General features: G+C 37.2%; 1 protein-coding gene across 2 annotated transcripts; it reads right to left on the bottom strand.

The window, feature by feature from the left end:
- Positions 1–32593: 32593 nt before the first annotated feature.
- On the bottom strand, positions 32594–136240 carry MTMR9 (myotubularin related protein 9). 2 transcript variants are annotated; one of them, XM_077152959.1, is made up of 11 exons: positions 135147–136240; positions 116798–116906; positions 105072–105197; positions 64415–64588; positions 63365–63582; positions 62301–62462; positions 59498–59639; positions 57428–57648; positions 40219–40370; positions 37620–37717; positions 32594–34045 (listed from the first exon to the last, which is right to left on the bottom strand). In XM_077152959.1, the coding sequence occupies exons 1-11, from the start codon at positions 135326–135328 to the stop codon at positions 34019–34021; spliced, it is 1611 nt and encodes a 536-aa protein (XP_077009074.1). In that variant the 5' UTR covers positions 135329–136240; the 3' UTR covers positions 32594–34018. The 2 variants fall into 2 exon arrangements, with proteins under 2 accessions (XP_077009074.1, XP_077009073.1); XM_077152958.1 differs by having other exon boundaries at positions 32594–37717.
- Between the last annotated feature and the right edge of the window lie 7939 nt (positions 136241–144179).

Below are 144179 nucleotides of genomic sequence, written 5' to 3'. Positions count from 1 at the left end.
ACCTTAGAGCCTTGCTACTCAGTGTGGACAAAGTAGCTAGGAGATTCTGAGCTACTGAATCAGAATCTGAATTTTAACAAGGGTCCCGAGTGATTAGCATGCACATCCGAGTTTGAGAAGTGCTGCTCTAAAATCTCTTCCAACACGAAAAACATGATTTTATGTTTTACAGGCTAGCTGGACCTCATTTCTTCAGCTTTTTCTCAGAAGTCAAGATCCCTGGTGATGTCTTTTCCTCTGGTACCCTGGAATCTGCCATGTCTGAAAAGATCCCCCATTGCTCTGATGAATGCAGATGGTGGCTCCCACCTCCCCACTTGGAGAACATTATGAACGCAATACAAATGCCTTTGGCCTTGTGCTTGCATCACTGCATTGTTCCTGAGGATAGGGTAAGGAGAAGCGTTGACTTCTAGGGGACAGAAGGGTGGGTGGTTTCCAGCCACCTCACACCCATTTCCTCTTCCTATTAGCTCTCAGTTTCCTTTCCAGGGATCAGTTGTTCCTCATGGAAACAGCCTGATGTGAATGTCATCAGTTGCGGGTCTCCCCCAAACAAGGGGCAGGTCCTGACCCAAGCAGAGTTATGCGGATGCTACCTCCTGACTCGAATCCTCACCTGAGACTGAAAAACCCAGATCTGCATATCTGAAAACAGCAGGTACTGGAGGCAAGCCCTGCAGAGGGACACTGCCTGAGGGTCCCTGCCCCCTCCCAGACTGCTTCCCCAGCCTTCCCAGGAGTCTGTGCCTTCCTCATATCCGTTTGCTTCAGTCTGCAGAGTAGATTCTTGTTATCCTAACTTAGAAAATATAATACTCAGAATGACCCTCCACTTTCAGGGTTGAGGTTTTGGCTCTCAGACCACAAATCCAAATAATTAAAATAAATATCTTCTAATCCATATTGATACAAATAAATAACAGAATGAATAAATAAACAAATGGGAAGAAGGGATAATTCTTTCTTACAGAAGAATTCCAATTAATAAATGAGGAAGGAATGAGGGAAATAGAAAATCACCATTAAGACACCATAACAATAATTGCTGTATGTGAAATCAGATCCACAGATAGATGCTCAAATTAATAGTTGAAGGTTTAAGGAGAAATCGAATATTTGTCCATCTCTCCCCAAACATACACTTATTAGTTACAAAGGGAAAACTAGTAACTTTACAATGGAGAAAACGTGTGGTGACCACCTTAACCAAGTAATCAAAATTAACATCACCAGTAATAAGCTGTGGGGACTTCATCTACCTCCTTACACAATGCATAGCCCTCTGTGGTATCTTTTCCCAATAACTGGCAACCTCAATTTAATAATGAGAAAACACACAACCCCAAGTAGAGGAACAGTCTACAAAATCACTGACGGGTACTCTTCAAAGCCTTCAAGATCAGGAAAGACAAGGCAAGATTGAGGACTGTCACAAATTAAAGGAGACTAAGGAGACATGAAAATTAAATTTGGTAAAGATGGAAGGAAGGGAAAGTAAAATTATTTCTAGAAAATTGAATTCTGGCCTCAGTTGGCTTAATCAAAATTCCTTTATGCAATTAGAGAAAATGAAAACATTTATGACCATGAATTCCTAAAAAGGGCATTGCATTTCAGAAGGTCATGATTTTGTTTCTTTGTATGCTTGTAAAGGCATCTGCATGTATAGTTAAGGAAGAGCAAATGCATGCTTTCGTTTCAGAATGTCACAGTGCTTTAAATATCAGGCAGAGGATGGTTTCTGGGTAATGTGTGATAGGATTGCTTGAGCAAAACTAATGCCCAGAAGGACTCGTGGAATTAAGCTCCAGGGAAAATGCGAGCGAGTCATGTCACCAAGTCACAACTTCTGCCCTTAGTTGTTAAAAAAAATCAAGACACTGGACTCCCCTGCCAGCTGCGGGAGTGAATGGTCAAGAACTCCACTGCCCCCTACAGCAGTCACTAGCCACATGCAGCTATTAAGCATTTGCACTCTGACTAGTGAGAACTGAGATGAGCTGTAAATGTGAAACACACACCAGATTTCAAGGATATAGTACAAAGAGAAAAGTGAAATATCTCACTAATCTTTATATTATGTTAAATTGAAAATATTTTTAATATGTTGTATTAAATGAGATTAAAATTAATTTCATTTCCTCTTTTACTTTTTAAAATGTGCCTAGTAGACAAATTTAAATTACATATGTGGCTCAAATTATATTTCTGCAGGATGGCACCAGCCTAGAAGTTCCCAGAAAAGGCTCAGTATAGGCAACAGACACCCATTTATCAAAGTCCAGCTGAAGGCCTTAAGAGTGCTTAGCTCCTGGAAGTTTTCCACCTTAAGGCAGAGGGGATGAAAGCAATGCTGATAATGTCGAATAGAAAAAATTGTCCAAACCTGGTCATGTTCTATAATTCACAGGCTTTTTCTAGAAGGAAATGAACATTTCTGAAAAAGTGCTTAAGAAATTCATTGATTAAGACTTGGCTCTGAGAAGCTAGTTGCGCAGTTACCTGTACCTCCCAGTTGATTATCTTCTGACAGTCAAGAGGTTCACGACATGGAACCAGACTTTTCTTTAATCAGCAAGCCTAATAATTATTATCAAATACGGATTGCTTGCTCCGCCCCCAGAGTTTCTGTTTCAGTAGGTAATGCAAGGGGGCTGAGAGTATATATTTAGTAAGTTCATCCCGGGTAAAGATGAGTGATGTGAATTAAGAACTGCTATACCACTTATGTTAGAAATCTTCAGAGAAACAGAACTGACAGGATCTATATATGTATACATATAGTATATGTGGTAGTTAGATTCAGTTGTCAACTTGGCCAGGTGAAGGCACCCAGTTCTGTTGCCAATGGTACGTGAACCTCATCTGTTGCTAATTACATCTGCAGTCGGTTAGGAGGCCTGCCTGCTGCAATGAATGACTTTTGACTTAATTGGCTGATGCTTAAATGAGAGGCGCAAGGTAGCACAGCCCAAGCAACTCAGCATACCTCATCTCAGCACTCGCAGCTCAGCCCAGGCTTTGAGATGCAGAAAGGAACCACCCCAGGGAAAGTTGTTGGAACCCAGAGGCCTGGAGATAAGACCAGCAGAGATTACCCCTGAACCTTCCCATGTAAGAAAGAACCTCAGATGAAAGTTAGCTGCCTTTCCTCTGAAGAACTAACAAAAGAAATCCCATTTTATTATAAGCCAATCTGTCTCTGGTGTGTTGCATTCAGCAGCTAGCAGACTACAACAGTATATAAATATACACTATGTGTAAATATTAAAAGCTTTATGTTAGGAATTGGCTCACGTGACCGTGGGGATTGGCGAGTCTGATTTCCATAGGGCATACTACCAGTTGGGAACTCCAGTAAAGTTTTTCAATGAATTCTCCAGGGGACTCTGGCTGGCTGAGGTAAAGATGGAAATTCTCACTGATAAGTCATCAGTTCTCCCTTTAAGAACTTCACCTGACTGGATGAGGAGAGTCTTTCAATTGTTAAAAACAGTTTCCTTTGTTGATTTGTAATTGTAATCAACCACATATGCAAACAACTGACTAATGGTTTAAATCCATGAAATATCTCACAGTAACAATCAAGCAGTGCTTGTTTGACCTTACAACTGGACACCATAACATAGCTGAGTTGATACATGAACTTAACCATCCCACCATGTTAATTGATTCAAATAACATTAAATTTAAATAAGATTAAACATTACCAAGAGAGACAGAAAAGAAAGAGAGCCTGTAGTCTCTTTGGTGTATCTTTTGCCTACTAGAGCTAAAATTCCAGATATAAAAAGAGGCTTTTAACTGCCTCAGCATTTGATGCTGTTCTGAATTAAAATACTAGGATCATGATCTTGTGGAACGTAGAATCACAGAATTTTGAAACAGATTGACACCAGAGAGTTAACTTCATTTACCTCTTTACCTTTACATCAAGTCAGAGCCAACACATATGGTTCTTTTTAAGTTGTTCATTGCACAAGGACGTTTCAACTAAGGAACACTTTAATATACAGACAAAGTTATTCTTTTCGAATTTATTTGTATTTTTGTTATCACTTTATTGACTCCAAAGATGGATGGTTTGTCCCTGAATTACAAGTGGTTTTTTGACAGAGAACATAATTTCCTCCCCCTCCCCCCCCCCAAAATCAGTAAATTATGACAACTTGCTGGCAAATGAAAGTAAATAGTCTTCTAACAGGATCAAAATACTTCAATAAGCTTCAATGTACAAAGAAGGAATGATTTGATATCTGAAAGACACTGTTTATCACACAACATCTAAAATAATCTGTGCTTCTAAACAAGGAGCTGGTTTTCTGATCATTGAGTATATTAAGTTAAAAAAAAACCTGTTGGTATTAGTGAACTGGCTACATTTGATTTTACATATTTATATTCATATTGTCTATTCATTGTCCACCATGGGACATTCATAACTACATAGATATAAATTAGAAACTACCTTGTAATTAAACAGTGATTTTATTTTAGGAGTCATTTATATAATATTTGTTTTTATACAAATTTCATCATTGTATTGTTTTCTATTTGCTGTCCTAACAAATTACCACAAACTTAATGGTTTAAACAACACAAACGTGTCATCTTACAGTTCTGTAGGTTAGAAGTCAAAAACGGGGCTTATTGAACATGTCAGCATGACTATGTTCCTTTTAGATGGTTCAGGGGAGAATCCACTTCCTTGGCTTTTCCACCTTCTAGAAACCCCCCCACATTCCCTCATCTTCAAAGCGAGTATATGTAATTTGGGTTCTTCTCACATGGCTTCACTCTGACCTCCTCTTCAACCTCCCTATTCCAGTTTAAAAGACCCTTGTGATTACATTGTCCAATGTGATATATTCCACAGGATAACCTCTTTATCTCAAAGTCAGCTGACTAGCAACTTTAATTCTATCTGCAACCTTAATTCCCCATTGCCATGTAACATAACATACTCATGCGTTCTGGGGACTAGGTCATGGTCATCTTATTTTGGGGGCTATTATTCTACCTATCACAATAGTATAAAAATTTACAGTTATTAAAGTTTTTCAGTTTCTAACTTACGTAGTGTTCAAAACATTACCTATGTGGTGAGTTGGAACTGTATGTATCACAGAAAAACATGTTCTTAAGGTTAACCCATTCCTGTGGATGTAAACCTATTGTAGGCAGAACCTTTTGATAAGGCTACTTCAGTTAAGGGGTGGTCCACCTTAATCAAGATGGGTCTTACTCCTATTACTGGGGTCTTTTATAAACAGAATGACTTCAGACATGAGAGAGAGAAAGCTAGGGAAGTGAGAAGCTGAAATCAATGAATCTCACAAGAGGTTGAGGACATTAGCAGATGTCACCATGTGCCTCACCATGTGACTGAAGAGCCAAGGATTGCTAGAAGCGAAACTAAGGCAAGAAAGCATTGCCTTGATGATGTCTTGATTTAGACATTTTCCCGACCTCAAAACTGTAAGTAAATAAATTCTCATTGCTTAAGTCAACCCATTTCATGGTATTTGCACTGGAGCAGCCTGAGAAACTAAAACAATATCTAAATGAAATTTTGAACTATTTTATAATTCCTCCCTTGAAGCAGAAAGAAAAGTTTAGAAATTGCACGAGATCATAAACCAGAAGCCATTAGAGGGGAAAATGAAAAAGTATTGGTATTGATGAATAATTTTGGAGAAAATAGCTATGATAACAATAAAAGGAAAAGATTTCAGAGCTATTATGTTCAACAGAATATTACGAAGATACATCTGAAGGAATGAGATGTGAGTTTATTTCCCACTTCCATGTCGACTGTAACTGACAATTGCAAGAAAAAATTTGAAGAATTTACTAAACCAAATATACTTTCTGCTACTTCATATACACAGCAATGTAATTTGAATATTAAATGTGACATTCCTTTTGAAAATAATCATCTTCAAGAAACCATAACTTTGTAAAGGTAAAACTGATAGGAAATAAGAAACTTATTACAAATATACTTCCGAATGAAGAAAAACAAGTCAATAGATACTGGTTATATAATTCTGCCTCAAAATGTCTCAATTTTTGTCCATATTATCAACTCCTTGGGGATGGAAAAAAACAATGAAGAGTTGAGAATAAGAATAGCAACAATTATCATGTTTATTAACCATGAAGAGAAACAAAAGTACATGAATTCTAGAGTTAATACAACTCAACCTGACTTGTATAAATATAATATTAATGTTCCAGAATAGAATTATGTAAGACTAAGAAAAAATATTAATGTGCTGATGTTTTAAGTTTTTGGAGTATCAATGTCTAGAATTCAGAGAGTCATTCAAGCAAATTGATAAGTGTAATAAAGAGTAATTTCTTTTTTGGACCGAAATAGAAAACTTTGATAGCTTTGATACCAAAAATTATTGACCATTACTTAGAGGCTGAAAAACAAGATCAAGTAATTATAGTAGGCATGACGAATGAAATAATTTCGAATGAAGGAAGAAGAACTTGATAAACTTCTATATGAGTCCCAGAAAACAGATAACAATTATTGTTAATTTGTAGATTTCCCAAACATAAATATTTCTGTTGTGAACAAATCAGAGGATGTTTTCCAGAAGATGACTTGACTAAAGAAATCTCGTACACATTTAATAGATTATGTGCAAAAACTGAATTTGGAAAAAATAATTTGATAGGTCGGCGATACAATAATGCTACAAATTAAGTCAGAAAACCTATAGTTTGAATGCTGATAATTGGTTCAAAGCACACAAACCAAAGGGCATTCTTTAAACTTTGTGTGTCAAACGGATCCAGTCAGGACAATTGAGGCGAAACCGGTTATTTTAGAGAGAATTTAATATGGGGAATTGATTAAAACAGGTACTCTATTACTGTCAAGATGAAAAGGGGAATGAGGATGGAAATAGTAGCTTCAGGGAGCAGTTATTTCCCTAAGGCTTAGGAAATAAAAGGGCGAGTTTGGGGTTATTAGAGCTTGGAGGAGGAGCTCCACGGAGCTGGAACAGAAACCTCTGAGGACAGTGAGCTGCCTAGTTGATGCTGGTACTTCAGTAGAACCGAGGAGAGCCCTCATAGTGCTGGGACTCGGACTCTGAGAAGGAGGGTATCTGCTAGTCAGTCTGATGTCTCTACAGGAGCTTAATGAGGCTGGTTCTGGGAGTGTGAGAAAGAACGCAGCTGGAAACAACTGGTGCCACCAAAGTGAAGGACAATTAATGTAATACAGATGATGGCAGCAAGCAAAAATGAAAAGGGCAAATCCCTTCTTCCTCCAGTCATCTGGTCTATCCCCTCCCATCCCTGCTGGCAGAACCAATTAGAGAGCCAGCCAGAAAAGGAGAAAATGGTTTGAAGTGTTACATCTCCACTGTCACAAAGCAGAACATAGAAGGGTAGGTTATAAGCTGAAAATAGCTGATAATGGGCACAGTTGACTCTTTGGCTACTCTGCATCCAGGTATCTATACTTCTAAACATACCTTTTCTTCCATCCAACAATAATAACTTTATGGTTTTGCCTAGCAAAGATGATGTTGGCCTCACCCCACAATGGTGAGATACATACCCAAAAATCATTGTCTATCTCTGGGCAACAGTCATAGTATCCATTTCTGGAGAATGTTCATTAGTCCTCGTTTTGCTTTGCTAAATTATTCTGGAATGCACGATGTCAGAAATGGAGTGGCTTTTAAAAAGGGATTTTTAAAGTTGCAAGTTTACGGTTCTAAGGCTATAAAAATGTCCAAACTAAAGCATCCGAAGAAAGCTACCTTGCCTTGAGAAAGGCTGATCTGGGAAGGCATGTGGCTGGCATCTGCTGGTCCTTTGGCTCCTGGTTTCAAACAGCTTCCCTGGGTATGTTTTCTTTCTGTATCTCCAAACATCTCTGTCTGTGTCAGCTCTGAAGTTTGTTCCAAAAATGGTTCCCTCTTAAAGGACTCTAGGAAGTGACCCACCTTGAATGGATGGAGTTATAAATCCATCTAATCAAAGGCCACACCCACAATTTGAAAGGGTGGCAAGAGGTGGATGGAGAAGAGATGGAGGATTGAGGGAGGGAGAATTAGTTAATATACGTCACACACATATCCAAACATAACAAGCAAAGAAGAAAATATGTATACAGCTATAGTCTTCATTTTTGCAACTGGTCATGAGGTTGCAGTTGACATTTACAAATTCCTTTTTCTGCAACCCGTTCCATGTTTTCCTGACCCTCAGACAAGACCTTAACCTAATGGGGTTCTTCACCTGGTGGGGTGAATCATCAGGTCAGTTGCCTTTTGTTGTTGTTTTTACTGTTGTAGATTTTCCACAAAAGTTAGTGGTCATGGGCAGACTAAGAGATAGTGCCAAAGAATTCCCTGGTTTGCAGACATAGTTCTCCCTGCCTTCATGATGGGATGACAACCCAGTTTTCCCGTGATAAGAAATATCAGTCATTTCAACTGTAAAGCAATCCCCTTTGCCTGTTTAGTAGCTTGAGACCCAAAATCGGCAGGTGTCCGTCTCAATTCCCAAATCAATGAAACCATTGTTTTATCTCCACGTAGATGCGTTCCTTCCTTGGGAACTAAGACCTGCAGCACCCAAAGTTGTGGCAATAAGAAAAATTTTGAGGGCGGTTCATTAGGTGTAAGTTACTGTCACTTCCAGTCTTGAATCCTAGATCTGTGGTTTCTAGCTGTAGGAGAAAGAGCAATATATCTTGGCTGTTAGTTCAGAGCATACTATTGTACCCTATAGATTGATTGCCATCCTTTCAGGGTAGTGTCTGTCAATACGTACTATAATGGAATAGGCCATTCGACCACTTTATCAGGACATTTTTTAAATGCAATTTTATTGAGATATATTTACACACCGTACAAACCATCCAAAGTAGACAATCAGTGGCTCACAGTATCATCACATATTTGTACATACATAACCATGATCAATTTTGAAACATTTTTATTACTCTAGAGAAGAAATAAAAAAGAAAAAGAAAACCCCAAACATCCCATACCTCTTATCCTCCCGTTGCCCCATTACTGACCCATAATATTGGTGTGGTACATTTGTTACTGCTGATGAAAGAATATTATGCTATTACTGTTAACCATATCCATCATTTGCAGTAAGCATATTTTTCCCCATATACAAATATATGTAATAGTACAAGTATTACATATACTTGTAATAGTGCCATACATTTGTTCTTGTTAATGAAAGAACTTTTAAATATTTGTGTGGTTAATCACACTCATTGTCCACCCCTATGTTGTATATTCCCATGATTTAACATCCAAAGGACAGGTGTTTTTACATGGTGCCATATGTGATAAAACCAGTAAATTCTAGGGGGGCAAGGGTCCTTTGCAGCACTGTTTTGTTGTGAAATTATTTCTTTGATCAGAAGCAGTATGTGTGTAATAACATGATAGGAATAATAGATTATATCCATGGAAGTATTACAGTCAAGGAAGACAAATCTATATGCAGAAAAAGTATTTGAGTGAGGACAAATTGTTTCCCCTTCCATGATGAAGAATGTTCAGTGTGATCAATCTGCCACAAGATGGCTGGCTGGTCCCTTCACCTACCCACCCAAGGGTGCCTTATCAGGAGCTCAACACTAGATTTCATTGTTGACAGGCTGGGTAGTCAGCAGTGGTGGTTGCCAGATTATCCTTGGCCAAAGGAAGTCCATATCGTTGAGACTATGCATAGCCTACATCCCTGCCACTGTGGCTCCTTTTATTTGGTCCCATTAAGCAAGTTCTGGGGTGGCTGGAGAAAGAGACTGGTGGACATTCACCTGGGACAGTATCTTTACATTCTGTGACCATTCTAAGAGGCCCATTTACAGACTTCCTCCTAAACTTCTTTGACATCAATCTTCCAATCTTGTTGTTTACATTTTCTTGACTAGCCAGCCAAACCAGTAGTCACTGCCAATGAATCAATGTAGATCTGTACTCCTGGCCATCTCTTAAAATCCCAGAAAAGTAGGTGAATATATCCTTGATGTTCTGCACTGGGGGAATTTTTTCTCTCCTGGACCAATATTTTTCTTCCTCAGTTAACTGGTCATAAGTAATTCCCCAGGAGGCCATCAATGTCAACTAAAGGAGTAGGCAATGCAGCAGTAGTGTCAAAGGAACCTGACCTACAGCTCATGCAACTTTCCCGTGCCTTCCGGACCTCCTCAAGCCCTGTCTCAAATACTATTTCTTCCTGATGGATTGCTGCTGCATATACTTAACTTTATAGCCTACTAAATCATATAATTCCCAGTTAATAATGGATACATCAGGTTGCAGGAACTTTTGATGGCCCGTGGTCAGGTATTCATTCTTGATCAGAATCTAATAGCAAGCCAGAAACTGTTTCTTAAAAGAAGAATGGTAATGATACCACAAGCACAGCTCTTTCCAATAGAAGGGCCTGCCTGATCTGACCCTACAAAGAAGAAACACCGCTCTCAGCATGAAGGAAGTTTATTGCAAGTGCACTTGCAAGGAACTGGAGGAATTTTCCTAAAACCAATTCAAAGTGGAGATGTGAGTTAAGGTTTTTTATTTATTTTTTCTTTTATTACATGGGCAGGCACCGGGAATGGAACCTGGGTCCTCGGGCATGGCAGGCAAGCACTCTTACCTGCTGAGCCACCGTGGCCCTGAGTTAAGGTTTTTACAGGTAAAGGAAAGAGGGTAGGGGTCAAAAACTAAGTAGTGGCTGCATGATTCAATCTTGTCAGGCCAGTTAGACTTTGGATCTTTATGAGGAGGGCACGTGCAATTTCTCAATCTTGTGTTGTCTCAAGATCATCTTGTTGTTCCAGCTTCAGTAGTTAGATTTAGATACTGATTGCAAGTTCTTACATGCAAGGTCTTCATAACTCTTTTCTTAACTGATCCTCAGGAATGTCAAACTTTTGTCTTTTGAGGAGGAAGTCACTGATTCACTGGGCTACAATGCATTCTTGATGCTATTTTGTTATCTTATTTCTGTAAGCAGGACTGAGGTCTTGTTAATGTCCTTTTGTGCACTAAGTACAAAGAGTAGATTGCTCAATTCGGTTAGGGTAAACATATTTTCCAGCTATCAGTAATCTTCAGAAAAGGGCACTGTTTTGCTCCAAACCCCTACTGTTCCAAGTTGTGATCTATTGGGGTTTGCCAAACCCTCCATAAGGCATTCTTATTTGCCACAGATGCTGTAAATATCACTGGCTCTCTAAGTGACAATGCAGCTTGCACTGCATCCTGGACTTGTTGCAGAGACTTCTCTTGCTCTGGTGTTCACTCAGAACCAGTTTACTATACAGCAAATGGGTCAAAGTAATATAATCAAGTGTGATATATGTTGCCTCCCAAATCCAAAAGGCCTCTTTTATAATGGTAGACAGTGCAAGGGGAAGCAACTTGTCTTTCCCTCCTGGAAGAGATATCCTGACATGCTCCAGATCATTCTACACCAGTAACTTCATCAGTGGCACGGCCCTGAATTTCTATGAGAATTATCCTCTATCTCTGGCTTATAATTTCTTCCTAAGGCATCTAAAGAGATTGCTGCTTTCTGCTCATCAGGTTCAAGAAGCATTATGTCATCAATGGGGTGGACTAATACAACATTCTGTGAATGTCAAAACAACCAAGACCTCTGCAGAAAATATATGGCAGAGATCAGGAGAGTCGACATATCTCTGAGGCAGGACTGTAAAAGTGGACTCTTGGCCCAGCTGTGTAATAGCAAGTTGCACCTAGTGATCCTTGCAGAACGGTATACAGGAGAAAAATAAAACATTTTTCAGGTTGATAGGTGCTTTCAGTGGCTGAGTTGCAATAAAGATATCACATCTGAAATGGCAGCTGTAAATGGAGTCACAGACTGATTGTGATCATCTCTAGTGATTCTCCAAGATTCTACCTACTTCTGCACAAAACAGAAAGTTTTTAAACAGAAAGTTAAATGGAGGATATGATAGGTGTCACCACCCTGGCATCTTTCACACCTTTGATGGCCCCACTAATGTCTGAAATTCTCTTAGGAATGAAAATTGCTTGTGGCTCACAAACTTCAGTTTTCTGTGTACAAGTCCCTTATCTTCCTAGTTAAGCTCATTAATAAGTACTTTATTCTTTTAGTTGCTATTCTGAATGGAATTTTTTCCTTAACTGACTCCTCAGTTAGGTCATTGCTTGTATATAGAAACATTACTGATTTTTGCATATTAATTTTATAGCCCACCACCTTGCTGAATTTATTAGCTCAAGTAACTTTGTTGTAGATTTCTTAGGATTTTCCGATTATAGTATCACATCATCTGCAAATAATGAAAGTTTTATTTCTTCCTTTCCAGTTTGGATGCCTTTTAGTTCTTTGTCCTGCCTAATTGCTCTAGCTAGAACTTCTAGTACAATGTTGAATAATAGTGTGACAGAGGGCATCCTTTTCTCATTCTTGATCTTAGGGGAAAAGCTTTCAGTCTCTCTCCATTGAGTATGATGCTGGCTATCAGTTTTCATATATGCCCTTTATCATACTAAAGAAGTTACCTTTGATTCTTATCTTATGAAGTGCTTTTATCAGAAAAGGATGTTGAATTGTATTGAATGCTTTTTAATCATCAATCGAGATGATCATGTGATTTTTTCCTTTCAATTCACTTATGTGCTGTATTACATTAATTGATTTTCTTATGTTAAACCATCCTTGCATTCCTGGCATAAACCTCACTTTTTTTTTTAACGTGCTGTTGGATTTGATTTGCTACTATTTTGTTGATAATTTTTGCATCTATGTTATTAGGAAGATTGGCCTGTAGTTTTCCTTTTTTGTAGTATCTTTACCCAGTTTTGGTATTAAAATGATATTAGCTTCACAAAATGAGTTAGGTAGTGTTTCTTTGCCCTCAATTTTTTGGAAAAGTTTGAGCAGGATAGGTGTTAGTTCTTTTTGGAATGTTTGATAAAATTCCCCTGGGCAGCCATCTGGCCCTGGGCTTTTCTTGGTAGGAATATTTTTTGGTGACTTATTGAACCTCTTTAATTGTGATTGGTTTGTTGAGATCATCTATCTCTTCATGAGTCATTATAGCTTGTGTGTTTCCAGGAATTTGTTCATTTCATCTAAGTTGTCCAGTTTGTTGGCATATAACTGTTCATAGTATCCTCCTATGACTTCTTTAATTTCTTCAGGGTCTATGGTAATGCACTCCTTTTTATTTCTGATTTTGTTTATTTGCACCCTCTCTCTTTTTTTCTTTGTCAGTCTTGCTAGTGCCCCATCAATTTTATTGATTTGCTAAAAGAACCAACTTTTGGCTTTATTGATTCTTTCTGTTGTTCTTTTGTTCTCCCATTCATTTATCTCTGCTTTAATCTTTGTTATTTCTCTTCTTCTGTTTGCTTTGGGGCTAGTTTGCTGTTCTTTCTCAAGTTCCTCCAAGTGAGCAGTTAAGTCCTTGATTTTTGCTCTTCCTTATTTGTTTAAAAATTTATTTAATTAAAAAATTAAGAAACAAAATAAAGTACCAACATACATAATCAGTAATTCACAATATCATCACTTAGTTGCATATTCATCATTTCTTAGAACATTTGCATTAATTCAGAAAAAGAAATAAAAAGACAATAGAAAAAGAAATAAAACGAACACAGGAAAGAAAAAAAAAGATTATACCTATCATACCCCTTATCCCTCACTTTCATTGATCACTAGCATTTCAAACTAAATTTATTTTAGCATTTTTCCCCCTATTATTTATTTTTATTCCATATGTTCTACTCCTTTGTTGACAAGATAGATAAAAGGAGCATCACACACAAGGTTTTCACAATCACACAGTCACATTGTGACAGCTGTATCATTATTCAATCATCCTCAAGAAACATGGCTACTGGAACACAGCTCTACATTTTCAGGCAGTTCCCTCCAGCCTCTCCATTACATCTTGAATAACAAGATGATATCTACTTGATACATAAGAATAACCTCCAGGATAACCTCTTGACTCTGTTTGGAATCTCTCAGCCATTGACACTTTGTCTCATTTCCCTCTTCCCCTTTTTGGTTGAGAAGGTTTTCTCAATCCCTTGTTGCTAAGTCTCAGCTCATTCTAGGGTTTTTCTCAGTCCCTTGATGCTGAGTCTCAGCTCATTCCAAGATCTCTGTCCCACATTGCCAGGAAGGTCCACACCCCTGGGAGTCATGTCCCAAGTAGAGAGGGGTAGGGTGGTGAGACATTGTTGTATTTATTAGTATAAAGTTGTTCATAGTATCCTGTTATTACCTCCTTTATTTCTGTGGGGTCAGTGGTTATGTCTCCTCTTCCATTTCTGATCGTATTTATTTGCATCCTCTCTCTTCTTCTTTTTGTCAATCTTGCTAAGGGCCCATAAATCTTATTGATTTTCTCATAGAGCTAACTTCTGGTTTTATTGATTTTCTCAGTTGTTTTCATGTTCTCAATTTCATTTTTTTCTGCTCTAATCTTCATTATTTCTTTCCTTTTGCTTGCTTTTGGGTTAGTTTGCTGTTCTTTCTCTACTTCTTCCAAGTGGACAGTTAATTCCCGAATTTTTGCCCTTTCTTCTTTTTTGATATAGGCATTTAGGGCAATAAATTTCCCTCTTAGCACCACCTTTGCTGCATCCCATAAGTTTTGATATGTTGTGTTTTCATTTTCATTTGCCTCGAGATATTTACTGATTTCTCTTGTAATTTCTTCCTTGACCCACTGGTTGTTTTAGAGTGTGTTGTTGAACCTCCACATATTTGTGAATTTTCTGGCTCTCTGCCTATTATTGATTTCCAACTTCATTCCTTTATGACCTGAGAAAGTGTTGTGTATGATTTCAATCTTTTTAAATTTGTTGAGACTAGCTTGGGGACCCAGTATATGGTCTATCTTTGAGAATGATCCATGAGCACTTGAGAAAAAGGTGTATCCTGCTGTTGTGGAGTGTAATGTCCTATAAATGTCTGTTAAGTCTAGCTCATTTATTGTAATATTCAAATTCTCTGTTTCTTTATTGATCCTCTGTCTAGATGTTCTGTCCATTGATGAGAGTGGGGAATTGAAGTCTCCAACTATTATGGTAGATGTGTCTATTTCCCTTTTCAGTGTTTGCAGTGTTTGCCTAATGCATTTTGGGGCATTCTGGTTCAGTGCATGAATATTTATGATTGTTATGTCTTCTTGTTGAATTGTTTCTTTTATTAGTACATAATATCCTTCTTTGTCTCTTTTAACTGTTTTACATTTGAAGTCTAATTTGTTGGATATTAGTATAGCTACTCCTGCTCTTTTTTGGTTGTTATTTGCATGAAATATCTTTTCCCAACCTTTCACTTTCAACCTATGTTTATCTTTGGGTCTAAGATGTGTTTCCTGTAGACAGCATATAGAAGGATCCTGTTTTTAATCCCTTCTGCCAGTCTATGTCTTTTGATTGGGGAGTTCAATCCATTAACATTTAGTGTTATTACTGTACAGGTAGTACTTTCTTCTACCATTTTGCCCTTTGTATTTTATATGTCATGTCTAATTTTCCTTCTTTCTACACTCTTCTCCACACCTCTCTCTTCTGTCTTTTTGTATCTGTCCCTAGTGCTCCCTTTAGTATTTCTTGCAGAGCTGGTCTCTTGGTCACAAATTCTCTCAGTGACTTTTTGTCTGAAAATGTTTTAATTTCTCCCTCATTTTTGAAGGACAATTTTGCTAGGTATAGAATTCTTGGTTGATAGTTTTTCTCTTTTAGTAATTTAAATATATCATCCCACTGTCTTCTCGCCTCCATGGTTTCTGATGAGAAATCTACACATAGTCTTATTGGGTTTCCCTTGTATGTGATGGATTGCTTTTCTCTTGCTGCTTTCAAGATCCTCTCTTTCTCTTTGACCTCTGACATTCTGAGTAGTAAGTGTCTCGGAGAACGTCTATTTGGATCTGTTCTCTTTGGGGTATGCTGTACTTCTTGGATCTGTAATTTTAGGTCTTTCATAAGAGTTGGGAAGTTTTCAGTGATAATTTCTTCCATTAGTTTTTCTCCTCCTTTTCCCTTCTCTTCTCCTTCCGGGACACCCACAACACGTATATTTGTGTGCTTCATATTATCATTCAGTTCCCTGAGTCCCTGCTCATATTTTCCATTTTTTCCCTATAGTTTCTGTTTCTTGTTGGATTTCAAATGTTCCATCCTCCAGTTCACTAATCCTAACCCTCTGTCTCTTGAAATCTACCATTGTAGGTTTCCATCATTTTTTTCATCTCTTCTACTGTACCTTTCATTCCCATAAGTTCTGTGATTTGTTTTTTCAGACTTTCCATTTCTTCTTTTTTTTCTTTCCTTGACTTCTTCATGTCCTCCCTCAACTCATTGATTTGGTTTTTGATGAGGTTTTCCATGTCTGTTCGTATATTCTGAATTAATTGTTTCAGCTCTTGTATCTCTATTGAACTATTGGTTTGTTCCTTTGACTGGGCCATATCTTCAATTTTCCTGGTGTGATTTGTTATTTTTTGCTGGTGTCTAGACATTTAATTACCTTAATTAGTTTATTCTGGAGATTGCTTTCACTTCTCTTACCTAGGGTTTTCTTGCTAGATGAATTTGTTGTCTGGCTGTTCTTTGACCTTCAGTTCAGCTTTTTCTAGACCTCTAGCTTAGGTTTTGTTTTACAGAGGATAATTTTTCAGTTCTTGTTTTCTTGTATCTTGCCCTGCTTGTATGGTGCCTTTGCCCTCCCCACCCTTAGGAGGGTCTACGTAGGTATTATAGACTCCAGCCGGGTTTTCCCAGACTAAACTGGCCTCCTATCAGGGGGAAGGAGTCACCTGCATCAGCTTTGCCTGAGGGTGAGACCCAGCAGGTTAAAAGACTTTCCTGTGAAGTCTCTGGGCTCTGTTTTTCTTATCCTGCCCAGTATGTGGCGCTTGTCTGTCTGTGGGTCCCATCAGCAAAAGATGTTGTGGCACCTTTAAGTTTGGAAGACTCTCCCTTCTGGGGGCATGGTGGAAACAGAGGAGAGGTTATAGGCTGGTTTTAATGGCTTCAAATAGCCAAGCCCTGGGGTCTGAATTCCTTGAGGGAGGGATTCCACCTGAGTTGGGCTTCATCCCTCCCCTGGGGAAGGCACAGGTGGGAGACAACCCTGAAAGCAGTCTGTTTCTGCCTATGCCTGGGGCAGTTGCAGCCGGAGAAGTCCCGCTGCTGAATCCAGAGGCAGCCAAGCCTCTATAGAAACAGCTACAAAAACCTCCATTTCCTCCCCTTTCCTCTTTTTCTGTTAGCCCAATGAGCGACCTCCGCCTTGACCAGGTTTAGAGTCTCTTTCCTTTCCCCCTGGGAAGCTGCCTTTGGGGGAGGGGCGCCGGCCGCCGGGGCTTGGGGAACTCATGGTTCTGGGGAGGCTCACAGCTGGTCCAGCTGGTCCAGACTGGGGTACACTGTGTGTTTGGTCACTGACATGGCTCCGGGAGCTGTTCTATACTGTTTCTGGTTATTTAGTAGTTGTTCTGGAGGACAAACTAAAACACGCACATTGCTAAGCCACCATCTTGGCCCCTCTCTTTCTTATTTTTTAATCTAGGCATTTAGGGCAATAAATTTCCCTCTCAGCACTGCCTTTGCTTCATCCCATAAGTTCTGATATGTTGTATTCTCCTTTTCATTCATCTCCAGATAGCTACTGATTTCTTGAACAATTTCTTCTTTGACCCACTGGTTGTTCAAGAGTGTGTATTTAATCGCCATATATTTGTGAAAGTTCCCGTTCTTTGGTGGTTATTGATATCCAGCTTCATTCCATTGTGATCTGAAAAAGTGCTTTGAATAATTTCAGTGTTTTTAAATTTATTAAGACCTGCTTTGTGTCTCAATATATGACCTATCCTGGTGAATGTTCCTTGAGCACAGGAGAAAAATGTATATCCTTGTGTTATGGGGTGTAATGACCTATATATATCTGTTAGGTCTAATTCATTTATCAAGTTATTTAACTTCTCTATTTCCTTATTGATCTTCTGTCTGTTTGTTCTACTTATGGAGGAGAGTGGTGTATTGAAGTCTTCCATTATTATTGTTGAAACATTTGTTGCTCCCTTCAATTTTGCCAATGTCTGTCTCAGGTACTTTGGAGCTCCTTGATTGGGAGCATAAACATTTATGATTATTTCTTCTTGGTGAACTGTCTTTTTTATTAATATAAAGTGAGCTTCTTTGTCTCTTATGATGTCTTTACATTTAAAGTCTGATATTAGTATAGCTACTCCTGCTTTTTTTTTATTATAACTTCCATCCATTTACTTTCAATCTATTTGTATCCTTGTGTCAAAGATGAGCCTCTTGTAAGCAGCATATAGCTGGATTATATTTCCTAATCCATTCTGCAAATCTGTATCTTTTAACTGATAAATTTAGTCCATTAACATTCAAAGTTATAACTGAAAAGGCATTTCTTGAATCCACCATCTTATCTTTTTAATTTTGTTTGTCAGACCTGTATATTATTTTTCCTCTTTTTCTTTTTATCTTTTAAGCTACCCTTATTTGCACTCTTCAATTCTGTGCTCTCCTCTAGATCTCCTTCTTCTGTCTTTTCTTTTTTTCAATTGGCAGAACTCCATTTAGTATTTTTTGTAGGGCCAGACTCTTGTTAACAAATTCTTTCAGGGTTTGTTTGTAAAAATTTTAATCTATCCCTCAGTTTTGAAGGACAATTTGGTTGGGTACAGAATTCTTGGCTGGAAGTCTTTCTCTTTCAGGATCTTCAATATATCATACCACTGCCTTCTTGCCTCCATAGTGCCAGTTGAGTAGTCTGAACTCAGTCTTACTTGGTTTCCCTTATATGTAGTAGATTGTTTTTCTCTTTCTGCTTTCAGGATTTTCTGCTTCTCAATGTTTGACGGTCTGTTTAGTATGTGTTGGGGAACGTTTATTTGGATTTATTCTATTCAGAGTTTGTTGAGCTTCTTTGATTTGCATGTTTATGTCCTTTATAAGGGTTGGGAAGTATCCCCCCATTATATCCTCAACTAATCTACCTAACCCTTTACTCTTCTCTTCTCCTTCTGGGACATTAATGTTTTATCTTAGTGCACTTTGTTTTATCCATCATTTCCCTGAGATTCAATTCAAATTTTTCCATCTTTTTTGCCATTTGCTGTTTTGAGTCTTCAGAATCAGTTGTCCTGTCCTCTAGTTCACTTATTCTTCCTTCTACCTCTTCAAATCTGCTGTTGTGTGTCTCTCTAGTAGGTTTTTTTTTGGTCTACAGCATCTTTAATCTCTGTGATATCTGCCGTTTTTCTATTCATTCTAACAAATTCCTCTTTATGCTCTTCTAGAGTCTTCTTGATCTCCTTTATGGCATTAGCCATCCCATTTATTTTATTTAGTAGAATTATATGAACATTTTGATTAGTTTTCCCAACGTCTATATCTCCTCTGGTGTTTTAACTTGGTTATTAGGTTGGGCTATATCTGTCTACATCAAGATGTACTTAGTGATCTTCTGCTGTCCTGAATGGATGTGCAGCAGGATGCAGGGCATGGAGTGAGGCACAACAGTGTGGTGATGCATTGCAGCATGGGTATAGTGCAGGTTGGGGGATGCTATGCAGGTGCCTGTGAGCCAGTGGCAGGGTAGATGTGGCTGTGCGGGTGCATGCATCTGGGGGGCGGGGCCCTGTTGTGCACTGGTCTAGGGCATGGGGCCCTTTGTGCACATGCACAGACCTCAGGGCAGCAGGGTCAGTGTTGTGCCTACGTGAGCTGGGGGCACATGTGGCCCAGCTGCACAGGTCAGCACTTGCCCAGAGCTGGGGGGCATGACTGGGGGCCATGTGCATGCACAGATCTGGGAGGGCCATAAACTGATGTACACATGCAGAGAGCTCAGGGGGTTCAGGGTGGGGTTGCAGGATTGTATGGGGTTGGGTGTAGTCTGGGTGTGGAGGTAAGCACCTGCAGCCTTTATGCACTGTCGACCACCTACAGGGGGCAGGGACAGGGAGGTAGGGCTTGGGAGGGGTGGGGCGAGATTACACTTTTGTAGGAAAGGTGGGTTGGGCTGGGGCAGGTGTGTGCACACTTGGGGCGGGGATGAGGGACGGGGACACTTGGAGCGTGGGGAGGGTGATGGGTGATGGGGTTCAGGTGCATGGGATGTGGGATGAGTCACAGTTCGGGGTTTGGTGAGGGTAGTGCATTCGAGGAACATGGCTTGGCTTACTTCCTAGGCCCTGACTCCCCACCTGTGCACTTCTGGGGGCTCTGGGCTTCCACATTAGGTTGTGTGCACTAGCCAGACGGTCTCCGGTTCTCTATTTCGCAGTGCCTCAGCTTTTGCAACCAGCGCTGCCCTATGTGGTGCAGAAGACTCCCAGGTCACTTACACCCTGGAATCGCCGTCTCAGTCGCCCTCCCATCCCTTCAATAGCTGGTGCTTGGAGCAGGGGATCTACCCTATTCTGCCATCTTCCTGGAACCTCTGGTTTACTATCTTTTTAGGAAAAGGAAATTTCAGAGCCTTCCACTTGATCACTTCTATCATAATAAACCTTTCTGGGTCAGAGAGAGAGGGTAGGGAATCTGTCAATTAGTTATCTAGCATGTCATTTCCAATAGCATATTCAGCAGTGTCACACCAAACCATTCTGTAGCCTGAGGCAAAAGGAACATCTTATATCCCTTATATTTATGTTTTTTTTTTTTTTTGTATGTAGTATGGCAGGGGTCACATTTCATTATTTTTCCACGTATCTCCTTATTGCAGCACATTTGTTGAATTTTCATTTGCTTGGTTTTCCTTGTGTTTGCTTGCTTGTTTGTTTTGGGAAGTGCCTGGGCCAGTAATCGAAACCAAGTCCCCGCATCGCAGGTGAGAATTCTACCACTGAATTACCCTTGCACCTCTTTTCTTATGTTTTTAATGGTTATTTTTTTCCCAGAACATTAAAGTAGCTGAAAAAGTATTTAAAAATTGAAAAGTACTCACAACATCATTTTAAGTTTTATTTATTACAAAAGCAGAATTTACTTTAATTTTACTTTCCTGGCTATAATTGAACCAAACTCATTAATAACATTTTCAGAATTGACTTCTTCGCTTATTTTCTTTTTATTTGAGAGTATTGCCATATTTAATTATGTCTCTTGACTAAGTGAATCTTAATTTTATACTTTGGCTTAACATAACCTCATTGTGACTGGTGCTAAAAAAAATTATCAAGGACAATCCAAATTTGGATGAGACTGCACTAAGTAAAATTTGTTATCAGTTTTAGAAGAACTAAATACAATGTTGATTTCATTTAACAAATTACTGATATTTGTATGCATGCTGCCTAAAACTATTTCAGATGAAATTTCTACAGTACTTAATCATGGCAATTTTTTTTTTTTTTTTGCATGGGCTTGGCACCAGGAAGTGAACCTGAGTCTCCACATGGCAGGCAAGAATTCTGCCACTGAGCCACTGTTGCACCGCCCTTCAGAGTAATTTTTTATATCTCCATTTCAATTGTGAAATCAAGGTATCTATAATCTCCTTAATTTCTGTGTAATATGCAGTTTTCCCATAATTGAAAGTCATGCAGCAATTTGTGCATTTCAAATTATTTTTCTTTTTCATGTATTTTCAAATTCAGGAAGTATAGTTATACCTCTTGTTAAAGTTTTACGTTCATCAAATATACTTTCAAAGTTATTTTCCCTTACTTGCTGTGAGTAAAGGAATAGGCCATCTATTAAGTATGCAACCATATATATAGTCATGTTTTAAAATCATAGACCTTTATTAATTTTTTCCACTTGGTTTAAAATATTATTTCATACAGATAACTCACACAATTTTGTAATTATTTGTCTCGAGATGCTTTCAATTCAGATTATGAGCTAATCAAGGCACAGATTTGGGATATTTTGGGGGAAAACAATGGCTTGTTCACCCTTGTATATACCTATCATATTTGCTGTTATCATACCCCCATCCACAAACATTTTTTATGACAATTAAATCTTTTTCCAATTTATTATTTTAATAAGTTAGAACATATCCAGCTTTTCCTTTCCTTTCAATAAAATCAGTAAAGTTTTCTTCTATTATTATGACATTCTTCTTTTTTTTTTTATTTTAAATGATTTTTTTTTTAAAGTCATTTATTGATTTTTCTTTTTACATGGGCAGGCACCAGGAATTGAACCCGGGTCCTCTGGCATGGCAGGCAAGCATTCTTGCCTGCTGAGCCACCGTGGCCTGCCCTATGACATTATTCTTAATGCAAACATTCCTAAATAATCTGACTTCTATGTGCTTGATGTGCTACACTTGATGTACAATCAACAAATAAGAAAAAATATTTCACTTCTTTCACTCTCTATAGTATTCTAGATCTAACCTGTCCAGGAAGTACTATAAATTCATTTTGAATTTGATAGACAACTGAGTCATAGATTGAATTTATAGGTAGCTTTATGATTAGCTATAGAGTCACTACAATGCTTTATAAATTTAATGGAATTAGAAGTATCCTATCACTTAGAATTCCAGGTCTCTAGCATGACAGGCGAGAACACTAACACTGAGTTACCCTTGCACTACCAGTAATTCTGTTTTTTTTTTTATTTTTTATTTTTTATTAACGGAAAGAAAAAAAAAGAAATTAACACAACATTTAGAAATCATACCATTCTACATATGCACTCAGTAATTCTTAACATCATCACATAGATGCATGATCATTGTTTCTTAGTACATTTGCATCGGTTTAGAGGAACTAGCAACACAACAGAAAAAGATATAAAATGTTAATATAAAGAAAAGAAATAAAAGTAGTAGTAATAGTAAAAAACAACAACAACAAACAAACCAACAAGCAAACAAAAACAAAAAAAAACCTATAGCTCAGATGCAGCTTCATTCAGTATTTTAACATGATTACTTTACAATTAGGTATTATTGTGCTGTCCATTTTTGAGTTTTTGTATCTAGTCCTGTTGCACAGTCTGTATCCCTTCAGCTTCAATTACCCGTTGTCTTACCCTGTTTCTAACTCCTGCTGAACTCTGTTACCAATGACATATTTCAAGTTTATTCTCGAATGTCCGTTCACATCAGTGGGACCATACAGTATTTGTCCTTTAGTTTTGGCTGGATTCACTCAGCATAATATTCTCTAGGTCCATCCATGTTATTACATGGTTCATAAGTTTATCTTGTCTTAAAGCTGCATAATATTCCATCGTATGTATATACCACAGTTTGTTTAGCCACTCTTCTGTTGATGGAGATTTTGGCTGTTTCCATCTCTTTGCAATTGTAAATAACGCTGCTATAAACATTGGTGTGCAAATGTCCGTTTGTGTCTTTGCCCTTAGGTCCTTTGAGTAGATACCTAGCAATGGTATTGCTGGGTCATATGGCAATTCTATATTCAGTTTTTGAGGGACCGCCAAACTGCCTTCCACAGTGGTTGCACCCTTTGACATTCCCACCAACAGTGGATAAGTGTGCCTCTTTCTCCGCATCCTCTCCAGCACTTGTCATTTTCTGTTTTGTTGATAATGGCCATTCTGGTGGGTGTGAGATGATATCTCATTGTGGTTTTGATTTGCATTTCTCTAATGGCCAGGGACATTGAGCATCTCTTCATGTGCCTCTTGGCCATCCGTATTTCTTCTTCTGGTAGGTGTCTGTTTAAGTCTTTTTCCCATTTTGTAATTGGGTTGGCTGTCTTTTTGTTGTTGAGTTGAATAATCTCTTTATCAATTCTGGATACTAGACCTTTATCTGATATGTCGTTTCCAAATATTGTCTCCCATTGTGTAGGCTGTCTTTCTACTTTCTTGATGAAGTTCTCTGATGCACAAAAGTGTTTAATTTTGAGGAGCTCCCATTTATTTATTTCCTTCTTCAGTGTTCTTGCTTTAGGTTTAAGGTCCATAAAACCACCTCCAGTTGTAAGATCCATAAGATATCTCCCAACATTTTCCTCTAACTGTTTTATGGTCTTAGACCTAATGTTTAGATCTTTGATCCATTTTGAGTTAACTTTTGTATAGGGTGTGAGAGATGGGTCTTCTTTCATTCTTTTGCATATGGATATCCAGTTTTCTAGGCACCATTTATTGAAGAGACTGTTCTGTCCCAGGTGAGTTGGCTTGACTGCCTTATCAAAGATCAAATGTCCATAGATGAGAGGGTCTATATCTGAGCACTCTATTCGATTCCATTGGTCGATATATCTATCTTTATGCCAATACCATGCTGTTTTGACCACTGTGGCTTCATAATATGCCTTAAAGTCAGGCAGCGCGAGACCTCCAGCTTCGTTTTTTTTTCCTCAAGATGTTTTTAGCAATTCGGGGTACCCTGCCCTTCCAGATAAATTTGCTTATTGGTTTTTCTATTTCTGAAAAATAAGTTGTTGGGATTTTGATTGGTATTGCATTGAATCTGTAAATCAATTTAGGTAGGATTGACATCTTAACTATATTTAGTCTTCCAATCCATGAACCCGGTATGCCCTTCCATCTATTTAGGTCTTCTGTGATTTCTTTTAACAGTTTTTTGTAGTTTTCTTTATATAGGTTTTTTGTCTCTTTGGTTAAATTTATTCCTAGGTATTTTATTCTTTTAGTTGCGATTGTAAATGGGATTCGTTTCTTGATTTCCGCCTCAGCTTGTTCATTACTAGTGTATAGAAAAGGTACAGATTTTTGAATGTTGATCTTGTAGCCTGCTACTTTGCTGTACTCATTTATTAGCTCTAGTAATTTTGTTGTGGATTTTTCTGGGTTTTCTACATATAGTATCATATCGTCTGCAAACAATGATAGTTTTACTTCTTCCTTTCCTATTTTGATGCCTTGTATTTCTTTTTCTTGCCTAATTGCTCTGGCTAGAACTTCCAACACAATGTTGAATAATAGTGGTGATAGTGGACATCCTTGTCTTGTTCCTGATCTTAGGGGGAAAGTTTTCAATTTTTCCCCATTGAGGATGATATTAGCTGTGGGTTTTTCATATATTCCCTCTATCATTTTAAGGAAGTTCCCTTGTATTCCTATCTTTTGAAGTGTTTTCAGCAGGAAAGGATGTTGAATCTTGTCAAATGCCTTCTCTGCATCAATTGAGATGATCATGTGATTTTTCTGCTTTGATTTGTTGATATGGTGTATTACATTAATTGATTTTCTTATGTTGAACCATCCTTGCATACCTGGGATGAATCCTACTTGGTCATGATGTATAATTCTTTTATTGTGTTGTTGGATACGATTTGCTAGAATTTTATTGAGGATTTTTGCATCTGTATTCATTAGAGAGATTGGTCTGTAGTTTTCTTTTTTTGTAATATCTTTGCCTGGTTTTGGTATGAGGGTGATGTTGGCTTCATAGAATGAATTAGGTAGTTTTCCCTCCACTTCGATTATGTTGAAGAGTTTGAGGAGAGTAGGTACTAATTCTTTCTGGAATGTTTGATAGAATTCACATGTGAAGCCGTCTGGTCCTGGACTTTTCTTTTTAGGGAGCTTTTGAATAACTAATTCAATCTCTTTACTTGTGATTGGTTTGTTGAGGTCGTCTATTTCTTCTTGAGTCAAAGTTGGTTGTTCATGTCTTTCCAGGAACCTGTCCATTTCTTCTAAATTGTTGTGTTTATTAGCGTAAAGTTGTTCATAGTATCCTGTTATTACCTCCTTTATTTCTGTGAGGTCAGTAGTTATGTCTCCTCTTTCATTTCTGATCTTATTTATTTGCATCCTCTCTCTTCTTCTTTTTGTCAATCTTGCTAAGGGCCCATCAATCTTATTGATTTTCTCATAGAACCAACTTCTGGTCTTATTGATTTTCTCCATTGTTTTCATGTTTTCAATTTCATTTATTTCTGCTCTGATCTTTGTTATTTCTTTCCTTTTGCTTGCTTTGGGATTAGTTTGCTGTTCTTTCTCCAGTTCTTCCAAGTGGACAGTTAATTCCTGCATTTTTGCCTTTTCTTCTTTTCTGATAAAGGCATTTAGGGCAATAAATTTCCCTCTTAGCACTGCCTTTGCTGCGTCCCATAAGTTTTGATATGTTGTGTCTTCATTTTCATTTGCCTCTAGGTATTTACTAATTTCTCTTGCAATTTCTTCTTTGACCCACTTGTTGTTTAAGAGTGTGTTGTTGAGCCTCCATGTATTTATGAATTTTCTGGCACTCCGCCTATTATTAATTTCCAACTGCATTCCTTTATGATCCGAGAAAGTGTTGTGTATGATTTCAATATTTTTAAATTTGTTAAGACTTGCTTTGTGACCCAGCATATGGTCTATCTTTGAGAATGATCCATGAGCACTTGAAAAAAAGGTGTATCCTGCTGTTGTGGGATGTAATGTCCTATAAATGTCTGTTAAGTCAAGTTCATTTATAGTAATATTCAGGTTCTCTATTTCTTTATTGATCCTCTGTGTAGATGTTCTGTCCATTGATGAGAGTGGTGAATTGAAGTCTCCAACTATTATGGTATATGTGTCTATTTCCCTCTTCAGTGTTTGCAGTGTATTCCTCACGTATTTTGGGGCATTCTGGTTCGGTGCGTAAATATTTATGATTGTTATGTCTTCTTGCTTAATTGTTCCTTTTAATAGTATATAGTGTCCTTCTTTGTCTCTTTTAACTGTTTTACATTTGAAGTCTAATTTGTTGGATATTAGTATAGCCACTCCTGCTCTTTTCTGGTTGTTGTTTGCATGAAATATCTTTTCCCAACCTTTCACTTTCAACCTATATTTATCTTTGGGTCTAAGATGTGTTTCCTGTAGACAGCATATAGAAGGATCCTGTTTTTTAATCCATTCTGCCAGTCTATGTCTTTTAATTGGGGAATTCAGTCCATTGACATTTAGAGTTATTACTGTTTGGATAATATTTTCCTCTACCATTTTGCCTTTTGTATTATATATATCATATCTGACTTTCCTTCTTTCTACACTTTTCTCCATGTCTCTCTCTTCTGTCTTTTTGTATCTGACTCTAGTGCTTCCTTTAGTATTTCTTGCAGAGCTGGTCTCTTGGTCACAAATTCTCTTAGTGACTTTTTGTCTGAGAATGTTTTAATTTCTCCCTCATTTTTGAAGGACAATTTTGCTGGATATAGGAGTCTTGGCTGGCAGTTTTTCTCTTTAGTAACTTAAATATATCATCCCACTGTCTTCTAGCTTCCATGGTTTCTGCTGAGAAATCTACACATAGTCTTATTGGGTTTCCCTTGTATGTGACGGATTGTTTTTCTCTCGCTGCCTTCAAGATCCTCTCTTTCTCTTTGACCTCTGACATTCTAACTAGTAAGTGTCTTGGGGAACGCCTATTTGTGTCTAATCTCTTTGGGGTGCGCTGCACTTCTTGGATCTGTAATTTTAGGTCTTTCATAAGAGTTGGGAAATTTTCAGTGATAATTTCTTCCATTAGTTTTTCTCCTCCTTTTCCCTTCTCTTCTCCTTCTGGGATACCCACTACACATATATTTGTACGGTTCACATTGTCCTTGAGTTCCCTGATACCTTGTTCAAATTTTTCCATTCTTTTCCAGATAGTTTCTGTTTCTTTTTGGAATTCAGATGTTTCATCCTCCAAATCACTAATTCTATCTTCTGTTTCTTTAAATCTGTCATTGTAGGTATCCATTGTTTTTTCCATCTTTTCTACTTTATCTTTCACTTCCATAAGTTCTGTGGTTTGTTTTTTCAGTTTTTCTATTTCTTCTTTATGTTCAGCCCATGTCTTCTTCATGTCCTCCCTCAATTTATCGATTTCGTTTTTGAAGAGGTTTTCCATTTCTGTTCGTATATTCAGCATTAGTTGTTTCAGCTCCTGTATCTCATTTGAACTATTGGTTTCTTCGTTTGACTGGGCCATATGTTCAGTTTTCTGAGCGTGATCCGTTATCTTCTGCTGGCGTCTGGGCATTTAGTCAGATTTCCCCGGGTGTTCGACCCCACAGGTTGAAAGATTTTTCTGTGCAATCTCTGGGTTCTGTTCTTCCTATCCTGCCCAGTAGGTGGCACTCGTGGCACACGCCTGTCTGTGGGTTCCACCAGCGAAAGTTGCTGTGGGTCCCTCAACTCTGGAAAACTCTCGCCGTAGGGGAGGTTTGGCAGCTGAAGCGTCTTGGAAGAATGCCAGCCGGCCTGGGGTTCCAAACGCGCGGAGGGTCGCTGGCCGTCGCAGCACAGGAGAGCGTCCGGCCAAATTAGCCAGTCAGCCCGGGGCACCAAGCGTGGCGGGAGGGCGCCAGCTGTCGCAGCCCGGGAGAGTGCACTGTTCCCAGCCGACGGGGGAGTCACGTGTTTGGAAGGGATCCCCCGGTCACTGTTCTCCGCAGTCTGGGGATTTCCAACCCAATTATCTCAGTTGTTCCGGGGGGCCTCGTGTGGTGGGGGCACCAGCCGCTGCGGCCTAAGGGGACCGCCTGTCCAATTCTACCAGCTGGCCCGGGAAGGTGGAAGGGAGGGACTCCGGTCGCTTGCCGTCCCACCCAGGAAAGCCCGTGCCCCTTGGTGATCTCACCGGAGCTGGTTCTCCCAGATAGTCAGCCGTTCCAGGATGGGGTACGCTGTCCCTTTGATCTCCCTTGTGGCTCCGGGAGCTGCTCTGTATTATCTCCACTCCCCCAGTAGCTGTTCTGGAGGAGGAAAGGTGAGGGCGGCAAGGCTGTCGAGGCTGGTGGCGGAGGAGCACGGTGAAGGCGGGGGAAGAGGGCACCCTGGTGGTTGGAGAGCAGCCGGAGCAGGAGGGGGAGGAGAGGGGAGAAGGAGGGCGGGCGGCTCGGCTGCTGCGGGGCGTGGGCGCCGCGCGGCGGGCCGGCGGAGAAAGAGAGGGGAGAAGGAGGGCGGGCGGCTCGGCTGCTGCCGGGCGTGGGCGCCGCGCGGCGGGCCGGCGGAGAAAGAGAGGGGAGAAGGAGGGCGGGCGGCTCGGCTGCTGCGGGGCGTGGGCGCCGCGCGGCGGGCCGGCGGAGAAAGAGAGGGGAGAAGGAGGGCGGGCGGCTCGGCTGCTGCGGGGCGTGGGCGCCGCGCGGCGGGCCGGCGGAGAAAGAGAGGGGAGAAGGAGGGCGGGCGGCTCGGCTGCTGCGGTGCGTGTGCGCCGTGCGGCGGAGAAAGAGAGGGGAGAAGGAGGGCGGGCGGCTCGGCTGCAGCGGGGCGTGGTGTAATTCTGTTTTAATAAAGTCAGTATCATAGACTCTATCATGTGTTTTTCTAGATAGTGTTGCAACTGCCTCCCATAATTTTGATCCATTTCAGTGTGCATTTTTCTTCTTTTCCTGAAATTGAATGAACTAGTTTTTTTTTTTTGATGGTATATGTCTACAGATTTTTAGTAAAAATTTAAAATATATTTATTTTAATTAATACTATAATTAACACAACAGATTTGTTAACTTAATTCATATAAACTACACTATTTAAGTCAAATACATGCACATAAAATATCACAAATATAAAAATCAATAATTACAAACTGTAAAAAAAAAATGACATACCAGGTTTCCAGAAAAATTTGGTGGAAAAAAGGCAGTGAAAAATGCTTTTTATATAAAAAAGTGAATAATAGTGAACTATTTACCACAGCTTTAAATGAAGAAAGTGTAAAAGTTCATCATGGACTCCACATTATTTCTCAGTTTTAAAAAATCCTGCCTTAAAATATTATTTACCTTGATTATTGAGTATTTTAGTCCACCAAAGCTGCCAGAATACAACATACCAGAGATGGATTAACAAAAGGGGATTTATTTAGCTAAAAACATATAGTTCTTCAGAGGAAAGGCAGCTAACTTTCAACTGAGGTTCTTTCTTATATGGGAAGGCACAGGGTGATCTCTGCTGATCTTCTTTCCAGGCCTCTGGATTCCAGGGGTGTTTCCTTTCTGCATCTCCAAAGGCCTGGGCTGAGCTGTGAGTGTTGAGATGAAGTATGCTGAGCTGCTTGGGCTGTGCTACGTTGAGCTCTCTCATTTAAGCATCCAGCCAATTAAATCAAACATCATTCATTGCAGCAGGCAATGCCTCCTAGCTGACTGCAGATGTAATCAGCCACAGATGAGCTTCACATGCCATTGGCTTATGTCCACAGCAACAGAACTAGGCACCTTCACTTGGCCAAGTTGATACCTGAACTTGACTATCACAGAGTTTGGAGCACTCCCTTAAAAGAACCTTACTGCCTCACCTGCAACACAGCCCAGAGCCACCGGGCAATTAGCTATAGAGTGAGTCTGCAGACTTATGGGCTCGTGTGATACGAACCTGGGCGAGAATCCTGTCACCTAGCTGAGAATCCTGTCACCTAGCCACCAGTAAACTTCACTTTTATCAATCAACTGTGGCACTGTTTTGAAACTTTAGGAATTAGCATCAATTCAGAGCTAGTTTCTAGTAATTCCTGATAAAGAGTTGCCCTAGTAAATGGCCACAGATCCATTTGGGTAAAGCTTAAAGGATGATTTACAGTATATTTTATGGTAGTGTTGCAGGGTCCTTCCTCAAGAGAACCCAGTCTCCTCCTCAATCAAGGGGTTCCAAGTCTATAAACTAGCTTAAGGTGAAAGGCCATGACTCTCCTTTGTGAAAATGCATGTCAGGTTTCTGGCCACCAGGCTTGGAAATTTTACTGTTACAAAGATAACATTTAGTGATTTCCCTATCTGTCATGAGAACACCAGCATAAACTAACTTTTGGTAAGCTCTTTTGGCTTTGTTTAGCCTTGAATATTTAGAGCTCACCTAATGGTGGCTAATGCCCTCTTGTTGATATTTACCCAGTTATCTCCTGATGAAACTCATCTTTTCTCAGATTCCTCAGGAAGTATATTTGAGTTCTTACATGTTTAAGCCTTTTTCAATATCTTTGATTCTTAAAGTACAGGTTGGTTGAATACCAAATCCTTGACTCATACTTTGTATTTCTTGGCAATGCGTTTTTCCTATTATCTTAATTTGTATATTGTTGAGAATGCTAATGCCAATCTGATTTTACGTGACTTCATCTTTTTGCCTGGAGATTTTTTTCTCTTCATCTTTAGTCTGAAAGTTTTATTACAGTATGTCTTGAAGTTGACCAATCTAGGTCCAATTCCACTCAGACCTTTTATTTCTGGAAACTTTTTCATTGGTTCTGTTACACATATTTTTCTTCAGGAAATGCGATTATTCCTATGTTGTCTCTTCTTTATGTGTCCCCTACTTTAACCACTTTTTCTCTGATCCTTGTTTTTGCTTGTTATTTTCATTTTTATTCTCCTGCCTTTTCATGCCCTTAATTACTATTCTTCGGTTGAGCCTATTCTCCCTTGGGAACCTTTAATTATTCTTCATCTCTAAGATGACTCTCTTAATTCAAATTCTTTCCTGAGATCATTCAGCTTGTTTCATACCTTCCTGTTTTTTCTTTATTTTGTATCTATTTCTTCTGAGTTTTGTAATTTTTCATTTGTGCTTTTTTTCATCTTAAAGTCTTATTTAAAGATAATAATTCCTTTTGGAATGTGTGTTACAACTGTTCTCTTCTGCTTTATGTTTCACTTGGATATTTTCATCAGCTAAATATTTTGATTTTTGTGTTAATTTTATAGCTTTTATGAATGGTGCTTGCTGTTTTTTGTCTATTTTTTGCTTTTATTTTGTTTTAAAATCATTTCAAACTTGCAAAAAGGTTTCATCTTTCCTTTGATGAACTTGATTTTTTTTGTAGAATGACTTTTTTTAGATTTTTTTTTGTAGAACTTTGTAGAATGTTCCTCAATTTAGGTTTGTTGGATGCTTCCTCATTTATTAGATTTAGGTCATGCTTTTTTTTTCTTTTTGCCAAAATACCACAAAAGTAACGCTATTCTCAGTGAATTATATAAGAAAGCACTGACACTGATATTTCCATATATCCCACTACTAGTGATGTTAACTTTTGCTTGGATAAGATGTTATCTACTATATTTCTTTACTGTAATGTTACTATTTTCCCCTTTGTAATCAGTAGTTCATGGGAAGATAGCCTGAGACTACGTAAACACTCTGTTCCTCACAAACTTTCACCCACTAGACTTATCATCCACTGATGGTGACTGCCTAAATCATGTATTACTGTGATGACTGCCAAACAGTGACATTCTAATTTCATCATTCATTCTACACTTACTACTGGGTATTTTCCCCTAATAAGGAGCTTTCCTTTTTCTGTCATTATTTATCTCAATACAACATATTACTGAGTGAATAGCATGTACAGTATATGTTAATTCTTGGGACATTCCTCTGAAATATTTAGGGGAAGCTACATGTAAAATATTTGCTGAAAAATGTTTCAGCAAAATAACAATATTAACAATACACAGACACATACATGTGAGTTAAAGCATATGTGGAAAATTGTTGATTGTTCGATCTTAGGTGAAGAAAATATGGGAGTTCATTTTACGCTTTTGTTTTTTTGCAGCTGTATAGGTTTCAAAATATAAAGTTAAAACATACAGTAGTTTTAATTGAGACATTTTCAAAACCTTCAAAAACATTTGGAAAAAAAACTAAAGCCAGCCTACAGATTTAATTTACCAGAATTTGAATATATTCACATTTTATTACCAGTCTATAGAAATTTAACACTAGCATATGTATAACAGTTCTCTGAGCAGAGGGAGAACACCATACACAAATATTATACATTAAGGTAACAGTACCACGTTTGACATGAGAGTTTCTTGATTTGATAAGACCAAGCTTGACAAAGCAGCCAACTCAAGGTGAATGATTGCAGCTGTAGGACATAAGTGAACTTATCAAGTAGTGAACATTACAAATAATATTAAAATGTTACACAGACTTACAAAAGTTCAGAATTTTCCCCTAAAAATATATACATACATACAGGTTCACAATATAAAAACCTGCATGTTACAGCACTCTGAGTTCCAGCAAAGCATATATTATAGACAAATTTGCCATACAGTGCAATTTTATTGTGTAAGACATGAATAATAGTGCACTTAAATCCAAGAGTCACATTCAAATATTTCAAGAGTACAATCCATATACCCGACTAGTGAAGAAATACGTAATTATTTTTATATTAAGTTGTGCAAGTACAATGTTTTTAGTGTAGATGGTATAGGATTTAGGATGTATTTCTATAGAATAATCCACCTCTCCAAACATATGTGCATTTTAAAAGTGAAGCAAATATCTTTTCTAGACAGACACAGGCAGTGTTATACAACTTAATTTTATTACAAATCACAAATACAGTTAATTCTTAGACTTGCAGATGGTTAAACAGAATGGCTCTAAAAACAGTAAACCGTCATCAGGAATTACTTTACAGGACAATGTAATGTCTACAGTGAGCCTCATTTTCTTTCACTAAATTAAGTGCAAACTACAGTTCTGCAGGGTAGTTCAAGAGACAGCCCTTTAGGTTTCTTAAGGGAATTCAGATAAGAAAGACTTTAAAAAATCTAGTCTGAGAGTTTCAGAGGATCTTTTCTGGGCTATTGGTTGAAAGGAAAAAGATGCTGTGGACACTGGATAATAATAAATACATGAAGATAGAAGGAATAATTTTATTAAAGAAATAAAAATGAGAAAACAGATAATGTAAAAAAATAGCATTTCATATCATCTTAGTATAAATATAAATGGAGAAATCAGTTTTTAATGTTTTCTGTTAAGATGACTAATTACATAAAAATACTATTTAAAGTGATAAATTAGGATACTAGCTCTGGGGGAGGGAGAAAGATCTGACCACTACTATAGAATAAAAAATAACTAACCCATGTGTTGTCTTGAGGTATAGCATAAACCTGCATCATATATACTAAATGACTTCATTCTCTGGTAAATTTCAAAGCTTCCAAAACAGGGAATCAACTATTCTAAACATTGTCCATAATCTGCCCCGGAAATACTTTTCTGATAAAGAATCCTCATTATACACTCACGTAGTTTTCATTCATTAAATCTGGAAGAGCTCAGTGGGCAAATACGAAGACTTTTGCCTCAGGTTAAGGTCTGATAATAAGTTAACTTGATGACCTCCTTAAGATTGAAAATTATATTAGCTATTTCTGAAACCAGAAATTAAAATATGTATATCTGTAAGCAGATTTTTAAAATGCAAAATGTTCCTCCTATTTTTCACTTCAAGAGACTAAACTCTTCAAATAAATCTCCATGATATAGATTTTTAACATAACCCAACCACACTGAGCTAATCAAAGATTACTATCCCAGTGAATTTTATCCTTTAAAATGAAAAGCAATGAAATCCCACCTTTGCACATCAGGCCTCAGAGTTCAAAGACAAGTTTTTAAATGCCCCCATGTGGGATCTTAAATCTTAAATCAACTGTCTCTCAAAGTTTTCCCCCAAATTATTTTAAAATCTTGTTTCAAAGATTTATTTTTTCTTAGAAATAAGGTAAGTGTATAGGTTGCTCAAACTTGCTATTAAGAGTCTTCAATTTTGGCTTATTTTCTTCCCATTTAATAACGTCACCATGACAAGTTTGTACTGCACCAATAATTACTGGAAAGTCTGGCCAAAAAAAGTTTTGGCTTTTTAATGCAAGGTAGCTGGTAGGTTTTTCTGGCCTTCTAAAAAAGTATGTATTAATTAAAATAGCAACCCAGGACTCAAAACCAACAGAAGCTTCTTTCTCTTGGCAAAAAGAAATTCATTTTGGTAAGAATTAGGAATTGGGGGCAAGAAAGGCAAGGAAGCAGAAAGGCACAGTCTCCTGACTTGGGTAGTGGAGGGAGGTATGTAAAATCGGAACAGGAATAAGAACTTGGCCTTTTAAATTAAATCGAAAGATCCTTATGTTCCTGATACGAGAACTGTAGCAATCTTTCGTAGTTTTTAAAAATATTCTTTGTGGGGCCTATTCTTTGCATCCCCAAAATATACACCTGCCTTTAATATAAATGATGCCTAATAATCACGGACTTGATTATATCTCTTTTGACTACTACAGGCTCCTATTTACTTTCTCATTAATTCTGCCACCATTCTCTTCGGGAAAGTTCCTAAAGCCACATTTATAAAACAATTCTCCAAAGTTAATATTTAATAATTACCTTCTTATGAGTTTATCTATTTTATTTATTCTCCATATCCAAGGGAGAAATAACTTCATAGTATTACCAAAAACCCTCTTCCAAATTATATTAATGTTGCTTTTGTTTTTTACAGGATTCTTGAGTTTGGAAGAGCCCTAATATCTGCATTGTGACGCTTTCCAAAGTGCACTGATATACCACAGTTGGTTTTCACCACCTCTTAACAAATCTGAGATTTGGACGATCCCTAACTATAAATTAACACTAAAATGCAAGCTTGTCAAAACAGCTTAAGACATCCATCTCAATGAGAAAAAAAAGAAATTGAAGTATTACCCTACTATTGTACTCTGGCTCAATGTTTGTCAAGAAGACTGGTATAAATTGATGGCATACAATTTCTCCATGACCAAGATTAATAAACACTCCCTTCAAAGCTTCTACCCATGGAAGCCCTAATCCAATCAACATATTAGCTGGAAGTCACTTCTAAATAATCATTTAAAATCCCTACATGGATTTCCATATGATTCCATTAACTTGAGAAGAGAAACTTCTTCCTCATGTCCAGTCTTGAGAAAAAATTAGAAGAATGGAGAATGAGAAAAAATTAGGAGAACAGAAAAAGGTCATCTGTGTGAACAGATGCAGCAAGCAATTGAGGGGGCATAAAAAAATCTAGAGTATCTCCTCTTTCAAATAACTAATAAAGGTATTTCAGTCAACACAGAGACATCTATAACAAGATAGATCATCACTTATGCTCCTTGCTTTAGGCTTTCAATGAGGATTTTAAATGCCCCAAAGTTCATAACTAGAGCCAAGAAAATAAGTCAAGAATAAAAATGAACTTTGAGAAGAAGGCAGGCAAATTTACCAAAAGAGAATTGACTGTGGATTGCTGTCCAGACTTTTGTTGTAAGTCTAAAGAGGCAGAAAGAGATGAAGCTTGGGCAATGGAGATGTAAAGTATTTGCCATTTCTGAAAGCTTTTGAATGTAGCCATATTTTGCTAGAGTTGACATTTAGAAATTACATTTTTAGCTCAATACATAGCTCCAAAGCAAGGTTCAGTTTTGGTGTGTTTCACAATGAAATTATTATATACAGATGGAGTGGAAATGGTAGTAAAGATTAATCTTCAATTATCCTTTTAAAGGAAAACAGTATTTGTTAAAACGAGCAGTGCCACAACAAAGAAACGTAGATGGAAAATACCGAACCACAAACTTTTAGAGTTGCAGGCATAAATAAACTGTCATAAAGTAAATATAGCTATTACTGTGTCTCTAAACATTGAACCATTTCATATCTGTTTCTGAAGTTTAAAATACAGAGCTGCATCACATTCATTAAACTTCCCCCTCTCCTTAAGTTTTATTTGCCTAACAGATAATGGACAAAACAGCAGACTCAAGATAAATTTGCAAAGGCTCAAGCCCATATGGAAGTTTTTACGTTAGTATTAGTAAACTCTTGGAATACTTAAAAAACAAAACAAAACACACACACACACACACACACACAAACATAAACCAGTGCAATAAGAACTTCAGACAAGGGCAGTGCATCTCTGGTTTAAGACACTGCATAATGGAACTTGATTATAATCAATCCACATCTATTCTAAATGATGGTTCAATTTTATATCCAGCATTTGGTAAACATTTAATACATACAGCTAAAAACCTGAAAAACCAAATCTAATAGTAACAATACCATATCAGTAACAAATTCCTACTTTAATTCTATATTGCACGCACTTTTAGTGTCTACCGTTAAAATAAGTTTTTAATTCTTACTGTAAATATCAGCAAACTATATCTGTTGCCCTTGTAAAAATAATTTACCTAGAATATGTATTCAGATTTTCCTTTCTTGAAAAACTAGAATGAGAATGAATTTGGCTTTGTTAGTCCAAAACTATTTTAAAGAGAATTGCCATTTTTTGAGGCCAAGATAATATTGGAAATGGCATAAACACAAAATTCCTTGGTTTATCAGCCATTTCAGTTTTGAAAAATAATTATACTGAGTATTTAATAGTCTGATCTTTTTTTAAACCAACAGAGATTTCCTAAAGAGCTTAACCATATCCTTCACTTTTTTTGAGCACTCTTTGGAAAAGTGTACATAAACAGAGAGAAAAAATTATGATAAATTGGCGAAAAACACAAATGGTATGAAATAGGTCACCTGTTTCACATAAAATAAAATGACTAGCACCTCCTTCTTTCTCCCAAAGTGAAGAGGCCTACCAGACCACATGAAACATGAGCAATTATAGTTAAGTTTCATTAATAAAGTATCGAGAAATCCTTAAAGGGTTCCTACATCTTATGCTTTAAGTTCAAAGCTATTATGTAAAAGTGAACTGAAGGGCAAAAGGAGAGAGAAGTGGAAAACAGATCTGGGAAGGCTTAAGAAGGGTGTGGGAGAGATCTTTTAGGGACTCTCTTGTATCCCATCCTCTGTTTCCAGTTCTGCCAACTGCCTTCTAAGGATATTTACTTTTGCTTGTAATTCCTTGTTATATTCAATGATGTTAACCATTTCTTCATGAGCTTCATCCAAATACTTGGAGGATCTGTTCCAACGTAGGAAAATACCTATTGAATCCAAGAAAGGAATACAGAAGGGAGAAGGAGACATACAATGGGTTAACATTATATTTGTAAATAATGTGTAATTCCATGCATTATATATCTTCATTCCTCCCTACTTCCCTCCCTCCTTCTCTGTCTCTGTTTCTCTCTCTCTCACTTTGTTTTTACAACTCACATCTGTGCTTTATTTTACTCTAAAATATATAGGAATCTTCAAGAACTGAAAAAGTGGAATTAAATACAGTACTTAAGAAGTCGCTATTTCTATGTACATGCTCACTATAATTCTTCAAAACAGCTACAAAATTATCAAATAGTTCAAAATGTTGTTCTGTTATATTCAGAAAAAAAAGCAGCAGATAAATCACATCATATACATTCCAGTTCACAATTCAAATCTCCTTTTTTATAATTATAGAACGTTATGCATACCTGTAAGAACCCCTACATGCGTGAAATCACCTTCACTGGAAAAAGTGACAAAGCAAAAGCAGAGCCACATAATTGTTATCTAGAAGCCCAAATTTAAGTGTATCCTCTCTCTTTTTTTGTTACTTGAGAGACAGTCATCCAGTTCTGCAGGAAGCTGGTTCTTTCCCAAAAGAATAATTATCTTTTTATTATGGACTAAAGGAGGGATTTTCTCCTTTACAGAGACTTATGTTACCTATATCATCCCAAAATAAAGGCTTAAAGATATTCAAATCAGGATAAAAACTCTTCCATGCTGCAACATGACAGTAGCTGACATGTTCATAAAGGTTTCATGGTTCATTAAAACATTCTTTATAAATCAAATTCTCATGAGCCCTAATGAGTCCTTCTATGTATGCCCATTCTACCCTCTATCAGAAAGGGTAAATAGAAGTATATCTTAAAGACTGATTAACCTATTGATTTTTCTATTATATGAACCTATTTTTAAAATCTTATTCTTCAATACAGTAATCACTTAATATTAATGATTAACTATGATTGTAAATGTAAACTACAGAGCAACATTTTAAGGCCAAAGAATAGTCTCATTATATAATACATATATCTACCATTAAATTTTATCTAATGTAGAATTTCTTCCAGCTCTAAGTTAAAAAGGAACTAAACGCTTAAGAAAACTGCTCTTAATGGAGTGATAGGAATAACAAAGATTTCCTTCTACTGCTTAGTCCCAAAACTCCCGATGAGGTTTGATAAAAACTAGTTGAATTATTCTCCAGGGCATTCAATTCTTAATTTGATTTTTCTCCCAAGTGGGTATGGTCTCTTGTTTCAGTTATTAAATGACAGTGGCATTCATGTAAATTGTCTCAGAAGTCTCAAGAGCATAGCTATAATTTCTCGTGTAAGAGGTCATTTACCTTATACCTGTGACTGTCTACAACAATCAAGAAAGTAATTGAAGAAAAATTCTGAGTAGTCAAGATTACAAGATTACTTCACAAAATCAAAGCACCAAAGTTTATATTTAGAGAATCCTGAGACTATCTAAGTACGTGCTTCCCCAACTCTGACTAGAGCTTCAATAGACAAGATTAGAAGCATAAAGTGAAGTGGAAGGAAGCAGCTAATGGTATATATTAAAAGGAACAATACATGACAGATGACATCCAGGAAACAGACAAAAAGACTCAATTCCAAACTGAGAAAGCAAATAGAAAGCATTTTACATGCAGGGCAAATAGTTCTATATACATGCATATCCCTTCTGGGCATAAAATATTAGAATACAGTATAATAACTGAAATTTTTGACAATTCAGTTCAATTACTAAACATCTACCAATCTTGTGTTTTTATGCTGCGCAACACAGAGATGAATAAAGTAGTGCTATTTTCAAAATGATTAAAAAGAAACTGAATATTTTATAGTCTTTGTTTAATAAAGAGTTTAATATATTTTAGATTGTTTTTAATAAAAAAGTTATTTTTTAAAAACAAGCTTTGGTATTTAAGGGAATATACTTCAGTAGCCTGAAAAATTAACGTATATAAAATAACCTTGTTTAGAATAGATTTGAAAATTAAGTAAGGATTATTGCTTCTTATGAACAATGAGATTTTTGCATTACTACATCGATTGATGATATTTTGTGTAAATTTATGTAACTTATAACTAGAATGACTAGCTCATGTAACCCTTCAATAGCATTTAACAAAATACATATCCTAATGGCTGCTTAATAAATGAAAGATATAAACCATCCCCTGTAAGCCTACAATTTATTCTGTGCCAACCAACCATCAACTCTTTCATGCAAAAATAAGTCATTTCTTAGCTATGGAAAAGATTCCACATAAGCAGCAGTATCCATTAAATAAAAAATCACTGTTAAATTCTCAAGTTGAGATTGCAAAAAAAAAAGTATGACTAGAAAACTGACATGAAATAGACAATATTCCCATTAGTGAGAAAACAATCACAATAACTCACAGGTCTGAGGGTCAAGTCCATCTCATCAGCATACCTGAAAACTAATAAAAATTTGAAAAGGATGCATGGATTACCTTCCCATAACTGAAGACTCTGTGGAGCCACGGAAGGCCAAATGACAAGATTGTTGGCTTCAAAGAGAGGGTTAGTGAATTTACTCAGCTCACTGGGTCGATTGATCCAGGACCACAGAGACATTGTTTTCTGCTGTAGCTTCAATTTACATCTGATCAAGAAAGAAAACCTGTCATTAAAGAAGTTAATTTATAACAATCACTATTAAATGCACCTTTGATAGGACACTATCAAAACTTTGAAAAACAAAGTGTTATAAAATAAAATATTTTTCAGAAAACTTTTTTACTCAGCATTATAACGCTGTCAACAACAAAGACTGTTTTATAGGCTCCCAAAACCAGCCAGAACGATACAACCATAATCTGGTCATGTCAGGCTGAATATTAACCTAAACCCAAGAGAATGCTACTATACACAAAAACCCTTTATTGTATTCTGGGACTGTATTTTAATAGCTAAACAAAGAAACAACTTTCTGGCTTTTCTGTTTGTTTCTGAGAAACCAAGAATATGGTCATAAAATTGTACACATCATATTAAAAATGGAGGATGAGCCAAATCTCAAATAAAATGTAAAACTTTTAGAAGTTTAACTTTGAGGAAATAAAAAGTAAATAAAATAATAAATTACATATACATAAAAAAGACTGTCAAAGATTAAAAACAAATACATATCTTGATGTAAGTACAGATTTAGTCTACATTCAAATACAATGAATAGTCTTCATAATGATCTTAAAACTCTAACACTCTTTAACATGGAATAAACTATTAGGGAAGGAAAGTGAACTGGCACATTCTGAGAAAAAAATTTTTAACAATGTTTGAAAGATAGTTTGTACTAATCTTTAAATTAACTAACGAGATAATACGTTCAGTTTTCATAGGAAACTATTTAAGCTAAAGTTTTACTATAAAATTGATTTTGTCTCTAAATCACTTGAATGTAGGTTAGTAATATGCATTCTTTTTATACCAGCAATAAAAATAATCCATATAATCAGAGTGTCTATGTAGTACTGGAATTTAATTTCCTATTCCATGTTCTTAGGAAGCAAGGATGGCTAGGACAAGAATAACTGCACGCAGGATCCCCCAGCCTTATGCCTCCAAGCCCATGGCTAGCCAACTGTTGAACAACTGAGTCCAGACATGCCTTCAGAATCCTTCTCAATCCATGCTACTGGTAGCCTCTACCAACTGGCAGTCAACATGTGAACTAAAATAAATTTATGATTCCTTTATTGAAGACTAGTTCTGAAGGATGTTAAAAGGTATAACAACAACAACAAAAAAGAATTCTATAGTCAAATATATTTTTTTCACATATAATTAACACTTTAATCATTTTAATTGTTACCGATAGAAATTTTTTATAAGCATTTTTTTATTAATTAAAGAAAAAAAAGAAATTAACACAACATTTAGAAATCATTCCATTCTACATATGCAATCAGTAATTCTTAACATCATCACATAGATGCATGATCATCATTTCTTAGTACATTTGCATCAATTTAGGAAAAGAACTAGCAAAACAACAGAAAAAGATATAGAATGTTAATATAGAGAAAAAAATAAAAATAATAGTAAAAAAAAAGACACAAACAAACAGACAAACAAAAAAAAAAACCTATAGCTCAGATGCAGCTTCATTCAGTGTTTTAACATGATTACTTTACAATTAGGTATTATTGTGCTGTCCATTTTTGAGTTTTTGTATCTAGTCCTGTTGCACAGTCTGTATCCCTTCAGCTCCAATTCCCCATTAACTTACCCTGTTTCTACCTCCTGCTGGACTCTGTTACCAATGACATATTCCAAGTTTATTCTCGAATGTCCATTCACATCAGTGGGACCATACAGTATTTGTCCTTTAGTTTTTGGCTAGACTCACTCAGCATAATGTTCTCTAGGTCCATCCATGTTATTACATGCTTCATAAGTTTATTCTGTCTTAAAGCTGCATAATATTCCATCGTATGTATATACCACAGTTTGTTTAGCCACTCGTCTGTTGATGGACATTTTGGCTGTTTCCATCTCTTTGCAATTGTAAATAACGCTGCTATAAACATTGGTGTGCAAATTCCGTTTGTGTCTTTGCCCTTAAGTCCTTTGAGTAGATACCTAGCAGTGGTATTGCTGGGTCGTATGGCAATTCTATATTCAGTTTTTTGAGGAACCGCCAAACTGCCTTCCACAGTGGTTGCACCATTTGACATTCCCACCAACAGTGGATAAGTGTGCCTCTTTCTCCGCATCCTCTCCAGCACTTGTCATTTTCTGTTTTGTTGATAATGGCCATTCTGGTGGGTGTGAGATGATATCTCATTGTGGTTTTGATTTGCATTTCTCTAATGGCCAGGGACATTGAGCATCTCTTCATGTGCCTTTTGGCCATTTGTATTTCCTCTTCTGAGAGGTGTCTGTTCAAGTCTTTTTCCCATTTTGTAATTGGGTTGGCTGTCTTTTTGTTGTTGAGTTGGACAATCTCTTTACAAATTCTGGATACTAGACCTTTATCTGATGTGTCGTTTACAAATATTGTCTTCCATTGTGTAGGCTGTCTTTCTACTTTCTTGATGAAGTTCTTTGATGCACAAAAGTGTTTAATTTTGAGGAGCTCCCATTTATTTATTTCCTTCTTCAGTGCTCTTGCTTTAGGTTTAAGGTCCATAAAACCGCCTCCAGCTGTAAGATTCGTAAGATATCTCCCAACATTTTCCTCTAACTGTTTTATGGTCTTAGTCCTAATGTTTAGATCTTTGATCCATTTTGAGTTAACTTTTGTATAGGGTGTGAGACATGGGTCTTCTTTCATTCTTTTGCATATGGGTATCCAGTTCTCTAGGCACCATTTATTGAAGAGACTGTTCTGTCCCAGGTGAGTTGGCTTGACTGCTTTATCAAAGATCAAATGTCCATAGATGAGAGGGTCTATATCTGAGCACTCTATTCCATTCCATTGGTCGATATATCTATCTTTTTGCCAATACCATGCTATTTTGACCACTGTGGCTTCATAATATGCCTTAATGTCAGGCAGCGCGAGACCTCCAACTTTGTTTTTTTCCTCATGATGTTTTCAGCAATTTGGGGCACCCTGCCCTTCCAGATAAATTTGCTTATTGGTTTTTCTATTTCTGAAAAATAAGTTGTTAGGATTTTGATTGGTATTGCATTGAATCTGTAAATCAATTTAGGTAGTATTGACATCTTAACTATATTTAGTCTTCCAATCCATGAACACGGTATGCCCTTCCATCTATTTAGGTCTTCTGTGATTTCTTTTTTTTTTTTTTTAACAAACAAAAAACTATATTTCAGGTGCAGCTTCATTCAATGTTCCAACATAGTTACATTACACTTAGGTATTATTGTGCTGTCCATTTTTGAGTTTTTGTATCTAGTCCTGTTGCACAGTCTGTATCCCTTCAGCTCCAATTACCCATTATCTTACCCTGTTTCTAACTCCTACTGGTCTCTGTTACCAATGATATATTCCAAGCTGATTCTCCAATGTCGGTTCACATCAGTGGGACCATACAGTACTTGTCCTTTAGTTTTTGGCTAGACTCACTCAGCATAATGTTCTCTAGGTCCATCCATGTTATTACATGCTTCATAAGTTTAGTCTGTCTTAAAGCTGCATAATATTCCATCGTAGGTATACGCCACAGTTTGTTTAGCCACTCTTCTGTTGATGGACATTTTGGCTGTTTCCATCTCTTTGCAATTGTAGATAATGCTGCTATAAACACTGGTGTGCAAATGTCCGTCTGTGTTCTGTGATTTCTTTTAACAGTTTTTTGTAGTTTTCTTTATATAGGTTTTTTGTCTCTTTAGTTAAATTTATTCCTAGGTATTTTATTCTTTTAGTTGCAATTGTAAATGGGATTCGTTTCTTGATTTCCGCCTCAGCTTGTTCATTACTAGTGTATAGAAATGCTACAGATTTTTGAATGTTGATCTTGTAACCTGCTACTTTGCTGTACTCATTCATTAGCTCTAGTAGTTTTGTTGTGGATTTTTCCGGGTTTTCAACGTATAGTATCATATCGTCTGCAAACAGTGATAGTTTTACTTCTTCCTTTCCTATTTTGATGCCTTGTATTTCTTTTTCTTGTCTAATTGCTCTGGCTAGAACCTCCAACACAATGTTGAATAATAGTGGTGATAGTGGACATCCTTGTCTTGTTCCTGATCTTAGGGGGAAAGTTTTTAACTTTTCCCCATTGAGGATGATATTAGCTGTGGGTTTTTCATATATTCCCTCTATCATTTTAAGGAAGTTCCCTTGTATTCCTATCTTTTGAAGTGTTTTCAACAGGAAAGGATGTTGAATCTTGTCAAACGCCTTCTCTGCATCAATTGAGATGATCATGTGATTTTTCTGCTTTGATTTGTTGATATGGTGTATTACATTAATTGATTTTCTTATGTTGAACCATCCTTGCATACCTGGGATGAATCCTACTTGGTCATGATGTATAATTCTTTTAATGTGTTGTTGGATACGATTTGCTAGAATTTTATTGAGGATTTTTGCATCTATATTCAGTAGAGAGATTGGTCTGTAGTTTTCTTTTTTTGTAATATCTTTGCCTGGTTTTGGTATGAGGGTGATGTTGGCTTCATAGAATGAATTAGGTAGTTTTCCCTCCACTTCGATTTGTTTGAAGAGTTTGAGGAGAGTTGGTACTAATTCTTTCTGGAATGTTTGGTAGAATTCACATGTGAAGCCATCTGGTCCTGGACTTTTCTTTTTAGGAAGCTTTTGAATGACTAATTCAATTTCTTTACTTGTGATTGGTTTGTTGAGGTCATCTATTTCTTCTTGAGTCAAAGTTGGTTGTTCATGTCTTTCCAGGAACCCGTCCATTTCATCTAAATTGTTGTATTTATTAGCGTCAAGTTGTTTGTAGTATCCTGTTATTACCTCCTTTTTTCTGTGAGGTCAGTAGATATGTCTCCTCTTCCATTTCTGATCTTATTTATTTGCATCCTCTCTCTTCTTCTTTTTGTCAATCTTGATAAGGGTCCATCAATCTGATTGATTTTCTCATAGAACCAACTTCTGGTCTTATTGATTTTCTCATAGAACCAACTTCTGGTCTTATTGATTTTCTCTATTGTTTTCATGTTTTCAATTTCATTTATTTCTGCTCTGATCTTTGTTATTTCTTTCCTTTTGCTTGCTTTGGGATTAGTTTGCTGTTCTTTCTCCAGTTCTTCCAAGTGAACAGTTAATTCCTGCACTTTTGCCTTTTCTTCTTTTCTGATATAGGCATTTAGGGCAATAAATTTCCCTCTTAGCACTGCCTTTGCTGCATCCCATAAGTTTTGATATGTTGTGTTTTCATTTTCATTCGCCTCGAGGTATTTACTAATTTCTCTTGCAATTTCTTCTTTGACCCACTCGTTGTTTAAGAGTGTGTTGTTGAGCCTCCACGTATTTGTGAATTTTCTGGCACTCCGCCTATTATTGATTTCCAACTTCATTCCTTTATGATCTGAGAAAGTGTTGTGTATGATTTCAATCTTTTTAAATTTGTTAAGACTTGCTTTGTGACCCAGCATATGGTCTATCTTTGAGAATGATCCATGAGCACTTGAGAAAAAGGTGTATCCTGCTGTTGTGGGATGTAATGTCCTATAAATGTCTGTTAAGTCTAGCTCATTTATAGTAATATTCAGATTCTCTATTTCTTTATTGATCCTCTGTCTAGATGTTCTGTCCATTGATGAGAGTGGGGAATTGAAGTCTCCAACTATTATGGTATTTGTGTCTATTTCCCTTTTCAGTGTTTGCAGTGTATTCCTCACATATTTTGGGGCATTCTGGTTTGGTGCGTAAATATTTATGATTGCTATGTCTTCTTGTTTAATTGTTCCTTTTATCAGTATATAATGTCCTTCTTTGTCTCTTTTAACTGTTTTACATTTGAAGTCTAACTTGTTGGATATTAGTGTAGCCACTCCTGCTATTTTCTGGTTGTTATTTGCATGAAATATCTTTTCCCAACCTTTCACTTTCAACCTATGTTTATCTTTGGGTCTAAGATGTGTTTCCTGTAGACAGCATATAGAAGGATCCTGTTTTTTAATCCATTCTGCCATTCTATGTCTTTTGATTGGGGAATTCAGTCCATTAACATTTAGTGTTATTACTGTTTGGATAATATTTTCCTCTACCATTTTGCCTTTTGTATTATATATATCATATCTGACTTTCCTTCTTTCTATACTCTTCTCCATACCTCTCTCTTCTGTCTTTTCGTTTCTGACTCTAGTGCTCCCCTTAGTATTTCTTGCATAGCTGGTCTCTTGGTCACAAATTCTCTCAGTGACTTTTTGTCTGAGAATGTTTTAATTTCTCCCTCATTTTTGAAGGACAATTTTGCTGGATATAGGAGTCTTGGTTGGCAGTTTTTCTCTTTTAGTAATTTAAATATATCATCCCACTGTTCTAGCCTCCATGGTTTCTGCTGAGAAATCTACACATAGTCTTATTGGGTTTCCCTTGTATGTGATGGATTGCTTCTCTCTCGCTGCTTTCAAGATCCTCTCTTTCTCTTTGACCTCTGACATTCTAACTAGTAAGTGTCTCGGAGAACGCCTATTTGGGTCTAATCTCTTTGGGGTGCACTGCACTTCTTGGATCTGTAATTTTAGGTCTTTCATAAGAGTTGGGAAATTTTCAGTGATAATTTCTTCCATTAGTTTTTCTCCTCCTTTTCCCTTCTCTTCTCCTTCTGGGACACCCACAACACGTATATTTGTGTGCTTCATATTGTCCTTGAGTTCCCTGATACCCTGTTCAAATTTTTCCATTCTTTTCCCGATAGTTTCTGTTTGTTTTTGGAATTCAGATGTTCCATCCTCCAAATCACTTATTCTATCTTCTGTCTCTTTGAATCTATCATTGTAGGTATCCATTGTTTTTTCCATCTTTTCTACTTTGTCCTTCACTTCCATAAGTTCTGTGATTTGTTTTTTCAGTTTTTCTATTTCTTCTTTATGTTCAACCCATGTCTTCTTCATGTCCTCCCTCAATTTATCGATTTCGTTTTTGAAGAGGTTTTCCATTTCTGTTCGTATATTCAGCATTATTTGTCTCAGCTCCTGTATCTCATTTGAACTATTGGTTTGTTCCTTTGACTGGGCCATATTTTCAATTTTTTTAGCGTGATCCATTATCTTCTGCTGGCGTCTGCGCATTTAGATAGATTTCCCTGGGTGTTGGGTCCAAAAGTTTGGAAGATTTTTCTGTGAAATCTCTGGGTTCTGTTTTTCTTATCCTGCCCAGTAGGTGGCGCTCGTGGCACACGTTTGTCTGCGGGTCCCACCAGTAAAAGGTGCTGTGGGTCCTTTAACTTTGGAAAACTCTCGTCGTCCGGGAGGTTCGCTAGCCGAAGCGGCTTGGAAGAGTGCCAGCCGGCCCGGGTCCGAACGCGGGGAGGGTCGCTGGCCGCCGCAGCCCAGGAAAGCGCCCGTCCGAATTTCCTAGTCGGCTCGGGGCGCCAAGCGTGGCGGGAGGGCGCCCGCCGCAGCAGCCCGCCCGGGAGAGTGCACATTCCCGGGGAGTCACGAGTTTGGAAGGGCCCCCCCCCCGTCACTGTTGTCCGCGGCCTGGGGATTTCCAATCCAATTCTCTCAGTTGGTCCGGGGGGCTGCGCGTGGTGTGGGCGCCAGCCGCCGTGGTTTGAGGGGACCGCCTGTCCAATTCTCCCAGCTGGCCCGGGAAGGGGGAAGGGAGTGACTCCAGCACTTGCCGCCCCGCCCGGTGAAGCCCGCGCCCCTCAGCGATCTCACCAGAGCGGGTTCTCTCAGCCAGCCAGCCGTTCCAGGATGGGGTATGCTGTCTTTTTTATCTCTGTCGTGGCTTTGGGAGCTGTTCTGTATCATTTCTACTCCCCTAGTAGCTGTCCTGGAGGAGAAACTAAGATCTGCGCGTCTTACTAAGCCGCCATCTTCTCCGGAAGTCCCAAGGTTTCTTGACTTCAGATTTTAGCTTCCACGGTACTGCCTCTGAAATTATTTTTCCTTCAATTTGTCCGTTTTCTCTCCTTTTTAGTCCAGACTGACAGAGGTTCCAATTATACAGATCCCATAATACTCTTGTTGGTTTTCTATTAAGTCAGCTGGGATTATGTCCATCAGACAAAAGGACTTTTCACAGATCCTTCCTGGATAACTCTATTTCAAATCCTTGCTTGTCCTGTAATGGCTGACTGCTTCCATGTTTGTATAAATCCTTACATGGGACACACTATTCTCTGGGGATCTCACTTTCTGGAAGCCCAGAATTTCCAGACCCCCAACTTCTGGTTTCTTTATACCCAAGAGTTCAGTTTTCAACTTCTCTCTTTCCTGTTACATTTCACTGTAAAATGCAAAGACAACCCAGGCTACACCTTCTACCTTTAATCTGGAAATCTCTTCTGCTAAATATCCAAGTTCATGGCTTTTAAAATCTGCCTTCCATCCAAACCCAGTCAATTTTGCCAGATTCTTTGCCACTTTCAAACAAGGATTATCTTCCTCCCAATTCGCAATAACACATGAATTATTTCTGCCTAAGGCCTTATCAGCGGTATCTTCAGAGCCCACATTTCTACCAACAGTTGCTTCAAAGTATTCTAGGCCTTTTCTTTTAAGCTCCTCACAACTCTTAAAGAATCTTTCCCTTATCCAATTAAAAAAGTCATTCCAACATGTTTGGTATTTGCAAACCACAGCACCTCACTTCTCTGGTACCAAAATCTGTTTTAGTTAGTAAGCTGCCAGAATGTCATATACCAGAAATGGAACAGCTTTTAAAAAAGGGAATTTATTAAGTTGCAAGTCTACAGTTCTAAGGCTGTGAAAACATCCTTATTAAAGCAAGACTACAGAAATGTCCAATCTAAGGTATCCAGGGAAACATATTTGGTTCAAGAAAGCTGATGATGTTCAGGGTTTCTCTCTCAGCTGGAAAGGCACATGGTGAGATCTGCTAGCTTTCTTTTTGATGGCTTCCCCAGGGCTCTGTCTGTTCTGTTGGCTCTGTTGGTTCTGGTGGCTCTCATGGCTCTGGTTATTCTAAGCTTTTTCCAAAATGGTTCCCTCTTAAAGGGCTTCAGTAAGCAAACCCACCTTGAATAGTTGGAGACATATCTCCATGGAAACCATCTAATCAAATGTTACCACCCACAATTGGGTTGTCACATCTCCATGGAAACAATAAAAAGGATTCTACCCAGCAATACTGAATGAGGATTAAAGGACATGGCTTTTCTGAAGTACATAATAGCTTCAAACTGACATGGGATCCTTATTAATTTCTTACTTATTATCAAAAACCATAAAGCCAGAAGGCAGCGAGATAGCATATTCAAAAATGCAGGAATAAAGACTATTGACTGAGATTTCAATATACAGAAAGACATCCTTCAAAAAAGAAGGAGCAATTAAGACATTTCCAAATAAACAAAAACAGAGAATTTGTCACTAGTAGACCTGCCCTACAAGAAATATTAAAGGGAGTCCTTCATGTTGAAATGAAAGAACAGTATACAGTAAATAGAAAAGAGTACTGATAAAAGAACTACATTGATGAATATAAATGACAGTCTAAATATATTTCATTTGTAACTCTCTTCTCTCTCATTTAAAAGACAATTTTATAAGGCAACAGTGATGATAAAACTGTTAATGAATTGATAATGTATAAAGATATCATTTGTATGATAATAACAGCACAAAGGAAGGGGTAGAGAATGGAGTATATATTGAAGTAAAAATTTTGTACACAACTGAACTTAATTATTAACAACCCACAATTTAAAATGCTAATTGTAATACTCAGAGCAACCACTAAAAATATAACTCAAATAAAAAATATTAAAAGAAATAACAATGGAACTAAAATTGTATGACAGAAAATATTTATTCAACACAAAAGCAGACAATAATGGAGAAAAAAGAGGAAAAAAAGATCTAAGACAAAAAAACTAACAAAATGGCAGATGTAATTCCAATCTTATCAGTAATTACAGTAAAAATAAACGGATGAACTATACCAACCAAAAGGCAAAGATTGGCAGAATGTATTTAAAAAAAAGATACAAGCATATGCAGTCTGTTGGAGACACACTTTAGATTCAGAAACACAAATAGGTTGACAGTGAAAGGATGGAAAAAGATATAACATGTAAATATAACCAAAGGAGAACTGGAGTGGCTATACTAATATCTGTCTAAATATACTTTTAAAAAATCTTATTGTTGCAGTAACTGATATAGAGCACAAAATTTCCCATTTTACCACATTCAGTTGTACAATTCAGTAGTATTAATTACATCTGCAATATTGTGCTACCATCCCCAACATCTATTACCCCTCCTTTTTCATCTCCTCAAACAGAAACTACTCACCCATTAAGCTGTAATTCATTCTTCTCACCCTGCCCCTTGCCTCTGGTAACATATAAACTACCATCTATTTCTATGAAGTTTACGTCTATGTCTTTCATATAAGTACAGTCATACAATATTTGTCTTTTTGTGTCTGGCTTATTTTAGTCAACACGATATCGTCAATGTTCATCTATGTAGCACATGTACCAGAGTTTTATTTCTTTTTAGGACTGAATAATATTCCATAGTATGTTGTTTTGGTTTGTCAATGCTGCTAGAATGCATACCAGGAATGGGTTAGCTTTTACAACGGGGACTCATTGGTTTACAAATTTACAGTTCTAAGGCCATGAAAATCTTCCAATTAAGGCAACAACAGGCTGATATATTCTCTGAGAAAAAGATTGCTAACATCCAGAGTTCCTCTGCCAGACAGCAAGGCACATGGCTGGCATCTGCTCATGCTTCACTTCAGAGTTTTGTTGCTTTCAGTGCCTGGTTCCTATGGCCTCCTCTCTGAGCTTCTGTGGGTCCTCTCTTAGCATCTCTGGGGATTTTTTTTCTCAGCGCTCACCAAACTTCTCTGGGTGTTTCTCTTGGAGCTCTCTAGGCTTTTTCTGTCTTTTATCCTCTCACAAAGGGCACCAGTAAAAGGATCAAGAACCACCTTGAATGGGGTGGGTCACATCGCAATCAAAATAACCTAATCAAAAGGTTTCACCCACAATAGGTCTGTACCCACAGGAATGAATTTTAAAAAAACATGGCCTTTTCTGGGGTACATAACAGCTTCAAACTAGCATGCACACACACACACACACACATACACACATTTTCTGTTTACCCATTCATCTGCTAATGGACATTTGGGTTGTTTCTACCTATCACCTACTGTGAACAATTCTGCTATAAACACTGGTGTACAAATACCTGTTTGAGTCCCTGCTTTCAATACTTTGAGGTATATACCAAGAAATGGAATTGCCAGGTCATATGGTAATACTATTTTCCATTTTCTGAGGAACCAAAAGAGAAATGAGATAAGACACACATTTAAGACAAAAACTGTTACTAAAGACAAAGGGGGATATTTTATAAGAAGGGTCAATCCATTGAGAAAATGTAACAATAATAAACAAAAATTCACCAAGAACAGTGGCCCAAAAATACATGAAGCAAAAACTGATAGAGTTCAATGGAGAAATAGAAAATTTAGCAAAAACAGCTGGAGACTTCAATACTTCACTTTCAACAACAGAACTAGGCAGAAAATTAACAAAGAAATAGAAGCCTTGAACAATACTATAAACCAATAATACCTAATAAATATTTACAGAACACTCCACCCAACAACAGCAGGAAACATATTCTTTTGAAGCTCACATGGAACATTCTCCAGGATAAATCACATGCTAGACCTTAAAGCAAGCCTCAGTAAATTTAAAAGGACTGAAATAGTACAAAGTTCTCTGACCACAACAGAATTCAATTAGAAGAAGGAAATTTGAATAAATGACAAATATGAGGAAATCAAACCACATACTCCTAAACAACCAATGGGTCAAAGAAAAAAATCATCAGGAAAGTAAGAAACTACCCTGAGATGAGTGAAAATGAAAACATATCCCATATGAAAATTTACATGATACAGCTCAAGTACTATCTAGAGGGTAATTTCCAGCTGTAAATGCCTATATTAAAAAGGAAGAAATGTCTCAAATCAATAACATTTCACCTTAACAAACTAGAAAAAAAATCAAACTAATGCTAAGTGGAGATAAAGAAATGCAACAGCAAATAGAAAAACAAGAGAAAAATCAATGAAACCAATAGTTGATTTGTGGAAGGAATTGACAAAACGTAAATTAGACTGACCGAATAAAAAAGAGAACACTCAAATAATTAAAATGGAATAAAAGAAAAGACATCACCACCAACCATACAGAACCAAAAAGAGAATACTATGAACAACTATATGCCAACAAATTAAATAATGTATAAGAAATAGACAAATTATTAGGTAGACACAAACTACCAAAAAGCACTCAAGAAGATATAGAAAACTTGAATAACAACAAGAGATTGAATTAGTAATTTTAAAATTTTCCAAAGAAAGGCCCAGGTCCTGATGGCTTCACAGAAGAATTCTACCTAACATTTAAAGAATATTCACCCTTCATAAATTCTTCCAAGAAAGAGAAGAGGACACAACATTTCCCAAGTCAATATGAAGCCAGTATACTCTGCTACCAAAAACCAGACAAAGCATCACAAGAAAACCATAAACCTATACGCTATATGAATATAGATGCAAAAATCCTCAATAAAACAGAAGCATATTGAATTCAGCTACATACGAAAAGGATTATATACCAACCATGACTAAATGAGATATATCCAAGGAGTGAAAGGCAGTTTAATATCCCCAAATCAATAAGTGTTATGACACCATATTTGTAGAATAAATTAAAAAATCACATGATCACTTCAATAGACACAGAAAAAGCATTTGACAGAATACAACACTCATTCATGGTCAAAAAAAACAAACAAAACACTCAACAAACTAAGACTAGAAAGAACTTCCTCAAACTGATAAAGGGGATCTATGAAAACCCCACAGCTAACATGATACTAAATGGTTAAAGAATGAATGCCTTCCCCCTAAGATTAAGCACAAGACAAATTCTCTCTCACCACCTCTAATTCATGTTATACTGAAAGTCCTATGCAAGGCAAATTGGCAGGAAAATAAAATAAAAGGTAACCAGACTGGAAAGGAAGAAGTAAAACTAATTCTGTTTACAGATGACATGATCTTGTATAAAGATAATCCTGAGGAATTCACTAAAAAAGCTAGAATAAATAACTTTAGCAAGTTGCAGGATACAAGATCAATATAAAAAAATCAGCTATATTTCTATATACTAGTAAGGAGTAATCCAAAAACAAAATTGAGAAAACAATTCAATGTATAGGAACATCAAAAATTAGGAATGAATTTAACAAAGAAATGCAACAGTTGTACACTAAAAATTATAAAACGTTGAAAGAAATTAAAGATGATCTAAATAAATGTAAAGACATCCTAGATTCATAGATCAGAAGACTATATATGGATAATCATGTGGCAACTTTTAAACATTTGAACATTTTGAGGAACTACCCAACACTTTTCCAAAATGGCAACCCCATTTTACACTCCCATTGGCAATGAAAATGGACGTCTACCTCACTTCACATATATTAACTCAAATTGACCCAAGGACTTAAATACAAGAGCTAAAAATAAAACTTCATGACCTAGGATTCAGCAATGAATTTCTTACATGTGATACCAAGAGCACAACAACAAAAGAAACAATAGATGAATGTGACTTCATCAAAATTAAAAAGTTTTCTGCATCAAAGGACAGTATCAAGAAAGTGAAAAAGGCAGCCAACAGAATGGGATAAAATAGTTACAAACCATATATCAGATTAAGGACCAGATATCCAGAATATATAAAGAATTTTTGCAATGCATCAACAAAAAGATTAACAACCCTGTTAAAAGATGTGCAAACGCAATGAATAAACAGTTTTCAAAGAGGATACACAAATGGCTAATAAGCTTATGGAAAGATGCGCAACATGATTAGCCATTATGGAAATACAAATTGCAACCGCCGTGAGTTACCAGTTCATATCCATTAGGATGGCTGCTATTTCAAAAAATGGAAAATTATCCACAATAGCCAAAAGGTGGAAATAACACAAGCATCCATCAACAAATGAACGAACAAAATGCGGTACATATATACAATGGAGTATTAAACATGGAGCATATATCCAACCATAAGAAGGAAAGAAGCTCTGAGATATGCTGGAACATGGATGAACCTTGTATTAAGAAGGTTATGCTAAATGAAAAAATCTAGCCACAAAAGACCCCAAATTGTATAATTCGACGATATATGTGAAATATCCAAATAGGTAAATCTGTAAACAGAGAAAGTAGGATAATGAAAAGTGGGGGATGGGGGGATGGGATTGGGGGCAAGAGGGTGAGGGTAGGTAGTGAGTGCTAATCAGTATGGGGCTTGTTTTGCGGGTGATGAAAATGTTCTAAAATTATATTGTAATGACACTTGCACAACTTTGTGAATATACTGTATACTAAAATCCATTGAGTTTTACACTTTAAATGGGCAAATATTATGGTAAATGTATCTTAGTGAAGTATTTTTTTAAATGTTAGATTTTCCCTCTTTCAATTGAGCTCATGTTTCACCAAGAAGCTTCAGTAGTTTTTAAAGTAGTTCACAGGACCAGCTGATTTCCGATCTCCTAAATTCACAAGGTTCAAGCAATTTTAGACTTTGTATCCATAAGAAACCCTAAAGCTCTTATTCTTTTGCATACAATATTTAAAAGGAAAAGTTAGTCATTGCTTTCTCTTAGGTTATCATTCTAATGAATGCTCTCCAGCAAGATCCTAGATTTTACAATGCACATGACTAGAACCCTAAAGTTAGGAGATAGTAAACCTTCCAGCTACATTTAATAAGGAAGCAAAAAGAATAAAGTATGAATAACTATGGAAATGGGAATATGTATCCTATGACTGTCCCTCTTTTGCATGTTGGCAGCAAATAACTTGTTCTGAGTTTTATAGGTTCAGAGCCAGAGAAGAATTTTGTCTTAGAACAGACCATGCCTTTAAACAGACTTTGATGAGATTTTATACTGCTACAGACTTTGAATTGTAACTGAAATGGTTTAAGGCTTTCTGATAGTGCAATGGAATGAATGTATTTTGTATATGTGAAAAACATGCCTTTTTTAGGGTCCAGAGGGCGCAATGTGCTGGTTTGAAAGGATTATATGCCCTAGAAAAGCCATGTTTTAATCCTGATCCATCTTGTGGAGGCAGCCATTTCTTTTAATTCCTATTCAGCACTGTAGTTTGGAAACTTGATTAGATTATTTCCATGGAGATGTAACCCACCCAATTGTGGGTAGTAACTTTTGATTAGATGGTTTCCACGAAGATGTGTCTCCACCCATTCAAGGTGGGGTTGTTTACTGGAGCACTTTAAGAGGGAACCATTTTGGAAGAAGCTCAGAGCAACCAGAGCCACAAGAGTCACCAGGACTGACAGAACCTACAGAACTGACAGAGACCTGAGGAAGCACCTGAAGAGAAAGTTTGCAGATCTTACCATGTGCCTTTCCAGCTGAGTGAGAAACCCTGAACATCATTAGCCTACTTGAAACAAGGTATCTTTCCCTGGATGCCTTAGATTGGGCATTTTTATAGCCTTGCTTTAATTTGGACATTTTCATGGCCTTAGAACTGTAAACTTGTAACTTAATACATTGCCCCCCCCCCTTTTTTGGGGTGCATGGTCTGGGAATCAAACCCAGGCTCCAGTATGAAAGATGAGCATTCTACCACTGAACCACCTATGCACCCTCTAAATTCCCCTTTGTAAAAGTCAAAAAAAAAAAAATAAAAAGAGTTAATTTTGTACTAATCCTTCCATATTTCCATGAATGAGTATAATCATTACTAGGAGGTCAATGTAAAAGAACAAAAATAAACTTCATTAATTGAGACAAATGTAGTCCAGTGGTCAAAGATTCATTTAGAACTAAACTATGAATAAACAGCCAGGGGAAAATCCTACCACCACCCCACCTAAATGTCTTGACAAATGTCCAATTTTATAAAACTAATATAAGGCATTTCAGTTTGAAAATGCCTAAAAACAAGTTATTCCTCTCCCAACTTCATACTATTATCAAAGAAAAAATTCCCTTGAGAGTCAAGAATAAACAGGATGAATTATTAGTGCATCCATGAAATTACCCTTTTAGTGAAATGGATCATATAAATAGTGTGTGGCTCCAGTAGCTATACCAAAGAACAAGGAGGAAACTATGATGACTGACACTTTTCTAAAGCACTCACATATTTCCAATTTTTTTCCTACTTCTGAAGACAAACTCTATAAGAAATTCTAATGTCAAAAAAATCTGCCAATTCAGCTCTAAGTAAAAAAATATATATTATTCCACCTGCTTGAATGTAAAGCTGGTAAAGATGTATCAATTGCATACATTTGTGAAAAACAGTTGTTTAAATCTACTATTCAGTTTAATGATACCGGCTACTAGCCACAATGCAAAGCCTGCCTCCCACCCAGAGGATATATATTGACTCTACCCAAATGAGAAGACCATTAGGCACTTTTAAGATCATTCATTGAGATGTGAATCTTTTAAATAGTCCTAAAAATTTGATGGTACCTGGGATGTTTAGTAAGATTGTCACTCTGGGCCTTAAGACAGTTTCTGTGTATAACATAGAAAGCTCTTGAGCAGCAGTAGGAAAACTGACACAGGAAGCATACTTTTGGTGACCAACTGGCTGTATGTCCCTTGGCAAATTACTTAATTTTCCTGGATCTTTCCCCTAATTCATAAATTTGGATGGAGGGCAGAGTTGGATTTTATGTTAAGGCTTCTTCTAGATGTAAGATACTATGATCCTATATAAAGATATTAACATTTAAAATGGCTGCCCAATTTAATCAAAGCTTTCTGGACTAATTTTAATCTAACAGAACAAAGTCAAGGATATGCTCCCACCTAGTACATGTTAGGTTCATAAAAGCAATATATTTCATATAATTTAACTTATACTTAACAGTAACCTCTACCTTCTCCTTTATAAATAACATTAATATTGAACCATTTTTTTAGGAAGTGATCAAAGCAACTAAAAATACATTGTCATGTGAGCAGTATACCCACCTTTCACTTTCATTGTTGCCCAGAAATGTCCCAAATTGTGAGGCATAGGCATGCTCAAACAACATGATGAGGAAATGCTCATTAAATTCAAAAGAACAAGGGAACTGACGAAGTATCTGCCATACACAGTCCAAGAAGAGAAGAAATACAGGTGATTCCCATTTCTGCTTACTATTACTGAAGGCTGACTGTGCACAGCGCTGCTGGAATGGGTGACCAGCCTAAAAGAAAAGAAGACAGTATGATAATCACATCTTAGAAATGCCCTATAGTGAGATAACATACACTATAGCAGATTCTATTAACGTTGTTCCCAAAGTTGCAATGAAATTTTTATTAACCAGAATGTCATATAATTAGGGTAGCTGCTGTTTACATGAATATTTTCCAGATTTAAAATGAGTAAATTTCAGCAATTTAAGAAAAGAGACAAAATTCCCAAATACTTAACAAGATTGTGCAATTAAGACATGATCATAGGAACTACAATTGTCTTAGAACATTAAATGAAGAAAAATGCACTTCGGTAATTTAAAACTTATAAAATAAATCCTGGTCTGTAAAATCTGGCACAAAGCAAAAATATATAAGCTCTTTGGATACAAAATAAAGGGCAACTTTCAGTTCTATGTACCAAATGAATGTATATTGCTGTAAGCTACATTAACATCACCACTAAGTGGAGATAAATTAGTATGAGACTCTGACAGAGAAACCTTGTAAGGTCAGTTCTGACAGTAAATCTTTCATTACATGGGGAAAGAAGTTATTGTCCTAAACAGACAATATTTTAAAATAAATATTATTTATTTTAGAGATGACGTTGTGCTTAGTTTCTCTCTTCTCCCAAAAAGAACTGGAAGAGTCTGTCATCTACTGACCAAAGTAAATTTAAGAATAATCAGTTGCTCTCTTGCCTAGAAACTGTACTGACCTTACCACTACAAATCATACCCTTCTAGGTTTTTCAAAGACCTGCTTTGTCTTTGTACTGCTTTATGCAGCAAGGATAATTCCATGAAAATTTTCTAGTGGTTAATAGGATTTTGATACCTATTAAAATATATATAAATAAGTAAATTATATTAATTTATTATATATCATGAAGAATGTAGTAGAAAAGATTTTCAACAAACACAGACGGTATATTTAGTTAGGACAGTTTGACTTAGAGATAAAGGTCAGCTGTCAGGCAGAATAGAGATGATATAAATGACAGCTTTGAATTTGGTTAAATTTGAATTGTAGTTATAAGGGTCAGAAATTATTTTTCTCCAGAGATACTTCTGCTTTCAAGAAATATCTCAACATTTATTTTCAGTCTTAATTATTTACCAAGTTATACAGTGCATATACATTCATAAATTGATCTCTGACTTTGAAGACTTCAATCTATTTTGTGAGATTTTTATTTTAGTCATCCAGCAGTATGTGACAGCACTGTGTTATGTCCTAGTGATAATAAGATGAATAGGGCATGGACTCTGATCTCAAAGAAATCACGTTTTTAGGTCTAGTTAAGAATAAGGGCTGAAGAAAATGGATCAATTTTTATCTATGGAGGAGGTTAAAATCTCAAAGACTTTATGAAAGCAGTGGTGTTCAGCTGAATACTAAAAGATGAGAAGGACTTTACCTGGATGGGTAAGAGGATAGGATGGGGAAATATGAGTGAAAGGCTGAAAGAACTAAAGTACATGCCTTATTCTTACAAGTCCCCACTCCTGCCTTCCGCCATTTATGTTTTTTTATACCTATCGAGCTTCTGGAAGAAAAAACTGTATTTCACATTTCCCCAGATGTAACACAACGCACCTAATAAGGGTTTGTTAAGTGAATGAAGTGTCAAATCAGCAATAAATGCCAAGAATGATACAGAAATTAAGAGGCAGTAAATATTATAAACATTTATTCAAACATTTATTCAAACATTTATTAATTGTCCCACAAGAAATTAAAGAATTAAACATTTTAATCAATCAAATTTCATACATTAGGCCAGCTACTGCAAACCAGAATCACAGCATCAATCATCTGCAGTTTTTCTCAGCAGCAAATAGCTTTTCTCACCTGTAGCCACTCTCTTTCTATCAGGGCCTCAAATCCACGGATGGTCCTGCTTCTTGGTTCCAAGATGATCTGGGCCAGGGAGGTAACCTGAAGTGTGGAATCAGTTCCTTCTGTCCCATGAATCAATATTGATGCTCCTTCCCTGATAGGAAAATCCAGAGAACAAATAGGATACTCCTGACATGGTCAATGAATTCTGTTAGTAATAAACATTTATTGGGTAGAATATTTTCAAAGTCTTACATATTCTGCTCTGTCTAGTACAGTTTATAGTCAAAGAAAGGCATATGATATGTTTCTCTTGGAAAAAAAAATCTATGAGTACCAAATTTCACATGGTAGGAACTCCTTTAAATTGTAACAAATTTCACAGAACCTTTTAGCTGATTTTTTATTTCCTTTACAAAACCAAAAAGTAGTCCTTATCATAGTAGGTGCTTACCTTTTCTGTCTTAATAGTTGATTAAAGCCTGTTCCCATCAAACCTAGAAACATATACTTAAAATTGTTTTCCTCTGACCTTGATTCTACCTTTTCACAGTCAGCTGACTTTAAGGAAGCTTTATAAACTGTAATGCATCGAGGAAACAAGTTCTGAACCATATTTTGAGACACAGGAAAACAAAAAAACCTAAAAACATAAAACTATTAACCCAGAAAGTAAGTTGCAATACCACTAAATCATGATACACAGGTGATGTATGGTACCGAATTATTCTAAAAAGAACAGAAGGAAATACTAAAAATGAAATTAACTAAATTTCCCCCACATTTTATTGAAATAAACATAGAAGAAAACTTTGGAAAAAAGAAAATATGCTCACAATCTTACCATAAATGTTTCCTGTTTGTTTACTACCATCAGTTATTTTGCCATGTACATGTATACAATACATAATTTCCTATTATTTCCATTTTATTACAAACATTTCTCATTTTAATTTACTTAATCCTATAGTTGGACATTTAGGTTATTGTCAATTTTTATTAAACTGCAGAGAATGTTATTTAGTTTTTTGTCTTCTGAAGTATTCAGAGTTCTTACTTTGAAAATAATAGATTCTCAAACTTCACCTATTGAACATTCTTCAGATAAAATCTAATCACTAAGCTGAAGGAGATAAGCAAATATTTTAGGGCTTCTGATATATACTGAACATATATATATCTTATTATCTGTGGGATATTCTGAATTTAAATTTTTATATTTTAAGTGTTTAATTATAAGGACAGAGCTGAATGGAGGGGCAAATAATAAAACTAATACATATCAGAAAAGTAAAAACAAAAACATGGCAAAACAAACCCGAAACCCCTACCTCTCACAAGAGTTTCAAAATGCCCATCTGTAGGAGATGGCCAGACCCAAGCTAAATGAAGACAGAGAGAATAAATACTGTTCTATACCTAGGACTGCCTTGATATGTGTCGTCTGGTTATTATGGTTGAACATTTAAACAATGTTAAAGTAGTGATAAGTATCTCCTATAATTCATGTTCCCTAAGGTAACTGAAGTCTCTGGACTCATCACATAAGGGGAGATCTGATAAATTTATGTTAAAAAGAAATGAAACCCTTTATATTACTCTCTTCATTCTGAAAAACTGATTTCTCTGCCATAAAACCTTGATTTTTCACTCCCATATTTTATTAGCTAAATGAGCCTTGCCTAAAACAAAGAACAGTGACAGCCTGAGAATCCTGACACAAGAGTTTACCTGTTCATTTTTTTTTAGTATTTTTTTGAGAAATCTTCACATACACACGCACAGTCCATCCATAGTACACTATCAAGTTTCTGTTCTTAACTGTCTCACTAACTTACTACATGATCTTTTTTTAAATTTATTTTATTTATTAAACATACCCACATACAAACACAAACATTCTTACCATATGATCATTCCATTCTACATATATAATCAGTAATTCATAATATCACATAGTTGTACATTCACTACATAATCTTAAGCAACCCATTCTATTATCATTTCTAACTATGAAAATTATATATATAGTTCCTTAATTTGGAAACATCAATAAAACAAATTAATGTCTCAAAGAAAAGTGCCATCCAACTATGTGGTGGCAATATTTATATCCACCTATTGTTTCAATGGGAATCCCCTTCTTAAAAAGGGCATTCTAAGCTTCTCCAACAACTACCAATCCTCTGCCTCTGTTCAAGTCTTCTGCCTCAAGTCTCAAGGATTAGCAACCCTTAACTGAGTGAATAAACTAGAATCACTTGATATATTTCATATTGCTACCATTAGGTGTTCTCAACTTGAGAGCCAGATATAAATGCACATTATCAAGTAGTTTGTATAGGATATCTGAGAGGTTAGAGAGGATCATTTTACCATGTAACAAAATTACATTTTTCCTTTCATTGATATTTCAAAAGTAAGGAGGCAGGTTTGGCCCTGAGAACTAAGAAGAAAAGTTTCTCCTGTTCTTTTTCACAATTTAAGAAATTGGTAGATTCATAATTTGAGGATTTTATAGAAAAAGTCGGTTCTGTAGTATTTTAAAATCTGTGTAACATAAATGTGTATATGTACATAGGTCACATTCATTCAACAAGCATTAATTATCTATTAAACGTCAGACTCTAAGCACATTCCTCATCTATTACTGAATGGGGTTAACTACTTATATAGCATTTTACAAAAATGATCTGAACATAGATAATAGCATATTCACAAACCTTAACATAATATAGAAACATATGTCTGTTTTAAAAGCAAAATCTGTTTACACTGTGCATATCACATCCACGAACCTTGAAATGCACCTTACCTGTCAATACACTGAGCTGCTAAACAGGCAGTTGTCAGAATCTCTTTGATATGAGTCAGCCAATTGGACGCCTCCAATTTACTGAGCCATCGGTCCATGTTATGTGTTTGGTCATTACAAGCTTCCACAAGTTTAATTAAGCTTTCCTGAAGAATATGATACCTTTCAAAGTCAAGAAAGAGAAAGTAAAAAAGAAAAAAAAAGAGAAAACAGGATGATAAAGAACGAAACCAAACTGAAAACTCAACCTCCAACATATCCAAGAATAAAAATAGCTCAAAAAACTATAAAAATATTTACCTTGAATATAGTAACTTGAGGTTTAAACATTGAAAACCTTATATTTAAATATAATATTAATATTTAAGCAAAAATGCTTAAAAATGCCTATAATGGTAAACTGCTCCACATCTGAAACAGATTAAATCCATTTCATATACCTGAATTATCTGACTAGGGGAGACAGCCAAACACTGCATTTTGTAAAACATCTCAAGACACAGTATTACTCACCACTGTAATTCTTTCCCCACTGATCTAAACACTGGATATTCTGGCACCATTGGCATCAATGCCAAGGCCATCTCAGATCTCCCCACCCCTTTTATCTGTTTTTTTAGCCCCAACTCCCACCCATCCCAAAGCAATTATAAACCATTAATTTAAAGCATAAGTGAGAAACAATATAGGCAGTGAAAACAAGTGTGAGAATAGCTGAGTATAGGGAAAATGAAATCTCTCAGGTTTTTTGACTTATGAAAATATGTGTAGTAACGTTTCATAAGTTTAGCCACCACTGATGTACACACGGAGGAGCAGGTCTGTGGTGATGAGATTTCAGAGCTGATTTAGAGAAAGAATACTATGTGACTAAAACTCACCAGTGAGTTTCCAGGATAAGTCTTTTGCTCGTCTTATAAAATATGAGAGGATATCCTGCCAATTTTTCATCCTAAGTTAATGTGTAGGTTCATTTGAATACTTGTGATTTTTGAACAGCCAAGGATCTACCCACTCTAATTGCCTTCAAATAATAGTTCATAACTGTCTCCAGAATCTTTTACCTCTCAATAGACTTATGAATTCGCCTCCACTGGGGATAATGAGCTTCTTGTTCAAAGCCACCTCCTTTGGCTCTAGCTTGCTGAGCTACATTTAGAGATCGGGTGTCAATGATGTAGCCACGTTTTCCTGCCCGAAGAGTAGCATTTATCAGTTTCTCATCTTCCTTGCACCGTCTACCATTTGTGCCAGTGAGTGGTTGACCACTTCGCATAATTACCTAGAAGCACAATCCAACTTAAAATTCAACAGCAGTTGCTTTTACAGTTTCTGAAAACACAAATTAGCTAGATTATAAGTATCTCAAATACAATTAATTATGTGACACTTTGGAGATGGTTTGATCCAAAAAAGTTTTCTATGTATTAGAATAGGTAATAACTGCAAAACAAACATAAGCTTTGTACTTTTACAGACCTTTTCTTCCTACAATCTTAAAACACTTTCACATAAAAATTACAGTACCTCTTTAAGATTTAGTCAATGAATTGAATATACAGTAGTACTGAAGACAACAATGGCCTAGTCAGTAAATATTTACTTCAACTATATACATTTAGGGTTGGTGGTCTAGGCAAGAAGTTTGAAAAGAAAAGGCGCCAATGGAAAAGTAAAAAAAAGTTTATGCACTATTATTGTTTGGGGAATCATTTTTAACATCTCAAAAGTTGCTTATCTGTTATTTATTCTCCAGTGGCTCTCCTCTATCCCCATCAATACTGTAACCATTTGTTTTCAAAGATTATCAACTACATATTTTGAAAGGTTTGCTTTTAAAACTTTTCTCAGGAAATCAATCTGCCATACTTTTATCTTCTATGGTGAATGGTTTAGAATTATTTCAAGAGACACCATAATGTATATTGTTATCCTAACTACCTTGAAATTTAACATGACCAAGGAAAGTCATCCAGAGGATGACATCAGTTAACTACTTTGAACCATCATCTTTCAGACAGCACTTACCATTTAAAGAGACACAATATTGTATTTAATAATAAAGGCCTAAACCAAGCCCTTCAGGAGACCAAGCTGTAGTAGTCTACACTTACCATTCCGTTTTTTTTATGATAATAGCTTAGTACTGGGAAGCGTCCTCCATGTCGAAACATAGCTACCTTCCGAACAGCTTCATCATCAATGCATTGGGGCACTATGACAATTGGTGGGTAAGAGGGGCAGACGGCAAATTCCTTATTGACATAACTTAGCCTCCATTCAGTCGTCTGAAAAACACAAAATACTCAAGGCTAACCAAGTATCTCAATGTTACAAAATAATTTGAAAAATTTTAAAGGACCGTAGAAAACCAACTTTTACAGAATGAAGAAGTCATCTCTCAGGAATTTCATAGAAAGGATACCTAACCCATACTTAAAATACTTCCAGAAAATAGGAGCTGTATACTTTAGGGTTAACTTCCTGCATGACCAGGCGACCCTAAATTCACAAAAAATTCTTTTCCATACTGAGGAAAATCTACTGCTTTAAAATTTTCTCCACTGATTTTGACTATGATTTCAGACAACACAGTACAAGTTTCCTATTTCACATGGCATCTATCAAATATTTGAAAGACAGTTAGGTCTCCCTTTAGTCTTCTATTCTCCAAGTTAAATATATTAAGTATATCCACAAGGGCCATTATTATCAGGGCCAACATCACACCTATATTCATTCTTTTCTGAGTACCACTTAAATTTGTTAATAGTTCTCTTAAAGGAAGTAGCAAGAAGACAGTAATACTCCAGGCAATGCATAACCACCATGGACTAGAGTACAGCTATAGCAAATCCTTTATTACTTTCTGTTATTTTAAAAAAGAGAGAGAAATATAGCAGTGTTAGTAACATCCTTCTTAAAACAGTAACAACTTACAACTAAGAAAGATTACACTTACGAGACAACAAAATTATTTCTAACAGTATGCTAAGAAGCAAAGTATACAATATAAAATTTCTATCAATTTACTTCAAATATTGGAAATGAAAACCACTTAAAGACCATGAAAAGCTTATTACAATAAAAAAGTTTTAATTTTGTATATATAAATTTCAATGTTTCTATAAATCAGATGGGCCTCACATATTGGTCATGGGTTGCCAATAATTGAATATTGAAGAACTGAAGTATGTTAGATGACTATAAGAGAAGAACATTAAAAATATATTTTATAAGATATAATATCAAAAATTTTATTTCATTTTTCACTTTTCCAAGTTATTCAATACCAATCAAAAAAAATTTCTAAAAGATTCATTATTCAAAAAAACAAAAACAAACAAACAAGAAAAACTTCCTTGTTTCCTGCTCACTCAACCCTTTCCCATTTTCCCCAGAGGCAACCATTTTCAATTTTTCACTTCATTGTGTGTATGTGTGTGTATGTGTTTACCTCCAGATTTACAAATAATATGATTATGCTGCTATTTCTTGATTTTTTACTGTTAGGTATTATTTATTGATGTCCTGTTCAATAGAATGATGTTATGTCTCTCTACTGATCTTCAGTACAATTCCATCATCATTAAGTTTTCGTTATGTATAGGGTCCTCTTTCTGTTTCACTGGTCTATTTGTAGTAACTCAAGCTTTTAAAATAAGCTTGATATTTAGTAGACTAAGTCCTCTCTCCATTTTTGTTCTTCAAGAGTACCTTGGCTCCTCTTAGCCCTCTACTCTTCCACGTAACTTTTATCAAATTGCCTGAAAAATCCCATTGGGATTTTAATATGATTGCATTGACTCTAGATCAATTTGAAGAGAAATACTACTTTACAATATTCGATCTCTCTGTCCATGAACATTGTGTTCCTCTACTTATTTAAGCTTTCTTGAAATTTTTCAATAAAGTTTTATAATACTCTCAATAAAGGCCTTACATATCTTTTCTTAGATATATTTCTAGGAATCTTATTTTCTGGTTGCACTTTAATTTTATCTCTTCAAAACAAGATTCTTTCTGTTTCCTATATAGATAAGCATATAATCAACAAATAATGGCAATTTTGTATTTTCCATTTCAATCCGTACACCTTTTATTTTTTTCTTCTTGTCTTAACTGAGCTTTCAAGTAAGACAAAGATGAATACAAAGATGAATAGGGCTAGTAATGATGAGTATATTGTCTCACTTTTGAACTTAAATGGAATGATAAACTTAAGATATGTTTTTGTTAGATAACCTTTTACAGGTTAAAGAAGTTCCTTCTAATCCCAGTCTGCTAAGAGCTTTTGATCATGAATAGACGTATAGTATTACCAAATGCTACTTTCTCTTCTAATCTGGTAAGTGTGTTTTCTCCCTTCATCTGTTTGAAATCCAATGGAGTTTGCCCCGCAGGTTTTCAGAACTGTTTGGGTCTAGTGACTTCTGTTTACCTTTCAATTTCTCCCTATGGCAATGGAAATATGTACCCTATGACTGTCCCTTCTTTATATACTGGAAGCAGATAAATAGTTTTGAGTTTCATAGAACCACAGCCAGAAGAGAATTTTATACTGTTTCTGACTTTGTATTGCTACCGAAATGTTTTCAGGTTTTGTGATATTGTAATGAAGTCAATGTATTTTGTACATGGAAGGAACATGTCTTTTTTGGTGTCCAGAGGGTGGAATGTGCAATTTTGAATCTATTATGTACCCAGAAAAGCCACGTTTTAATCCTGATACAATCTTGTGAGGGTGGCCATTTCTTTTAATCCTGATTCAAAATCGTAGGGTGGAAACCTTTGATTGGATTGTCTTCACGGAGATGAGGCACACCCAATTGTTGGCGTGACCTTTTGAGTAGATGGAGATATGACTCCACCCATTTAAGGAGGGTCTTGGAGTCCTTTAAAAGGGGAAACATTATGAAGAAATCTCAGATGTCTGGACTGCTGCCTGAGAGAGCCGAATATAGACATTTGGCGATCAAGGCAGAAATAGTCCAGGCGCTAAGCAAGGACTCTCAGAAACAGCCAGAACCTGAGGAGAAGGAATCTCTAGCTTTGGTGGGTGCTAAGCTAAGAGATGAAACACAGAGTTTTATCCCAGAAAAGCAAAGTGAATACCATAGGCACTAGAAGAGGAAATTGCTGGCATCAGAAGCTGTAAGCGACAGAACCAGGAACAAGGACTAGCAGATGCCTGCCACATGCCATCTAGATCACCCTTCCTTAAGCCAAGGTATCTCTTTCTGGATGCCTTAGTTAGGACATATTTATGACCTTAGAACTGTAAACTGCAACTAATTAAATTCTCTTTTAAAAACCTATTCCATTTCTGGTATACTGCATTCTGGCAGTTAGCAAACTAATACAAACAGTAACTTGTATTTACAGATCTTCTAATGATAAATCACCTATGAATTTCAGGGAAAACTCAGATTTGGTCAAGTAACCTTATGCTGGATTTGGTTGTTTAGGATTTTCTGTATTAATGTTCACAAGTAAGAAAGGCCAGTAATTTTTTCTTGATTTTGTTTAGTTTTGGTTTTAATCAACTGGGTAGAATTTCCTCTTTTATATTGCTTAGAAGAATTTACATAAAATTGTAACCAAACCTTAAAGGTTTGGTTAAACTCTTCTGAAAAACTCGCTTGAACCTCGTGTTTTCTTTATGGGATAATCAATTACGGATTGAATTTCTTTAATGGCTTTAAGATTATCCAGGGTGTCTATTTCATCTTCAGTTAATTTTGATATTATATTTTTCTATGAACTCACCTATTTTGAAGTTTTCAAATTTACTGGCACAAAGGAGTTCTTAATATCCAATTTTTAAAAATTTCTGCTGGATAGGTAGTTATACCTCCATTTTAATTCCCAATATTACTCGCTTCTTTCATTTCTTAATTAGTCTTGACAGAGGTTTGTCAATTTTATTAGCCTTTTAAAGAGTCATTTTGGCTTTGTCTAATCCTACTGCATGTCTGTTTTCTCGTGCATTAATTCGTACTATCATTTTTATCATTTCTTTCTTTTTATTTACATTTTGTTCATTTTGATATATCTATTTTAGCCTCTTAGAGATTGGATGCATGGCTCATTAATTTTCAGCTTTTATTTACTATATATAGTCAATACTATAAGATTTCTTCTAGATACTCCCTTTAAGTTTCTTTTTTGTATGCTGTATGGAGGGGTCACATTTCTTTCTTTTTCTTTGTGAGTATCCCTTTATTGCAGCACCATTTGTTGAATCTTTGTTTGGTTGGTTTTTTGCTTGTCTGCTGGCTTGTTCATTTTTTTTGGAAATTACATGGGCTGGGAATCGAACCTGGGTCTTCCACATGACAGGTGAGAATTCTACCACTGAACTACACTCGCAACCCCCCACCCCTTTAACGTTTTGACATTTATTATTTTCATTATTGTTCAGATCAAATTATTCTCTTAATTTCCATATATTCTATCTCTAAAGTATGATTTTAAATTTTCTAATAAATGATTTTTATTTTTAAAGGTCATTTTGTTGTTGAATTCCAACTTAACTGCTGTTAGGCTAGAACATAATAACAAAAACAACATTAGCAGTAATAATAATAGAAAGTTTGTTAAAAGTCCTGAGAACAGCATATGGCAAATAGCAATGTTCTTGGGGTTTTTTAAGTGATAACACATTCAATACTCACAGGACTCCATAAAGTAGGTATTATTATTCCCAAAGTATAGATGAAGAAACTGAAAGTTAGAGAGATTAGGTAATTTGCCCAAGGTTACATACTGAGTAAGTGGTGAAGCCTTGATTCAAATCCAGGCAGCCTAGTTCCAAAGTCCATCCTCCTTACACCTACCTACACTTTAGGATAAAGGCTATTTGAAATCTGTTGAGACATGCTTTAAGCCTAATATAGAAGTATATTTTCCTAAATGTTCTGTCCATGCTTAAATATTATAAATATGATAACAATAAAATCCTCAAATTGCAGGCATAACACATATATGTCTACTTCATCAAATTTGTTAACTATATGTTTAGAGGGCCAAGAACCTGTGATTATTTTTGCCCATTTTCAATTAATGCCAGTTATTTCTAAATTCTTCACAAATATGGTGAGTTAATTAATTTATATGGTTTTGTCTGTTTTTTGCTTTCTATATTTCAAAGTTATGTTATTAATAGAAATGTTATATCCTCCAAGCAAAATGAATGTTTTATCTTGATATAATGACCTCCTTTATCACTAATAATGATTTTTACTTTAAAGCCTATTTGGTCTGATATTTATATAGCTACACCAGTTTTCTTTTTGGTTGGTATTTATGCCTAACAGAACTTTTTCCCATTCTTTTACTTCCAACCTTTCTCTCCCCTTATGTTTCCTTAAGTTCCTGGTAAAGTCTTCAGCATTCCTCTCTAAGGAAGAAGAGAATGTTCTATACTCCACAGTACCATTATCACATCTAAAAATGTAACATTAGTTCACTAATATCATCTAGTCTAGGGTCCATATTGAAATGCTTTCAAATGTGTCCAAAATGTGTTTTGTAACCTTTTTTTTAATTCAGGGTTCAATCAGTCTTCATGCATTTCATTTGAAAAAAAATTTTTTTTTGTTTTGTTTAAACAAGGCAATTTATTGTATCATGGTTTTGGAGGCTAGAAATCCAACATTAAAGGATCACTATGCATTTGAATTTTAAGTTGGAGATATTCTTTTCTCTTCAATTCTCTCTGACAATTTTTTACTCTGAACTGGAGATTTACACTAATATACATTTATAGTTATTATATTTACTGATATTTGAATTTCTTTCTACCATCAGATTTTATGTAATTATTTTTTCTACTTTCTTTGTGAATCTTTTTTTCTACTTCTTGGCCATCTGTTGAATTTAGTTATACTTTCCCTTTCATCATTGCATTTTCCTCATGGATCTGAAAGATATATAGGTTATTTCTATTCTTTAAATGATTACACTTGAAATTTTAAGAAGCACACTTAACAGAGTTTTAAGATTGGATACTATTTATCCAATTCCTGAAAAATGAAATGATCTCTGACCACTAACTCCCATTATTACCTCTTATTTGATATGCTATTTTGTCCAAAATTTAGCTGTATCTTGGTTATGTTTATTTTGTGACCCTAAAAATTACACACATTTGTGCAATTCACATAATAATAATTTTATATCATCACATTCCCATTTTCTTATTTACCAATCCATCTTTAACCTCCTATAATTTTTCCTTCTTGAAATTCCCTTCAGAAATTCCTTTAACAAGAGGCTTTGGGTAGAAAAATTGTTCAGTTTTTAATCTACCAATACTTCTATCTGTCTGGCATTTTTAAATCAAGTTTTAATGGATATAGATCTGGACAATTAATTTCCTCAGCACTCTGAAGAACTTATTCTGGATTCCACTGTTGCTATTAAGAAGTCAGCTGCCAATCTCATTGTCATAACATGCAGGTCATTTGTCTTTTCTCTTTGGCAAATTTTGTCATGTTCTCTTTGCCTTGCTGTTTGGCAGGTGGATTACAATGTGTATAGTTAAAGATTTCTTTATTATTACCCAGTATGGGATTTTCCAGGATATCTGACTCTAACGTTTCATGATTTGCATTGATTTTAGAAAATGTTCAATGATTATCTCTTTCAATATTGCCTTTCTTCCATTTTCTCTACTATCATCTTTTTGAACTCCCCTTTGACAAATGTTGAACTTTTTCTCTTTATCATCCATGTATCTAACTTCTTGTATTAATCAGGCTTCTCCAGGGAAACAGAACTAACATCAAATGTATGTAAATATCATGAGATTTTTATAAGAATTGTCTCACAAATGTAGTGATGGGTGAGTCTAAATTCTGAAAGGCTGGTCACAAGCTGGGAACTTTGATGAAGGTGAATGATAAATTCCATAAGAGAAGCTGTCTGGTTGAAGTAGAAATGGAAATTCTCTCTTCTGAGTGCTGAAATTATCACTTCTTTTAAGGCCTTCAACTGATTGAATGAGATTTCTGTCATCATTGAAGGCCATTCTCCAGTTAATTGTTGATGCAATCAGCCATAGATGCAATCAACTTCCTGATGATTTAAGTCCACAAAATATCCTCACAGAAATAATCAGGACAGGACCCGCTTAACCAAACAACCAAATGCCATGACCTGGGTAGACGACACATGAACTTAACATCAGATTTCTCTAGCACATTTTCCACCCCCATTTTGTATTCTCAGTAATTCTTTCAGATCTATATTCCAGATCACTAATTCTCTCTTTAATTTTTTCTAACCAGTTACTGAAACTTAACATTAAGTTACTTTCTTTTATCTTCTTTCTAATCAATCTTAATGAGACAAAAACTATGAAAAATAAACTAGATGCACTTACAAGAGCATGATTTCATGCAACCACCAGTGAAACCAACACCACAATCAAGAAAACAAAAATTTCAATTACCTTCTCCAATAATTACTTGTGTATCTTGACAGTTCATACTTCCCTCCACCCCAGTACTAAGGAAATACTATCTATTTTTAGTAAACTTTGGTGCCATAGCTAAGAAACCTTTGCCTTACCCACAGTGTTAAGGATTTTCTTCTGTGTTTTTGTCAAGAAGTTTTACAGTTTAACCCTTCTGTTTAAGTCTATAATTCATTTTTTATTTTTCTATATGGTACAAGGTAAGACTCTAAGCTAACTTTTTAAAATATACAAATATCCAATAGTTCTGGTGCAATTAGTTGGAAAAACCATTCTTTCCCCCCACTGAATCACCTTAGTACATTTATCAAAAATCAGTTGAATGTTAGGAGTGGAATTAAGTTTGTCCTCCAGGACAGCTAGTAAATAGCCAGAAACAGTACAGAATAACTGCTGGGGGAACCTCAGTTGTTCTTGACCAGTCTTGACCAGGTGGAACGGCTGAGATGCAACACACAACTGTAACTCTCCAAAGCCAGGAAAACTGGTGCCCCTTCGCCACAGGCACAGAAAGCTGGTTACCCGAGTGGAAAAGAAACAGACATTACTACCAGCAAGGGCTTAGCTGAACCAAGCTCCAATAGCAGAATTAACAAATTCTGACTGAGAACCAGACCCCAGCATTGATAAGTCTGGAATAAGCACTAAAAGTACTAGAGAGAAGATGGTGGCTTAGTAAGATGCGCGGGTCTTAGTTCCTCCTCCAGAAAAGCAACTAAAGAAACAGAAACAATACGAAACAGATCCCGGAGCCACGACAGAGACCATAAAGACAGCGTACCCCATTCTGGAACGGCTGAACGGGCAGGGAGAATCCGCTGCGGTGAGATACCCAAAGGGCGTGCGTTTTCCCGGCCGGGGCGGCTGGCGACTGGGGTCCCCTCCACGCACGTGGCTCCCCGGTCTGACTGGGAACGTTGGATAGCGGGGCCCTCCCGCCACGCTTGGCGTCTCGGGCCAGCTGGGCAATTTGGACCGGCACTCCCCCAAGCTGCAGCAGCCGGTGACCCCCCCCCCCGCGGTTTCCCGGGCCAACTGCAAGATTCGGATTGGCAAGTTAAAGGAGCCACAGCATCTTTTACTGGTGGGACCCGCAGACAGACGAGCGCCACAAGCGCCACCTACTGGGCAGGAAAAGAAAAACAGAGCCCAGAGATTTCACAGAAAAACCTTTCAACCAACCGGGTCCCACACCCAGGGAAATCTGATCAAATGCCCAGACACCAGCAGAAAATAATGGATGACGCTCGGAAAATTGAAGATATGGCCCAAAGGAACAAACCAATAGTTCAAATGAGATACAGGAGCTGAGACAACTAATGCTGAATATACGAACAGAAATGGAAAAACTCTTCAAAAACCAAATCAATAAATTGAGGGAGGACATGAAGAAGACATGGGCTGAACTAAAAGAAGAAATAGAAAATCTGAAAAAACAAATCACAGAACTTATGGGAGTGAAGGACAAAGAAGAAAAAATGGAAAAAACAATGGATACCTACAATGGTAGATATAAAGAGACAGAAGCTACAACTAGTGAACTGGAGGATGGAACATCTGAATTCCAAAAAGAAACAGAAACTATAGGGAAAAGAATGGAAAAACTTGAGCAGGGGATCAGGGAACTGAACGACAATATGAAGCGCACAAATATACGTGTTGTGGGTGTCCCAGAAGAAGAAGAGAAGGGAAAAGGAGGAGAAAAACTAATGGAAGAAATTATCACTGAAAATTTCCCAACTCTTATGAAAGACCTAAATTTACAGATCCAAGAAGTGCAGCGCACCCCAAAGAGAATAGACCCAAATAGGCGTTCTCCAATACACTTACTAGTTAGAATGTCAGAGGTCAAAGAGAAAGAGAGGATCTTGAAAGCAGCGAGAGAGAAGCAATCCATCACATACAAGGGAAACCCAATAAGACTATGTGTAGATTTCTCAGCAGAAACCATGGAAGCTAGAAGACAGTGGGATGATATATTTAAATCACTAAAAGAGAAAAACTGCCAACCAAGACTCCTATATCCAGAAAAATTGTCCTTCAAAAATGAGGGAGAAGTTAAAACATTTATAGACAAAAAGTCACTGAGAGAATTTGTGACCAAGAGACCAGCTCTGCAAGAAATACTAAAGGGAGCACTAGAGTCAGATACGAAAAGACAGAAGAGAGAGGTATGGAGTAAAGTGTAGAAAGAAGGAAAATCAGGTATGATATATATAATACAAAAGCCAAAATTGTAGAGGAAAATATTATCCAAACAGTAATAACACTAAAAGTTAATGGACTGAATTTCCCAATCAAAAGACATAGAATGGCAGAATGGATTAAGACCCAGCAATACCACTGCTAGCTAACTACTCAAAGGACTTAAGGGCAAAGACACAGACAGACATTTGCACACCAGTGTTTATAGCAGCATTATCTATAATTGCAAAGAGATGGAAACAGCCAAAATGTCCATCAACAGAAGAGTGGCTAAACAAACTGTGGCGTATACCTACGATGGAATATTATGCAGCTTTAAGACAGACTAAACTTATGAAGCATGTAATAACATGGATGGACCTAGAGAACATTATGCTGAGTGAGTCTAGCCAAAAACTAAAGGACAAATACTGTATGGTCCCACTGATGTGACCCGACATTCGAGAATCAGCTTGGAATATATCATTGGTAACAGAGACCAGCAGGAGTTAGAAACAGGGCAAGATAATGGGTAATTGGAGCTGAAGGGATACAGACTGTGCAACAGGACTAGATGCAAAAACTCAAAAATGGACAGCACAATAATACCTAAGTGTAATGTAACTATGTTGGAACACTGAATGAAGCTGCACCTGAAATATAGTTTTTTGTTTGTTTGTTTGTTTGTATCTTTTGTTTTTGTTTTTTTTCTTTTTCCTTTCTTTATATATATATATAAATTTTTTATTAGTATTACTATTTTAATTCTCTTCTCTATATTAACATTCTATATCTTTTTCTGCTGTTTTGCTAGTTCTTTTCCTAAATCGATGTAAATGTACTAAGAAATGATGATCATACATCTATGTGATGATACTAAGAATTACTGAGTGCATGTGTAGAATGGAATGATTTCTAAATGTTGTGTTAATTTCTTTTCTTTTTTTTGATTAATAAAAAAAATTAAAAAAAAAAAAGTACTAGAGTTTTTGCCCTGATAGGGAGGGGGCAGAGCTGAAAAAAAAAAACAAGAGGCCTTGTGAATCGGACAGCACAAAATACCAAAAAGGAGCTAGACCACAAGTAAAGGGGGCACATAAAGCCTGGAGATACACAGACCCATGTACCAATTCAAGCTTTTGAGTGACAAACCCAAGGCACAGGGGTAGGCTCTGAAAAGGCTTTTTTTTTACTCCTTAATCATCTTGTTAGATAGAACTGGAAACACTCTCAGGCTCCAACATGGCCCTCCCACCTCAGCAAGGGGAAAATTAAGCTTGTCTGAGAAACAAAGTAACAGTCAGGTGAAAGAAGTTAATTTGCAAAAGGGTGTCCTTTCCCCAAGAAAAAGGGAGCAAGCAGGGCCTAGCTCAAGTGGAATCCCTCCTTCAAGGAATTCAGGCCCCAGGGACCAGAAAGCAGAAGCAATGAAAGCTATCCCACTATGTCATCTCTGTGTCAACCACACCCCTAGCAGAGAGAGTCTGCTGAAATTAAAGGCACCGCATCACTTTAAGCTGGTGGGAAGCCATTGACAGACAAGTGCTACATGCTGGGTAAAACAGGAAAAGCACAAAGTCTAGAGCCTTCATAGGAAAGTGTGACAACCTGCTGGGTCTCACACTCAGGGAAAACTGACCTGGCTACTACTCGTCCTTCCTCAAAAAAAAAAAAAAAAAAAAGTTCCTTATAGGCAGGGCAAGAAACAGAAAAGCAAGAACTGAAAACTTCTGATCAGTTAAACAGAGCCTATGCTAGAGGTCTAGAATAAGTTAAACTGAATGTCAAAGAACAGATAGAGAAAAAAGTCATTCCAGCAAGAAAACCATAGGTAAAAAGAGTGAAAACAACCTTCAAAATAAACAAATTAAGGAAAGCAAATGCTTAGATGCCAGTAAAAAACAAGAGTCGTGCTAGAAAAGTCAAAGTTATGGCCCAGTCAAGGAAACAAACTGTCATGGTCAGGTTCATGCATCAACTTGGCCAGGTGGTGGTACTTGTTTGGCTGGGCAAGTGCTGGCCTGTCTTTTGCTATGAGGACATTTCATAGAATTAAATCATGATCACGTCTGCTACACCCACAGCTGATTCCATTTATAATAAGCCAAGGGGAGTGTCTTCTTTAATGAATGATGTTTAATCTAATCACTGGAAGCCTTTTAAGGAGGATTCTCTTCCTGCTTTGGCCTGTGAGCCTCTCGTGTGAAGTTCATCAAGACCCTCCATCAAAATCATCAGCTTCACAGCCTGCCCTACAAATTTTGGATTCTACATTCCCATGGTTATGTGAGACACTTTTATAAATTTTATATTTATGAATATTTCCTGTCGATTCTGTTTCTTTAGAGAATGCTAACTAATACACAAACTAGCTCATTAAAGGAGATACAGGAATTGAAATAACCAGTTTAGGATGTTTGAAAGACATGGAATTATCTCATCAAAAATTAAATCAATGAACTGAGGGAGGATATAAAGACATTGGGTGAACAAAAAGAACTCAAAAGCTGAAAAAAACAAACAACAGAACTTATGGGAATTAAAGGGATGGCAGAAGAGATGAAAAAAAAAAAAATAGAAACCCACAGCAATGGATTTGAAAAGGCAGAAGAAAGGACCAGTGAACTAGATGATGGGACATCTGAAATCCAATACACAAAAGAAAATATAAGGAAAAGAACAGAAAAATATGAGCAAGGTCTCAGGGAATGGAATGACATGAAGCACATGAATATACATGTAGTGGGTAAGAAGAAAAGGAGGAGAAAGACTAATGAAGGAAATAATCACTGAAAATTTCCCATCTCTTATTAAAGACATAAAATTACAGATCCAAAAAGTACAGCATACCCCAAATAGAAAAGATTCAAATAAACATCCTGCAAGACACTTACTAATCAGATGGTCAAATGTCAAAGACAAAGAGAGAATTTTGAAAGCACCAAGAGAGAAGCAATCCATCTCATATAAGGACAACCCAATAAGATGATGCGTGGATTTCTCAGAAGAAACCGTGGAGGCAAGAAGGCAGTGATGTGATATATTTAAGATTCTAAAAGAGAAAAACCACCAAACAAGAAGTCTATACCTAGAAAAATTGTTCTTCAAAAATGAGGAGGGAGGTCACTTTTACACAAGCTTCAGTGAGACATTGCCTCCTATTACAATTTGCCAAACCACAACCACAACCATTCCAGCCAATCCTAAAGAATACCTAGGGCATTATATAAGATTCTACAAAGATTCAATGAACTAGAGCAAGTTTCCAGAAATCTACACCCTCCACATGGGTCCCTGGACCAGATAAGTGTTGAAAGTTAGAGGCCAGCTTCCCCAGAACATCAGCTAGATCCATCTCCCTACCCCATATTACTGACACCTCTTCCAACATGAAAAAGTTAGAATGGGCATAGCCCAAATATCCCCAAAGAGTGGGAGATCTCTTAGAGAAGCTAGAAAAAAAACCTAAAATTGTGGAAATGTAATCCATACCAAACTCTGAAATCTGTTCTACAACTAACTGTCATAATGTACTTTGAAATTCATTGCTTTTTTGTATATAGGATATTTTTCACAAAAAAGAAAAAAGTCACTTACGATGATAAAATAATACTTATTCCTTCTAGCCTCCAATGTTCTAGACAGGTAGAAGGAAAAATCTGAGATGATGGTATGGTAGCCCACGATAAACTCTGGGATCTGTCCTGTAGCTACTTGTTGAAGAGTGTTTCAAAACTGCTGCTTTTTTCTTTTTTTTGCTTTGTATATGTCATATTATACAATAAAAAAAGTTACAGAAAAGTGAGGGGGAGATTAAAATATTTTCAGACAATCACTGAGAAAATTTGTGACTAAGAGACCAGCTCTGCAAGAAATATTAAAGTGAACATTAAGGTAGGTAGGAAAAGGCAGGAGAGAGAGGTGTGTGGAACAGTGTAGAAATGAAGAATATCAGTAAAGGTAAAAAGAGAAAAACAATTAGATATGACATATAAAATCCAAAAGACAAAATTATAGACGGAAGTACTGCCTTTACAATAATAACATTAATGTTAATGGATTAAACTTCCCAATCAAAAAACACAGACTGGCAGAATGGATTTTAAAACAGGACCCACCTATATGCTGTCCATGGGAAACTCATTGCAAACCCAAGTACAAAAATAAGTAGAATGTGAAAGGTTGGAAAAAGAAATTTCATGCAAACAATATTCAGAAAAGAGCAGGAGTAGCTATACTAATAACTGACAAATTAGACTTCAAATGTAAAACAATTAAAAGAAACCAAGGACACTAAGTATTAATAAAAGAAACAATTCAACAAGAAGACAAAACAATCATAAGTATTTATGTACTGTGCCAGAGTCCTCCAAAATACATGAGGCAAACACTAACAACACTGAAGGGAGAAGTAGATAGATACCTGTACCATAATAGCTGGAGACTTCAATTCCCCCTCTCATCAACAGATAGAACATTTAGACAGAAGATGAATAAGGAAACAGAGATTTTGAATCATGCGATAAATGAACTAGATTTAAAAGACATTTACCATCACACCCACAACAGCAGGATACACATTTTTCTCAAAGGCTCGTGGATCATTCTCAAGAACAGAACATATGCTGGGTCAGAAAGCAAGTCTCAATAAATTTAAAAAGACTGAAACCGTATAAAAAACTTTCTTGGGTCATAATGCAATGAAGCTAGAAATTAATAATAGGAAGAGGGCCAGAAAATTCACAAATACATGGAGGCAAAACAACATACACTTTTTTTGTCAATTGAATTGTTCTTAAAATATTTTTATTGACAAATGTTCGTGCACATACAGTCCATGGATGGTATACAATCAATGGCTCACAATATCATCACATAGTTGTGTGCTTATCGCCATGATCATTTTTTAGAACATTTGCATCACTCCAAAAAAAGAAATAAAAAGAAAAAAGAAAAATATCATACATCCCATATCCCTTATCATCTCCATCTCACTGAACCCAGTATTACCATCTACCAAATGTATTTTACCCCTCCTACCTCCTATTATTTATTTTTTATCCATAATTTTTACTCATAGGACCATACCCTGAATGAAAGGGTAAACAACACACTCTTAAAAGAGAAGTCAGTAAACATCGCAAGGAAACAAAAATGAAAATACAAGATATCAAAATTTATAGGATGCAGCAAAAGCAGTACTGAGAGGAAAAATCATTGCCTTAAACGCCTATAATATAAAAGAAGAAAGAGCAAAAATTGAGTTCACTTGAAGGAATTTTCAGCTGTTCACTTGAAGGAACTAGAGAAAGAATAGCAAACTAACCCCAAAGCAAACAAAAGGAAAGAAATAATGAAGATTACAGCAGAAATAAATGAAATTGAGAACATGAAAACAAAGAAGAAAATCAACAAAATCAAAAGTTGGCTCTTTGAGAAAATTAATAAAATCAGTGGAACCTTAGCTAGGTTGACAAAAAAAGAGAAAGGATGCAAACACAAACATCAGGAATGAAGAACAGACATAACACTGACCCTGTAGAAATATATGAGGGAAAGAGAGAATACTATGAGCAACAATATGCTAATAAACTAGACAATGTAGATGAAATAGACAACTTTGTAGAAAAGTATGAACAACCAACATTGACTCGAGAAGAAACAGACTACCTCAACAGACCAATCACAAGTAAAGATTCCATCAGTCATCAAGAAGTTTCCAGAAAAGAGCTCCAGTATTAGATGGCTTCACATGCAAATTCTACCAAGCATTCAAGAAAGAAATCCTTGAATGTACCAATCAAGCAGTACCAATCCTGCTCGAACTCTTCAAAAAAACTGAAGAGGGGAGAAAGCTATCTAACTCATTCTACGAAGCCAACATCGCCCTCATACCAAAGCCAGACAAAGATAGGATAAGAAAAGAAAAATTACAGACCAATCTCTTTAGTGGATATAGATGCAAAAATCCTCAACAAAATACTCGCAAATTCAATCCAGCAGCACATTAAAAGAATTATACACCATGATCAAGTGGGATTTCTTCCAGGTATGCAAGATTGATTCAACAAAATAAAATCAATTAATGTAATGCAACATATTAATAAATCAAAGTGAAAAAACCACCTAATCATTTAGATTGATAAGAAAAGGCTTCTGACAAAATTCAACATCCTTTCTTGATGAAAACACTTCAAAGGATAGGAGAAGGGAACTTCATCAACATGATAAAGAGAATATATGAAAAACCCACAGCTAACATCATTCTCAATGGGGAAAGACTGAAAGCTTTCCCTCTAAGATCAGGAACAACATAAGGATATCCTGATGTCACCATTATTCAATATTATGCTGGAAGTACTAGCCAGAATAATTAGACAATAAAAAAAAAAGAAAAAAGAACCAATTTGGAAATGAAGAAGTAAAACTCTCACATTTGCAGATGACATGATACCATATGTCAAAAATCCTAAAAAATCTACAGCAAAGCTATTAGAGCTAATAAATGAGTACAGCAAAGTGGCAGGGTACAACATCAATGCCCCCAAACCAGTAGTTTTTCTATACACTAGTGATGATCAATCTGAGGAGGAAATGAAGAAAAAAATTCCATTTACGTTAGTAAGCAAAAGAATCAAATACTTAGGAATAAATTTAACTAAGGACACAAAATATCCATACACAGAAAACTATAAGAAATTGCTAAAAGAAATCTTGGAAGACCTAAATAAATGGAAGGGCATATTGTGTTCATGGATTGGAAGAATAAATAAAGTTAAGATGTCAATTCTATACGAATAGATTTATAAATTTAATACAATATCAATTAAAATCCTAACAATTCACTTTGCAGAAACTGAAAAACCAATAACCAAATTTATTTGGAAAGGCAGGATACCCTGAATAGCTAAGAATATCTAGAGACAGAAAAATAAAGTGGGAAATCGCACACTACTTGATATAAAGCATATTATGAAGCTACAGTGGTCAAAACAGCGTGGCACTGACATAGAGACAGATAAACTGACCAATGAAATCAAACTGAGTGTTCAGAAATAGACCCTCTCATCTATGGACAATTGGTCTTTGATAAGGTGGTCAAGCCAACCCACCTGGGACAGAACAACCTCTTCAATAAATGGTGCTTGGAGAACTGGACATCCATATGCAAAAAAATGAAAGAGAACCCATATCTCACAGCCTATACAAAATTTAACTCAAAATGGATCAAAGACTTAAACATTAGAGCTAAGACCATAAAACTTTTAGGAGAAAATGTAGGGAAATATCTTATAAATCTTGTCATGGGAGGTAGTTTCCTAGACCTTACACTCAAAGCGTGTGGACTGAAAAAAGAAATAGATAAATGGGATCTCATCAAAATCAAACACTTTTGTGCACCAAAGAACTTTGTCAGGAAAGTAAAAAGGGAGCCTATGCAATGGGAGACCATATTTGGAAATCACATATCAGATAAGTGTTTATTATCCAGAATGTATAAAGAGATTCTTCGACTCAACAACAAAAAGACAAACAACCCAATTAAAAAATGGGCAAAAGACATGAATGGACACTTCTCAGAAGAAGAGCCATACAAATGGCTAAAGGACACATGAAAAGATGTTCAACTTCACAAGTTATTAGTGAAATGCAAATCAAAACCACAACGAGATATCGTCTAGAATGGCCATTATAAAAACAAAAAACAAAAAATGACAAGTGCTGGAGAGGATGTGGAAAAAGCACTCTTATCCACTGCTGGTGGGAATGTAAAATGGTACAACTGTTTTGGAAGGCAGTTGGGTGGTTTCTCAGGAAGTTAAGTATAGAATTGCCATACGATCCAGCATTCCCATTACTAGGTATATATTCAGAGGAACTGAAGGCAAGGACACATTTGCACACTGATGTTTATAGCAGCATTATTTACAATTGCCAAGAGATGGAAACGGCCCAAATATCCATCAACAGATGGACAGATAAGCTGTGGTATATAAATGTAATGGAATATTACACAACTGTAAGACAGAATAAAGACACGAAGCATAACAACATGGATGAACCTCGAGGACATTATGCTGAGTGAAATTAGCCAGACACAAAAGGTCAGATACTATATGGTCTCACTAATATGAGCTAACATTAATGAGTGAACTTTGAGAGTTGAAGTTAAAAATACAGGTTATTAGGAGATAGAAATAGGGTAGAGATTAGGCATTTAGTATTGAAGGAACACAGATTGTGCAAACAGAACTGATCGTAAAAATTCAGAAATGGATAGCACAATACTACCTAATTTTAGCACAATACTAAAAGTACACCGAGAGAAGCTGAAGGTGAATATGATTGAGGGAGAAGGCCTGGGGGCACATATGAAACCAGAAGGAAAGATAAGGGATAAAGACAGAGACAGTATAATTTAGGAATGCCTAGAGTGGACAATGATGGTGATTACATGTACAAATACAAAAATGTTTTTGCATGAGGAAGAACAAATGAATGTCAACATTGCGAGGTGTTTGTGATAGGTTCAGGTGTCAACTTGGCCAAGTGATTATGCACAGTTGTCTGGTCAGGCAGGCATTGGCCTGACCGTTGCTGCAAGGACATTTTGTGCCTGGTTGATAAACCAGTTGGGTGGTGTATTAAATCTTCAGTCAGTTGACTGTATCTGTGGATGATTACATATATGATCAACTGTAGGAGCCAAGGGTTAATAGAAAATCTGCGGAATTTATTGGGAGTGACTGGCTTCAAAGTGGCATCAACAGTAAACTGTGGAGACTGTTCTCTGCTACTTGGAGGACAGTCTGAGAGGGAGAGGATGTTTGTTTTTTCTTAAACCCCAAGGTCTTGTTAGCTATCTCTTGTATGTAGGGAGTAATATACTGAAAAGTAGGCACTCTGTTTTATCACAAAATGTATACATGCTTTTAGTCACCTAAACTCTGCAGTATATAAGCAGGAACTAGTTAAGAATAAAGTTGTCTGTTGTCTTTACTGCTAAAGCTTCAGACCCCCTGATCCCAGTCTCTCTCTCGTTTTACTTTAACACTCCTTAGGGTCATAACAGCGGCCAACAGATGGCGACCATGAAGGGACTCTAAGAAGGGACTACTCCGCTTTCGTGTTCAAGAAAATTGAGTGTCTCCGGACACTGAGGATACGCCACAGGAACAGACCTAGGCCATTGCTGTAAGTCTTTTAAAGTTTAAAGTAATTTTTAATTTCCTTGTAGCATCAGGGTAATGGGAAATCACAGCGGGAGAATGGAGGAGTATATTTGTGTGTTGAAAACTTTGTTAGAAACTACAGGGGTCTCAATGAAGACTTCAGAGTCACTAGGGCTCTTTTCTTTAGTACAGAAGCATTGTTATTGGTTTCAGCCTCAAGGCCACAACGTTTCCTATTATTATGATAGATTTAAAAGATTGCTTCTTTACCATACCTTTAGCAGAGCAAGAAAAAAAATTAATTTCTGAACTTTTTTTTAATGAGCTGCCATTATATAAAAATTCATATACACCTGAGTCAGAAAGTATTCAATAGGAACAATGCAGAACAAGAGTCAGTACTCATTAATGGTCCCTATGGAATTGTGACAGATTGGTCCCCTAAGGGGTATGCAATTCAGGTTTGTAGTTCTGACTCAAAGTGTTCTGTTGTTACCTTGGTTTAATCTAAATAATTATTCTACTGAAATTTATACCAATGCTGCAAATAAAATCTTGTGACAAGGAACGGGAATGGCAGCTCCATCTCCTTTTGTTAACTTAGATCCTCGACAAATAGCAATTTGAAAACTAGCCATGAGTTTAGCTCCTATTCATATTTGAAAAAGAAATATATTTTCAGAACTTTAAAACTGAAAATTCTTGTTAAAAACTATATATTGATGTTTCAAATATGCATTAACTAAAATATTTTAAGTATTTAACATTATTTTAACAAATTTAATTTTGATGGTAATTATATGTGGTAAAATATTTGTTTAAAATAATGACTTAAGCATGAAAAATATAAAAGATGTATTTTTATTAATAAGAAAAAGAATAGTTTTATCCTAAGATGAAATGAATAACTGTTACAAAATGAGAAAAACGTAGGACAAAGCCTGAACTAATGTAATAATTGCTGAGGGTTTATAAAAATGGAAAGTATAGTCAAAATCAAGAAATATTTAATGAGTCTAAAATGACAATGTTTTCTTGGACTCTTAGCCTGTTCTAACGAACAGATATAAAATTTTTTTCTAAATAATCAGTGTAAAAAGCAAAAAAGTCTGTTTTATGAAAATAACTTATGTCAACTTTTATCATGTCGTTACCTGTATAAAAAAATACTGATTTTCTCCTGGATATCATTATACTGGCAAGAAACTGTTTCTTTTCTTGCCCCAAACCAGGTGGCTTAATCTATTAATCTAAGTAATACTGCTATAAATTAATCTATTACTCGCTAAATAATATTCAAATCATATTAATATCAAAATTCCTTTAAGCCAAAATATTTTAATGCTTTATCCAATGTTTATATAAACTACATATGTATAAATTAAATTTAGACCAAAATAACCATTATTTATGTTGGGAGCAAATCAAATGTAAGGGCTGAATGCAAGGGAAAAATATACTTGTGGAGTCTGTTCTGTTCACCTGATGTTGCCATTACATGCAGCTGATGTTGCTATCACATGATCTTGAAAAGAAACAATTAAAATGTGCACTCTAGCTGGGAGGACTGGCTATCCTCCCAGAAAGAGTTATACTTTAATAAAGATATCTATGTCCCAGGAAGCTCCTCTTGGTCCCTAGCCAGTTCCCAGAGGACCCAAATGGGCCCAGTCATGTAAGCAAATTGGAATTTAGTCACTATTGTGGGAAAATATCATAAAAACTGCATGCAACAAATTTAAAATTAGCAAAAACGCACAGCCAATTATAAAAAAATCCTCATTTCTGCATTCATTTTCAATCAATCTAATGAATTCATTTTACAAAATCTGGTCAATTTACTATGGGTACATGTCATTATTGACACTCTGCTTTCATTTTTGCTACCTGCCACTTTAAGAATTCCTAATTATATGTTACAAAACTTGTTTGATATTGTACAAGGAGATTCTGATTTATTAAGCAAAAGATAGTTAACAACTGCGGCTGGACAAGAATTAAAATTAATTGAACAACGCATTCAAGAAGGACAGCTTGTTCAAACAGATTTTTAAAAAAACCTGTTGATTTTATTATTTTCTTTACCTTGCAATCTCCCACAGGCCTATTTTAGCAAAATAATATTTTAAAATAGATTTTTTTTACCAAATAATTGACAAAAACGTTTAAATACATATCTGCAAAAAATCATTTCTTTAATAGCCAAAACTCACCAAAGATGTTATCAATTAAGAGGTCACGATCCTAATCGCATAGCGTGTGATCTCACAAAGGAAGAGGTTCAAAGTCTATTTATCTTCAATACCTCTTGGCAAATAGCATTAAGTAATTTTAAAGGACAAATTAATAATCATTTGCCTGTGTCAAAACTTTTATAATTTCTTAATCATGATGATGAATATGCAACTATGTGGTGATATTTGGAATAACTGATTATATATACAGAATGAAATAATGATATGTTAGAAATGTTTTTGTTCGTTTGTTGTTAAATTTTTTAAAATAAATAAATAAATAAACAAACTTTTACAATTTCTATAAAGAACACAATGGATTTTGCCTAAAATAGTTCAGGCTTTCCTGCTAGAAAGAGCAATTACCATCTTTACTAATGGTAATAATAATGGGCAGGCTGCATATGTCACCCCAGGGAAAAACAAAAGTTGGAAAACACCTTATGTCTCAGCCCAGTGCATTGAATTAGCAGCGGTAATTCAAATATTGCAAAATTTCCACAATCTCTTAATATTGTTTCTAATTCTAAGTATGACTGCCAAACAGTTACTCAATTGAGAAAGCTTCTTTGTTTGAAGGAGGTAAACTGTCCCGAATGTTTTTACATTTACAAACATTAGTCAGAAGTTGAACTAATTCTCTTTTTATCATGCATATAAGCGCTCATACTAATCTTAAAGGTCTTTATCATTACAAAATCAGCAAGCAAATACTCTTGTAAGGGTAATACAGAATCCCACATTTCACAAATTAACTCATAATAATAGCAAAGGGCTGCAAAAGAAATTTCTATCTTTATCTAAGCAGCAAGCTCAGAACATTATTAAAACTTGTCCAACAAGTGAACCTTTAAATACACTCCCATTTGCATCAGGGGTTAATCCTCGAGGTCAAAAAGCAAATGAATTATGGCAAATGAATGTTACTCATATTCCACATTTTGATAATATGCAATATGTACATGTTATCATAGACACCTTTTCTCATTTCATCTGGGCTACCGCACAATCTGGAAAATGTTTCTGCCATGTTCGATCACATTTACTTAATGCTTTTGCTGTTATGGGAAGCCCTCAATCTATTAAAATGGACAACGGTCCTGCTTATACAGGGAAGCAATTTTATAAATTTTAAACTACTTTTTATAATATTCATATCTGGAATTCTACATAATCCCTCTGGGCAATAAATTATTGAATGAACAAACTGGACGCTAAAGTCTATGCTCATAAAACAAAAAGGGGGAGATCAGGAGGAGGATGTTGTGAAAAGAAGTACACCAAAGATCAATTAGCAAAAGCACTGTTTACTTTAAATTTTTTAAACATTTATGATAATTCATCACAGAGTTCCGCAGAACAACATTTTAGCAATTTGGAAAAGAAAAATGATACGACCCAAACAGAACTGCGGCTGCAGCCAATCTATTGAAAAGATGTTAAGGATGATTTATAGAAACCAGGCATGATAAAGGTGTGGGTAGGGGATCTGCTCTCGTCATTGCAGATGATGGAACCTCGGTTTGGATTCCCTCAAAGAGAGAACCCAGACATGTCGACCTGGATGAAAATAACTAAATGGGTAATGTATATTATAGGACATATAACTTAAATTGCTGAAGGACAGGGACATAATCATACTTATTGGGTTTATATTCCTAACCCACCTCTGCTGTGGGCCCTAACATGGGCCAATCCAACTTTATCAAAATATCTGAATAGTAGCTTATGATTCCCAGGTCCAATAGATTCTAGGCTTCCAAAAATACTTAAGGAAGAAGAAAAATGGTATCAAATTTAACTTTTCCATTTTTTGAAAGACCCATATGTATAAGTAATGAATTACTGTGTATGACAACAAATAATCAAACTACATGGTTTAAGATCAAGAATGGTTCTCATAATTACTTATATGTATATCCCTCCATAACTCTATGGAATCAAATGATATTTGCCTGTTAAATGGGAAAGAAAGTTGGGATGGATGGCAGTTATGTCATAGGGATCGAGCAGTTATCATAATTAATGATTCCTATGAAATTGTAAGAGATGTGGCCCCTGTGGGGTCGAAGATAACTGAGACTATATGGACAGGCAAGCTAAATCAAAGTTTAATACATAAAGGACAATTTGTGCCAAATCCATGGGATGATAAATATAACATTAATCAGAGAAATTTATGGAAAATTTTCCTAGGACTGGGATCAACTTTTATAGCAAATTCTAGTAACTATAACTTCCTTTTAAATAGCAGCCATAAACATTATAAGCAAATATGTACTAGAGATCCATATGTATTTGTTAAAAGTCATATGCATATAGGAAATCAAACTTTTAATTGTGAGAATTGTTTTCTATTCACTTGTCTCCAAGCATTTATGTTGCAGGAAAATGAGACTATTGTAGCAGCAAGGAAAAGAAGAGGCATGCTGCTGGTGCAGATGTCAAGATCCTGGTAATCCTCTCCAGAAACACAAGTCCTGATCCATTTGGCAAAAGAATATCTGAAAAAGACTAAGAGACTAATTGGACTCATTATTGCGGCTGTCATGGGAATCATTGGAATTATCACAGTGGCTGTGGTTGCTATACAGACACAGTATTATGTTAGAGAGTGAGATAAAAATGCCAGTGAACTGTGGCATAATTTATCTCACACTGATGAGCAAATTAATAATAGAGACAGCATTGGTTCATATTGGAGATCAAAGGTATAATTTAAATTTTTTACAAAGTTTAAAATGTGACTGGAATGAGAGAAATTTTTGTATTACCACTTTTAGATATAATCATTCTGAAATAGAATGGGAAAAGGTAAAAAGGCATCTTTTGGGGCATTCAAATAGTTTAAGTCTCAATATTTTAAAATTACAAAAGCGAGTATTAGAAATATCTCTGAGTGATTGACATATAACTGATGGAGATGATGTTATACAATCACTGACCCAAGAGCTAAAAAATCTTAATCCTATTTATTGGTGGAAATCTCATTTTTTGACAACATTGGGAATAGGAATTTAACTTTTCTTACTATTTCTTTTTCTCTTAAGTGTCCTGAAGCACTGTTTGCTATCTGTCATATCTTCTAATCATAAACAAACACAAGCTCCCAACGTATTGTTTGTAAAGGCTTTGAACTCCTCCCCTAAATAAGCTTTAGCTCTTGACTGGTAGCCAATGACGGGTAAGACCCTTCCTTCAGAGCTTAAGGGCAACCTAAGACAGGCACAGTCACTGAGCAAAGCCACGCTAACAGTATGATTCTTGCAAAACTCTTGGTTCCCCTCCCAAATCAAAGTCAGAGCGCTTGACTGGTGGCCAATGATGGGTAAAACCCTTCCTTCAGAGCTTAAGGGCAACCTAAGACAAGCACAGTCACCTTGACTTACAAAATAAAAAGGGGGAAATGTAGGAGCCAAGGGTTAATAGAAAACCTGTGGAATTTATTGGGAGTGACTGGCTTCAAAGTGGCGTCAACAGTAAACTGTGGAGACTGTTATCTGCTTAACTGAAGGACAGCCTGGGTGGGAGAGAATGTTTGTTTTTTCTTAAACCCCAAGGTCTTGTTAGCTATCTCTTATATGTAGGGAGTAATATACTGAAAAGTAGGCACTCTGTTTTATCACGAAATGTATGCATGCTTCTAGTCACCTAAACCCTGCAGTATATAAGCAGGAACTAGTTAAGAATAAAGTTGTCTGTTGTCTTTACTGCTAAAGCTTCAGACCCCCTGATCCCAGTCTCTCTCTCGTTTTACTTTAACACTCCTTAGGGTCATAACAGCTGCCAACAATCAACTAAGGCATGCTTTCCACAATGAGATAATCCAATCAGTTGAAGGCTTTTAAAGAAGAAAAAAGACTCTTTCACTGCTTCTTCAGTCAAGCGAACCTCTCCTGTGGAGTCTGTCAAGACCCTTCATCGGAGCTGCCAGCTTCACAGCCTGTCCTGCAGATTTTAGACTCTTCCATTCCTACAGGTGCATGATACACCTTATAAATTTCATATTTACAGATATCTCCTATTGGTTCTGTTTCTCTAGAGAACCCTGACTAACAAAGCTTGTACAGGGAGTGGCTCTTGAGAAACAAAATCTTAAAAACGGGTTTTTACAATAGTTTCCTATTCTGAGTAGACTCAGAGGCACTAATGACTCTGTTTTCAATAATCAAGATGGCACCAACTCCATAGCTTGAATTGGTAAAAGAGATACTCAAAATATCAACATTACATTCTGCTAACTGTACACTTATATCAGGCAAGACTCTGGGTGAGTGTTTTTGACATCTTTATGGAGTTTTGTGGATTTAAGCGGTATAATTATGTCAGCTGGTTGTCAGATACACTGGATACAGCGATGAGGGAAAGGGATCAACTGAAGGCTCCAAATTTGCAACTTTAAGCACCAAATGAACAGTTACCATGTTTGCCCTGAAAGAAAATGTTATTTCTCTGAAAACCAGATACAGAATCTCACCATAAAAGTAGCAAATTCACAATATAAACTAAAATCTCAACTTTTGCAGAGTATCTGCTGTTAAAGTAAGTGCTTTGACTGGAAAAGAATGGGATCCTGAAACAGGAGATGGAGTTATACAGCTTGATAATGATGGAGATGGGGAAAAGGAATCCCTGGAATCTGCTGAGCCTTTACTAGAAAGACTTGTAATGGACTTCCCTGAGGAAACAGCCTCCCAGCTTTCAATCTGCCCAGAGCAGTCTGCCATCCAACCTCCACCTAACAAGATTAACCCTTCAATGCCTGCTAACCCTACAACCCCCACCTCTGGGGAAATAGCCCTCACTCCTTTGTCTGGAGCAACTAATTCTGTTTCACTAGATGAAACTGCAATGGAATGCCTTAATTGGTTTGAAAGACACTTTAGTTCTTTTCATGAGCCACCACCACCACCCTTCTTTTCTTCAAGACCTATAACTAAAGCCCATAAAGCCCCAAAAGGTGAGGTACAAATTGTGACCTATGAGGAGATATACTATACTACAAAGTACTACATGAATTTTCCAATCTATATAGACCGAAATCAGAGGAATATGTGTGGGACTTGATATTAAGGGTGTGGGATAATAGTGGAAGAAATATAAAGGTGTATCAAGCTGAATTCATTGATTTGGGCCCTAAGCAAAGATTCTGCATTCAATGTTGTAGCTAAAAAGGGCATTAAGAGTTTGTTAGGATGGTTGGCTGAAACATGGATACAAAGGTGGCCATTTTACCTGAGGTTGAAATGCCAGAACTGCCCTGGTATAATGTAGATGAGGGGATCCAGAGGCTTATAGAGATGGGAATGTTAGAGTGGATTTATCATGGAAGGCCTGCTCACACACCCCAGGAATGTCCAGAAGACATATCTTTCACCAGAACCTTAAGAAATAAATTCATGAGATTGGCTCCATCATTCCTGAACAGCTCTGGAGTCGCCTTTCTCTGTAGGTCAAATATTACTGTGGGAACTACTGTCACTGAGCTGGAATCCTTAAACAGAATGGGGATTAACAGATCCCGAGCTGGCAGAAGCCATGTGGCAAGTTAATCATCACAGATGAGGTGGGAGTGGCTTGACATGGTGGGCGTGGCTTGACTCAAAGCAGCAGTCTAAATAATCTGACACACAGAGACCTGTAGGACTCATGGGGTACCTAGATGTAAAACAGGTGGGCAGTCTACTAAATTCTTGTTTAAGCTATACAAGCAGAAGAATTCTAGGTCAAGTGAACAGAAGTCTAACTTGAATTATAAAAACAGAGAGTCATGGCCCCTTAATCAATTTCCAGACTTAAAATAGTTTACAGATCCAGAGTCCCTTGAATGAGGGGAGGCCTGGGTATCATCGGGGAAGGACCCTGTTACACTACCCAAAATTTATACTGTTAACCTTCCTCCCAGCCTTCCCCAAGGGGACCTACAGCCTTTTACCAGGGTGACAGTGCACTGGGGAAAAGGAAATGATCATATGTTTCAGGGGTCATTAGATACTGGTTCAGAAGTGACACTAATTCCAGGAGATGCAAAACATCACTCTGGTCCACCAGTCAGAGTAGGAGCTTCTGGAGGTCAAGAGATTGATAGGGTTTTAACTCAGGCCTGTCTTACAGTGGGTCCAGTGGGTCTCCAGACCCATTCCATGGTCATTTCCCCAGATCAAGAATGCATAATTGGTATCGACCTGCTCAGCAACTGGCAGAATCCCCACACTGGTTCTCTGATTTGTGGAGTATTAGGGCTATTATGGTAGGAAAGGTCAAGTAGAAGCCACTAGAACTGCCCCTACATAGCAATACTGGATTCCTGGAGGGACTGCAGAGATTAGTGCCATGCTTAAGGACTTGAAGGATGCAAAGTGTAATTCCGACCATATCTGTATTCAATTCTCCTATTTGGACTGTGCAGAAAACAGATGGGTCTTGGTGGATGACAGTGGAATATCGTAAACTTAACCAACGATATTGGTGACTCCAACTGCAGCTGCTGTTTCAGATGTGGTATTATTGCTTGAGCAAATCATCACATCACCTGGTACCTGGTATGCAGCTATTAATCTGGCAAATGCTTTTTTTCTCAATAGCTGTCAGTAAGGACCACCAGAAACAGCTTGCATTCAGCTGGCAAGAACAGCAGTACACCTTCACTGTCCTGCCTCAGGAGTATATCAACTCTCTAGCCCTATATCACAATCTTATCCTCAGGGAGCTTGATCATTTCTGCCTCCCCTAAGACATCACACTAGTTCATTATATTGATGATATCATTTTGACAGCACCTAGTGAGCAAGAAGTAGCACTATTCTAAACTTATTGGTGAGGCATTTGCGTGTCAGAGGATGGGAGATAAATCTAACAAAAATACAGGCACTGTGCTGGTTTGAAATGATGTATGTACCCTAGAAAAGTCACGTTTTAATCCTAATCCCATTTTGTAAAGGCAGCCGTTTCTCCTAATCCCTATTCAGTATTGCATGTTTGAAACTGTAATTAGATCATCTCCCTGGAGATGTGATTTAATCAAGAGTGGTTGTTAAGCTGGATTAGGAGAGGTGTGTCTCCATCCATTTGGGTGGGTCTTGGTTAGTTTCTGAAGTCCTACATAAGAGGAAATCTTTTGGAGAATGAGCAACTCAGAGAGAGAAAAGCAGAACGAAATAGCCACAAGAAGCAGAGTCTACCAGCCAGCAACCTTTGGAGATGAAGAAGGAAAACGCCTCTTAGGGAGCTTCATGAATCAGGAAGCCAGGAGAAGAAGCTAGCAAATGATGCCGTGTTCGCCATGTGCCCTTCCAGATGAGAGAGGAACCCTGAACTTCATCAGCCTTCCTGAACCAAGGTATCTTTCCCTGGATGCCTTAGATTGGACACTTCTATAGACTTGCTTTAATTGGGACAATTTCTCAGCCTTAGAACTGTAAACTAGTAACTTATTAAATTCCCCTTTTTAAAAGCCATTCTGTTTCTGGTATATTGCATCCTGGCATCTAGCAAACTAGAATAGGGACCTTCTACCTCAGTGAAATTTCTAGGTGTCCAGTGGTGTGGGGCATGTTGAGATATCCCTTCTAAGGTGAAGGATAAGCTGTTGCATCAGGCCCATTCTACGACCAAAAAAAGAGGCACAATGCCTAACTGGCCTCTTTGGATTTTGGAGACAACATATTCATCATTTGGGTGTTCTACTCCAACCTATATATTAAGTGACCAGAAAAGCTGCTAGTTTTGAGTGGGGGGCTGGAACAAGAGGAGGTTCTGTGGCAAATCTAGGCTGCTGTGTAAGCTGCTCTGCCACTTTGGTCATATGATCCAGCAGATCCAATGGTGCTGGAAGAGTCAGTCACAAATAGGAATGCTGTCTGGTGCCTTTGGCAGGCTCCTATAGGAGAATCACAATGCAGAACCTTAGGATTTTGGAGCAAGGCCTTAACATCTGCTGCAGATAACTACTCTTCTTTTGAGAAACAGCTTTTGGCCTGCTACTGGGCCTTAGCAGAAACTGAATACTTAACCATGGGCCAAGTTACCATGAGACCTGAGTGCCTATCATGAGCTGACCCACTAAGTCATAAAGTTGGGCATACACAGCAGTACTCCATCATAAAATGGAACTGTTATATAAGAACTAGCACTTGAGTAGGTCCTAAAGGCTTAAGTAAGTTACAGGAGGAAGTGGCCCAAATTTTCATGGTCCCCACTCCTGCCACATTACCTTCTCTTTCCCGGACCAGAGCTATGGCCTCTTGGGGAGTTTCTCAGTTGACTGAGGAAGAAAAAATTCAGACCTGGTTTACAGATGGTTCTGCGCAATATACAGGGACCACCTGGAAGTGGACAGCTGCAGCACTATAACCCCTTTCTGGGATGTCCTTTAAGGATAGTGGTGAGTGGAAATCCTCCCAGTAAGTGGAAATTCTAACAGTGTACCTGATTGTTCATCATGCTTGGAAGGAGAACTGGCCAGGCGTACATTTGTATACAGACTCATGGGCTGTTGCTAATGGGTTGTCTGGATGGCCAGGGACTTGAAAGGAACATGACTGGAAAATTAGTAGCAAAGAGGTTTGGGGAAGAGATATGTTCCCAGATAGACCTCTGAGTGAGCAAAGAATATGAAGATATTTGTGTCCCCTGTGAATGCTCACCACAAGGTGACTTGAGCAGAGGAAGGTTTTAATAATCAAGTGGATAAGATAACCTGTCCTGTGAATCTAAGCCATCCTCTTTCCTTAGCTACTTCTACAATTGTCCAATGGGCTCATGAACAAAATAGGGATGGTGAAAGAGATGGAGGTTACGCATGGACTCAGCAACATGGACTTCCATTCACCAAGGCCGACCTGGCTACAGCCACTGCTGAGTGCTCAATTTGCCAGCAGCAGATTCCGACACTCAGTCAGTCCCCAATATGGCACCATTCCCTGACGTGATCAGCCTGGGGGTAGGTTGATTACATTGGACCACTTCCATTATGGAAGGGGCAGCAATTTGTTCTAACTAGAATAGACACATATTCTGGATATGGACCCACTTCACAGCAAATGAAGGGCGGGAATGGACACATGCTCATGAAATTCTGTGGTCTTACCATGTTCCCCATCATCCAGAGGCACCTGAGTTGATAGAACAATGGAATGACCTTTTAAAGACCCAATTATGTTGCCAACTAGTTGGTAATACCCTGCGGGGCTGGGGCAATGTTATCCAGGAGGCTGTGTACGCTCTGAATCAGCATCCACTCTGGTGCTGTTTCTCCCATAGTCAGGATTCACAGGTCCAGGAATCAAGGGGTGGTTCCCAATTCTCCGTATCCTCATCTGTACTTTTTATTTTCTGTTTTGTTGTTGTTGTCGTCATTATTAATAACTGCTATTCTGGTGGGTGTGAGTTGGTATCTCATTTTGGTCTTGATTTGTATTTCCTTAATAGTTAATGATACTGAGCATCTTTTCAAGTGCTTATTGGCCATTTGTATATCTTCTTTGTAGAAAAATCTATTAAGTCCTTTGCCCATTTTTGTGGTGAATCTTTTATAATCCCATCTCATTTCTTTCTGTGCATATTTTTTCCACTATTTTCTTTGTGGTAAGCATGAGGCTTAAATTTAACATCCTAAATATATAGCAATTTCATTTGGTCTGATATCAACTTAACTTCAATAGCATATGCACACTATATACCAACTTTCTAAAATTCATGTTGCAAATTACACATTTATATCTTTTAAGTCCAAAATCATTGCTTTATCATTACTTTTCATGAATTTGCATTTCAGACCTTTGTAGAAAGTAAAAAGTGGGGCTATAAACCAAAAAATGCTGTAGTACTAGCATTTATATTTACCCATTTTATAACCCTTATTGGAAATCTTTATCTCTTCATGTGGCTTTGATCTCTATTGTTCTTTCAATCTACAGAACTCTCTTTGGCATCTCTTGTAGGGCTGGTCTAATGATGATGAAGGCCCTCGACTTTTTTGTTTTTCTGGAAGTATCTTAATTGTTCTCTTATTTTTGAAAAATAGCTTTGAGAGATACAGAATTCTTACTAGAAATTTTTTAGCTTTTGGCACATTAAATATGTCATCCCACTGCGTTCCTGCCTCCATGGTTCCCCATGAGAAATTGGTACTTAGTCTTACTGAGGCTACCTTGTACATGACATGTTTCTCTCCTGCAACTTTCAGAATTCTTTCTTTATCACTGGCTTGTGGTAGTTTGATTATGATATATCTCAGTTCAGGTCTATTTGGGTTTATCCTGTTTAGAGTTCGTTGAGCTTCTTAGATATGTATATTCATGTCTTTCATTAAATTGGAGAAGTTTCCAGCCATTATTTTTTCAAATATTTTCTTTGCCCTTTTATCTCTTTTCTTTCTGGGGTTCCAACAATGTATATATATACTGGTATGCGTAATGGGTCCTACATGTCTCTTAGGCTCTGTTTTTTCTTCATTCTTTTTACATTCTGCTCCTCAGACTGAGTAATTTAAATTGTATTATTTTCAAGTTCACTGATTCTTCTGCCAGATCCAATTTGCTGTCGAACTGCTGCAGGGTATTTTTTTTCTGTTATGTGGTCTTCTGTTGTTTGGTTCCTTTTCATGATTTCCATCCCTTTATTGATATATAGATTATTTCATCTACATCTTTCCTGATTTCCTTTAGTTCTTTGTCCATGCTTTCCTCCAGCTCTTTAAGCATATTTGGGATACTTTAAAAAAATTTTTTTCTGGTATGTCTAAGCTCTGATCTTCCTTGTTGATGATTTCTAATTCTTTATCTTGCTCCTTTGCATGGGCCATTTCCTGTTGTTGTTGTTTTGTATGTTTTCTAATCTTTTGTTGCAAACTGAACATTTTGATATTTTAATGTATTATCTCTGAAATTTAGACAGAAGCACCTATTCCTTAATCTTGTATCCAGCCAGGTTATGAGATTTCCTTGAACGCCAAGAGCTAGCAACAAAAACAAAAACAAAAACAGAAAAAGAAACCACATTTCTAAGTCTTTATATATTGACCTGTATGAGTATTCTCCATGGGGGTGTAATAATAAGTTTAAAGGATAAACCAAGGCACAAGCATAGGGTCCTCCCTGGTCCTTTCTGTGCATGCATCTTGTCCTAGGTATCTGGGCATGGCCCTAGGAATTCCCCTGCTTATAAGGATCTCAGTATCCAATTTTTCCTAGGAAACAATGGTTCCTTTCGGTCCCAGACATTATATTACATACAGCCAGCCATCCTTTATCCCAGGCATCTACAATTTGACTGTTCTTTTATAGTATTACACAGGAGAGCTCTGTGAGCTGCCTCAATATGCAGGGGAAGTTCTGGAACAGAGAGTCTGCGAGTCCCTCAGACTACCACCAGACAGAATGGCACAGACATACATGCTTCCAGTATGTGCACAAAGGTTACTTTGCTCCCTTGAGGATGGGACCAGGAACCTGCAGTGGGAATATGGGGCCAGTTTCATATCAAGCCTGTAGAGAGACTGAGCGGACCAGCCCAGGCACAACAAGATTCTACCATTTTTAAGTTCCCTTTTTCCTGGTTTGGCACTTGCTCTGTTACTACAACCCTTTCACTGTTTTTTGTAGCTTTGAGAAAGATAGTTTTGCCAGCTCTTATTAGTTGCTTAAAGCCTCTGTAGGGAAACAGAGCCCTGGAGTGGCTCTATCTGCTATTTTGATGACACGATCTCCGTATTGAGTTTTTAGTTATACCATTTCACTTTTTTTTTTCAAAACGGTTGCTCTAGGGCAATGACTCTAACCCGGGGTGATTTTTGCCCCAAGAAAACACATGGCAATGTCTGGAGACATTTCTGTTTGTCAAAAATGGTGAGAGGGGAAGTTAATGACATCTAATGGATATTGCTAAGGATAATGCTCAATATCCTATGATGCTCAAGACAGCCCCACTCCCACACCCCAACCAACACACACATAATGAATTATCCAGTCCTAACATCAACATCAACAGTACCAAGGTTGATAAATCTGCTCTAGGTATTATAATATATATCTTCAATTTAAATATTATACCACTCACTCTCCCCACACTTAGTATCCTTTTTACTACAGTTTCCATATGTAATACATCTACAGAAATTATATATTCCACAAAGGCAATTTTATAGTTTTCATCTTAAATGGTAATACACATTTTAAAAACACACACACAAAATAGGATGTTACATCTACCTATATATTTACCATTCCCAGTAGTTCTTCAATTTCTCTAAATATTCAAGTTTCCCTCTGGCATTATCTCACTTTAGCCTGAAGACCTTCCTTTGATATTTCTTATACTGCAGGCCTTTTAGTGACAAATTCCTATCTTCCCTTTATTTGAAAATGTTGTCTGAGCTTCACTCTTTTTTTTTTTTTTTTGAGTGCATGGTCTGGGAATTGAACCTGGGTCTCCTGCATGGAAGGCAAGCATTCTACCACTGAACTACTCACCTACATTGTTAAAAGATATTTTCAAAGGATATAACATCCAGAATTGGCAAGTTTTGTTCCTTTGACTTCTGTATTTTCTACGTGATTTTTCTGTAAACCTATGTGCTGGTTTGAAAGGAAGTATGCCCCCTAGAAAAGCCACGTTTTAATCAAAATCCCATTTCATAAAGGTAGAATAATTCCTATCCAATACTGTATGTTTGAAACTGTAATCATATCATCTCCCTGGATGATGTGATTTAGTCAAGAGTGGTTGTTAAACTGGATTAGATGATGACATGTCTCCACCCATCTGGGTGGGTCTTGACTGGTTTATTGGAGTCCTATAAAAGAGAAAACATTTTGGAGAATGAGATTCAGAGAGCAATACCATGAAGCAGAGCATCTACCAGCCAGCGACCTTTGGAGAGGAAGAAGGAAAATGCCTTCCAGGGAGCTTCATGAAACCGGAAGCCAGGAGAAGAAGCTAGCAGATGATGCCATGTTCATCATGTGCCCTTCCACTCGAGAGAGAAACCCTGAACTTCACTGGCCTTCTTGAACCAAGGTATCTTTCCCCAGATGCCTTGACTGGACATTTCTATAAACTTGTTTTAACTGGACATTTTCTCGGCCTTAGAACTGTAAACTAGCAACTCATTAAATTCCCCTTGTTAAAAGCCATTCCGTTTCTGGTATATTGCATTCTGGCGGCTGGCAAACTAGGACAACCTACAACTTCTCTAATTTAAAAAACAAAATAAAACTGTCTTCTTGTCTCCATATTTTTGATAAATAGTCTACAGTCACTCTAGTTTTGTTTCTCTGTGTGTGATGCATTGTTTTTATCTGACTCCTTTCAAGATATTCTCTTTTTCCTTGCTTTTAGACAATTAGACTAGGATAAGGCTAGCCTTTTTCTTTTTTCTCATATTTATCCTGTTTGGAGTAGCCAAGCTTCTTGAATTAATCTCTTTTCCAAATATGGAATGTCTTTGAACGTTATTTCTTTAATTTTTTTCTACCTCATTTTATCTATCCTCTCCTTCTGGATCTCCAACCTACGCTAGACATTTTGATATTGTCTTACAGGCTCCTGGGTCTCCATTCATTTTACTGTCATCTTTTTTCCTCCCATTTTCTTCATATGATTTTCTGTTTTTCTAACTTCAAGTTCATTGATTCTGTCTGTTGTCATCTTCTCTTTGCTATTAAGCCCATCCAGTTAAATTTTTATTTGATATACTTTTTTTCTAAAAGTTCTAAAATTTCCATTAGATTCTTTTTATACATTCTATTTCTCTGTTGTAATTTCCCATCTTATCCTTCATTTAAAATATAAGTTCCTTTACCTCATCGAGCAGTTTTAATAGTCGCTTTAAAGTCCTTGTGTGGTAATTTCAATATGAGTCATCTTGGGACTGGTACTTGTAGATCATTTTTCTTGTCAACGGGTTACATTATCCTGCCTTAATTTGGGACTGTATACTGGACATTGTGAATGTTACATTGTGAAAATTCTGCATTACACTATACTCCTCTGAAAAGTGTTAAAGTTCTCGTTTTACTAAGTGTTAAAATTCTTGTTTTACATTAATTTGGTTAGATATTGTTCTAGTTTGCTAGCTGATGGAATGCAATTTACCAGAAACAGAATGACTTTTAAAAAGGGGAATTTAATAAGTTGCTAGTTTACAGTTCTAAGGCCAAGAAAATGTCCCAATTAAAGTAAGTCTACAAAAATGTCCAAATTAAGACATTCAAGGAAAAATAACTTGTTTAAAGAAGGCCAATGAGGTTCAGGGTTTTGCTCTCAACTGGAAAGGTACATGGTGAACATGGCGATGTCTTCTAGCTTCCTCCCCAGGCTTCTTGCTTCATGAAGCTCACCCAGAGGCATTCTCCTTCATTTCCAAAAGTCACTGGCTGGTGGACTCTGTAGTTCTCATGTCTCTGTTGCTCTCGTCATTCTTAAGCTTTCTCCAAAATGCTTCCTCTTTTAAAGGATTCCAGTAAACTAATCAAGACCCATTGGAGTCACATCTCCTTCTAATGAAAGGTTTATATCCACAATAGGGTGGGTCATATCTCCATGGAGATAACCTAATCAAGTTTCCAACATACATTACTGAATAGGTATTAAAAGAAATGGTTGTTCCCACAAGATTGATCAGGATTAAAATACAGCTTTTCTAGGGTACATAAATCCATTCAAACTGGTACAGGCATAAAATGCAAACTCTATACTAGGTATTAAAAGAAATGGTTGTTCCCACAAGATTGATCAGGATTAAAATACAGCTTTTCTAGGGTACATAAATCCATTCAAACTGGTACAGGCATAAAATGCAAACTCTATACTACCTGCCATGCTTGGCAGCTCAGATATTAGCTCTTAGACTGTTTTCAAGTTACTCAATTCACTCATAGTTCAGGAATCAACCAGATTAATAGTAACATTGCAATGTTCTTTAATTAATTGTAAAACAGCAGTAGACCAAAGCTAAAGGTCTAAATGAGGGAAATTTAATGGAGGGGTATGGGATTCTTGTTCTTCTCTTTTTCTTCTTTTTTTTTTCTTCTACACTTCTTTCTTTGCAGAAAAAATGGAAATGTTCTCACATAGATTGTGGTCGTAAATGCATAACTATGTGAATATACCAGGAAATACTGATTGTACACTTGGGATGAATTGTATGGTGTGTGATAAAACTTCAAAAATAAAAATAAAAACAGAATCAAATAGAGATTTGGGCAAAGTTTTATATAGAATACAGATTCCCCCTCTCTGACTCTCTCCTTTCCAGGGTTTCTCACTCTCCTACATTTCTGGCTATCCCAGGCCCCTTCCCTCTTGTCTCCTACCAGGGAAAAAATGGACTTTCTATTGGTATTTTAATTGCTCTGGACCACCACTGCCACAATTGTGCTCACCTCAGGACAAAGCCACAAAAACAGAAAACTCATTCTACCATTCATTTCCTCCAACTCCCCCCCAAAATTTGCTTTTTGTTCACCCACCAGAGCCTTCTTGTAGTAGTTTTTTGTATTTTATCTCGAGTTTATAGTTGATATGTGCAGAAGGTCTGGTTAGATATGAGCTACTCAAACAATGCCAGAAGCGAACGTTATCATCATTTTCATATATAATTTCTAAAGTGGTAGATTAGGGACATACAGATATACTGCATATGGGTATGTCAGCAAAGGCTGAAAAAAATCTGTATAAACTTTATACAGGACAACTGTATAAAGATACAATGTTTACAATGTGACTGTGTGATTGTGAGAATCTTGTTCTGATGCTCCTTATAACCAGGGTATGGACAGATGAGTAAAATATATGGATAAAAAAAATAAATAAATAATAGGGGGGACAAAGGGTAAAATAAATTGAGTAGATGGAAACACTAGTGGTCAATGAGAGGGAGGGATGAGGGGTATGTTATATATGAGTTTTTTCTTTTTTCTTTTTATTTCTTTTGCTAGAATGAGGCAAATGTTCAAAAAATGATCACAGTGACGAATACACAACTATGTAATAATATTCTGAGCCATTGACTGTACACCATGTGTGGAATGTTTTTATGTCAAGAATAAAAACTTGTATGTTAAGTTTTTACAATAAAATATTATTTAAAAAATTTGTCTTGATATCCTAGTATAACAGTATGCTAGAAGTGGGAGGAACTCTAGAGATAATTTTGTTCAAAGCTTTCATTTGGTAGACAAGGAAACAGAGTTTCAGAAAATCAAATAATCAGTAACTTATCTGGGACTCAATATAAGGTATCATGCTAGCTAGTTTTAGTACTCTTTCCCTAACACCAAAGGTTTCTTGTAGACATAATAGGGAAATGAAAACTGGCTAATATAGAGAGCTTTCTAATTATAAGAAACCTTGCCCAAAGAATATTGATTAAAGGATTCTAATGAAAGCCAGTATAAATGCGCACATTCCTGTATCACTGATTTAACAAAAATTTACTACTGGCCTATCATGAGCTAGGAATATTGTAGATAACAAGAACCACAAAGTCCCTGCCCTCAAAGTTTATATTCTAGCAGTTTATATCTTAGCCAAGGAGAAAAACCACAAACCAACAATAAATAATATATACATGTTCTTTCAGAAGGCCTCTACACTGCTGACTCCTTCCTACCTGAATCTTGCTCTTCCCTCAGTTTCTTCCTCTACCTGCCCCTTAAATGGTATAATCCTTGCCCTTCCCCTGCTCACCTTAAATGTTTTTCCCTAGGCAATCTCAGCTTCTCCATATGTTTTTTAAAACTTAAAGGTTGATTACTCCCAATTTTTTATTTTTAAACCAGCCCCCATAAAAAAGCTCTGAACTATCTCTTGTACATTCAGTGGTATACAAAATACAGGCTATTTGAATTTGCCATTTTTAAAACTCAACTCATTTCCTGTCAAACATATTTTTAGTTCTGTCTTTCCTATATTAATAAGCAGTCATCCTAGATGCTACCTCAGTTTCACCTCCCATATCCAGTGAGTTGATCACCAACTCCTATTAATTCTACTTCCTGAATCTGCAATATACCCACTCTGGCTCTTGATCCATCCCTCTTCTTTATATTACTGAAGAACCTCAAGTATTTTCTTATTGACTTTCTTAAACACAAATCTAATCATGTTATTTCCCCTATCTTTCATGGGTACTTCTATTGGCATTTATTTTATTGAACTCTATTTACTTATATAATTATCTTCCACATAAGAGTTTGAGCAAGTAGTGAAAAGGGACCATTTTCTGCTCATCTTGAATTTCCAGAATCTTGCATAAGTAAATACCTCAAATCAAGACATTAAAGATGTTCTTAGTAAATCTGTAGACTGCAAAGTCTGCAAGAAAATAAAAGAACTTCAAAAATACAAATTTCAATAAGCCTAAACCCAAAAAGAAACATCCAATTGGAAAAAGTATTCATCTAAGCAAAAACAAATAAATAAGTAAAATAACAAAGCAGTTTTCACATATGTAAAAAGATGTAACAATTTTAGGTTATTTCACTAATAATTTAACTCTCAAAAAAAGCAGATGGAACTTAAGCCTGCCTTGAAGTGTGAGTATTAGTGTCAATCTACTTCAAATGTTCAATTTCAGTACTGTAATTTTAAAGGAATAAATGGCAAATGGAAGGTTTTGCTGAGAAAAGCAACCAGGTCAGTGTGTGTATATGTCTGGGGACGGGTGTCATGAGAAAAGGATGAACTAAATACTGATATTTAATCTAGAGATAAGAAAACAATTAATGGGGACATTAAAGTTCTTAATTTGGAGGGCTAGTTATATGAGAGGAATAAAACAATCTTTGCTTCTCAAAGCAAAATGCAAAACATTGGGTATATGTTAGAGGACGATACAGTACAGCTCAGTACAGGGACAAATTAATGATTAGAACTGTCCTAAATGGGATGGTTACAATGTGATTTTGCAAATTCTTCTGCATTAGAGATTTCAAGCAGAAACTGGTTAAGATCATGGGTTTATTTAGCACAGTAGATTTCTATTTCACATAGGACATTGATTTGAATGGCATATAGACCAATGGGATAGAACTGAAAGCTCAGAAATCAACTCTCATATTTATGACCAACTGACTTTTGACAAGTGTGCCAAGTACACTCAATTGCAAATGAATCGATTCTTCAATAAACTGTGCAGCGAAAACTGGAGGCCCATATGCAAATGAATGAAGGGGACCCCTACACCTCACACCATATACAAAAATCAACTCAAAATGGAGCAAAGACCTGCATATAAGAACCAGAACTATAAAACTTCTAGAAGAAAACTGAGGGAAGCACCATCAGGACCTTGTATTAGGGAATGGTTTCTTAGACTTTACACCCAAAGTACAAGCAACAAAAGAAAAAAATAGATAAATGGGGACCTATCAAAATTTAAAACTTGAGCATATCCAAGGACTTTGTCATGGAAGTAAAAAGACAACCTACTCAATAGGAAGAAATATTTGGAAAACACATATCCAATAAAAGTTTAATATTCAAAATATATAAAGAAATACTATAACTCAACAATAAAAAGACAATTCAATTTAAAAATGGGGGCGGGCCACGGTGACTCAGCAGGCAGTTTCCACATGCCATGCTGGAGACCTGGGTTCAGTTCCCAGTGCCTGCCCAGGCAGGGGAAAAAAAAAAATGGGCAAAAGGCTTGAAAAGACATTTCTCCAAAGAAAATATACAAATAGCCAAAAGCACATGAAGACATGCAGAATATTATCAACTATTTGGGAAATGCAAATCAAAACAACAACGAGATAAGACTTCATACCCACAAGAATGGCTACAACTAAAAAGACAAAAAAACAGAAAATTACAAGTGTTGGAGAGGATGCGGATAAAAAGGAATACTCATTCATTTTTGGTGGGAATGCAAAATGGTACAGCTGTTGTGGAAAAATTTGCTGGTTCTTTGGAAAGCTAGGTATAGTATTACCATTTGACCCTGCAATCCCACTTCTAGGTATATACTAAAAAGAACTGAAGGAACCCGAAACGGATATTTGCAGACCAATGTGCATAGCAGCATTATTCAAAATTGCCAAAAGATGGAAACAACCCATGTGTTCATCAACTAATGAATGACTACATAAAATGTGGCATATACATACAATGGAATATTATTCAGCTGTAAAAAGGAATGAAGATCTCATGCATATGACAACATGGATGAACCTTGAAGACATCATATGACATCATATTGAGTAAATTAAGACAGACACAAAAGGACAAATATTGTATGATCTCATTGATATGAAATAATTAGACTAAGGAAATTCTTAGAGTCAGAACCTAGAATCTACATTACCAGAGGCTGTGATGGGGTAAGAAGTGGATACTTAATGCTTAAATTGTGCTGAATTTCTATTTGGGTTGATGGAAAAGTTTTGGTTATGGATGATGCTGATGGCAGATGTGAACATAATTAACAACAATAATTATATATATTAATAGGACTACAAAGAGAAATTTTGGCTTGCATATATGTTACTAGAATGAAAATTAAAAACAAAAAACTGAGGATTGTACAACACAAACAGTGAACCTTAATGTAAAGGATGGACTATATAATTAATAGTACAATTATGAAAATGTTCCTTCATGAATTATAACAAATGTACCACATTAACACAAGTTTTACTAAAAATAATAATAATAAAGCACTGCCGTAGAAAAGTAAAAAAAAAATCTAACTCACAGCTGAAGAATAGAGTTCAAACTCTTGCTCAGGAAGGAAGGAATGCCAGCCATCTTCTATTACTTCAAACATGGGCCGGTAAAAGAAAGGGTACATCAAAGTGATGGAGTCCAGGGTAGATAATGCCTAGAGAGTAAGTATAAAATAAAGGAAAAAGGAGCATACCATAATTTGAAAGAACCATTTTTTAAGTGACAATTTGGTATTAAATAAATATGACCTATAAGGATTGGCACTCAGTATATTTCTTTAACATTATATTTATCACTAGATACAATTAAAGTCTTACAGAAGCTACTTCTATATCTCCAGTATCTAACAAGATATCTAGCACATAACATGCCCACATAAGTGTTTGATGATTGAACAAAAGAAGAAAAAATTTACAAAACTATACTAAAAGAAAAATGAAATGATTCTTTTTTGAAACCATTTAATAAAGTCTAATTTAAAAGATTCAAATGTCTGTGGAAATTAGAGAACAAATAGTTTTGGGGCAGTGAGTAACGCCTTGGCTCAAAACTTAGTTATTAGCTATATAAGCATATATAAACTACATAAAATCACGATAAAATCAGTGTCTGTTAGTAACTACATAAAGAGGGTGATACAGCTTAGTGGCTGTCATGGTCAAGTTCATGTGTCAACTTGGCCAAGTGGTGGTACCTGTTTGTCTGGTTGGGCAAGTGTTGGCCTATCTTTTACTATGAGAAAATTTCAAGGAATTAAATCATGATCATGTCAGCTACATCCACAGCTGATTCCATTTGTAATCAGCCAAGGGGAGTGTGTTCCTTCTTGAGTGGTGCTTAATCTAATCACTGGAACCCTTTTAAGGAGGATTCAGAAGAGAGAGGCTCTATTCCTGCTTTGGCCAGCGAATCTCTCCTGCGGAGTTCATCCAGACCCTCCATCAGAATCGTCAGCTTTACAGCCTGAGCTACAGATTTTGGACTCTACATTCCCATGGCTTTGTGAGACACTTTTATAAATTTTATATTTATAAATATTTCCTGTTGATTCTGTTTCTCTAGAGAACCCTAACTAAGACAACTTGGTACCAGGAATGGTTCTTAAGAAACAGAATCTTAAAAATGGGCTTTTATGAATGGTTTTCTATGCTGACTGGACTCAAAGGCACTAAGGACTCTGATTCCCATAATCAGAATGACACTGTCAATCCACGGAGTAAGCTGGCAAAAGAGATAGTTAAAATATCACCATTTGATTCTTCTAATGCCTCACTTGTACAAAGCCAGGCTCTGGGGGATAATGGGTTTTTTTTTTTGTCATTTTTTTTTTAATACAACAACAAACAAACAAAAACATTCTTAACATATGATCAGTCTGTTCTACATATATGATCAGTAATTCACAACATCATCACATAGTTGCATATTCATCATCATGATCATTTCTTAGAACACTTGTATCAATTCAGAAAAAGAAATAAAAAGACAACAGAAAAAAATTCATACATACCATACCCCTTACCCCTCCCTTTCATTGATCACTAGCATTTCAATCTACTAAATTTATTTTAACATTTGTTCCCCCTATTATTTATTTGTATGCCATATATTTTACTCATCTGTTGATAAGGTAGATAAAGGAGCATCAGACACAAGGTTTTCACAACCACACATTCACACTGTGAAAGCTACATCATTATACAATCATCTTCAAGAAACATGGCTACTGGAACACAGCTCTACATTTTCAGGCAGTTCCCTCCAGCCTCTCCATTACATCTTGAATAATGAGGTGATATCTACTTAATGCATAAGAACAACCTCCAGGATAACCTCTCGACTCTGTTTGGAATCTCTCAGCCATTGACACTTTATTTTGTCTCATTTCACTCTTTCCCCTTTTGGTCAAGAAGGTTTTCTCAATCCCTCGATGCTGAGTCCCAGCTCATTCTAGGATTTCTGTCCCATGTTGCCAGGAAGATCCACACCCCTGGGAGTCATGTCCCACATAGACAGGGAGAGGGTGGTAAGTTTGCTTGTTGTGTCGGCTGGAGAGAGAGGCCACATTTGAGCAACAAAAGAGGTTCTCTTGGGAGTGACTCTTAGGCCTAATTTTAAGTAGGCTTGACCTATCCTTTGTTGGGTTAAATTTCATATGAACAAACCCCAAGATTGGGGGCTCAGCCTATTGCTTTGGTTGTCTGCATTGCTTGTGAGAATATCAAGAATTCTCCATTTGGGAAGTTGAATTTTGTTTGGGGGATAATGTTTTTGGCACCTTTATGGAGTTTTGTGGAAATAGGAAGTATAGAGATGTTTGCTGGTTGTTGTTAGATACACTGGATACATTAATGAGTGAGAGGGATGAGCTTAAGACTTCAAATGAGAAGATTAAGCACCGTCTGATGGATGTAGATGTTTCTGTGAGTGTCCTGAAGGAAAATTTTATTTCCTGTAGCCATAGACTTGAGATCTCTGAAAATAAGACTCAGAATCTTACTGTTAAGAGTAGCAACTTTACAATATAAATTGAAATCTCAATCTTGGATGGTGTCTGCCATTAAAGTAAGGGCACTGATTGGGAAAGAGTGGGACCCTGAAAAATGGGATGGTGACAAATGGATGGATAATGATGTCAGTGGTGAGGTTGATACCCTAGGTCATGCTGAGTCTTCTCTAGATAACCCTGTAATAGTCTGCCCTGAGGACATAGCTGCCCCATCTCTAGCCTGCCTTGAGGAGTTGGGCACCCAAACTCTACCTGAAGGGATTAGCCCTAGAGTGATTAATCCTGATTCATCAGATGAAACTGCAAATGAATGCCCTGAAGCAAATGGCTCGGAAGAGACTTTTAATTCTTTTCATGATCCACCATCACCACCCCTCATTTTTTCCAGACCTATAACGAGACTAAAGTCCCAACAGGCCCTTTGGAGTATAACTGTACCTTTATACAGTTATACTCCAAAAGAACTGTGCAGTTCTTTTGGTACAGTTATACTCCAAAAGAACTGTGTGAGTTCTCCAATTTATATAGACAGGAATCAGGGGAATATGTGTGGCAATGGATTTTAAGGGGGTGGGAAGAATATAAGGCTGGATCAGGCTGAATTGATTGATATTGGCCCACTAAGCAAAGATTCTGCATTCAATGTTATAGCTTGAGGGGTTAGAAAAGGCATTAACAGTTTGGATGGTTAGTTGAAACATGGATCAAAAGGTGGCCAACATTACCTGAGGCTGAAATGCCAGAACTACCCTGTTTTAATGTAGATGAGGGGATCCAGAGGCTTAGAGTAACTGGAATGTTAGAGTGGATTTATCAAGCAAAGCCTGCTCTTATACTCTAGGAATGTCTGGAGGATGCACCTTTAACCAGAACAATGAGAAAGAAATTTGTGAGACTAGCGCCATCACCCCTGAAGAGCTCTGTAGTTCCACTTCTCTGTAGGTCAAATATTACTGTGGGAACTGCTGTCACTGAGCTGGAATCCTTAAACACAATGGGGATGATGGGATCCTGAGTTCGCAGAAGCCAGGTGGCAGCACTTAATTGCCAAAGACAGGGTGGACGTGGCTATTATAATAGACAGCAAACTCAAAGCAGGAGTCAAAATTATCTGACTCGCGGAGATTTATGGCATTGGTTAATAAATCATGGGGTACATAGAAATACAATAGATGGGCAGTCTGCTAAATTCTTGTTTGAGTTGTATAAACAAAAGAGCTCTAGGTCAAGTGAACAGAAGTCTAACTTGAATTACAAAAACACAGAGTCATAGCCCCTAGTTTACACACCCAGAGCCCCTTGAATGAAGGGGACGCCAGGTCCCTGTGGGACAGAACCCTGTTACACTGCCACAAATCTATACCGTTGATTTTCCTCCAAGCCTTCCCCAAGGAGACTAACAGCCTTTTACCAGTGTAACTGTGCACTGGGGAAAAGGAAATGATGAGATATTTTGGGGATTATTATTATTAATTCCAGGGGACCCAAAATGTCACACTGGTCCACCAGTCAGAGTGGGGGCTTATGGAGGTCAGGTGATCGATGGAGTTTTAGCTCAGGTTCATCTCACAGTGGGTCCAGTGTGGCCGTGGACCCATTCTGTAGTTATTTCCCCAGTTCCAGAATGCATAATTGGAATAGACATACTGAGCAACTGGCAGAATCCCCACACTGGCTCCTCAACTCGTGCAGTAAGGGCTATTATGGTGGGAAAAGCCAACTGGAAGCCACTAGAACTGCCCCTACCTAGCAAAATAGTAAATCAGAAGCAATACCAGATTTCTGGAGGGATTGCAGAGATTATTGTCACTCTAAGGACTAGAAGAATGCGGGGGTGGTAATTTCCAGCACATCCCCATTCAACTCTCCTATTGGGCTTGTGCAAAAACAGATGGGTCTTTGAGAATGACAGCAGATTATCTTAAACTCAACCAGGTGGTAACTCCAATTGCAGCTGCTGTTCCAGTTGTGGTATCATTGCTTGAGCAGATCAATACATCCCCTGGTACCTGGTATGCAGCTATTGATCTGGCAAATGCTTTTTTTCTCAAGCTGTTAGTAAGGACCACCAGAAACAGTTTGCTTTAAGCTGGCAAGGTCAGCAATATACTTTCACTGTCCTACCTCAGGGGTATACCAACTCTCCAGTCCTATGGCATAATCTTGCCCACAGGGACCTTGATCGTTTCTCCCTCCCACAAGACATCACACTGGTCCATTATATTAATGATATCATGTTGATTGGACATAGAGAGCAAGAAGTAGCACCTACTCTAGACTTACTGGTAAGGCATTTGCATGTCAGAGGATGGGAGATAAATCCAACAAAAATACAAGGGCCTTCCACCTCAGTGAAATTTCTAGGTGTCCACTGGTGTGGGGTATGTTGAGATATCCCTTCTAAGGTGAAGGATAAGTTGCTGCATCTGGCCTCTCCTACAACCAAAAAAGAGGCACAATGCCTAGTTGGTCTCTTTGGATTTTGATGACAACATATTCCTTATTTGGGTGTGCTACTCCAGCCCATTTATCAAGTGATCAGAAAAGCTGCTAATTTTGAGTGGGAACCTGAACAAGAGGAGGCTCTGCGACAGGTCCAGGTTGCTGTACAAGCTGCTCTGCCACTTGGACCATATGATCCAGCAGATCCAATGGTGCTGGAAGTGTTAGTAGCAAAGAGAGATGCTGTTTGGAGCTTTTGGTAGGCCCCTATAGGAGAATCACAGCACAGACCCTTAGGATTTTGGAGCAAAGCCTTATCATCTGCTGCAGATAACTACTTTCCTTTTGAGAAACAGCTTTTGGCCTGCTACTGTGCCTTAGCAGAGACTGAACGCTTAACCTGAGGCCACCAAGTTATCATGAGACCTGAGTTGGCTATCATGAGCTGGGTGTTGTCTGACCCACCAAGCCATAAAGTTGGGCGTGTACAGCAGCACTCCATCATAAAATGGAAATGGTATATACAAGACAGGGCCAGAGCAGGTCCTGAAGACACAAGTAAATTACATGAGGAAGTGGCCGAAATGCCCATGGTCTCCACTCCTGCCACACTACTTTCTCTTTCCCAGACCAGAGCTATGGCCTCTTGGGGAGTTTCTTACAGTGAATTGACTGAGGAAAAGAAACCCCAGGCCTGGTTCAGCATGATATGCAGGTACCACCTGAAAGTGGACAGCTGCAACACTACAACCCCTTTCTGGGGTGTCCTTGAAGCACAGTGGTGAGGGGAAATCCTCCCAGTGGGCAGAGCTTTGAGCAGTGCACCTGGTTGTTCATTTTGCTTGGAAGGATAACTGGCCAGAGGTGCATTTGTAAACTGACTCATGGGCTGTTGCTAATGGTTTGGCTGCATGGTCAGGGACCTGGAAAGACCATAATAGGAAAATTGGTGACAAAGAGGTCTGGGGAAATAGTATGTGGATAGACCTTTCTGAGTGGGCTAAAAACATGAACATATTTGTGTCCCATGAGAATTCTCACCAGAGGGTGACTTCAGCAGAGGAAGGTTTTAAAAATCAAGTGGATAAGATGACCCGTTCTGTGGATGTCAGCCTCCTTCCCCAGAAACTCCTGTCAATGGGCTTATGAACAAAGTGTTCATGGTGGTAGGGATGGAGGTTATGCATGGGCTCAGCAACATGGTAACCACCAAGGCTGACCTGGTTACAGCCACTGCTGAGTGCCCAATCTACCATCAGCAAAGACCCACACTCAGCCTCCGATATGGCACCATTCCCCGAGGTGACCAGCCGGCTACACGGTAGTAGATTGATTGCACTGGACCACCCCCTTCATGGAAGGGGCAGCGATTTGTTCTAACTGGAATAGACACATACTCTGAATACAGGTTTGCTTTCCCTGCACACAATGCTTCTGCCAAAACTACAATCTGTAGGCTTACAGAATGCCTTATTCATCATCATGGTCTTCCACACAGCATTGCTTCTGATCAGGGAACACACTTCACAGCAAATGAAGTGCAGGAATGGGCACATGCTCATGGAATTCTCTGGTCCTACCATGTTCCCTATCAACCAGAAGCAGATGAATTGATAGAACAGTGGAATGGCCTTTTGAAAACACAATTATGGTGCCAACTCAGTGGCAATACCTTGAAGGGCTGGGGTAATGTTCTCCAGGAAGCTGTGTATGCTCTGAATCAGCATCCACTGATTGGCTATGGTGGTGTTTCTCCCATAGCCAGGATCCATGGGTCCAGGAACCAAGGGGTAGAAATGGGAGTGGCACCACTCACTATTACCCCTAGTGATCCACTAGGAAAATTTCTGCTGCCTGTCCCTGCGACCCTGAGCTCTGCTGGTCTACAAGTTTTAGTTCCAAAAGGGGGAGTGCTTCTACCAGGAGAAACAACAATGATTCCACCAAACTGGAATCCAAGAATGCCACCTGGTCACTCTGGGCTACTCATGCCCCTGAATCAACAAGTCAAGAAGGGGATTATATTACTGGCTGGGGTGATTGACCCTGGCTATCAGGGGGAAATAGGACTGCAACTACACAATGGAGGTAAAGAGTTTTCCTGGAATATAGGGGATCCCTTAGGGCATCTTTTAGTACAACCATGCCCTGTAGTACTGCAACAATCCAAATCCTGGCAGGACCACCAATGGCCCTGAAACTTTAGGAATGAAGGTTTGGGTCATCCCATCAAGCAAAGAACCATGGCCAGCTGAAGTGCTTACTGAGGGTAAAGGGAACATGGAATGGGTAGTGGAAGAAGGTAGTGATAAATATGAACTATGACCACATTATCAGTTTCAGAAACGAGGACTGTAATGCTGTTTTGTTCATGTCACACTATTTAAGTTGTAAGACATCAAGTTTAAGAATGAATATTATCCAAGGACTTCCACCCTATTCTGGAGAGATTCAATGTGTTTCCAGTTATGTGCAGGACAGCTGAGCATTGTTAGGTGAGAAAAAAAAAATGTGTCTTATTGTTTTCTATTTAGAAATTAGGTATGGTTTAAGGCTATGAGTATAGTTACCAAGTTGGTAAGGGGTGGACTGTCAGGTTGTCAACTTGGTTAAGTGGTGGTACCTGTTTGGTTGGGCAAGTGCTGGCCTAACTTTTACTATGAGGACATTTCATAGAATTAAATCATGATGACATCTGCTACATCCACAGCTGATTCCATTTGTAATCAGCCAAGGGGAGTGTTTTCTTTAATGAATGATGCTTAATCTAATCACTGGAAGCCTTTTAAGGCAGATTCAGAAGAGACAGGCTTTCTTCCTGTTTTGGCCAGAAAGCCTCTCCTGTGGAGTTTGTCCAGACCCTCCATTGGAGTTGTCAAAGATTCACAAGCCTGCCCTACAGATTTTGGACTCTACGTTCCCATGGTTACATAAGACACTTTTATGAATTTTATATTTACGAATATTTCCTGTTGATTCTGTTTCTCTAGAAACAGCAGCAGTTCTACAAAAAAATTCCCATCCCAAGTTACTTTTCTGTCAATGAATGATGAAGCCTTGCCCCAAAGCTGATAAAACAAAAAATATGGAGAGGCGTAGTTATAGCTAGTTATAGCTGTATAATCCGTTATGTGCTTTGATATTATCTTCAGCTGCTAATTTTATCAAACCAAAGCAGAAAGGTCAGGGTACATGTCTGACCTAGGCCAGAGATGCCATCAACCAGTGTAACCATTATTTTAAATACAGGTTGGCAACCACTCTGGGAGGCAATCAGCATTCATACTTTTACTTGCCATGATTATATTTTATGTCACTAGAGATAGATCTTTTTCTTTAAACACTTTAAGGCTGAAAGAACAGAAAATATTTCAACTTCAAAATGTAGTTTAAGCTGAAAAAAAAAAAACAGTTTAAGGCAGAAAAAAGCTTCAACAGATTTCCTGCTTCAATTTAGAAAACTGAGTAGTTGCCACTTATTCTTTTAATGGTATTTTATTTGTGTTAGCAGAATATATCTGTACTCTAGATCACAAAAAAATAGCTCTACTATGCTATATGAGAAATTCATGGGTGCCAAGAAAAGGCTAGAGGCCAAATTCACTACTTCTATTCACCATATTGTAAAAGCATTCCACAGAGCATTCAATTTTCATAGGTGAAATTAAAAAGATGACTTATAATTCTATGGCTTAAGTCCTAACTTCTATATAATGAGTCAGTTTCTAAAGAGATTTAGGTAATATATATAACTAATTAAACAACTGATTAGTGTAAGATGACAATAAAGCCAAATGAATGCAAGTGCAATAATACGTTTTGCATTGTTTTTTTACCACTATGCTTCACCACAGGCAATAATCACCAGCTGAGTATCTTAGTCCCTGGGTACAAAAAAGATAAGAAGAAAAATACAGACTGGCATATGAAAACCCAACCCCAAAACTGAAAGAAAAATGCATGCTTAAGTTAAATGGGTCACCAGCACTCCTCTGACCAAATAGTGGGACATTATTTCAATTTAACAGTCTAGAAGCTGTAGTGAGTTTCTTACTCATGTTAGTAAACTCCATCAAATCAATATGACATATTACTTCCAAATGACAGATTTATAAGACTGTTCAGTTTATTTTATTTGCTTAAGCAAAACTTAGCTAAGGCAGAAAGAAAAATATTACATGCTATTTACTCAGTATCATAATATTTTTCCATTTCTCTGTTCCTGATAAAAACCAAACAAAATCCTAATTACAGATTTTTAATTCATTCTGCCGCACCCCCTTTTAATACCTAAATCAATAGTCTTTTTTACTTTTTTTTTTTTAACACAAAAGCCCAGATTAGTCAGCTACTAGAAGACAGAAAAAAAAAATTCAGCGTGGCTCTATAATTATCTGGAAAGTACTATATAAACAAAGTTAATTGCTATAATTTAATGGTAATGATTTAAATGAAGGCAATTAAAAATGTGAGTGTATACCAAAAAATAGTTGGATAAAATGTAAACTCTTTAATTTAAATTTTAAATTATCCAAATAAAATTTCTATTTGTAATCTGAACAGATGTCTTAAGCAAATCTGACGTACTGAAATTCAGATTACTAAAAGCAAAAGACCACAAACCATTGGTGAGAATTATTTCCTTTATATAGAAAATAACTTAGAAAAGGTCTCACCTTGAAATTGCACTACATAAATGACAGAAGGCCCTCAAATGCTAGCTTCTATTTGCCTATTATATCAAGTATTCTATGTTTATTATATATATGTATATATAACAAATATATATGTATATATATTTATGCGTATATATATGTTTATGTATATATGTATATATATATGTAACAAACAATATATTTGTTACAATGGCATTAAAGATAGATATTATCCTCATTTCATAAACCAGGAAACTAATAGTAAGAGAAGGTAATTATTTTATCCACCACAAGATAGCAAGTAGGAAAGTCAAGAGTCCAATTGTGCTATTACAATGTGACTGAATATTGTTAATACGTCTATTCAAATTTCTAGGATTGTATCTATTATAAAAGATAAACTACTATATTTAAGGGGAAAAAATCTTGTTTGTAGTTGCCACTGTCACAGAGAAGAAACACTACTTGATTAATTCTCACTTGTGGTTTTCAATGTCTGTGAGGAAGCCATTAGAGAACAGGTAGCAATGATCAAGTCAATGGGGGCCTCCTGGTACCCCCAAAACCCACCCATTAGAACCTGAACAAAACCCATTCTAGTTTTATCTGTTTTACTGGTTTAAAATTGCACCTAGAATTTAATTTGAGCAAACCAATGGAAGCAGGTGCCTTTCATATACAGAAAATATCAAAACTGTATAGTGAACATGAAATATCAAGCAACACTTTAAAATTTCTCCCAAGAGATGAAAGTCTCCCTGGTGGCATGGGAGATGACACCCAGGAATGAGTCTTGCCCTGGGACTGTGGAATCAATAATGTCTTCCTGACCTAAAGGGGGAAAAGAAGTATAACAAATAAGGTATCAGTGGATCAACAATGCCTTCCTGATGAAAAGGGGGAGAAGAAGTATAACAAATAAGGTATCAGTGGCTGAACGAATTCAAAGAGAGTTGAGAGGCTACTCTGGAGGGCACTCTTATGCAAACTTCTGTTACATATTGCTACTATCATAACTTGCCAAACCCCAACCAAAACCATTACTGCCAATCCTAAAGAATACTTAGGGTACTATATAAGATTCTACAAAGATTCCATGCACTAGGATAACTTTCCAGAAACCTACAACCTCCAAATGGGTCCATGAACCAGAAAAGTCCTGAAATGCAAAGCGGCCAGCCTTTCCAGAACATCAATTAGTCCCATTTCCCTATCCCATATTATCAGCAGCCCCTTCCAGCATGAAAAAGTTAGAATGGGCATAGCCCAAATACCCCTGAAGAGTGGAAGAAAGAACAAAGGTGATAGTGGAGTTATACAGAGAAAGTTAGGTTTAACAAATGAGTATGGGTGCTGAATCAGTATACTGATATTGCTTTTAGTCTCCAGTATCTTAAGAGTAGCTAGAAATAAAAACCTAAAATTGTAGAATTGAAACCCCTACCAAACTCTGAAATCTGTTCTACAACTAATTGTTGTGATGTACTTTGAAAGCTATCACTTTTTTGTATATATGTTATTTTTCACAAAAAAAGAAAAAGAGAAGGAAGAATATAATAGAGAAGGCAGGATTTAACAAATGAATATGACTGCTGAATCAGTATATTGATATTTCTTTTGGTGTCCAGTGTCTCAGGGCAGCTAGAGGAAAAAAACGAAAAATCATGGAACTGTAACCTGTAGCAAATTTTAAAACCTGTTGTATAACTACTTGTTAAAATGTACTTGGAAAATTATTGCTTTTTTGCATATACATTATTTTTCACAATAAAAAAAAAATTTCTCCCAAGAACCTCCTACTTCCTTTAATGGTTTTTCCGAACAAGGACTCATGCATCCTTAAAAGAAAAACCAAGAAAACTTTAGCTATTATTTAATCAATCTGCACTCATGGGACCTCCCAATATACTCCTAATATATGGTGGAGTTGGTTTACTCATGTAAAATGAGTAACACTAAAACCCGGTGTAAGTCAATGAGGTCCTATTACATCATGAAACAATGAATCAGGATGAGGCTTCTCCTATACGTCTTTGATAGGGGAGTTAGAGAACATGACAAAATAAATATCTAGTGAAGAAACATAAGAGGGGTCCTGACTGTTTTTTCTCACTTATTTTCATACAATTCTGCTTCAAAAGTACTTACCTCAATGGAACTGGCTATATTCAAACACTCCTCCATGCCAGGAATATCCAGTTGAATAATTCGAAAATCTTTACATTTTATGATGATAGTACCCAGTGATCCCACAAATCTGCAAGAAATTACAAGTCACACTTAGGAACATATATTACTAACTTTAACGATATGACTATTTCTTTGAAAAGAGAATGTAGTTGTAATCACTAACTATAATCAACTTTCTTCTCCTCAATTAGCACAATTAAGGAATAGCCAAGTCTATAAAATATTTAAAATATATGTATTTAAAAATTTCAAATACATAAAGTAATTCACAATAAGTGAATTCATTCAGTGAAGATTTAGGGCCTTACATCAAAGAGCAGAAAAATAAGACCTGAAATTAATGTTCTAACTGCTTGTACAGAGATATTTCTGAGACATAAGAAAACAGTTCATTTGAGATTTTACTAATCTCTAGCCCTACAGCAGTTCATTTAAATACACAGTATCTCTTTTTCAATTTCAATTTTTAAAAATTAACTTACAGTATCTATAGTGAGCCACGGAAAACTTTAGGGTAAATACTATATCTATTCATAAATTTTGTATGTAAGTTTTGCACAAATTTAGATTTACCTTAGTTGGAAGTTTTATACTCTTTTTATTGTTGATTTTTTTACTTGCCTGTATTTGCTAATAGCTCTGATTTTTCTCTTTTGCTTTGTCATTGGTTTCCCCCAATTCTTTTCCAGGAATATTTCTGATTAATACCTAAACTAAGAATTCTTAGAATCTCAAAAGATGGTTCATTTTTCTTACATTTTACCCAGTTTTAAAATATGAATCATGTAGCTACTCTTCTCAAGTTCAATCTCAACTGTAAATGCACTCATGCCTCATATCACTACATTGTTAATTTTGACAGGCAAACACTATTAATGTGGATCAAATCCTACTAAAGAAAAATCTACAAAACAGCTACAATTTATTAAACAAGTGGAATGTCTCTTATTAAATGTATTTTAGACTAGTGACATCACCAAGATGGCAGCCTCTGACATCCCTGGAAATGTTTCCTCTTTCTGACAGCTAAATAAAAAGGCAGATTCAACTCTCTTGGACCTAGAGGACAAATGAGACTGTAAAATGACTTAAAAAAAAATACTGTATAGGAAAAAAATTTTTTTAAAAATCTAAGAAACGGCAGATGAGCAAGACAAATTTACTGTCCAGATCCCTCCCCGATGCTCAAATCTGCTACCCATGGCAGCTCTTTAGTGGCCCATCTCATTAAAAAAAACAGGCCCTGAGGTCCCATAGACCCATGGCAGCATTTCAGCAGTACACACATGTGCATTCAGAGCAGCTTCCTGGAGCCAATCAATCTGCAGTGGCCCTTTGGCCAGCTGTGTACATTTCTAGCCCAGGTCCTTAGGTTCTGATTGTTGGTGCACCTAAATGAAAATACTGGGGTGTCCTTGCACATCAACCCAATCTGGCTCCATGGAGGACAGACTCAGGGCGAGTGTGTGGGTTCCCTAACCCAGGAGTTACTGTAAGCAGAAGAGCTGCTCAGTCTACGAAAGCTGGAGTGAAAAGGTAAACCAGAATATGGGAGTACAGTTATGCTGACCTGAATCACTGGGAAGAAGAGCATGTCACCAAAAGACCTGCCCTACAAGAAATGCTAAAGGGAATTCTTCAGATTGCAAGTAGGGCATAGTTGATGGTAGCTTGGAACAGTATAAAGAAATAAAGATATCTGGTAGAAGTAACTACATGGGCGTGCTGGTTTGAATCTGTTCTGTACCCCAGAAAAGCCATGTTCTTTAATCCTCATTCTATATTGACGGGTAAAACCTTTTTTATTGTTTCCATGGAGATGTGACCCACCCAATTATGGGTGGTAACTTCTGCTTAGGTGATTTCTATGGAGATATGTCTCCACCCATTCAAGGTGGGGTTGCTAACTGGAGCCCTTTAAAAGAGAACCATTTTGGAAAAAGGTTTAGAACCAACACAGCCCACACAGCCAGAGATGTTTGGAGATGTGGAAGGAAGGCACCACTGGGGAAGCATTATGAAATGAGGAGAGAAAGCTTGCAGATGTTGTCGTGTGCCTTTCCAGCTGTTAGAGGTGTCCAGAACCTCTAAAAAAAGATAACTCCATTTTTTATTTCCCATAAACCACAGACTACAATACTAAATACAATATCAATCTTATGGACACGCAAAATATAAACAGGTAATATGTGATAAAAACTCATAAAATTGGGGAACAGAAGGGGAATAAGAACAGAGATTGGGCATGCTATTGAATTTACGTTGCTATTATTTCAAGCTAGTAGGTTATGGATTTAGGGTGTTAAATACAAACTCTATAGTAACCACAGAGAGTACTACAAGAAAGAAAGGACAAAATGGCTGAAGTAAGTCTGATGTTATCAGTGATTACGCTGAATGTAAATGGATTAAACTCTCTATTCAAAAGACACAGACTGGCAGAACAGATAAAAACACATAATCCAATGGTGTTTACAAGATACTCACCTTAAACACAAAGACACAAACAGAAAATGAAAGGATGGAAAAAATATTCTATGCAAATAGTAACCGAAAAACTTGGGGTGGCTAAACTAGTATCAGATATAGCAAACTTTAAGTCAAAAGCTGTTACAACAGACAAAGAAGAACAACTATACTAATAAAAGGGCCAATCCACCAAGAAGAGAAAACAATTATAAACATATATGCCTCTAATTACAGAGCCCTAAAATACATGAGGCAGACAGTGATGAAACTCAAAGAAGAAAAAGTGCTAGACTTCAATACACTACTTTATTAGCATATTGTAGAGAACATCTATAGAGATCTATTAAAAAAACAGAACAGTTGAACAATAAATGAACTAACAGACATATACAGAACAGTGCACACAATAAAAGCAGAATACACAATCTTCTGAAATGCACATGGATCATTCTCCCAGAACAGAGCACATGTTAGGTCATAAAACAAATCTCAATAAATTTTAAAAGGTGGAAGTTATACAAACCTCTTTTTCAACCCCAACGGAATGAAGCTAGAAATCAATAATAGAAATAAAACTGGGAAATTTAGAATTATGTGGAAGTTAAACAATGGGCTAAAGAAGAAATCATAAGGGAAATTATGAAATACTTCAGATGAATGAAAATGAAAACATAGCATACAAGAACTTACAAGATGCCGCTAAGGCAGTGCTCACAGGGAAATGTCTAGCTATGAGTGACTATATTTAAAAAGGAGAAAGATCTCAAATCAATTACATAACTTCACATCTTGACAAACCAGAAAAAGAAGAGCAAAATGAATCTAAAGATGTAGAAGGAAATCAATAACAAAGATTAGAGCAGAGATAACCAAAATAGAGAATAGAAAAACAACTGAGAGACTCAATGAAACAAAAATTGGTTCTTCGAAAAGATCAATAAAATTGAGAAACCTTTAGGAAGACTGACAACAAAAAAAAGAGAAAGGATGTAAACAACTAAAATCCCAAATGAAAGGGAGCACATTACTCATAACCTTACAGAAATTAAAAGGATTATAAAATATACTATGAACCGTTGTATGCTAACGAATTAGATAATTTAGAGGAAATGGAAACATTTCTAGAAACACACATCTTACCTAAACAGACCCAAGTAGAAACAGACGACCTCAAAAGGCCTATAAAACAAAAGTGATTAGATCAGTAATCAAAACAATCTCGCAACCAAGAAAAGTCCAGGGCCAGATGGCATCACGGGTAATTTCTACCAAACAGTCAAAGAAGAATTAATGCCAATTCTGGGGGTGCAAGGGTAGTTCAGTGGTATAAGTCTTACCTACCATGCAAGAGACCTGGGTTCAATTCCCAGCCCATGCACGTCCCCAAAACAAACAAACAAGCAAAGAAAGAAAGAAAGAAACATAAAAATTCAACAAATGGTGCTGCAATAACGGGATACTCATATGGAAAAAGAGTGAAATGTGACCCCAGGAATATAGCATACGATAAAAAACAACTGATGCATAACGCCAAACCTGCTAAAACCTTTCCAAAAAAATTGAACAGCTGGGATCCTAAATCATTTGATGAAGCCAACTGTGCTGGTCTGAAATGATGTATGTACCCTAGAAAAGCCATGTTTTAATCCCAATCCCATTTTGTAAAGACAGCCGCTTCTTCTAATCCCTTTTCAGCACTGTATGTTTGAAACTGTAATTAGATCATCTCCCTGGAGATGTATTTAATCAAGAGTGGTTGTTAAACCGGATTAGGTAGAGGCATGTCTCCACACATGTGGGTGGGTCTTGATTAGTTTCTGAAGTCCTATAAAAGAGGAAACATTTTGGAGAATGAAAGCGACTCAGAAGGAGCACAGCAGAATGACATACCCACAAGACGCAGAGTCCACCATCCGGCGACCTTTGGAGATGAAGAAGGAAAATGCCTCCCAGGGAGTTTCATGAAACAGGAAGCCAGGAAAAGAAGCTAGCAGATGATGCTGTGTTCACATGTGCCCTTCCAGATGAGAAAGAAACTCTGACTGTGTTCACCATGTGCCCTGAACTTCTGAAAGAAACCTTGAACTTCATCGACCTTCTTGAACCTAGGTATCTTTTTCTGGAAGACTTAGATTGGACACTTCTATAGACTTGTTTTAATTGAGACATTTTCTTGGCCTTAGAACTGTAAACTAGCAACTTATTAAATTTCCCTTTTTAAAAGCCATTCCATTTCTGGTATATTGCATTCCAACAGCTAGAATACCAACATTACCCTAAACTAAAGCCAGATAAAGACATTACAAGAAAAGAAGATTACAAACCGATTTCCCTTTGAAACACAGTTAAAAAAAACCCTCAATAAAATACTAGAAAACCCAATCCAGCAGCATATTAAAATAACTATATACCATGAGCTACTGGTATTTATCCCAGGAATGCAAAGGTAATTCAACATAAAATTAATCAATGTAATACACATTAACAGGTAAAAGGGAAAAAATCACATGATCATCTCAGTTGATGCAGAAAAACCTTCTGACAAAATCTAACACACTTCAGTGATATACACTCATAAAAATAGGAATAGAAGATGACTTCCTCAACATGATAAAGGGCATATAAGAAAAACCCACAGCTAACATTATCCTCAACAGTGAAAAACTGAAACCCAACCACCTGAGGTTAGGAACAAGACACGATGCCCACTTTTTACTACTGCTACTCAACATTGTACTGGAAGTCCTTGCCAGAACAATCAGGCAAGAACAGAAATAAAAGGCATTCAAATCAGAAAGGTGGAAGTAAGATTTTCTATTCACAGGAGACATAATTCTTTATAAAGAAAATCTCGAAGAAACCACAACAAAACTGAATAAACAAATTCAGCAAAATTATAGGCTACACAATTAACATGCAAAAATTCAATTGTGTTTCTATAACAGCAAAGAATATTCCAATATACAAACAACAATCACACACACACAAAAACCACAATCCATTCACAACAGTTCATAAAAGAATAAAATATCTTGGAATAAATTTAATCAACAGGGTGAAGAATTCATACACCGAAAGCTACAAAACCTGATCAAAGAAATAAAAGAAGTCCTAACTAAATGGCAGGACATTCCACATTCATGCATAGATAGACCTAATATTATTAGATGTCTGTACTATCTGTGCTAGTTTGAAAGGATTTATGGAAACTCCTAGAAAAGCCATGTTTTAATTCTAATCAATCTTGTGAGAGCAATGGTTTCTACTCCCTATTCAGCACTATAGGTTGGAAACTTGATTAGGTTATCTCCATGGAGATGTAACTCAATCAATCTGAGGAAAGCCAATCCTCAAATTTCATTTCTAAAAAGAAGTGAAAGCAGTGACTCAAACAGGTATCTGAACACCAACGTTTATAGCAGCATTACTAACAGTAGCCAAAAGGTGGAAGAAGTCCAAATGTATATCAACAGATGAATGGAAAAGCAAGCTATACAAATAATGGAATATTATTCAGGTATAGAAAAGAATGAAGTTGAGGGACTTTCAGGAAGATGGTGGAATAAGGACAGGGAGAATTCACTGTGCTCCACCATAAAACAAGCAGAGAACAGGCAGAAAATTACCAAAGCCGCAGTTCAGGGGCTCAGGTGACCAGAGAAGGACTACTGCAATATGGAAGGAAGAGCTGGATGAAAAAGCAGAGGAACTATGACTGAGAAATAGGGGTGAGTGTATTCAGTCACAACTGCCCCTGAGGCCTGTGGCTGTGCATTGGCCTGATCAGGCAGTCAAAAAGCAGCAGCACTCCTAGTTTGGCTGCCAGCTGATGGAGTAAACCCTCTGTGTCACAGCCTTGAGTTTCTGCACGGGAACCTGGGAGCCAGCAGACTCATTACAGCTACATACAGAGACCTTGCCGTAGTGCCCAGTGCCCAACCCCATTCCTGAGGTTTTGTACTACAGGCATCCGGATTTGGGGGAGTCTGGGAAACCCACTCCTTGGAGGGGAGGAAGATGCAGAACAATGCTGATCAGATGACAGCCAGTGAGGGAGACCCTCTGGGTCCCGTAGCTTCCATCCTTTCTGTGCAGGGGACCAAGCAGAAAGGTGGGGGCAAGGGAGAGAGCTGCACTACAATGCCAGAAACCCTTCCCCCACCCGAAGCCAGTGGTATGCACTAGCCTGGGTGTTGCTGGCTGGTGAAGTTGAACCTCGGTCCCACAGCCTGGAGTCTTTCTACACAAGTCTAGGCACTATTCTACCCACAAATGGAGTCTTCACCATGGTGCACATTGCCCATACCCCACCCCTGGAGCCAGTGGATTCCAATGTGCCCGGTCCTGGGAGAGACAGGGAAGCTTAACTTGGGAGAAGCAGATTAACCCTGAGCTGACAGTTGGCTGGGTTGGGCAATGCCCTGTAGTCTGCAGCCTTCACTGGACTTTATTCTGGTATAGACCCTGTCTAGCAGGCTGCTGCAAGCAAGGAGAGGCAGGGTTGTGAGGAATAGGTGGCCCAAGAGCACTTTATCTGCTGGGAAGACAGGGAAAGTGCAGACTGGCAAGCTGCTTTTCTGCTCAGCCTCTAATAGCCTTCCGAAATGGCTGCACTCACGTGAGGCTCCACCCCAACCAGGGGTTTGAATTAACCAAGCACCAGAGGAGACCTTCAGTGCAAGCCCACACAACAATATAATCTAAGACAAGTGAGGGAAACCAACTTTCAAAATAATCTTATCAAAATACACAGATGACAAGAAACAAGCAAAAAAATCACAAGGCATATGAAAAAGCAGGAAGATATGGCCAAGCCAAATGATCAAATGAAAAAGTCAGAGGAGACACAGAATTTGGAATAACTAATCAAAGATGTTAAAGCAAATCTCCTGAATATCTTCAATGAGGTGGTTAAAGAGATAAAGGATATCAAGACACCTGGATATCAAGAAAAGCATAAAGAAGAATTTGAAAGAATAAGGAGAAAAACAGCAGATCTATGGAAATTAAAGATACTACAAACCAAATTAAAAACATACTAGGGAGAACTCTGGGAAGATGGAAGACTGGAGTGGACTGATTTCACTTCTGCTCCATGGGACAAGACAGGGGACAGGGTGAGAATAACTGAAACTGTGGTCCTGTGGGGTGAGTAATCTAAGAGTCTCCAGGGTTTCTTAGGGAGATGAGGAGTGGGGGTATCGAGATGGGGAGAACAGGGTGGGACTGATCAGCAATGATCCCAAACAAGGGCAGACTACAGCAAGCGAGGAAGGGCAGATCTGAGAGTACAGACTGTCCCTCCATTCCAGCCTGTCCCTGCTGCTGACTGGGAAAATCTTCCTGAGTTGGCAGTGCCTACAGGGAGATGAGAGGTGTGCCTGGCCATCCACTGTGAAAAGATACACTCTTGGGCACTGGGAGCAGTACCCCCACCAGGCACTACAAACAGTCATCCAGTGCAGTGTGCAGTAAATCCACCAGGCACCAGGTGCCACAGCTCAGCTGTTCCCCCAGGGGATGCTGCTGGCTGCTCTACCCTGCCACCATGGGCCAGGAGCATCCCCACTGGAGTGCACACCATCTCCTCAGCCTACCCTGCAGTTGGGGAAGAGGGCCCGAGGAGAAAAGGTGCCTTAGGAGTGCCACCTGCTGGGAAGAAGCAGTAAGTGCAACCTGGCAAACTCCCTATCCACCTGGTTATTTTAAAATATATTTTCTACATATTTTTATTATTTATTATTTTTATATATTTATATATTATTGATTTTTAATTTTTATTTCTCATTTTTTATTAACTTATTTTTAAAAAATTTTCTCTCCCTTCTCCTTCTGTGGACAACAATCTAAGTTGATTCCTAATATACATTAGGGTGTCTTCTTCTTCGACTCTGGGGCCTACTACTGTTGAAGTGTGTTTATTTATTAATTTATTCTCATTTTTATTAGTATTTTTTTCTGTGCATGGGCCAGGAATTGAGCCCAGATCTCCTGCATGGCAGGCAGGCATTTTGCCACCTTTTTAACTTTTAATAGACTCTCAAATAGAATTGTAGTTCTTACATGAGATCCGAGCCTTGGTTTGGCAGGTAATTACTGACAAACCAAGTGCAAAGAAACATTCAATGCAAAACCAAGTAAATACACAACTTTGGATGCATGAAGGAAATCAACTTGCAAAATAATCTTATTAAGATAATCAAATACCCCAAACACAAGAGAAAATTACAAAGCACGTGAAGATCCAAGCAAAAATGGCCCAGCCAAAGGACTGAATAAAAACATCGGAGGTGACCCAGAATATAGAACTACTGAGAGATATTTATAAAGAAATAAAGGATATCAGGAAGACATTAGAAGAGCATAAAGAAAAACTTGAAAGATTAAACAGAAAAATAGCAGCTATCACAGAGATGAGAAACATAGTAGACCAAATTAGAAAAGACAAATGATAGCAGACTCAAAGAAGCAGAAGGAAGAATAAGTGAGCTACTCAGGACAGAACAATTAATCCAGAGTGCACAAAAGAATAAATGGCAAGAAAGATGGAAAAAATGGAACTGGATCTTAGGGAAATGATGGGCCATGATAGGCAGACAAACATAAGACTCATGGGTGCTCCAGAAGGAGAAGAGATGAGTAAAGGACTACAAAGGTTAGTTGAAGATATAATCAGGAAAAATGTCCCAACCCTTATAAAATACATAAATATGCAAATCAAAGAGGACCAACGAAGCCCAAAAAGAATAAATCCAAATAGGCCTACTGCACGACACATACTAATCAAATTGTCAGATGTTGAAGAGAAGCAGAAAGTTACCAAAACAACACGAGAAAAGTGATCTACAACATACAAGGGAAAACACATAAGACTGAGTTCAGACTACTCGGCAGGCACCATGGAGGCAAGAAGGCAGTGGTATGATATAGCCTCTCTCCTGAATGAGAAAGGCTTTCAGCCAAGTTGTCCTTTAAAACAGACAAAGATTAAAATCTTCAACTGATGGAACCAGTCAACAAGAAATCTGCTCTACAAAGAAAGAGTAAAGAGAGCCCTGTCAGCTGAAAAAACAGGAGAGGCAGGTCTGGAGGAGGGCACAAATTAAAGAGTACCAGTAAGGGTAATTTAAAGGATAAAAATAGAGGTAGGAAAAAGAATATACAGATCTGACAAATAAAAACTAAAGGATAAGATGGTAGATTCAAGAACTGCTTTTACAGTAAGAACTTTGAATGTTAATGGACTAAATTCACCAATTAAAAGATAGAGATTGGTCAAATGGATTATAAAATATAATCAGTCTATATGCTGGTTACAAGAGATGCAGCTTAGACCCAAGGACACAAATAGATTGAAAGTGAAAGGATGGAAAAATATGTTCTATGCAACCTGTAACCAAAAGAAAGCAGGAGTAGCTATACTAATATCAGATAAAAGAGACTTTAAACATAAAGACATCATAAGAGACAAAAAGACAATTACATATTTATAAACGGGACAATTCACCAAGAGAGATAATAATCAAAGAGCTCCAAAGTACATGAGGCAAACACTGGCAAAACTGAAGGGAGCTATAGACATTTCAACAATAATAGTGGGAGACTTCAATACACCACTCTCCACTATAGACAGAACAAAGAAATAGAGAACCTAAACAATGTGATAACTGAATTAGACCTAATAGACATATAGATCATTGCACCCCCCAAAAACCAGGATATACATTCTTCTCTAGTTCATGTGACTTGTTCTCCAGGATAGATCATATGCTGGGAAATGTACTAGTTTGAAAGGATTTATGCACCCTAGAAAAGCCATGCTATAACCCAAATCCAAACTTGAGGAGGCAACCATTTCCTTTAATCCCTATTCAGTACTATAGGTTGGAAACTTGATTAGGTTATCTCCACAGAGATGTGACTCACCCTATTTTAGGTATTAATCTATCATCAGCTAGAGATGCGACTCCACCCATTCACATGGGTCTTGGTTTACTGGAATCCTTTAAAAGAGGAAACATTTGGAGAGAGTCCTTTTTTAGAGCCATGAGAACCACAAGAATCCACACGGCCAGAGACTTTTGGAAAACGACCCAGGGGAAGCTTCATGAAGCAAAAAGCTTGGAGAAAAAGCTAGCAGACACCACCATGTTCGTCATGTGCCTTTCCAGTTGAGAAAGAAACCCTGAACTTCGTTGGCATTTCTTGAGTGGAGGTAACTTCTTGTTGAAACCTTAGATTAGACATTTCTATAGACTTGCTTTAATTGGGACATTTTCATGGCCTTAGAGTTGTGAACTTGCAACTTAATAAATTCCCTTTTAAAAGTTGTTCCATTCCTGGTATAACACATTCTGGCAGCTAGCAAACTAGAACTGATGCAAAATGAGTCTTTATAAATTTAATAAGACTGAAATTATCCAAAGCACTTTCTCTGACCGAAACAGAATAAAGCTGGAATTAATAATCACCCAAACAACAGCTTTCAAAAATATATGGAGATTAAACAACACACTCTTAAACAATATGTGGGTCACAGAAAAAATTACTATAGAAATCAGTAAATATCTGGAAAGGAATGATGAGAATATAACATATCAAAGCTTATGGAATATGGCGAAGGCAGTGATAAGACGGAAATGACTACACTAAATGACCATGTTAAAAAACAAGAATGAATAAAACTTGAGGACTTAAATGCCCACCTATTCAGAGGAAGAAGAGCAAAGTAACTCCAAAGCAAATAAAAGAAGAGAAATAACAAATATCAAAGCAGAAATAAACAACCAAAAAAACCCCAGAAAACCCAAAAAACCCCAAAAAACAACAGAAAGAATCAACAAAACCAAAAGTTGGTTCTTTGAGAAAATCAATAAAATTGATGGATCGCTAACTAGACTAACAAAAACAAAAAGAGAGAAGACACGAATAAACAAAATCAGAAATGAGAGCAGTGTCATTAACATGGATCCTGAAGAAATTTTTTAAATTGTAAGATAATACTACGAACAACTATATGCCAACTAGACAACTTGGATAAAATGGGCAAATTCCTGGAAACACACAAACTACCTACACTGACTTGAGAAGAAAAAGAATATCTCAACAAACTAATTACAAGTAAAGAGATTCAGTCATAAAAACTGTTCCCACAAAGAAAAGCCCAGAACCAGACGGCTTCACAGGGGAACTTTATCAAACACTCCAAAAAGAATTAACACCAATCCTGCTCAAACTCTTTAAAAAATGTGAGGAAAAATGAATGATACCTAACTCATTTTATGAAGCTAAAATCACTTTAATACTCAAACAGGATAAAGATACTATGAGAAAGGAAAACTACAGACCAATCTCCCTAACGAACATAGATGCAAAAATTCTCCACAAAATACTAGCAAACTGAATCCAACGGGGGCATTAAAAGAATTCTACATCATGACCACGTGGGGTTTATACCATGAATGCAAGGGTGGTTCAACGCAAGAAAATCAATCAATGTAATACAGCACATTAACAAAGCAAAAGGGAAAAATCACATGATCATATTGACTGACACTAAAAAAGCATTCAACCAAATTCAGCATACTTCCATGATAAAAACATTTGTAAAGGTAGGAATCAAAGGAAAGTTCCTCAGTATCATAAAGGGCACATATGAGAAACCCATAGGCAGGATCATACTTAATGCTGAGAGATTGAGAGCATTCCCTCTAAGATCAGGAATGAGACAAGGATGCCCATTGTCACCACTATTATTCGACATTGTACTAGAAGTCTTAGCTGGAGTCATTAGACAGGAAAAAGAAATAAAAAGCATCCAAATAGGAAAGGAAGAAGTAAAACTTTCATTATTTGCAGATGACATGATTCCATACTTAGAAAACCATGAGAAATCTATGACAACATGATTTAGGCTAATAAATTCAGCAAAGTGGAGGGATATATAAAAATTAATGTGCAAAAATCAGTAATGTTTCTATATATAAGTAATGACCTGTTAGAGGAGACAATTAAGGAAAAAATTCCATTCAAAATAGTGAACAAAAGAATCAGGTATCTAGGAATAAGCATAACTAGGATGTCAAGGGCTTATACACAGAAAACTACAAAACATTTCTAAAAGAAATAAAAAGTAAATAGAGACATTCCATGCTCATGGATAGGAAGGTTGAATGTCATTAAGATGCCAATTCTGCCCAAACTGAGATTACACAGAATATAGTAGCAGTATACAGAAGGTAGAGATGGGGGAAAGGCTACCCAATGAGATTTAACTTACATGCAAGAGAACAGATAGAAGTGATGGTAGCTAATTAGTGGCATTATAAGTAACAATGCCATATTGAGGTGAATATGATTGAAAGGAGACGTATAGTGCCATTATCCCACTGATTACATCTACAATTACAAATAAATTTTTACATGAACTATTTCAAAGATTTGATAGTGGACAAAAAGTCAATAGTAGAGGGGTATGGGGGAAATGCATGCAATGGCCAATACTTAATAGGAAGATATCTACAGTACCCTAATCCTACCAGGGGCAACTAATGGGTGGGGGGCAAGTAATAAGGAGTAGTTCTGATTTGATATTTGGTGACATTGTATGCGTCAGTACTTTATCGCTATGGGCCAATGGAAACTGTCTAAAATTGAGAGTACAACCAAGTGAGGATACTGTAAGACATGATTTGCTTATTTTGAACACTATCCATGACGTCCAATAGATAGAAGGAACCGAAGGGTACAATGACTAAGACGCAGAATGGTGAACTGTGATATATTTAGATGATGGAATATTATGCGGCTACAAAAGGAAGAATTTTGAGTGCTGCAGCTTTGAAAGACAGCATAGCTATATACATATTAATAAAAAATAAATATTTTTCAGTTAAAATAACTGAAAAACAGATCAGACCTTAAGTAGCGATGAAAACTAATCCAATCTGGCAGGGACTAAGGTAAATCAAAATATAAGGTAAAAGATGATAATGTATGTACTCTAGACTCTCACCTACCATATGAGACCAAAAGCAGAGAGGTTTACTATGTTTAGAACCTAAATTTTCTATAAGACACAATCTAAATCAACTGTCTGGACAGCCAAGCTCTTGATTTTGAGGCTTGCCCTTATGAAACTGATTTCTGTAGTGGAGAAGTTAAGACTACTTTTAACGAGGCTTAAGAGCTGCTTCCAGGAAACCTCTTTTGTTGCTCAGATGTGGCCTCTCTCTAAGCCCTCCCCACTACCTGAGATGTGACTCCCAGGGGTGTAAATCTCCCCGATAATGTGGGACAGAACTCTGGGATGAGCCAGGACCCAGCATCAAGGGATCAAGAATGCCTTCTTGAGCAAAAGGGAGATGAGAGAAATGAGACTAAATAAAGTTTCAGTGGCTGAGAGATTTCAAACAGAGTTGAGAGGTTATCCTGGAGGTTATTCTTATACATTATATAGATATCCCTTTTTTGTTTATGGTATTTTAGAGTAGCTGGAGGGAAGTACCTGAAACTGTGAGCTGTGTTCCAGTAGCCTTGATTCTTAAAGATGATTGTATAAAGATACAGCTTTTACAATATGACTGTGTGATTGTGAAAACCTTGTGTCTGATGCTCCTTTTATCCAGGGTATGAACAGATGAGTAAAAATATACAGATGAAGAATAAATAAATAATAGGAGGGACAAAGGGTAAAATAAATTGGGTACATGGAAATACTAGTAGTCAATGAGAAGGTGGGGTAAGGGGTATGGTATGTATGAGTTTTTTCCTTTTTCTGGAGTGATACAAAAGTTCTAAAAAATGATCAAGGTGATGAATACACAACTATGTGGTGATATTGTGAGCCACTGATTGTACCATCATGTATGGAATGTATGCGTGTAAAGATTTATCCATAAAAATATTATTTAAAAAATAAAAGGAAGTTAAACTGTATCTTCAAAATAAGCCACGGACCAAAAAGGAAATTTCCAAGAAAATCAGAAAATATTTTGAACTTAATAAAAATGGAAATTCAACAATGATTGGCAGGGGTAAAGGCTGAGGGAAGGTTTGACTACAAAGGCGTAGCACAAGAGAATTTTTTGGAGAGGTTATAGCATTTTTATGTATATAGACTACTTCAGTGGTGGTTAGAGAAATGTGTATTTATCAAAACTCAGAACTGTTTACCAGAGAATAAATTTCATAATATGTAAATTAATAAATTGAAAAAAAATGCATATTACATGTTCCTTTCTTGCTCTCAACCCTCCAAGTGCTACTCAATAAAACCATTAAACTGTCCCACAAGACCCTAAATGATCTGGCCCCTGCACAGTCTCTCCAACCATAGTTTCTGTCATATTCCCTTCTCCCACCTCTTGCTAACTGCATTCCAGCCACACTGATCTCTTTGCTCTTCTTTGGACACGCCAAATATGTTCCTATTTGTTCCCTCAGATCTACCCCCAGATATCCTCACTGGTAGCTTCCTGCCTTCATTCAGGTCTCTGTTCAAATGTCACTTGCCTTCTTTATAATCCTTTCTAATTCTACCACCTCCTGGCACTCTCTTTCCTTTCACCCTCCTTTATTTTCCTTCCTGGTACTTAATACCTGACATCATTAAATATTCATTTGTTCACTTCTTGAGTGTCCATCTACTCCTCAAGTACATAAGCTCCTTGTTTGTCTTGGTTACCACTGCGTCCACAGAGCCCAGTGTTCAGCACAAAGACACGTGGAAATAAATATTTTTTGGACACCTGAGACTCTGAGTTAAAGCACTGAAGCTATGAAAGTCAGCATTACCCCATGTAGCAACTGTTAAAAAAAAAAGCTGAAAAGTGATCAGACTTCAACTAGAGATATGAATGAGGCTGATTTGGATAAGACTATGGTAAATCAGAATACAGCGTAAAGATGATATGGTCCATATTTTAAACTTCAACTTCTGTATGAGACCAAAGAAAGGGATGTTTATTTGGTGCAAGATTTATATTTTTGGTAGTGTACTATCTAATTTATTTTATGATCAGTTTATCTGAACAGCATAATTACATGAAATCTTGAATAGGGTGTGAGATCTTGTTGGTTTGTCCACGTTAGTATGATGCTGCAATATATCCCAGAATAATGTGGGCAGAGAATAAAAAAGTATTTGCAAGGTTCCCTGGTGGGTCTGGGGAGAAAGGAGTAAATATTAAATATTAAATTTCCCCATTTGGGTAATTCCTGGTATTCTTGTAAGCAGTGGGGATAGCCAATTCAATGCACTGAGATTTGTCCTTGAAAAGTAGCTAAGCCTACTTATGATTGTGCCTAAGAGTCACCCCCAGAAAACCTCTTTTGTTGCTCAGATGTAGTCTCTCTCTCTCTCTCTCTCTCTCTCTGGGCCAACTCAGCAAATGGACTCACTACTGTCCCCCCTAAGAGGGAAATGAATCCCTGGGGTATAAATCTCCCTGGCAACATGGAGATGGCAAGGGCTCCCAGGATGAGCTGGGACCCTGCATTATGGGATTAAGATAGCCTTGTTGACCAAAGAGGGAGGCGAGAAATGAGACAAAGTAAAGTTTCAGTGGCTGAGAGATTTCAAACAGAGTCGACAGGTTATCCTGGAGGTTACTCTTACGCATTACATAGACATTCCTTTGGTTTATGGTATGTTGGAGTGGCTGGAGGGAAGTACCTGAAACTGTTGAGCTGTGTTCCAGTAGCCTTGATTCTTGAAAATGACTGTATAACTATATATAGCTTTTACAATGTGACCATGTGTCTGATGCTCCTTTTATCCAGGGTATGCACAGATAAGGGGACAAATAAGGATAAAGGATAAATAAATAATGGGGGGGAGGCATAAAGGGTAGTGAAATACTAGCAGTCAATGAAAGGGGTAAGGGGTATGGTATGTACAAGTTTTTCTTTTTATTTATTTTTCTGGAGTGACGCAAGTGATCTACAAATGATTAAGGTGATGAATACACAGCTATGTGATGATGTTGTAAGCCATTGATTGTATGCCGTGTATGGACTGTATGTGTGTGAAGATTCCTCAATTAAAAAAAAAAAAACGAGAGAGAGAGCTGAAGATAATGGAGAGATTACTAATTAGTATTCTATGGCACAGTGACAGTTCTGTGGTCAATCCTTTCCCTATTTCCTATGTGCCTACCTGCTCAAGCCATGGTTAGGAGTTCTGCAGGAGATACAAATGTGAGATGTAAGTCTTGGCTTCAACAAGCTAAAATATACGTAAACATTAAAATACAAATTTGAAAATATACTTTTTTTTTTTTTTGCATGGGCAGGCACTGGGAACCGAACATGGATCTCCAGTGAAAATATACTTTTGAAAGAGGTATAATTTAAAGAGCTATAGGATTTTAAGGTAAGGGGAACTATTTCCAGTTGTAGGATTAATGGAAAAATCTGTGAAGGAGATGGCATTCAATTGGCTAAACTGAATATTGATAGATGGGTAACAGAAGGATCATACCCTATGAACGCATGAAAGGCAAGAACTGTATTTCATTCATCAGGGTGTCCTTAGTGCCTCACAATATGTCTGGAACAGGAAGGCATTAAAAAATACTGTTTTATACATTTGGGATGAGTAAGGGCATTCCAGGCAGAAAGAAGAGCATGAGAAAATGCTAGGCATGTGTGAGCAACATTAAATAGTGAGGACTGGCTAGTAAAAAGGGTTCAAGAATGGAAAAGACAAGGGTTCATGAGAGGGAATGGCAAGAAATAAGGTGGGAAAAGTAGGTTAGGGCCAAAACATGGAGTGCAATCAATGACAGACTACAAAATTTAAACTTTATTCTGCAAAAACAATGAGAGACCAAAGAAAACTTTCACACAGGAAAACATGACCCGAGGCGTCTACTAAAAGCACTCTGTTTGAAAAATAAATAAATCCACTGCACCTTTACCCATACTGCATGGATTTCCACCATTATAAATTATTTTATTTTGAGGCACAATCTCACCAGAAATCCTCATAGTACCCAAATTCTCCTGAGAATAAATAGAAAAAGCTGCTGTCATTCATTCATTCTTAGTGTAACAGACATCAGGGAACACTGTGATACACTGGGATGATATTTGGGAAATGGTAATTTTGACTTCTAATGTAAGCATAACTTTTCATCTCTGAGACACTGCCTTGAAAAGATAGCTTGGAGTGCAAAGAGGTTAATTACTTCATGCTTTTGTTTAAAAGCCAATTCTTTCCTTTCCAAAAACAAAACTGAATAAAAATGAATAGAAGAAATTACAATCTCCCTCAATGGAAAGTATTAAATTAATGGTCAGGAAGGTAAAAAATAATAAATGTGACAAACTGAACTCTTTTGAGAAAAAAAAGAGAGAGAAAAGCAGTTTCATGGAATTCAGACACCCTGATAACCATATATTTTAGTTCTTGCAGTTTTCCTCAGTGGAAGGTGGTAAGCAAAGACTACCTAAAATCACACTGAATCACAACTTCATCAACTGCGATAAAAAATAACTCTTCAAGAAAATACGATTGGACAATGACAATTTAAAAAGAAAAAGTTGAAAATCCAAACAAATAGATTTGCACCAAAAACAGTAATCAAGATGATAACCACTTGAGAAGCCTGTGAATTCCACTGAGTTAATAGAAACCAGGTATCCTGCTTGGATGGTTTTGTTTTCTGTTTTGTTCCCTTTCTAAAATTCAAACCTTGAATCTAGGCCAGAAAGAGCACATTTTGCTGGCTGGTCTGACAATGAGACGCAAGGAAAACACCGGGAAGCGTGCCTTTAGGCGTCCACCTAACGCCCTCTGGTTCCCGTGAAATAGGCAGGTGGGATGGGCACTCACCGCTTGTCGATGGCGTCTATGTTTGAATGGAGGAGCCACAGCTCCTCCGTGTTGTCCTGCCTGGAGGAGAGGATCAGGTGGTGGCCCGTCAGACACAGAGTTCCCTCGACGGCTGCATAGAAAGGCCGGTGCAGCACCACATTGTCCACCCGCGGGGTCTTGATCAACTCCACAAACTCCATGTCCCCCCAGCGTCCGCAGCCAGTGGACTGCCGAGTCCTGAGGTGCTGCCACACCGCCGCAGGGCCGAACAGGAGAATGACCCAGCCCTGGGCTTGCCGGAGGGGCGGAGAGCGGGGCGGGGAGGTCGGGCCCCGCCCCAGGCTGGGGTGGGCGCGGCGAGGCCTGCGGCCACGGTCACTGACCGCGGGAGGACCGAGGCTGGGGCTGGGCCAGTCTCGCCCGCACTTCCCGTTTCCCCGGGCTCAGGACTCGACCACAGAGAATGCCCCGCAGCAGGGCCAGCGGCTGCCGCCCCGACACCTGGAGGCCCCGGCCTCTGGTGGACAGGCTAAGGCGAGGAGGAGGCCGTTTTAGAAGCAGCTTCTAAGGCCGAGGCTGGGAACTCCTGGCGGAAGTAGCTGTTGGCTGCACGATCCTGGAGCAACTCCGGGCGGAAGCGGCGGAGCCCAAAACTCCGAAGACAGAGAAGGCAGAGCAGGAAGTCGAGCCCCAGCTGGGTCCGATGAAAATGCTTCCGGCAAGGCAGCCAGATCCGAAGATGTGTGGTCCTACAAGGAAAAAGCTTTTCTTTGCCTTCACATGCTACGCTCCTAATATGCCTTATCGGAAAAGGCCCAGTAAGATGGAGCGGCGAGACAGGTCCTGTTCTGCCTCCTTCCACGTGAGTAGCCCCTCTCCGCCGCGAAGGACTTATCAGAGCGAGGGGTCGCGGTAAATGGTGGCGAATTTCATCCAGTCGCCACGAAGAGAAGGCAGGTAGAGGATCGGATCAGCGGTTGTGACCCGGGAGAAGCTGCCAGGTGTGAGGGATGGGACACAGGGCTGGACGCCGCCGACTCACTGAGAGCTCCGTGCCACAGCTGCAGGACCTTGAACCCGAAAAAGGAAAAGCATGCAAATACCTGCTAGGACCGAGAGAGACATAACACACAATGCACAGAAGAGGAAGTGATTAATTCTATCCTATGAGAAAACCGCAAGTGACTTGCTAAAGGCTATGAAATCCAAGGCTAGTTAGTGTGTTCTGATTGCTCCACCTCACAGCCTCACCATTAAATACAATCCAGCTAAGCCAGATGCCCCAGTTATGCCGAAATTTATTTAAATGATTTCTCCTTGCTTGCTCTCCTCCCCCTTTAAACTAATACTTTAATTCTAAAAGAGGGAAGGGGGAAGAGGGGATACGCAAGGGTTTGAGTCCTGAACTGCTGTCACTTCATTAATCTTTGAAACCCTCACCATAGTACCTGAGAAGAGTTGGCCAAAGTCTTAGTTTTCGGACCCAAAGTAAATTGTCACAAATTCACATGAGATCACCCAACACTTGTCCCCACTTTTGTTCTTGTCTTTGGTAACATGTTCCAATCTTTAATCATGTTAAAAGATTGTTTAGCTGAGTCAAGTTTAGTTTAGCTTGTTTTCTGCAAACGGAAAACAGAAAACAAGAGAGAAGGGAGAACTGGAATTTTTGTCTTCCTTCTTTTTTGTACTTATCAATTCTGGAAGGGAGAATTTTCCCTGAACACTCAGAGAAAAGCTTTATGGAAAAGGTAACATTTGAAAGGATAACGCGGAAGGATGAATCAAATTTATACTCTAAATGAAATGTGACCAAGGTAGATATCCAATTTAATGATAGCTATGTAGGAAAGATTTTTTTCATGAACTTTTCCTTTTAATTTTCCTGGGGAGGGGGATCCTATGAAAAGAACATCATGTCATTAAGTAAAAAATGCTTAATCTTCTATAAAGCCAAAAACTTTTTTTACCCACGAGAGAAAATTAATATCACGCTGTATTGTTATAATGTAACACTGGCAACTATTAGAAAATTACTTCTACTGTGGGTTGAAGCTCAAAGCAAGGAAAGCCCTTGAGGTTTGGGGAAAACAAAAATTCAGTAGTAAAGAATAGAGCCTGGAGGGGGTGGGGGAAGAGTACAAAATGTTACTTTACTTTACTATGTGGACAGTAGATGGCAGTCAAGTTTAACAGTAATGAGATGGGTTTCCATTCTATTAACATAATTCAGTGAAGCTGTAATCAAGCACATTATTGTCCGAACTGCCTGGAAATAAGTGTCTCAGAAGATTCTGATAATCTAGGGAAGATGATGGCATTTATAATGCATGTGAAGCACTTACTCAGAACCCTACACATATTAAATTTTTACCATCATTCTGAGATAACAAATGACATTGATATATGATCATCTAGATGTGATGTTGTTCTATCAAATAATCAGCTAGCATTTATTGAGTACCTACATGGTTATCAGCACTGTAGGGACTGAAAACAGTGGATCTAGCATGACCCTTGCCCTTAAGGGGCAAAAGCTAATTTTGAAATGTTAATGCACCCAAAACATCTAATGAACAAAAGAAGAAAGATTACTAAAATAGTACTATTAACTATTGTCCATAGTTTACATTGTGTATATTTTCCCCCATGGACCACCCAGCTACTAACACTTTGTATTAGTGTGTTATATTTGTTATAATTCATGAAAGAACACTCTTATACTTGTACTATTAACTATAGTCTATTGTCTGCAATAGGGTTCATTGTGTTATACAATCCTATGTTTTGTCTTTTAATTTTTAATTCTAGTAAGATATATGACCTAAAGTTTCTTCTTTTAACCACATCACCTATATGATTCAATGTTGTTAATTAACCCTCACCATAATGTGCTACCATCATAACCATCCATTTCCAAACATTTACAATCAACCTAAATAGGAATTATGTATAAATTAGGCATCAGCCCCCATTCTCTACCCCCAGTCTACTGACTGGTGATCTATATTATAGATTCTGACCTTATGAGTTTGCTTATTCTAATTAGTTATCAGCGAGATCATAGAATACTTGTTGAGCCGCTTTGAAAATATTATGTACCCTAGAAAAGCCATGTTTTAATCCTGACTCAATCTTGTGGAGGCAGCTGCTTCTTTTAATCCTCATTCAATACTGTTGGGCAGTAACCTTTGATTAGGTTATCTCCAGGGAGAGGTGACATGCCCGATTGTGGGTGTGACCTTTTGATTACATGGAGATGCGACTCCACCCATTTCAGGTGGGTCTTGATTAGTTTACTGGAATCCTTTAAAAGAGGAAACGTTTTGGAGAGTCAGAAATGACAGAGCTGACAGAGCGAGAGAGAGAGAGAGCCAACAGAGAGAGTGGAGACATGGATGTTTGGAGATGGTTGGAACTAGCAGATATTGCTGTGTGCCTTCCCATGAGATGTTAAGCAAGCCAGAACCTGGAGAGAGCCAAGGGAAGCCAAGAGATGAAAGCCAGCCCCAGAGAAGCAAAGTGTGGGACCCCCATAGAAATAGAGGCTGAAAGCAATGGAGCCCAGGAGCAAGGGACCAGCAGATGCTCCAAGTGGCTTCCCAGCTGACAGAGCTGTTCCAGACCAACAGTCTTTCTTGAATTAAGGTGTCTTTTTCTGGATGCCTTAGTTTGGATGTTTTTATAGGTTTAGAACTGTAAATTTGTAACTTATTAAATTCCCCTTTTTAAGAGCCATTCCAGTTCTGGTATACTTCAGGCAGCTTTCAAATTACACACTTGTCCTTTTGTGATGGCTTCTCTTAGCATAATGTCCTCCAGATTCATCCATGTTGTTGCATGCATCAGAATTTCATTCCTTTTTATGGCTGAATAATATTCCACTATATGTATATATACCACATTTTGTTTATCCATTTATCTGTTGATGGGCACTTGGTTTGCTTCCATCTTCTGGCAATTGTGAATAATGCTGCTATGAACATCATTATAGAAATATCTGTTTAAGTCCCTGCTTTCTATTCTTCTGGGCAAAAAAGTAGCAAATGGAATTGCCAGGTCATATAGTAAATAGCTTCTTCAGGAACTGCCACACTGTCTTCCACAGCAGCTGCACCATTTTACATTACAATGAATAAGTGTTTTTATTTCTACACATCCTCTCCAGAACTTGTTATTTTCAGCTTTTTTTTTTTTAATAGCAGCCATTCTAGTGGGTGTGAAATGGCATCTCGTTATGGTTTTGATCTGCATTTCCCTAATAGGTAGTGATACTGAGCATCTTCTCATGTGCTTTTTAGCCATTTCTATATCCTCTTTGGAGAAAGATCTATTCAGGTCTTTTGCCCATCTTTGCTTGGGTTGTGGGTCTTTTTATTGTTGAGTTGTAGGGTTTCTTTATATATTCCAGATAATTAAACCTTTATTGGATATGTGGTTTCCAAATATTTTCTCCTATTGCATTAGTTTTCTTTTCACTTTCATGAAAGTCTTTTGATGTACAAAATTTTTTAGTTTTAATGAGGTCCCATTTATCTATTTTTTTTCTTTTGGGTATAAAGTCTAAGAAATCATAGCCTAACACAAGATCCTAAAGATGCTTCCCTATATTTTCTTCTAGGAGTTTTATAGTCCTGGCTCATATTAAAATCTGTGATCCATTTTTTGTTAATTTGTGTATATGGTATGAGATAGCAGTTGTTTTTCATTCTTTTGCATGTGGATATAAAGTTCTCCCAGCATTATTTGTTGACGAAACTATTCTTTCCCAGTTAAGTGGACTTGGCAACCTTGTCAAAAATCAATTGGCCTTGGATGTGCGGATCTGTTTCTGAACTCTCAATTTGATGCCATTGGTCAATATATTGATCTTTGTGCCAATACCATGCTGGTTTGACCACTGTAACTTTAATATGCTTTAAAGTCAGAAAGTGTGACAGGAAGAATAACACACAAACAAACAGTTGGGCAGAAACCCAATGACAATACTTCTGAGTGCAAAAGCCCAGGTCCTTTCCATTACACTAATTTAGATTAGACTTATCTTGCACTGCTTTTGAATGTTATGATTCAGAGCCTTTTCCTCTGAACTTTGGATTTTAGGAAAAAAAGAGCTTTTCTAAACTGAGGAAAGGAAGGCTAAAATTTCATTGTACACAGCCACAAAATGAAAGCTCTGAGGATACTAATATGATCAGTGGGCCCTATGTTCAGCTACTGCATTCTAATAGCCACATCCTCTATGTCTGCTTCCCATAGCTCAGTCATTGAGCCACTTCATTTTTTACCACAATGAGAACAACAGGAACCTAGCACCTTCGAAAAAAGTGATGAAGTGGGAACGAAGAGGGCCTGTCCAGACAGTATTGCTATGTAATAAAACAACTCCCCAAACATGCTGACTTAAAACAACATTCATCATTTGGTTGCTGGAGCAGAAACGATGGAGAAGAGGGAGGGCTGAAAGAACGAGGGGCTGGCCAGGCATCTCTCTCTGCCTCCTTCTGTGCTCTCAATGCTTCTCCCTGTGGCCTCTCCTTGGGAGGTAGTTTGGTATTCCTTCCAGTATGATAGCCCCAGGGCAGTTGGACTGCATACATGGCAGCTGAAACCTTCAAGAATGAGCATTCGTAGACGCTGCATCATCTTTTATGACCTAATCTCAGACATCCCATAATGTCACTTCTACTGTACTCTCTTTGTCTAAGCAGACACAAAATCCCATTCAGTTTCAAGGGGAGGTGATACTGACCCCATATCTCAAAAGGAGAAGTGTCAAAGAAATTGTGCCCCAGAAACTCTGTTGATAGTGGGGCAAATGTGTGTATGAACTTAACCTCCCCTAAAAAATGGGCATCTGGAAAGAGGAATAAAGAAAATATTTGGAAAGTCAGTACACTTTTATGGCAAGGTGTTTTTCTATTCATAGCCATGATAAAAATGAATATAGCAATTACATATAATTGGGTACAATTAAAATAAAAAGATGTCTAAAATAAAGGCATAATTTAAAAGTAGGATAATTAGGTGGGAATGTCAACAATGCCAATTAAGTGATTATTGCTAGGGTTTATGCTATTTTCAATGAATCTAAATCAAGGTCAACATACAGTAACTTGGCAAAGCAACCTTGAGTCTGTTCACACTTTCCGTCATATTTCTCTAGCTTCACATTTCATCTTTTCTCACACTATTTAAGAAAAACTTTATATATAGTTTGAAATATGATATATAGTTTTGCTTTCGATTTTTTAATTTGTTTACCCTTGTGTTAGTTTGCAAGCTGCCGGAATGCAATATATCAGAACTGGAATGGCTAATAAGTTACAAGTTTACAATTCTAAGGAAGTGAAGGGTCCAAATTAGGGTGCCAACAAGAGGTTACCTTCACTCAAGAATAGCTGATAGGTCGGTAACACCTCTGTCAGCTAGGAAATCACGTCGCATCTGCTGGTCCCTTGCTCCTGGGCTCCATTGCTTTCACTCTCTGTTCATGTGGGAGTTTCTCACTTTGCTTCTCTGGGGCTGGCGTTCATCTCTTGTCTTCCCTTGACTCACTCCAGGTTCTGGCTTGCTTGCCATCTCATGGAGACATCTGCTGGGCTCCAAGCATCTCCCAACATCAGTGTCTGTTCTCCAAGTGTCGGCTTCTGTGCCAGATCTGCTCTTAAGTTTGTCAGTTCTCTGTCGGCTCTGAGGCTTCTGTTGTTTCTGACTCTCTCCAAGGTATTTCCTCTTTTAAAAGATTCTAGTAAACTATCCAAGACCCACCTGGAATGGGTGAAGTCACATCTCTATCTAATCAAAAGTTAATACCCACAATTGGGTGTGTCACATCTCCAAGGAGATAATGTAATCAAAAGATTCCAACCTATATTATTGAATCAGGATTAAAAGAAGCAGTTGCTCCTACAAGATTGGATCAGAATTAAAACATGGTTTTTCTAGGGTCCATAATACTTTCAAACCAGCAGAAACCCCTTTTCAATTTCCTTTCTTTCCCCCCTTGCGTCCCTTGCTTACTTTTTTTCTCTCCTTTTGGCTTTCCTTGGCTGTCTCTTTCTCCTCCTACTCTGCTTTTTTCTTCCCCCATCTTTTTTTTTTTTTTTCAGAGTTGGCCACCTTAGAAGGACATATCCACAAGCATCACCCCACAGATGATTATTTACAATTGAGAGTTCTGGTGATCCTCACCATAGCCAACTGAGGAGCAGCGCAACACCCAGACATTCTGGCCTCCCAATGGGGTGCATAGAGGAACCCAATATCAACAGGGAAGAAGTCTTGTTGGACATGTTTAACATGCATCTAAGTATGAGGAAACAACCAGACACATTCACCAAGTAGGATATGCAGCAAGAATATCATCCTAGACTCTTCTAAAATTTCAATGTCATGAAAAACAAGCAAACAAAAAAAGTAAAAAAGCATGAAAAACAATTCTAGATTAAAAGAGGCTAAAAGGACATAACAACCAAATGCAATGCGTGAAACCTGATTAAATCCCAGATCAGGAAAAGCTACCAAAGACATTTTGAGGGAAATAATATGGATCATATATTAAATTATGTTATTGAACTAATACTGATTTTTAGATGGGATAATGATAATGTAGTTATATAAAAAATTTCCTTTTTCTCACGAGATGCATGCTGAAATATTTAAAGGTGAAGTATCACTGTGTCTGCAACTTACTTTGAAATGTTTCAGAAAAATTGTATATATATAGTTATTATATATGTATCTGTATGTACATACACCACATATATGTACATGTATGTATGTAGATACAGAGAGATAAAGGGAATAAACATATGGGAAATTATTGACAATAGTTCATCTGGGTGAAGATATAAGGATGATTATTGTACCATTCTTTCAACTTTCCTACAGTCTGAAATTTTTTACAATTAAAATTTAACCCATCAAAATTAAAAGGCACATCAAATTTTGACATGCTGAAATGTAATAAGCATCAATGCAAGTTTTGCCATTTGAATGCTTAAAGTCAAATAATGGACCTTGATCTGTGGTTTAGCATCTTATGTGGTCAGGAATGGCCTGGATTGGCGATTAATTTTAATGTGATCCTAACACTTAGGGAGCATAATTACCCCCCACCACCTTAAAAAGAATTAGATTCTTAAAGGTCACCAAAAGTTTTGGCAATAGTAACTACTGCTGTGAACATTATTGTTTGTGGGAAGGGATTACTTGTAGGAACTCAGATATGTTATTAAATCATATATTCATAATTTAACATCTCTTCAACATAACCTTATCATCAGTCAGAAATTTTCTACATCTGAAATTTTCAAATCCTGAAATTCCACCTTCTGACCATAGTTTCCTTTCCCTAGTAAATATATCTGAATGAAATTGAATTTCCTATTACAATTCTCTCATTTTACAGTTGAAGAAACAGGCTCAGAGATTATATCTTACATAAGAGCATATGGCTAGTAAGTGGCAGATCAGAGAATAAAATTCATTTTTCTTGACTTCCAGATGAGTGCTCTTTCTACCGCCAACGCTTCCTTCTCCACTGCTTTAGTTTAGTTTAGTTTTTATTTTTTAACATGAGGTGGATGAGGAGCAACAGAGAAAGAATAAAGAATCAGTTTAGGGTGGTGTGGGATAGCTCCATGGTAGATTTCTAGCCTGCCACTCGGGAGACCCAGGTTCGATTCCTGGAGCCGGCCTATACCAAAAAAAAAAAAAAAAGAATCAGTTTATCTACAAATATCGGCTAATTGTCCAGTACATGTCTCCCACAGACTGACCTCTGGTCTTTGGTTCCTTCAGTTCCTTATACCCATGAGAGTGAAGGTGTACATGACTAGACACGAGGGAAAAAATATTCCTTCCTTCACTAGCTTACTGCCACATTAAAAAATATGTATTTTTATTGAGAAATCTTTCACATATACTACATCCATAGTACATAATTAATGGCCCACAATACCATCACACAGTTGTGTACTCATCACCAGTATCATTCCCAGAACACTGCATCACTCCAGAAAAAGAAAAAAATTCATGCATCCCATA

Source organism: Tamandua tetradactyla, chromosome 3, assembly GCF_023851605.1.
Source record: "Tamandua tetradactyla isolate mTamTet1 chromosome 3, mTamTet1.pri, whole genome shotgun sequence".
NCBI lineage: Eukaryota > Metazoa > Chordata > Mammalia > Pilosa > Myrmecophagidae > Tamandua > Tamandua tetradactyla.
This window is presented reverse-complemented; position numbering and strand designations above follow the sequence as displayed.

Bases quoted from the DNA above. Each gene is read 5' to 3' on its own strand.
- MTMR9 (XM_077152958.1), bottom strand. From the start codon at position 135,328: ATGGAGTTTGTGGAGTTGATCAAGACCCCGCGGGTGGACAATGTGGTG. The intron at 57,649-59,497 runs GTGAGAAAAGCT...CTTTTCTTTTAG, and splicing joins TAGAAAGAGAGTGGCTACAG to GCTGGTCACCCATTCCAGCA. The intron at 37,718-40,218 runs GTAATCCATGCA...TGGATTCAATAG, and splicing joins GAGTCTTCAGTTATGGGAAG to GTATTTTCCTACGTTGGAAC.